The 121,896-nt window shown below is 37.2% G+C and overlaps 5 protein-coding genes and 1 long non-coding RNA gene across 8 annotated transcripts; 4 read left to right on the top strand and 2 right to left on the bottom strand.

Moving 5' to 3' along the window:
- Positions 1-2,556: 2,556 nt before the first annotated feature.
- On the top strand, positions 2,557-29,952 carry LOC145783899 (alpha-actinin-2-like). 3 transcript variants are annotated; one of them, XM_082595659.1, is made up of 22 exons: positions 2,557-2,697; positions 9,925-10,029; positions 10,452-10,581; positions 10,984-11,070; positions 11,854-11,941; positions 13,454-13,532; positions 14,820-14,901; positions 15,375-15,460; positions 17,390-17,482; positions 17,917-18,042; positions 18,136-18,317; positions 18,621-18,750; positions 19,237-19,328; positions 19,713-19,821; positions 21,977-22,117; positions 22,360-22,521; positions 22,976-23,134; positions 23,754-23,879; positions 24,495-24,695; positions 26,237-26,302; positions 27,024-27,182; positions 27,657-29,952. In XM_082595659.1, the coding sequence occupies exons 1-22, from the start codon at positions 2,605-2,607 to the stop codon at positions 27,813-27,815; spliced, it is 2,655 nt and encodes an 884-aa protein (XP_082451785.1). In that variant the 5' UTR covers positions 2,557-2,604; the 3' UTR covers positions 27,816-29,952. The 3 variants fall into 3 exon arrangements, with proteins under 3 accessions (XP_082451785.1, XP_082451783.1, XP_082451784.1); XM_082595657.1 differs by lacking the exon at positions 26,237-26,302 and adding an exon at positions 25,949-26,032; XM_082595658.1 differs by lacking the exon at positions 26,237-26,302 and adding an exon at positions 25,568-25,651.
- A 1,821-nt stretch (positions 29,953-31,773) lies between these two features.
- Positions 31,774-38,334, top strand: LOC145784770 (basic phospholipase A2 6-like). The gene is made up of 4 exons (XM_082596619.1): positions 31,774-31,877; positions 33,835-34,028; positions 35,730-35,848; positions 37,283-38,334. The coding sequence occupies exons 1-4, from the start codon at positions 31,821-31,823 to the stop codon at positions 37,414-37,416; spliced, it is 504 nt and encodes a 167-aa protein (XP_082452745.1). The 5' UTR covers positions 31,774-31,820; the 3' UTR covers positions 37,417-38,334.
- Positions 38,335-47,123: 8,789 nt separating this feature from the next.
- Positions 47,124-58,488, bottom strand: LOC145783958 (C4b-binding protein alpha chain-like). Its single transcript, XM_082595719.1, has 15 exons — positions 58,392-58,488; positions 57,959-58,141; positions 57,282-57,464; positions 56,255-56,437; positions 55,811-55,993; positions 55,440-55,622; positions 55,130-55,312; positions 54,742-54,924; positions 54,335-54,517; positions 52,910-53,028; positions 52,399-52,555; positions 51,130-51,312; positions 50,726-50,863; positions 48,739-48,924; positions 47,124-47,350 (listed from the first exon to the last, which is right to left on the bottom strand). Exons 1-15 carry the CDS (start codon positions 58,486-58,488, stop codon positions 47,124-47,126), a joined length of 2,571 nt encoding a protein of 856 aa, XP_082451845.1.
- An 850-nt stretch (positions 58,489-59,338) lies between these two features.
- LOC145783957 (C4b-binding protein alpha chain-like) lies at positions 59,339-87,008 on the bottom strand. The gene is made up of 13 exons (XM_082595718.1): positions 86,949-87,008; positions 71,058-71,190; positions 68,861-69,040; positions 67,658-67,921; positions 66,355-66,537; positions 65,797-65,979; positions 64,449-64,631; positions 64,005-64,187; positions 62,231-62,413; positions 61,096-61,278; positions 60,631-60,813; positions 59,767-59,949; positions 59,339-59,367 (listed from the first exon to the last, which is right to left on the bottom strand). The coding sequence occupies exons 1-13, from the start codon at positions 87,006-87,008 to the stop codon at positions 59,339-59,341; spliced, it is 2,130 nt and encodes a 709-aa protein (XP_082451844.1).
- Positions 87,009-88,495: 1,487 nt separating this feature from the next.
- Positions 88,496-91,542, top strand: LOC145784356 (uncharacterized). The gene is made up of 2 exons (XR_014291000.1): positions 88,496-89,339; positions 89,523-91,542. It is a non-coding gene; the product is annotated as an uncharacterized LOC145784356 (long non-coding RNA).
- Positions 91,543-94,551: 3,009 nt separating this feature from the next.
- LOC145784624 (ras-related and estrogen-regulated growth inhibitor-like) lies at positions 94,552-108,034 on the top strand. The gene is made up of 4 exons (XM_082596489.1): positions 94,552-94,864; positions 100,175-100,231; positions 105,827-105,900; positions 106,790-108,034. The coding sequence occupies exons 1-4, from the start codon at positions 94,795-94,797 to the stop codon at positions 107,507-107,509; spliced, it is 921 nt and encodes a 306-aa protein (XP_082452615.1). The 5' UTR covers positions 94,552-94,794; the 3' UTR covers positions 107,510-108,034.
- Positions 108,035-121,896: the final 13,862 nt, after the last annotated feature.

Genomic DNA, 121,896 nt, shown 5'->3' with positions numbered 1-121,896 from the left:
ACAACTTCCTTTCACCTGTTTTTTTTTTATGTCAAATTGTGTTAACGTACAATGTGACTTTCCTATAATGAGTTACATTCAACCTGTCCTGAGGTTTGGTTTTTGAATAAATAGGTTATATTATATAGTAGCGTAGGAAATGATGCAGTTTGCAGTTGGTGTTACAATGGGTGTTTTTAGAGACGTTTGCAACCAAATCAAATTGCTTAATAGACTAAGGTAGACCGCTGGGCGCTGGCCCCACTTTGTTGGATATATACTATAGGCCTAGTACATAAAAATTTGGGTTTAGTTAAGTCGATGCAGCCTAAACTGTTTCAGTTGTATGCAAAAAAAGTGGTGGTTGCTCAGGAAGCTTTTGAACATGTTGTAGAATAAAATAAAGTCAAACTTTTGGCTCTTTTACAAAAGAGCTGGTCGCTCGGTTATAAATGTGATTTTTTTAATGATATCAAATACAATTTTACTTTGGATGAAGTGCGAAAAGTGCTTTTGCTGTTATGTAACAAAAGTAAGTGATTGACTGTCAAGTATATAATTGAAGTAAGTGACTTTATTCTAATAATAGCTTTTACAGCATGACACTGTGTCCTAATGCGTTTGAATCACTTCGTGGTGTATCAACATTTAAATCACTTCATACTTGTAATCAGTTGCACAGTGAAATTATGCTGCATATTGTAATATGTTTAATATTTTCATTAGCCTAGTGTGTGTAACTGTGTATTTTGTTTGCCCATTATTTGTTGAGTATGTTATTTTGTTGTTGTGCTTGTTTTCTGTCTTAGTTGCTGTTAAAAATGAACATTGAATGCTGAGATGGAATGGTATATTTGTTCCTGAGATCTGTACCAACGGTTGAAATCTGCCAACGCTTAACCATTTTGAATTGGAAACTATACGTATTTTTGTATTGAGAATCATTCCAAAACCACCCCACACTACAGTCACTGCATGTTGAGGTTGTTTACCTATGCTTAGAAATTTTGTCTATAATGTCATAACTGTGTCAATTTGTTTTTGTTTCATTGGTTTGAATAAGATTTTTCAATTAGACACCTTGATGCTGAAGCTAAATAATTTATTCATTCTTTAGTTTACATTTTTTTGAAAAATAGTTGATAAAAAGTAGAAGGCTTTCATGAGGTAAATTTAGCAAATTTTGTGTGACGCTAATAATCACTAATTCGATCGTAACTTTTGCTTTTTGAAAATATTGATGATTTGTATTGGTTGCAGTTTGTCACTGGGGAATAACACTAAGAGTACAGGAATTTTGTGTCTACTACTTGTCATTGGAATTATCTGATCTTTTTTGAGTTTTTGTCAGATTGGCGTGTTCATATGCCCCTCAAACTGTTTTCCAAATGGGAACCATACACTGCTCAATAGTTATTGCTTTATCCCAAATAGCCCATGCAGTATCCCTGTTCATGAAACGTCATGAAAGATTTAGCTATCAATGTACGACTGCACACTATTTTTTTAATACTTTTGATGTCGCCTGACGTTATTGCAACGCAACAACGCTCCTGTTGAGTTGCCGGTATGACGCCGCAGTCTGTCAGCTGTCTCTGGGCGATATGGTCTATTTGGAGTTGATTCATTTTCAACTTGTGCATGCATATGCCGAAGTGTGCTCTTGAATCAGCATTAAGGCTGCTCTGTTCAATCAATTGGTTTGTACTCTTGGTTCGCGTCAGAACGCCAGCTCAAGGTGAGGTTTAGTCAGCATGTACTTTTGAATAGACGCGATTATGATCGTTCTCCTTTGAAGGTGTTTGTGTATTTAGGCGTCTAAAGAAAAGTGTTTTCCATTAACAATAAAAATTCTTTTTAATTTTTCATTCTGGTATTGTGTTGCGCTGCTTGTTCACTCTCTTTCCTTTGAAGGTTTAAACGTGTTTTCAAAGCGTATTGAAGTTTTGCTAAATTCATTGCGTAGTTTCGTTTGTTGTACACTGTACAAGCATATGTCAAAAAAGATGAAACAATTTATGGAGAAGAAAGCTTCCGTAGATTTCTGTACGCAGAGTAGCTTTAACAACTTTCTTCATTAATCTCACTTTGTGGGTGTACCGTTTAAACCGCAGCAAGAAACAAGTGACACAGCGAAATTTAAATCCACAATTATTTCCGATTCATGCTACTTTTTGTTCAGTGTTCACGTTATGTTTTCCGCGATGCAAATTTTATCAATTAACCCATGCAGCAAATCTGTAGACGTTAAAACAATGTAAGAAAAATGTAGTGATACTGATTTACTAATGAAGAACACTGCAGCTGTGATTTAAATCAATTTGCAACACCGGAAATCTACCGGAACTGACTTATTGGCCATAAAATGTTTCAATAGGAAATCATTCAGAGTTCAGCATCTGACTCATTAGGAGAAGTCGCTTCTACATTAGATGTTAGACATTATTAGATAACATAACGATGATAACATATTGGATAAATTAACCCTTTGTTATTACAGAAACCGACATTTATATACCTACTTTAACATATTTTCAATCTACTTACCGCTACTATATTGGACTTATATTTAGGATAAGAAGTGTTTGAGTGACTTAAGATAGAAAGTTGGGCTGATATTGCAACATGGATGGCCAAACCGAAGACTATATGCAGCAGGAAGAGGGATGGGACAGAGAAGGACTTCTTGATCCCGCTTGGGAGCGTCAGCAAAGAAAGGTAACTACAGTTTTTTGAAACATTTCAAATCTTTGCCTGTTTTGTTTTAAGTAAACTTATTCAATTTTAATCAGATATTTTTTCATAAATTCGAGGCTTCATATACACTGTTATTGCTGATTGATTAATGTTTTATTCAACTTTAAGCTTTTCCTTTAAGTTTTAATCTTTGTAGCGTTGCATACCTCGATGCAGTAACTTGCATGTCTGTCACGTTTGAGTCGCCATTCGCCAATGCTGAGTCGGGTTTTGGTTTGTTCTTTTTCATTATTCACTTTTTGTTGTCTTTTTCATTTGTCATTATCTGGATCCTTTTTTTGGCATTGTTCAGTTTTATTGATATATATTTGCTGAACTAGAGCTAACCTTTAATTGGAATCTAATAAATCAAATTTAATTATTTGCAAATTGCAATCGCACCAACCACCGATGTTATAATATTTGTATGTGACTTTAATCGTCAAGATTTATTCCGTCATTGGCGCTCGCCCAAACAGCAAAATCTGTCATTTTTACATTGATTCAACGTTTTGGTTTTCCTGGTTGGGTATGTATATATATATAAAATGATTTTTAATACCTGACGGTTCCAAAGAAAGCTAAATAGAGTAGTCTATTTGTTTTATTGTTTTAACCCTCACCTCATGATTCGACATAAAAATGATTGAATATTTGGATTCCGTCACTTTTACATTTATTCAATGTCTGTAGACATTGAATAAATGTAAAAATAACATATTTTGTTGTCTGGGTTTTAACATGATCGCGTTTGACCGCGCCAGTGAACTTGTGTTGGGTAAATGTTAGGCTTGCTTGTTTAAATAAGATTTTTTTTTACTATCGATGCTTCGCCTGGATGTAGATTGTTATCAAATCTAGCGTTAGCATTTGTCATGTCTCATGTGGTCTTGACGTTTGTAAGTGTTTACCTAAATAGTGTTCAAAAGGGTTGAAAAAAGAAGGATTATAGCGTCTTGTAAGTTTGCATAGCCCCTAACCCAAATGGCGATGGATTTGTGATTTGTACCTCCATCAGATTGAATAACAACTGCTTAAATTTAATTTCCTTGCCTACTAAGTTGTGATTAATCTTTTTCCTTCAGATGCCTTCAGCATTCGCCCTTCTGTGATATTCACATGAGCAAACATTCCTGTGTGTTCAATCAGTTACGAATCCCATCATTTTTAATTGATAGCTGGCCTAGCGTTAAACCGATGTAAAAAGCAATTAAAACTGCAAATGGGTGGTGAGATAGAAGCGCTGTAAACTTTATTGCCATGTTTGTAAAGTCCATCTCATGACGATCGTTCGGTGCATTGCTCCGCTTGGGTATTGTCTGTTTTTTTGGTTGGGCTCGTGCTGAAGCATGTCGCGCCTTTTTTGCTATGCCACAATCTGAAGCCAGTTAACATGGTTTACAGTATTTTATTTTGTAAGAAAAATAAGCATTAATAACAAAAATGCAGTGCTGTATTATCATACTTTGCGATGTCACGTCGCTTAATGTGAATGGTTGTTGAAATATTTATCCTCGGACGGAAAAATCCTCTCTAGAAGTTTAATCTTTGCAGTGACGCTTACTTGTAAAGGCTTTGTATTTGAACCACTGACGCAGGCTCGTCACCGAGATAGACAGAATGAAGTTTCTACTTGTAAATTATTCCATCTATTAGCTGCTGCACTGCATTCCATCCATTAGCAACACTACTACTAGCAAAGACCTTTTTTTCGGTAATGATAAATCGATACACTAAGGTAACATATAAAACTTTGAATAAACCAACCAAACTAAGTTCCAAAATCAGTAAAAAGCGAATGGGACTGTTTGCCAAGTATTTAATTTAAAAACATAGTGCTCTTTTCTGGTGTAAATTAAGTTGAACTGTCGCGATCTGTTGCAAGTGATAATCATTCAATTCATGGTATACATGAATATGATGCGTTATGTCATTAGCTCTAGTGCTAAACGTAGTTTCTAAATTACGTATATAGCCTGCCCTACAGTTTTTAAGCTAGTCGAGGCCGGCATGGATTGAGTTTCCATCTTATGATTGGTGACCACTCTTGCGTGAGTTTGTTCTTTTGTGAAAGCACCGCGTACCGATTTTATCCGGTCTCGTGGACTTACTGGTATTATTCATGTTAAATCAAGCGCAATATACTCGGCATACCTTCGGAAAGAGCGCTTTTTTTTCCTTTGGTGTTTACTTGCCACTGTTTTTTGGGTTCTATAAATTTATTGTTTTCTGAGATTGACCTTACATAACATCTGTCATCATTGCTTCATTTGACGCCAGCAATGAACGTTTGCTCGTAGTTTCAGTTAGATCCACGTGGCCCACGTTTACCGATGTTGAAACGATGTAACCAGGCACCTTTTGCTGGCTGGGCAGTGAACTACCTTGTGAGCTTTGCCCTCAACCAGCATTGTGTTGCAGGTTATACTGTTGTTTCTTAAGCTGGCTGGTAGGCTAAGTCTCAACTCTAAACTATTCACAAAGTCGGAAGCTTTTGTTAACGTTTCGTCAAGCAGACAGCATTGGCTTTTTAGTGACATCAGTTATAATATTGGCTAGTTTCCAGCACGTAACTGAACGCAAAAAAAACAACAATCGAAACAAAAATTTCAAAATTTGTGGAAGAATCACATCCAAAAGATAGTCACTGCGAACGTAATAATCGAGTAGCGAAGAAATTTTTTAAATTATGTACACAGAAGGTCTTGGGAAGATTTTATAGCTTCATTTCATGACCAGATTTTCATTTAAGCAAAAAATATCGGTTGGTCTCTTATCTGTTTTCTAAACCAAAAAGAAATTCAAGCTGTCATTTCTATTCATTCTACTATAATACAATCAACTTTTGAAAATAGTCCTTCCGTTCATTCATGTTTTTTTGTTAAATTTATTACATTGGTTCTAAGTGTTCATTGGCTGTAAAGACGAGAAAGTTCACACAATGATCCAGATTTTATGGTTGACGAGATTTCGAAGCTGTTCAATGCTTATGATTCGACGTGTAATTTAGCTTGGTAAAAATCCGATAATCTACACAGTACACATGCAATTAGATTGTTTTATGGAATCTTCAGAGAAGATTTCATTACATGTATTCAAGAGATGTTTATTTACAACCTTTTCGTTTATTTAAAAAAAAGGGGCGATTACTTTAAACTCGTATCAACGTAAAGTCAATCGGGGATCCGCGTAAAGCAGATACAAAAGCATCAAAAATTTAAGAAAAATGTGAACACTATAATATAAACGTTTATTCCTTCAGAATTTAGTGATTTGCTGGGTGAAGAATATTTGCCCGCTCAAAAAGGTGCGATTTAGATTTTTGCTGTGGCATGCCTGTAAATCTCGACGTCTAATGTACCGTATATATATATTGGCGTTTCAACACACTCAAATGTAACAATCTCAGCCAGCCAATCAATCCTTTTTTGCATTGCTTCATCGTATGCAATGCAGCCGTTGAAACGATGCAAGAAGTGGCCGTCTACGGCGTAGCACCTTCCAAGATCTTTTATCAGCATTTCTTCGTACATGTTCGCAGTTGCTTAAACGAAAGATTGTAACCGCAAGCCAATCGGTATGGATAGAGTCACTCAAGCCTCGCATTCGGCTGAGATCGCTCAACCGTGAACTGGTTTTACCTATAAAAGGTCTGGCTCGTTTCGTAAACGCCTCTGCCTTCTCTCGTTTCATTTTGATCTGGCAAGGGAAGTTTATTTGTCTTGATTTCATGTCAATTGACGTTCAATTGATATTTATTTTGCTCAAATAAGTCAATCCTGTTGCAAGTATGCACGATAAACCTCCAACACGCCCGCTCATGACGCGTATTGATCTATGAGTCGGTAAAACCGGACAATCTCAGACCCCACCGGTTTACTCATTGCAATCAAATCAGTTGCGGAAAATGATATGACGAGCCAGACTCAAGTTGTCGTCTTTACATTGTGAAAACGACGTAAAACGGCAACTTTGCTGACTAGGTCCCCACAATTCATGTTGTATTGTTTTTTGCAGTTTTGCGTTACGTTTGTGAACATGTTTTGAGCCGGAGTGATTATGAGCTTGGTTGGGTTTGGCAGTGATCAACATCATTCTGTCGCTGATGTTTAAGTCTGTCATTTCACTGGGAATATGTTGAACGTTCAATTACCAAGGATTTGAACTTTTTTATTAGTTAAACCAACTTCATTTGTGAATAATGGAACGGCGCGGGAGTTATCGTAATAGATCATTGTTTTGTTTATCACACACGAATTAAATGATGACTGACTTATCGCGGCCTTTGTAGTAATGTAATTTCCCGCTTTTCGATGCCTTGCAAGTGCCTGAGCTTAACCTTCTTTATTGCATGCCTATCGTATCGCAGGCCTCGAAATTCACGGCGGACACGGCGGTCATGTCCGCCGTCACAGCATGTGATGTCCGCGGGAAGTACCATCTCGATCGGTCATATTTGTCCGCCGAGAAATAACACAGGAACTAGCGATACAAATCGTCATTGCATAGTAGGCTACTAACAATTGTTGCGAGAATATAATTTCCCGCGCATCTAGAAAATGTGAATACTGAATACTGTATCTCTCAGCCAGACAACAAAATCTATCATTTTTATATTAATTCAATGCAGGCGCAGACGTTGAATCAATGTAAAATGATAGATTTTGTTGTCTGAGTAGCTTCCATTCAAGCAGGAAAATGTTCGATTTTTACGTTGCTTCAACAATTGATGACATTGAATCAGGGTAACAAAGGTGAATTCTTCGCTAAGAATCGATGAGAGTAGTGACAGAGTACGGGTACTTCTACACTAATCAGCGCAACCTTGTTCAAGTTTTACTTCACAATGTCTGGCTTTGATCTCCGAGTAATATTGATAAGGCAAGGTTGGTTACAAAATTAGATTATACGAGTTCAGTAGGCTATTACAGCAAGATGCAGCAAAATTTGTTAAGTTTTGGTATTACTGTAAGAAAGAAAAGGCCCAGGGAAAGTTCACTTTCGCTCACATGACACGCAAAAATAAACTGAAAGAAAAAAGCCTAGTGAAACTTTATACAGCAGAAAATAGTAGCGTTAGTGTAGAAGTTTTTTCTACTCGTGCCCAGAGCATTGTGACACAAGAAGCCACACGACCTCGTTCGGTGGAAGTTAATCAGTTATGCGGCGTTTTGAGCAGCTACACGGCGCTTTGACCCTTCAAGCGCACGTCTTTCAGTGTGACTTTGCTGAAATTTTAAAAAGCCTTCTAAACGGTAGCTATAGTTTTCAAATGGCGAAGAATTTTCAAGATAAAATGATTAAGCATGACGATCGACGCAAAAACTGGTGTGTCCGCCTGAGACTTAATTTGTCCGCCGAGATAGCTGCTCAGACCGGACACGTTTGTCCGCCGTCAACAAAAACGACTTTCGAGGCCTGGTATCGTATGCCTATGGGATGGCTTAACATATTCTATTGGTTCGTTTTGGATTCTGCATTCTGGCCTTCATCGTTTCAGCCATTTTTGTGGCTTGATGCAAAATGGTATGGAGGTGTGAAACTGTGAATTGAACAGGACACTGCAGCTTCCGAGTGTGACGAAATGATGCCATGCATGGGGAGTTGTCAAAGGAAAACAATGCTTTCGCATTGGAGGTCGGTTTGGAGTTTCTTACCGCGCCAAGTGCACTTCAAGCAATCATCCCTGCGTTTCTTTCACCACATTTGGGTTCAATGAACTTGAAATTATTCTTTGTTTGAACCGTTTGTTTCCTTTGCCACTCCAAGAGTAGAGGGGCTCTGCCATTTACCACCCTTGAGCAGTGGTGGTGACTCGGGTTAGATGTTTAGGCAGGTGTCGAGCAGTCATTGGATTAATTGGTCATCCAGTTCATGCAAACCGTGCACAGTGCACAAAAAGCACACCATTTGGCGCATGATAAAGGGCGCAGTATCTGGAATAGTCTGCGGAATGCGGAAGAAATGACCAAAACGAAAATACTGAACTTTCAATGTTCTTGCTTGGTTTGCAATACACCGACGTTTACTTGATGTGGAATATCGGAGCAAATTATTTTCAATTTGACGTAGATGTGCTGCTTGCTGATTGGAGTAACTGACGTTTCTGTGTGACTGGACTAAAGCAAACAGCTGGTTATGGCTGTGAATTCTTGCAACATTATACTGCCAGAGGAGATGTTATTTAAAGTTGTTGAGGGTTGTAATTTCTCGTGATTGCGCAAATTTTGCAGCTCGGTTTCATCTGTAATAGCAAATATATATATCACAATTTGCTCTACGTTTGGCTTGATGTTGGCTGCTACATGCTGCCTGTGATATCTTTAACCAGTATTCTCATGTATAAAGGGCAGGCAGTACTTACATTTCCATTCAGCGTAGCAGCATGCTACGTTTACTGCATTTGTATGTCGGAGTTTTTGGTTTTCTTCGAGTTTAAGCAGTCGTGGTGTTGGGTTGGCGACTTGGGCGTGCCAGCGCAGTATCTATCTAGCACGCAAAGTTGTTTCGTTTGATGTTGATTCAACGTCTGCAGACGATTTTTTCCGATCAATTTTGCTTGTTGGACAACAACAGCAGACGACAGCTCTTCGCCGCATTCTTGCTTTTGTGTGGAAAGCACTTGACTTTTTGTTGTTGTTTTAATATTAAAACAACGTAACTTCGAAGTGTAAAATGTTTCTGAATGTTGTAAATTTCGTCTTTCTGTGACTAAGAATCCTATCCATGTCACACAAGTGCCCAGTCTTTGCATTAAGTTAGGTGATAATGACGTGAAGACGACTCAATAAAACACAATTCCAATGTGACGTTTCATCACTTCACAATTTCTTGTCTTTGTGCAGTGACATTCTAAATCAGAGGTGGGTAGACTGCTGTCGACGGGTCGCATGCATCATATAAATGTTGATGTATACCACGCCCTGTAAAACTTCTACGAAGCTTGGTACTAAGTCATGTTATCAAAAATCATGTTTCGAGTGTAATATCTGCGTGTTTTTCGTTTCAAATATACTGTACCTTATGATATTATACGGCGCTGTCGAATTTTGATCTTTTGAATGCAGCCCTTGCACTGAAAATCCTGCCACTCTTTTGGAGCCTACTTTCAGCTGATGTGTAGCTCATCAACTTTGTGCTGAAGAGATTGTCAGTCCACGTCCAATTGTTGCATACTCTTTAATCACTTGTTTATCGTTATTTTGGCAGACTTTCACCGCATGGTGCAATTCACATCTGAGGAAAGCTGGCACTCAAATCGAAACCATTGAAGATGACTTCAGAAATGGACTTAAACTGATGCTGTTGCTCGAAGTAAGATATTTTGGTTGACCCATCTTTGGCTTTGCTATAATCCCGAAAACGCCTTAGTTTATCGGTTGACGCAGATGAAGTAAGTCGTTTTGGTTCCACAGCCTAGTTAACTTGATGTAAAGAGATGGACATTTTAAATATTGCTGTTCTGTCTCGCGAAGGTTAGTAATGCATTCCCACCTTCCTGTTTATAAGAATTAGATTTAAATAGAGAACTAAAAACATTCTCAAATTTGAGGAATACTCGTGCAATATTACCATTACCCAAATTCGGTTTTGTCCCCACTAATGGCAGGTCCTTTATTCTGTGTAGTACATGTTCGCTTGTTGATACGATCCAGTGTATAAACAAGCAATATGCATATTGTTTTGCTTTACATAATTACTTATAAAAAGAATGCGTCTAAAGAACGTGTTTCCAGGTGATATCAGGAGAACATTTACCTAGACCAGACCGAGGCAAGATGCGTTTCCATAAGATTGCCAACGTCAACAAAGCACTCGAGTTCATCGCCAGCAAGGGGGTCAAACTGGTGTCCATCGGTGCTGAAGGTGCGTAAGAGTAGACAGATGCAAGCTTCCAGATGCAAAGTTCCTATCAAAAGTTTCAAAACCAGCAAATAGGTTCTTTTTAACATTTTTACATAACGACTGCTGACGTTTAATCGTAGCAAAACGGACCGATTTACTGGAGATATATGTTTTCCTGATCGTTGCATTGGTTTTCAGTTGTTTGAGTTAGCGTTGCTCAATAACATTTGGTCAAATTGCCACCGCAGGCCCATTTGGCCAAATTAAATGTTTGCTACCATGATTCTTGTTAGTTATACACCTGTGATACATTGGAATGTTTTATGTGAAAAGCATGGCGTGATGATTTTCTTTTGGTATACTCGAATTTTAAGCTTGCTTTGGTATTCCTTCTGAAAAGTTTCCAACCGAATTCAATTACAGAAATTGTTGATGGAAACGTCAAAATGACCCTTGGAATGATCTGGACCATCATTCTGCGATTTGCCATTCAAGACATTTCAGTTGAAGGTAAAGCATTTTGTTATGAATATTTTAACTGCGTTTTTTTGCGTCGCTTTGTCGCTCGTTTTACACCATGCTTCGCAGTTAATGTAGATTTTACGGAATGTATCAACAAAGAGACTCTTGGAATAGAAGCATTTTTAGTCAGCAAATGACTCCTGATATTAATTTAACGTTTGTAGACGTTGAATCAATGCAAAAATAACTGATTTTCTGTCTTGGATTGTTGTGATTGCTCTCATCTGACGACAATAGCTGTCAGCAAACTTTCTAGACTGGACTTCCTTTTGGTATGGCTGGTTTTCAAGTATTTGCTGAAGCGAAAGTTGCGATTTTTTACTGATTGCAACAGGTTTTGTTTTCGCCTCGTTACTACGATCAACTCAACCAGGAAGTGTGTTGTTCCTAATTATCTTCTTTTCCATTATATTCCTACTGTATAAGGCCTAAAGGCAAAGTCAGTAATTTATATTTACATACTTTCATACAAAATAAGCACAAAAATGTTCGATTCAGCTTTGGTTTGAGACCGGATAAATAACAAGCACCGCTACTTTTGATTACTATCATATCTGCATTGATTTTCATCGGAATGGCCCGTTTCGGTGAGTCCGATTCGGTGAGTCCGATCCCTTAAGGGGGGATTTTTTTAAATTTTTTTTTAAATTATCGTGTACCGTAGCCTAATTATCATTGCCGTTTTAGGGTTAGGGGTTTAGAGGTTAGGAACTCACCGAATCGGACTCACCGAATAGTAGCAGACCCGATTTTCATGTTATTTTATTTCAGAGTCTTCTGCCAAGGAAGGCCTCTTGCTGTGGTGCCAACGGAAGACAGCTCCGTACAAGAACGTCAACGTTCAAAACTTTCACATCAGGTCTGCGCTGACAACTTACAAAACTTTTTGCTTTTCTATATGGCTGCAAAATTTTGAGCGAGTTTTTTTTGATAACTTCACAATGTAGATATTACGTCATAGTTCATGACTAGGGAGCTGTGTTCCGAAAGCTAGTGCAATTCGCCATTACCACAGCGCACTCGCAGCATCAGGCTAAAACAGGTCGTTAATATGTGTCAGCAATGATCATCTGGCTAAAAGCGAAACTCAATTGCATTCTCTTCGGTAGTCTGACTATGAAGAATGAAAATAATCTATTAGCAAAGGTTCTTGTTAGAACAATCGTAATCCTTTTGATCAATGTTTGTTAAAGTGGCGGATGTATTACTCCAGTTTCAAAGCTCTTCCCACGAAGCTTTGCTGCAAAACTCTTCTTCTATCGTATTAGTCTTATCAGTTAGACGAAATTTGTTATGTTTGCATTGAATCAACGTCTGTAAACTTAAAAGGCAAAACAATGCTTTGCACAATCTCCAATGCAAAAATAACGAAGTTTGTCGTTGAAATAACTCTTTAACGTTTCTTGAACAGTTTTTTAAAGATGCAACTTATGGGGCGCCGTTTGGAAAAACACAATTTAGCAATTTTGCAACACCAATTTAGCTATATTGCAACAATTTAGCTAAATTGCAACAATTTAACTAAATTGCAAAAATACCATTTAGCTATATTGCAACAATTTAACTAAATTGCAAAAATACAATTTAGCTATATTGCAACAATTTAACTAAATTGCAAAAATACAATTTAACTATATTGCAACAATTTAGCTAAATTGCAACAATTTAAGTAAATTGCAAAAATACGATTTAGCTATATTGCAACAATTTAACTAAATTGCAAAAATACAATTTAGTTATATTGCAACAATTTAACTAAATTGCTAAATTGTGTTTTTCCAAACGGCGCCCCATAATATAGCTAAATGGTAATTTTGCAATTTAGTTAAATTGTTGCAATTTAGCTAAATTGTTGCAATATAACTAAATTGTATTTTTGCAATTTAGTTAAATTGTTGCAATATAGCTAAATTGTATTTTTGCAATTTAGTTAAATTGTTGCAATTTAGCTAAATTGTTGCAATATAACTAAATTGCATTTTTGCAATTTAGTTAAATTGTTGCAATATAGCTAAATCGTATTTTTGCAATTTAGTTAAATTGTTGCAATTTAGCTAAATTGCTGCAATATAACTAAATTGTATTTTTGCAATTTAGTTAAATTGTTGCAATATAGCTAAATCGTATTTTTGCAATTTACTTAAATTGTTGCAATTTAACTAAATTGTTGTAATATAGCTAAATTGTATTTTTGCAATTTAGCTAAATTGTTGCAATATAGCTAAATTGTTGCAATATAGCTAAATTGGTATTGCAAAATTGCTAAATTGTGTTTTTCCAAACGGCGCCCCATAGCAACTCTTTTGTCATTTGGCATTTTTGATTTGTCCTCAAACTTTCCTTTTCACTTCATCAAACTGTTTCTTTCCAGTTGGAAAGACGGGCTGGCCTTCTGCGCCTTGATCCATCGCCATCGACCAGACCTTATTGATTACGACAAACTACGAAAGGTAATCGCAATTTCTGACCTTATCTTAGCAACTGCTTTGCAATAATCCGATGTCTTTTGACGCTAAAGCAATATCAGCATTTAGTATTTGCTCGACCTATCTGACAAGATGCGTGTAAATCCAGAGGTGGAGGCTGCGATAATTGTCTCATTGGGCCTGAAGCATGAATTTAATATAAACTCGATTTTATGATTAGTTTTGTGAGGTTCGCATCGATCTACCTCAAGATTTTTTAAAGTAGAAACGAAACTTACAATAGAAACACTGTATAGAATAATCATCTTTCGAAAGTCACCGTTTTTAGAACGAGAATCGGTTGGTTAAGGTTGTTTAGGGACTTTTTCGGTTGTGTTTGCTGATTCAAATCGGGAGATTATTTTTACTTGCTTTTCGCATGAGAGGTTACCAGGATCGTAAATTTTTGGAGTTTCCAACATGCATTGCTGAGTGATGTATGGAGACACAGTCGCACTGAGAACCTGCGCTATTTCATTCATTCATTTTATTTTTCGTCATTGACGCGTCCCGGACGAAAAAAATACTATTAACAACAATAATCGATATTGATCTACCAGCAGTGCAGCACGTTAATGAATGGGAAAAGGTGGCAAAACTTTGAAAGGTTTAAAACGTGACTGAATAGTAAATCATGTAGTAGGCTATCGGTCTGTAGTTAGCTCGGCCACAAAACCCAAAAAAACAAACAGCAAAAAATAAAGCTAAAACAAAGAGAAGCACACATGTAGTAATGAATGACAGCCTAATGAAAAGTGTTGTGGATTGAATTTGCCACTTCCGATATTGATGTGGATGAGCATTGAGCAGTCATCATCATAATAATAATAATATTTTCAAAAGCTCCGGTGAAAAATGACTTCCGGACCCTAAAAGTTTAATAAATCATCGCAGGATTAAAAGCTTTGCCATCTTTAAGCCTTTATACCTCGTTCGGCATTCGATTTTTCACTCCAGCGTAATTAATCCGCAGATAATTTCCGCTTCTCTGGTACCTACCCAGTTAACAGTGGTTGCATTACGTCGTTTCAACATTTGACGACGGTAAAACAATCCATTTTTGCTTGGAAGTCGGCTGCTACACTCGATGTTTCTAGACGATTAATTGTTTCACGGGATGGCGAGCCAGCGTTACACAATCCCACTGAACAAAATCTCCGCAATTGACGTTTACCTGACCTTTGATAACGTTGCGCCCATGCAAAAAGGAGGTATTTTAACATTTTGTGTTGACGCAGTGAACGCAAATAGGACGATCCCATTTTATTTCAGGACGATCCTCTCACCAACTTGCAAACCGCTTTCGAAGTGGCCGAGAAGCATCTCGATATCCCGCAGATGTTGGACGCTCAAGGCAAGTTGATTATGTCTTATCTTTGTTTTTTCGTTTCTGGTTGGTTTCTGTAAATCTGCAACCTTCGCTAATGTACCACTCAGTGACGTGATTAGGCAGATCATGCTCAGATTTACAGTCATCAAATCTCCCCCCTTTTACATTGACTTAACGTAAAAAGGAAAGATTTGCTGACTGGGAACATGCGTTGCGTGGGTCAGTTTGCTTTGATTGCAGTTGCATGCCACCGACAAGCTTGCTATCTTGATGGATTCCATTTCAAACACGAACTAAGTCACCATTTTAAAAATAGGCCAAAATAATCATTTGTCTACAGTTTCGGCAGATTTCAAAACAAACTCAAAGTTGTGTTATTTTTAGCTCCTAACGTTATTTTAGCGTTTATTTTGATATGTGAAGGACTGATTTCACAACGGCATGTTTTACCTGTTTGAACATATTTGCATGGTGTTAACAAATGTTTTATCCAATAGAACTGGTTGAAATGGCCAAGCCGGACGAGAGAGCCATAATGACTTACGTATCGTGTTATTATCACGCCTTCTCAGGCGCACAGAAGGTATTCGATTTAAATTAAATATTAGTATATTACCAATGTGCTTTCTTCTGGAAATTCTACCCTTGCTCTTCTCTTCCGAGTTCGATGGCCTCTCTCTCTTCGATCTAGTTTAACGACAGGTTTCGTCGTTCACTATTTGTTGTTTGTTCATTGTTTGTTGCAGAGACACAGTGAATTCACGTCTGCTTAACTACACTTTCACTGTGCACTCGTCTGCCTGTCTGGGTTTGTAAGCACACCTACGTTGTAAGATTCACTTGTTGTCATTAATTCTAGTGCTTCTGAGTCTTTTTAACATAAACGAACAATCAGTTTTCTCAATGAGCCATCCGCTAACCTACATGTTTTCACGATTCTTTGCTTCTGGAAATCAACTTCTTCACGACATTTTTATCTGTTTTTCATTTTACTTGTTTTCTTTTACTCACTGAACATTCAAGGCGCTTTTCGATCTGATTGTGCAGTTTCTTGTGCTCGGGTGTGTGGCGCTTGTCATTGTGTTTGCTCGTGAATCTTTGTTTCTATTGAGCTCAACCGTTTTTCAGTTGCATGTTTTTTAAGGAATCATGTCAATTTCTGTTTTAAGTTTTGTTATTTTTTACGTTGTTTCAACTTCTACAGACCTGGAATCAATGCAAAAAAAAACTCGCATTGGCGGCAATGTTATGATTGATGGTACCGACACTCGTTGGTGGTAACGATACATGGTGGTGGCATTCCCATTTTTGCAATAGGAAAATAAATAAACCGCCTTTCCTCTCTTTCTATGCTTGTTTGCTTTTCTTCACTGATCTATTTATTATCATGGAATTGTTCAAACAGCCAATGATCTATTTTTGTCGTCAACGCCACAACCTGCTTGCTTAGGCTGTGAGGCAGGTGCTTCTAGGCCTGCTATTAGAACAGATCTTGTATTGGCGTTAAACATAATTTTGCGTGATTCTTTGCTGCTTTTGATTTCTTAACTAGCTTGTGTTATATTTCGATAGAAATGTCTGAAATTCCCTATCCTGACGAGAAGTCTGTGATGACATACGTCTCTTGCTTCTACCACGCTTTCGCCGACCAGAAACCGGTGAAAAAATCACTGCTATGCTCATTTTTGTCAACATTATCAGCCCTTCAACCTTCACTTTTTCTCTATACTTCGATTGGAGATAGAATATTTCATTTTCATTCACCAATTGGCAATGTTTCGCAGCCGAGTTTCACACGAGATCTTTTCCTTTGAAAAAGTTTTTTGTTTTGTTTCAATTTCATCATTCATGCGACACCTTGACACTGCATCCCAGCGCTAAAAGTTGTCCTTTTTACATCGTTTTATTGTCTAGCGACGTTAAAATAATATACAAACGACAACTTTTATGCTGGGATGCCTCTTCATAATGCCCATTGCCTAGTTTATCATCTCTGATGTGTACCAGCAACACAGCACTTCTTTCTCATTAACTTTTCACTGTTTCATCACATGATTGTATCACGCTCACAAGTTCATGTTTTGTGACAAGCTTTGATTTGCTAATCGGCCGACCGCTGCAGACATTTACGAAATGGCGAAACCAGACGAGCGCTCCATTATGACGTACGTTGCTGCTTTCTATCACGCTTTCTCGGGCAACGACAAGGTATCCATTTCATGTTTTTTCAAATACTTCCATGTGCATCTCAACTTTCTTTCATTTCGAATTTTCCTCAACCTTTTCTTACTGTTTGTGATTTGTGTGTCTTTTTACTTTGCACTTTGCGAAATACTTATTTAATGGATATAAATTCTATAGACTGTATGATATATGTAATCTTAAATAAGTTGTAATTAAGCGGTGCCTTTTGTGTGTGGCTAATGCTAGCACTTGTATTGATCCTGCTCAATAGATCGTTTTTTTTTCAATCATTGCATCGATCTTAATAGTTGTCTTCCGTCGCAAACAGGCTGAAACTGCCGCAAACAGGATCTTGAAAGTGCTTGGTGTCAACCAGGATAACGAGAGACTGATGGATGAGTACGAAAGGCTGGCTTCTGACGTAAGCAAACTGTCGTAGCTGCAAAAGATGTTCACTCGTATACGATTGGTGTTGTGCTTTGATTTACATGATTAGATATAAGCAGATGGTCTTTCAATGGAATTTAATTTTAAATTTCATGCAATAAAGCTTTGCTTCTGTCATTTGCTGCCTAAGCGACTGCACGACTTTTTATGGTATGAGAATTCGTAAATCGTAGGTTGCTGTAATCCACAGGATAGACTTTGACCAATCAGAAAGCACCGAGTTGTTTCAATGTGAAATTTCATTCCGTGAGAAAGAGTTTCTCGTTTTGAATATACAAACGAATTTCACTACAAACTGATACAGGCAAAAATAGATTTAAGGTTTGGGTACTAAACATCAAGGAACTAAGATACAGTGTTTTTAAACAAATTTTACTCTCATTCGCTAACGTGCTCTTTATCTCACAGCTTCTTGAATGGATTGCTCGGATGCGGCCTTGGCTTGAAGATCGATCGACAGACAACACCATGGAGGGAGTGCAGAGGAAACTCGATGAGTTCCGTGACTACCGGAGAAACCAAAAGCCACCTAAGGTACATAGCACACCGTTATGCTTTTCTTGCTTTCTTTAATGTTTCGCATTTTTCGGTAAATCCACCATCACTTGACGTCTTTCTTACTTGCAGACCGAAGATAAAGGTCATCTTGAGGCTGCTTACAACACCCTGCAGACCAAACTGCGTTTGAGTAACCGGCCGGCCTTTCTGCCATCAGAAGGAAAGCTTGTGTCCGACATATCGAATGCATGGAAAGGTCTCGAAGGAGCCGAGAAAGGATACGAGGAATGGCTTCTATCGGAGATGAGGAGGTGGGGTTTTGAAATGTTCTTTTACGTGAAGAAGTTTTCATACACTCGAATCAACCGAGCTTCTTAGCACGCAACAGTAAACCCCTTTGGATCTTCTTTTTAGTCATTTATCCAATCGTCTTGTTCGTCCATTCACCTCATCATTCTTGCTTTACGTATCACCAGATTTTGGTGTGATATTTGTCGAAACGAATTAGCTTGATTTGTGTATTTTCTGCTCCTTATGATTGGGCGCAAATTTTAATCTGGTTAAATTCGATTGTTATCCTTTGCGCTTTTCTAACCCTTTGAAAAATTCTGCAGGCTGGAGAGACTGGATCACTTGGCCAAGAAGTTTTACCAGAAAGCTGAAATCCACAACAAATGGAGCTCTGGTCAGGTGGAAATGCTGCGATCCGAGGACTACAAAAACTTCAATTTGCAAGAAATTAAGGTTGTTGCAAATTTCTCTTTGACTAACCTTCACGTTCGGTTACGTGTCTTTCTAATCAACATAATGCGGTGCATTGCCCCACTCGACTGTATCTGTGCCTTGTTAAGTTGCGTTTGCTCTTTGATTCCAAGTGTCTCTTTCACGTGAAGTGAAACGTTTTGCAAACGAAACTTTGTCTCAAAACAGTTTCTTGATCACCTTGACTGAACCATTTGCTTCGACGTTTATATTTCACAAGGACAATGATTTTTTTTCTTATTTTTTTTTGTAACAAATGTTGAAAGCTTTATCGTATTATAGCGCTATCATAAAGTACTTTAGTTAGCTTCCCCAGACAACAAAATTCGTTATTTTTACATTTTTTACATTTAAAAATGACGGATTTTGCCGTCTGGGTCGTACTTTTACTACCGGGTTTAGGGTGTTTGCTCATACACTCACAGTGGTAGCTACATACGCCTGACCAGCCGGTTTTGTTTATTTCAGGCTGCGATGAAGAAGCACGAAGCTTTTGAGAGCGATCTCGCCGCCCATCAGGACAGGGTCGAACAAATTGCAAAGATCGCTCAAGAATTAAAGTACGTTTTATTATTTTAAGTTTTTAAATCAAGTGTTGCTTGGTGACTGGGTCTGCGCCAGTGGTTCAAAACTTATGCAAGAACTCGAAACTGCCAAGATTGATTTCAATAAAAAAAAGGTTTCCTCAGTGCGAGAATGAGGATTTCTTCAACCAACCAAATCCCTTAAGATGTTGAAAACCACGTCACTTGCCATAATTTTGTTATTTTTTAACAAGACTGTTTAATGCCTATGCTGTTGCGCCACAGGCAGTGTGGAATTTCTTTCTTTACGATAGAGTTCAGCGTACGAGTTCGTCTTTCTGGCACATGTTTGTACCTTGTGTTTAAGAGATCGCTTCAAGTTAATATTTAATCTCTCGATCTCATGCGTTTGAATTGCAGTGATTTGGATTATCATGACTCAGCAAATATCAATGACCAGTGCCGATCGATATGCGACGAATGGGATTTGCTTGGTGATCTGACTCATAAACGGCGAAGTGCTCTTGAGGTAAATCATCTCTGGCAACCCCATTTCCACCGCTACGTGTTGGGTATACGCACTAAAATACTGTACATATTTAACCCTTTGAGGACCATAAACTTTTGAGACATGTTTTATTGAAATATTGATGATTTTTACTACAAGTTTATCACTTTGAAGAGGTATTTAAAAAAAATTAATTTTTTTTATATTTCAAATAGAAGTTACGCTGTGGTACATATGTGTACCATTGGTCCTTAAGGGTAATGTGTTTAGTATCATTGCTGGTATGGTTTTACACAGTGGCGGCTGGTGCTGTTTGTGAGCAGTGGGGCTGCAGTGAATAGTAGAAGGGGGGCGAAGCCCGCCGCTGAGTTCGCCGAAGGCGAACGACTTTGCGGGGGTCTGGAGGGTCTCCTCCCAGAAACATTTGAAAAATCGCATTAAATTTTGTGCGTTCTGAGCATGTTTTTACTTCAAATTTTGAAAAAATGCTTTCAAACTTTGTTGAAAAGTTGATTTATTCCTAAGCTGTATTTAAAAAAAACCTAACGGTATTGCTTTGGAGACAAACTTTACTAGTATTGAGCTTAGTCTTGACTAGCCTAGCCGTTGCATACAAGGTTCAAGTGATTTTGAGATGCCCTAGGCTGGACTAGCACTTCCTATAACCTGTTGAATACCCTAACTCTACAGCTAACACTTCTACATTCATGGCTCATCGCTACTCTGCGAAATAAAAACTAACTTCAAAAAGTGTGTAAAGTTATTCGGTTAGGTGGGACTGTTTTCAGAGGCTCACACGGCGACGACGACGAAAATCATAATTGCTTGTATATACAGTATTGACATAATTCGCGGCAAATTATTGAAAATTTTTCAACCGGAAGTAATGCTATCAGTTAAATTTACCTTTGCATGTAGGTCTAAAATACATTCCTAAAATATTACGTGTTATTTACATTAAAATTTCACAACAACAATCTTAATTTTTATGTTTTTCCCACATCACTATATCCCTCCATTAGACTAATAGAATTTACCCTTCAGGACCTTTGGTACATACGTGTACCACAAAAGTTTAGCATTGTCTAGCAACATTTTTTTCAATTTTTTTTATGGTTTTACTGATGGGATAAGTCAGATTAATCACTAAACATTGATGTAGAATAAAAATTATATATTTTTTAGATTTTTTTCTTGTCTTGTTGATCTTTCAAAGTTTACCGCTTCAAACCCTGACGAATTCACCAAACAAAACCAGTTAAAACAAAGCTTAAACAAAATACAATTTCCAAATTTTATTTATTTATAAATAGATTATCTATTTAAGAAACGTTTAGAGACAAATAGCTTTTGATAACTACAAGAAAATGATTAGACATCGTGGAAAAAGTTCATGGTACACATATGTACCAACGGTCCTCAAAGGGTTAAGGCCACGATCGAACAAAAACGGGAGATGCCATACTCGAATTTCACCCTTGTTTGGAATCATCAATACTGATGGTTCCAAACAAGGGTAAAACTCGAGTAGCCTATGGCGTCTTCCATTTTCGTTCAATCGTGGCCTTAATAACTTCTACAAATCTCCACATCTCCATAATATTGTACGTTTCTTTTTAAGAAGAATCTTTTCCAACAAAACCTTCTCTGTATGAATGGCCATTTGATCATTTCTTGTGATTTTTTGACGGCTTTTTTGGCAGTTTTTTGTCGTCAACTTTAAAACCGAAGCTATACCAAACACTTGTTCATCCCGTTTTTACTTATTCCTGTGAAACATGGAAACCAATATTAAAAATAGCATTAACACATTCCACACACAATCATTACGAAGAATTTTCAAAGTTTTATGTGCTGAACATGTTCACAACGACTTTCTATATGGTGCTGTAGAAGAAACTCCCATGATTCAACAAGTCAGCAAACGTCCACTACTCTGGTTGGGACATAGAATACGACTTCCAATAAACTCAGTTTATAATGAAACTCTCATATTATCAAAACTGATCAAAGATTAACGAAATCAAGGAAGACCATCAGAAACATTCATGCGAAGTGTTCAGTCTCTTGTAAAGGACTGCTACAATTGGCTAAAAATCGCCAATTGTGGATCCTTTTCATTGACGCTATTTTGCACACTACTTGTCTGAAGTAAATTATTGTGATTTCCTTGTAGAACATGGAACTTATTCTGGAGTCAATCGAACAGCAGCATCTCGAGTTTGCCAAGCGTGCCGCTCCCTTCAACAACTGGATGGATTGCGCCATGGAGGATCTTCAGGACATGTTCATTGTTCACTCTATTGAGGAGATCAAGGTTTTTTTCCACGAGCAATATGACTTCCTTGAGATGAAAGCTTACTTACTGTCGCATTCGTTTTTAACCTAGTTGCTAGTACCCTAGTTTATAACAATTACTTTTGCCCACCTAAGATTTTCTTTCTAACTTCGCCACTGGTATGGCACCCCCAGCATTTCGAATCAATTCGAAATTTCATGTGAAGTTTAAATTATCTGGCAACGAAGAAAAAAAAAACTAAGCTTTGTTGCTTTCAATAGAATCTCATCGCGTCCCACGAGACGTTTAAAGCGACTTTGTCGGACGCTCAGAAGGAGAAAGAGTCCATGGTCGCTCTCATCAACAACATCAAGAAGGTCCAGCGGCAATACAACCTCTCGGAGGATGTCATGGATAACCCATACACCACGATCACAGCTGAGGTAGCTCCAGTTGCTCATAGATAGATGAGGTTTGGTGATATTGTTAGGTCTGAAGAATTCAGCTTCGATTTTTGAAAATTCCTTTCGACCCGAATCTCGTCGCATTGTGTCTCAAAGTAGTTTTGATATGTTATCCACTTGATTAATGAAATTCGTCCCTAGCAAGTGTATGATATTGATCAATCTTATGACAAAGTACGAGATATTCTTCACCTTTCCTTTGCTTAAAATTGTTCATTAATACATTTCTATGATCACATATGGTGTTAAACCCCATAATAATAAAATGTACTTTTATAAGGCTGTGTCTACCACAGACAGTTGTTACTCTTAGCCTTGTACAAAGCAGACAGCTTCGACACAGGCATGTGAAGTGCAAAAGAGTATATTATTATAATAGTTTTGTACTGTCTTGTCGCACACCACGCTCAATTGATGTTTATTTTCTACCAAGGAATTGGAAACGAAATGGGCGAAGGTTGGCGAACTGGTACCGAACAGAGACTCGGCCTTGCAAACGGAATTGGCGAAACAACAGAACCACGAACGGCTGCGTACTCAATACGCTGCCTTGGCTAACGAACTGGGACCTTGGATCCAAGAAAAGACTGAGGCAAGCTCATGTTTTAATCGTTAAATTCCCTCCTCTATGCATCAGCAATATAACAATGAGCGTAAAGAAGTTGTGCAGTTAGAATCGGTTAATAAAACATTGCGCATTTTCGTGGTTGATACAACACCGTTAGAGTTAGGAGGGAGCTTCATAATGACTGTTCGGCTCTCACCATATTGTCATAGTAGTCAAGTATAGCTTCTTCTGCATTGCTTGCGGAAGCTTTTAAATGTTCATTAGGATCAGTTTCGTCTCCACCAGCAGTTATGATGTTATTATTCATGTTCATTATGTAATGCAGCGTTGCATGCGCTTTAACGGTCAATACGTTGGTTTCGTAGTTGAAAAACAACAAGGGATAGTCGACACCGTGTGATCAGAATCGCCACAGCGCTGAAGAGAATTTAAACCCTGAAACAACTGTTTGCCGCTGTGACCGGTTGCCAATACACAGCTTGTTTTTCCACCGTATTTTTATTCTTTTTTCCCCACTTTTGTAGTAATTACTACTACTAGTTTATGCTTTCTTCCACAAGCCAGACTCACTTCGAAAGATCAAGGTCCAACTTTTGCTCAGATGAAACCATGAGCCTAGCAATCAACCGTTTGTTTCTCGCAGGAGATCTCTCGCATTGCCATGGACATGAGCGGGGCGTTGGAGGATGTTGTCAACCGCCTCAAGACATACCAGGCCCAGATGCAGAAGTACAAGCCGAAGATGGACGAATTGGAAGGTTACCACCAGGTAACTTAAGCCCGCATGTCTAGACTTACAACCCAGGCAACAAAATCTATCCTTTTACATTGATTCAACATCTGCAGGCATTGAATTAATGTAAAATTGATGGTTTTTGTTGTGTAAACTAAACTGTTGACGTAAAGGTTTGGAAATTCACAACTTACAAGTGTTTTGTTAATAACTTTGCAATGAAGGTGTTTTCTGACATCACAGCTGAAACGTATTTGTCCGTGGTTAATTTGACTTGAACTTTTTGAGCAAACTTAAATAAACATCTTTTCGTTTGAACCTTCTTCGCCACTCCAGGGGTCGAGAGGCGTTGCCTTTTGCCACCCTTAGACAGTAGCGGCGACTCGGCTAGATGTTTGGGCAGGTGTGGAGCAGCCACCGAATTGATTCGTCATCTAGCTCACGCAGACCATGCACTCCATTTGGCGCATGGTAAATGGCGCAGTTACAGATGGTGTGGTCTGCGGTTACGCGGTTAATAAAAGGTCTTTTAAGCGATTACTGTCACAGATTACAGCCTGTGATTCATCTACCACCAAAAACGTACTTTCGATTTTTTTTCCGCACTTGACTTCACATTGAGGTTTCTTGAAACACTCCTCTTTCATCTAGGTCATCCAGGAAGCGCTGGTCTTCGGAAACAAGCAGACCAAGTACAGCATGGAGCACATCCGAGTCGGATGGGAGCATCTCCAGACCACCGTGTCCCTCACCATCAATGAGGTGGAGAATCAGATCCTCATGAGAGATGCGAAGGGACTCACTCAGGAGCAGATGAACGAGTTCCGATCCTCTTTCAACCACTTCGACCGGGTAAGACTTTAGGTTACTGCATCAGTGCTCTGCAGAGACAGTCCCTAGAAACTTAAGACTTTTGAAGGCACAAGCGCAATCCGCTGAGTACCATTCACAAGTTTGCTTTTAAGTTGTACGGGAATAAACCAGCTAAACAGGTTGTAATCCAACGTAATTGATTTTTATTATTTATCAGCATTAGCAGTATCTTTTCTTTTTTTTCTGAGAAACAACTTGAATATTTTTTTGCCTCGAATATATTTCGTTCAGACCATTCATTGGAATGTGAAACCTTACTGTGTCTACTGATCTTAATGTTTATTTTTGAATTCCGTTAAAACTAGGATTACAATACGCTACGTGTTTTTAAATGCATCACACTACGTTAGAAAACTATCATCTGATGTCAAATCGATGTGATAACACCCCACTCTGCCTTCACGACAACCTTGCACAATGCACATACTGTCTGTCGGTTTTGCTGTGCAGCACAATGTGGTTGAAGTGCGGTTCATCCGGTCTGCCACTGGTCACACTCACACAGCTGCGAGTGCTTGTCTTGTCAACGTGCATGGATTGAGATTGTGCTAGTTCACAGTTTGTTCAAAGTTTTAAAGATTCTTCTTGAAAGACAAACATCCATTGGTTGCCAAAGGATGAAAAATTTGGAGAAATCACCGTTGGAAAATTCTGTGTTGGATATATGCGCTTCATATTGTTAGATTTATAATATCCCCAACTTTCAAAGGTCTATTGGTTATTTTCAAATATTTGCCCACGAGAATAGATTAACTGCTTCAGAAGGGAATTAACATAATTTTCAAGAAGCCCAACCGATGCATTGACGTGTGAATACTTTAGTGATTCTTTAACATCTTCGGTCTCAACAGGATCAAAATGGGTTGCTCATTTCTGAGAACTTCCGAGGGTGCCTTATCATGGCTGGCCTTGATGTCACCCCTGATACTGCTCAGGTAAAGTGCAGGGAGTAAACGGCCCCCGTCGCATGGGTTGCAAAAAGTCACCCTTTAATGCGCTTGCATGAAATGCTTGAGTTCCCACCTCTTTGCCATAAAACGAACAGAACAATTTTGCGCTTTACGGAGCCTGGTTTTGTGTTGTTTGTTGAAATACGAAGTTTAACCCGTTTCTAACCACCACTGGCGAATTTCGACCCGTGCGCTAAAGCAGCGTTCGAAATGAGATTCGTCTCTGGACAACTGACTTTGTAACACTTGCTTGTTTCTCACACTGCATGCTTGCTGATGTAGGACCAATCCGGCTTGCTCAACAGCGAAGAATTCAACGGATGCCTCACTTCGCTGGGTTACGATGTTGATAAAAAATCGGAAAAGGTATGCGAGATCGCAAGGTGTCGCCCAAGTGCGTGGCCAGGACCGGACAGTTTGAGCATAAACCTTTAAATTTCAACTCCTTTGTGATACAAAGATTTTGGGATTTTTGGAGTTGATATTTGATGGAATGCTCAAGTTGCTCGACCTCTAGATAGTTACGTAAATTACTTTCTAACTCTCTCTTTTCTCTTCTCTTTGGAGCAGAAGCGCAAAGGTTATCTGGAACCGGATGATTTTGCGGCTGTGCTTATTTCCATGGGCTATCGCTTGGTAATATATTCTCTCAATTTCTTTTGTACTCACTTAACTCTTTTACATTACTCATAGCTTCATATCGATGATGAAGCAAAGTAACTATTCTCTTTTCTTACTTTCATTATTCTACCTCACCTGTCTTCTTTGCATAACTGCATTTTGTATGTAAAATTATACTAGTTGCGATTAATTGTTTAACCAGATAACCAGATATCTAGTTGAAAGTATAAAACCTTGTCTAATCCAGTTTGCGATTAACCGTATTCGTCTGCATCAGCTCATGTGTTAATTGTATTCTTATTTTACTGCGTAGACCGACTTATTGTGATTAATGTTTTGTAAGCACTTGTGGAAACGAGTGTAGAAATAAAATAGTAAGCTTCAGCCAAAGTGATAAGCTTCATCATTAGTCTGCAATGCAAAGTAAATCATTTCACAAATAAGCACTGTAATGATGAATAGAAGTATTAAATAAAAAGAAATTGAGTAGTTCGAAAAGCAGACTAGAAACAAGTCCGAGCAAACGTTCATTGATTGGATTGTTTTCATCTTCAATGTTGGATTCAAATTTTAAATTATTGTTTTTTACTTGCTGAACCTTGAGTTTAGAGTTTTTAGACCGTCTATACCTCAGCTTTCTATCCAGGCTGACACTGTTGATACTGTATATTAAATTCATCGGAAAAATTATTTTTCCTATTTTGAGACAACTTTTAACTTGATAACTTGAACTCAGGGCGAGGCAGAGTTCCAGCGCATCATGGCCCTGGTTGACCCCACCGGGTCGGGGACGGTCACCTTCCAGAGTTTCATCGAGTTCATGACCAGGGAAAGCACCGATTCCGATACCGCAGAGCAAGTGGTCGAGTCGTTCCGTATTCTAGCCGGCGATAAGGTTGGGGCCGATAAGTGCCTGTGTCTTGTTTAGTATTGAAATTAAAACCAGTAAATATTCACAAATGTACATGCAAACGACCTGTTTTAGCCTGGTCAGGCTAAAACAGGTCGTTTGCATGCACATTTGTGAAAATAAATAACGATTATGTTGCAAAAAGCGAAGCCCAATCTACTGCATTATAAAACTAATTGGCTATGCGCACTTATCAACTTCTCATGCCGATCCTGACTTTAATGGGTTGTTAACAATGATTCTTTATTGGTGATGAGTCAAACTTTTAGAGCAAGGTACTCTTAGTCTTCTACATAGCATATCCCTTCATTTTCTTTCGTAAAATTGTCCCACCAATGCTCAATGAAGGTGTATTTTTCATCAATTGTCCTTTTATCTTTTACCACAACAACCTCCTTCACTTCGCTTGTTGATATAGCTCCATCAACGATCAACGACCTTGAATTCAATTCTTTTCAGCCTTATATCACTGCTGCCGAGCTTCGTCGTGAATTGCCAGCTGATCAAGCTGAGTATTGCATCTCCCGGATGTCCCGTTACAACGCCGCTGATGCACCCGCCGACGCACTTGACTACGAGAGCTTCTCCACTGCCCTCTACGGAGAATCCGATCTCTAAATCCGGCGAAGCTAGCAAAACTTACCGAGCACAACTGAACGGTCCGCTTGAATGTCTAACCACTAAGAAATGCGTAGGAATTTGTTGTGCCATGTTGTCACTTAAACTGCGCATTCTCCCCCGAAAGCTTGTGGCACTGTGCGTCAAAGGCCATTTCTCAATAATTTCACCTTCTTGCGTGGTGTGGTCTTTCGTAATTCGTGCTTAGGGTTCAATGCAGTGACGTCATACACATAATTTAACGGGGCGTAACAAGCTATGGAAAACAAGTATTTTTATTGATTGACGTGAAACATGTCCAAATGAACATACTGTATAGTGTATATACTTGCCGGTACATTTGTTGAATTAGCATGAAACGGTTTATTTGTGTTGAAGGAAAGGGGGGAGAAAACTTGCGGGTGCTAATCTTCCCGGCCGATGTAGCTACATCTCTGGTAGAATGCATCGCAGAACACCATGACGCTCAATCTAAGATAACAAAAGTTGCGTTGAATCAACTTCACGAGACGTTGAACAAAGAAAAATGGAGATTTAAATCTTGCTCGGTTGCTGCAGCGAAGCCCAATTATACATATTATATATATAACTTTTTAAAATTTATTGTACATAACGCTTTGTTGTTCAGAATGGCATCTTGCTAATAGTTTAGGTGTGCATTTGTTTGGACAAATCAAAATTTCAACAACTCATATCTTGTGTTCGTACGAGATCATAACTGGTTTACGTAAAATTACACTATTTTTCAATGGTTGTAGTTTTCATTGCTGCTCAGTGCCTTGAAAAAGTGAACGCCTGCTTTTTGTAACTCGGTGTATTATAGAATGATTGGCTCTCATATAACTCGGAGTGTTTTATTGGATATATTACTGTTTGCTATCTTTGTCCCTTTGAACTGTTTTCCACCAGTTGATCTTTTTCATAGTTAACTCACAAAGACCCGCTGTTGGAAATTACGTTTCAAGTTTTAATTTCATATTTTCGGTGATCAAAATATGCCGGGTTAGCCCTATGAGCACCCTATCCTACTGTTTTCATCAATCCAACGCATGGTAAGCAACCAAATTCAGTCATTTAACCGTTCTTAGCGATTATATCAAGCCCTTTATGTACAGATGTGAATTGCCAATCCCTGTGTCCCTTAATCTGACTTTCATGTCATATAGAAATGGGTCTCGTTCACCATGGTGTGACCTTAGCTGTACGGAATGGCCCGTTTCGGAGAATCCAATTCGGAGAGGCCGATTCGGTGATTTCTCAAATCCAGCGACGGCTTCTGTTTATTTGTAGGAATCATTTGGGTAAGCGGTGTTTGTGTTTACCTTCACATGCCCGATGCCCATGCAAACGAGAAAGTTATTGTTTCAGTGAGGTAGATGTAAATTAGCTGATTGCGGCTATAGCGATATCCAGCAACTTTTCGCTGAGACATCATTTGGTCAACCACTATGGTTAATCACGAAACGCCGTTTGACAACTGTTTTATTTTTTTCGCTGAGACTTTATTAGGTTAATCTCTATTATAAGCTAATTTCTTTGAATAAACAGATGCCGCTGTGAGATTTTACAAATCTCCGAAAAAGGCTGTCTCCTAATGGTATCAGACCGGCTGTTGTAACAGCGAGGTGGACTCCTGTACAAAGTGAGCTTGTATGGTCATCAGGAAGACGCTCACCAATGCGAATCACAGTTGGCAAATCAATTCTTTTTTACATTGATTCAACGTCTGCAGACGTAAAATCAAATGAAAAAAATACCTGATACGTCAGTATCTATTATCATAGTTCCCAATTTTACATAGTGAGTCGAAACATAGGCGCATTTCACAACCATTCGGTCGTTTTCTCTAATTGCATGCGGTGCTTGTGTTATTTGTAAACATTTTTTACGGCATAACTACGTTGTATGATGTACGTTTGGCAAAACTAGAGAAGCTGCTTTCTCAACTCGCTGCTCCTGTATCCTCCCACCACCGCGTTCACCACAACAACTATTTTCAAGTGAATTTTATTCAAACATTTTCAAGTGACGACCGTGCTGCATTTGATTGTCCGCATTTCAAAAAAATTAATTTGTAATTTTTTTAGCCGCCAATGTATGAGCACAAATAAACAGGCTTGTAATAGGAAGCGTTCCATACTTTTGTATGAGAGTTTCTTTTTAGTGCAGTTCAACTCAGCCCTCAGGTCAGCTTGAATGATGTTTGGCTCCTAGTGAGCTACGAATGTGGCCTATTGGAATAGCCGGCTAACCACGTTAAAATGCAACAAGACCACGTTAAAATGCAACAAGGGAAGTGCATGGTAGCCTGCAGCACCACAGAGCCGAGTTAACCTGGCCTGGCTTGCCACTACTTGTGCAACGTGCCCCCGAATTTGACCCAGGGGTCAAACCTTGAAAATAATGAAAGTTGGGCATAGCACGGTGGCCTAAGTACTTGAAGTGCAAGCATGATTATAGAGCGTAACACACTTTGTTGTAGGCTATGGCAGCTTTCCTTGAAACCATCAGTGACGCCCAATGGCTAAAAAATGCAAGAGAAATTGCAGTAAGTTACGTAGTTTTAATGTGTTTGTTTAGAGAGAAAAACACCCACATCCAAGCTAAAGAAATGAAATTGTTTACATTCTCTCGTTTGACTTGTAGTAGCTTAGATTGGCAATGCCTCCTCGTGCAGCCAAGATACGGTAGTTGGGTCCAGTTGTCGAATACCAGTGATTCCACTTGGGGGCCGTAAGATGGAGCATTCGTGGAGTATGTGTTGCATTGTTTGTTCTACCGCTCCGCAGACTCATATCGGCGAATTATGCAACCCCCACCTAAACAAATTAGCTCCAGTACAGCCAACGTCACATCTGATCCTGTTCAATGTGACCCATGCCTTTCTTGAGAGGTCTGCTCCAGGAGGGATGGAGAGTGCTGGCATAACTGAAAACTGGGGAGGGATATGTGGCAGCTCGTTCCATTCTTGGGTCCATGTTTCCATGCAGCTGAAGTTCTTATCCACAAGTTGTGTAGCATATCGATGGAATGGGCGCCTTGATGATAGGCGTTGAGGTCTGACTGGTCCATTTGTTTGGGAGTGACTGTAGAGAAGGTGTTGAGGATCGAGTCTCGCATGTAGAGCCAGTTTGTGAGAGGCTTGTTTACATTGTATATAGGCTACTGTAGCAGTAGCTACAACATGAGTTTGTTACGAAGTACGATTTCAAAAGGTCTACTGTTGGAATTGGTCAAAAGCGATGAGATTATAACAAAACTTGATCATAGGCTTGCTGAATGAACGGTGACGAATTATCTTAATTGAACGATTGAATCAATAATTAACAAACAAACTGAAATGTAGGCATAAACAAAAAAATATCCCCCGGAACTGACAAATTAAACGAGTTTGTTTGCGTGTAATGTGTTGTTGGCATCAACATTTCTGCTTCACATTTTTTACCGCGTCCGTACAAATTGGTAAGGTACCATAAATAAATAACATCCTATTTTCCTGAACTGATTTTGTTAAGCGGATGCTCGCTGACCCACGCAATTTCTACATATTAAAGACAATGTTAGTCATTTGGTCAAATAAAAACTAGCTTGCAGACCTACGTAGCCTACTGTGTTTGCCTCTCCTCAATGCAGTACGAAGACAACTGAATGATTACGACAAACGTGTTTCTTACACTAAAGACTAGTTTTGTTTTATCAACAATGATTTCGAAATTTCAATAAAATGAGCCACATAGACTAGGACATACAGTGCGAGCGATCAATTAAGGCGGCCACCTAATGCTTTGACGCCAGTCTCTTTGAAGCTGTCAACTTTAAATCGTTTCAACGTCATTTGAAGAATCAAACCGTAGGCAGGTTAGCTTACTTGGTCTTACGTGTTTGCAAAGTCAAAAGCGTTTTACATCTATCGAGCAAACTGCGACATTGCTGAGCCCTAACTAAAAATTTTTGTCACAGGAATGATTAAGTTGTAGTCTACTTTGTGAAAAAGAAGGCTGCGGAATGTCAAAGATTTTGTTTCCATCGTTTTGGTTGGTGTTTCTAGCCTGTTTTCTGCTGGTAAGTTATCGAAAGGTCGAGATAGCACTAGCAGCTGTTAGCGGGATAGCTTGTGTCATAAACGAAACAAGCAATCAAACCCTTCTTTTAACTTGGAGCAGTGATAAGCTATCTGGAACTATTTGAAACTTCTTTGGTAGGCGTAGGACTACAGGGTTTGATTCACTTCCATATCTTGTTTGTAACTGTCAGCACTTTCCAGAAATCTGTTCAAACAACCAGGAGGACCCGGTCCCAGAATATTTAAGGGGCCCGGATTTAAAAGATACCCCGCGACTTCAAACATTATTAAGATCTTTATATAATCAGATCTAAAGGAATTGCTATCAGAGGTTAAAACAACCACTTCAACCGTGGTGAAAGACCGGGCCCGCTTCAACTCTCTGGTGGTAAAATAGCCACTGCAGCCACCAAACAGTAAAATAAGAATTTAGTTTAATCTAGTAGCCTATGTGAAAACAGAATATAGGCTAGTAGGCTATCATCTTTTTGACTGTATGAGCGTAGACATTGCATTTATCGACAATACATTGTAATAAAATATATTTTTCTTGTAATAGGAACGAGTACAATATCTGTGATCCCTCTCTTAGAAATGGTTGGTCAATGGTCAGGCAACTAATTTCTTATGCAGTACCGTACTGGTATACGCTTCGAAGAAACAAATTTTCGTTTCTAAACAATAGTCTGCTTTGCAGGATAAATTACTAATGTTTAGTCTACCGTATAGTGATTTCCCTAACCACGAATATTTCGTGAAATAACCCGAGACACGAATTTCAAATTAAACAGACTAATGTTTGTTTAAACTCAAAAACTGAAGTAGCACAGGTATGAAGATTGCTATCCCTATTTCTGCACTAAAAATTATACCAAAACCGCTTAAATCAAATTGAAAACTTTCTGACCGTCTGCACTAACTTTGCTGTAATTTCTCTTCTGGTGAGCCTAAAATAACCAGTGAAATATCAATGGAATCGAGAAGTAATACTCTAGCGTCATGTGACAAATAAAAGTTCAAAAAAGCAACCGCTAGATAAAGATAGTGGGTTTTGCAGTTCAGGAAATTTTAAGATTGCGCAAGATTATTTTGTTAAACAACCATGCTTTTGGTATATCGGGTTTGATCGAGCACAGAATAACAAAAAGCTCTACATCTGACAAGACAGACACTACAAACAAGAGCAAGCTATTGCATTACAGGCTACCAGCATCGCCAAGATTGTGATAAGCGCATAGGCCTATAGTGGTATGTAGAAAAATTTCAATGCCTTTGAGAATATAATAATATATATAGCCTAACTGCAGACAGTGCACACCGTTTCGGCCTTAAATGATATTCCTCTTAATTTTCTGTTTTGAACGGCATGTGTCATCCTCATTTTCCTCATTTTAACAGCACATCAATAAAAGTTTGTCACCTACACAACCTTTATATTCATAACATTGTCGATGAAGGAGGCCCGAAAATAAATTGGTACCGGGCCTGAGAAATCCTGTTAACAGCCCCGCAAACGACTTAGCAGCACATACCATTGGTTGAAAAGCTACCAACACAGACCATTTGTTACATCAAAATTGGACAAACTGTGATCTAGCCTTAGCATATATTAAATTTGAGGTGCAAACCAATTTGCTTTAGGTAGGCCTATAGATTCAAGGTTTCCATTGAGCAATCGAAACAAGTCCTCATTTATTATTCACTTTGTTCCAGAGATGTAGGCTAGGCCTAATTTCATTTTTTTGCAATCACACAATCTTACAGCCGTTTACAATAGACCAAAGCCAGATGCGTATCTCATAGGCTTAAAAAGTGAAAGGCAGCAACCGTGTAGCCTAGTTGATAAGTAATCTTATTCTACCAGTGTCAAGTCTCATTAAACAATATTTCAAAGATCACTAAAAACATTTAATTCAATGAGTGGATAGCTGACACAGATCATACTTGTTGATGCAGATAGTAAACCATCCCACAGAAGGAAGACGTGCATCCGGTCCTCAATCCTTCAACCTTGGACGACAACTTTTGTGTTACATTGGAAGATCTTGGAGTGCAACAAACTTGGCGTACATTGGAAGCAGGTACGCCAGATACGGATGCTGGTGTGGACCAGGCAATAGTAAAGGGAGAACTGTGGATAGCCTTGACAGGTAAGAAACGCTAAGAACTGCCATCCATCCCCAGAAGAAGATTAAGTTAAAAAGAGCCAATAAGAGAAATAGTTCTCTTGTTAATCTGCTACAGGTGAAGACTTGCCGCTTTCACACAGTAATAATTAGGCTTTAGCCTACTACACTTTTATTCGGGTTCTCGGTAGGCTATAGTCAGGGATATCTATAACTACGGGATTGGAAACTCTGTGGAACTGAAAACCATTTTATACACCAGTAGGGTCACTTTTCTTTGTGCGCTGCTGTGATAAATATTCACATAAATTGACCTCAAAGGGCAGCAAGTGGTAGGCTAAACGAACAACCAAAAGTGTAACAATCAATTCACCTGTAAATTGTAAGGACTGCGCTTGCCTGGTTTGTTTATTTGTTTGTATTCCATTAGTGCAGTCATGTAGTATTTTGTTTGCTGCTTAAAAAATTTCCAGAATGACTATTGGTTTTAGTTCTGATAACATTGTAAACGTATTGGTTTCGTACTGGATTGGTTTCTGTGAACAAGTTGATGATACAACAGCACATTTCACTAATTGCTGAACAGTCCTCATTTACTTCTGATCCGATTTGCAGTACGCAAAATGCCAAAGAACAACAGTAGGCGGTTTTTGGACTCATTGCATTCATTCATTTTTTGGATTCATCGTTTTTTTTGTTCTAGCAGCGTAAATATACTTTTAATCTTTTATACATCAATTTAGTTTTAATGTGAGTGTACATTTTGTATTATTATTGTAAAATCGAATTGTGTATATCTTTTAGTGGGTATTGTATTTTGTTAATCTTTTTGTAGTCGTAGTAATGTGATGACCCTACTGATGTATAGCACTGAATAGAGTTTCCAATCCCGTAGTTATAGATATCCCTGGCTATAGTCCAGTATTATGCTGAAAATATGTGACTATTGGAGGCCAGTGTTAACGCTCACTTTTCTCGCAAAAGTCTATGGCAGTAACAGCCCTGCAAGTAAGCCATGATTGATCACTATTGTGATTTAGATTTACTTTGTCAAAGTCTTTTGTATTCAAAATGTGTAGGCTAAACATTAATTCGTACTTTTTTGTGAAAACCTTCATATGCATAAGCGATTTTTAAAATGATACAAAAAGAACTTATAGTTCCTCTACCTATACCGACAACATAAAACTTGGGACGTTGGAACCTATTTTCTTTTTACGAAAAAAAACGGGTGATATGAAATAAAACAAAACAAGTAAATTCTTTACAAGATCAAACTTGAAACGTAATCTATTATTCAGAAATTGCAATTGTTTTTGTGTTACGTATTCATAAGGTCGAACAGTTACAATAGCCTATTAGGGTCTAAAAGTGTAGCCTAACCATAGACTAAAATAAACTGGCAAAACTGAAGGTCTACTAATCATGATCGGTAAACCGAGATAAATCTTCGAAGAGTTTAGTTGAAGTAATAAAAATACATCATTAAATAAAATTAAAAAGACATTCAAAATTGCAATCCGCGTTCGAAATTTCTCTAGAATTCAGTTTTTTTAAATAAATGTGATAGCCTACTAATTAAACTGCTTTTATTTCTATACGAAACAAAACAAATTTCTCAATATAAAAGACACTTTTAATGGAAATAAAGCAAAATCAAGCCAGCCATGCTGATATTTTAACTCTCTGAGACATGTATAATTTTCGTTATTACTTGCTCCGCAGATGCTGCCGATCTCACGACAAATGCTTTGATGAAATAAGCAGGAGATCTAATAAAGGTTTGCCAGCATTGTTAAAGACTTCGTACAGGTTCAGATGTGAAAAGAGGTCTACTACTTGCAGTAAGTATAGGCTACTTTGCAATCAAAGATGTTCGCTCGCACAGTAGGCTAATATATTTAGTCAACCTGTGTTATGACCAGGTCCAAGATGCGTGGATGCTTATTGTTCCAAGTTATGCTACGGTTTCCAGAAAGAAGATAACTTGTGTCATTTACAAAGTTGTTGCTGGTGTGACCCTACCCACAGTGACCTGCCGTCTAGGGACGTGAACACGGAGGGCTTGTGGGAGGGAAATCGCTCCCCAAGTATTGTCTTGCCATCCCATCCCGAAAAAATGTCTTAATACTTTCACAATATTTTAATACTATGGATTGAATTCATTATTCTACAAACAATTCAAACAAACAAATTGAAACATTTTGGTCACGATTCGCAATAATCCTATGCAAAAACAACTATTAGAAGGAAAAATAAACGGAAAACAAAATAGTGGCAGACCACCAAGAATTTGGACTTAGAGACTGTTCAGGATTTGATTGCAAAACTACAGTAGAAAAATCTCTCAATAGAGAAACTTGGCGGATCATTGCCTCCATTTCTCGGCGAGAGGAAGGAACAATGATGATGATTATGGGGGACCATATGGGGGACCATTTTAAGTAACGTTTCCCCCCCCACAGTTGCTTTGGTCCCCTAAAAAAATTCCAGCTACGTCACTATTGCGGCCTGACCAAGAATAAAATCCAAGCATTAGATAAACTTAAAGACATTGGCCCAACAAGCCCCGACCAAGTGGCCTCTGCGGTGGAGCAATAGTGGATACTTGATTCATCGATGCGAGATTATTTTAGTTTTACAAATTATCTCTAGTATTATTAAAATAGAAAATGCGCTACTGAGAAACTTGATGCCTAAGTAACGGCTAAGCAACCGTTTCAGAATGAGTCAAATAACATAATTAGTAAACTCAAAACAAAGATTTGTTTATTTGCAACAATGCGTTGAAAATGTTTTCCTGCTCGTAAATTCTTAACACTGAGTCAGTTTTCGAAACTTTACTCGGTTAAAAACTAGATTCTAAGCGCGATGTTTTTACTTAGTAGCGTTTTTTTAGGCCTTGCAATGAATGATACGCACAAAATTGGATTGAGAGTTGAGGACAAATTTATTCTAGCCACAAATGTTTGTTTGACTTGGTGCCATCTCAACTTTGGTAAAATGAAACTTTCTATGACAGTCCTGTTTTCGCTTTGTGGAAGGTTATAAACTGTTGTTATGGCATAACAACGGGATAGGTAACATTTACTTGAATATTCTGAAGAAGTTGGTACCGTACTGAAATCGATTTTTATACAATAGTTAATATCGATAAAATTATTATTATTTAAATTCTAGCATTTAAAGTTGTAGTGATGGCTGATGAGTATGCATGAAAAGCAACAGCATGTTATCAGTCTTTGCTAGAACGATGCAATTCACTTATTTCCATTTAGGGGGTTCTGGCTTAGGACGACGTCTATGTGAGTGCGACAAGGCCATGGCAGCCTGTGTTGGTCCTCGAAATAGAAGTTGGAAAAGCAGACATTTGAATCCTTTCGCTTGCATACGATTTCGTTTTCCAGGCTAAATAAGCAAAACATTCATGGAGCACTTGGCTTATCCCACTTCCAAACTAAAAATTACCTGTATCAATGACTTAGGCTACTACTGTATAGGCCTAAACTCATTCACTTCTATTCTGACTGTAACACTTAATTAAAGTCTTTATGCCATATTAGCCATGATCAACCCAGCCTTCATTTATTATGAGCATTAATCTGCATTTGCAATTTTTTTATGAATAAGTTCAGAAAACAACTGTGTTGAAGTTTATTGCTTTTAAAGGTCATTTGAAAAGAAAATATAAACTCTTGCAAATATTAAAATTTGGTTTTAACTTTTCAAAATCTAGTGTGTAGTACGTGCAATATCCGTGCAATACGTGGTAAACTACAGCACTTTGGACTATGCGTCGTTCAACTAACTTACTTCAACTTGCCTTCCTCAAGGCCAAAAGAACTGGTAGCCTACACGTGTATTTTTGAAAATGAAAAAGCAAAGATATGCTTATCACCAAAATGAATTAATGTTTCAGGCTTAGCCTATTATTTAGTGTAGCAATATTTTACTTTGCAAAATTATTTAACGGTTTCTGTCATAACCACATTATTAAAATGTTTAGATTGCTTAAAGTTGGTATTGTTAAGGTAGGATGGCCATTGGGCATAACAAGCCTGTGCTGGCTAATGTAGTAGCCTAGTAAATAAACATTGTTTTAAAAAAGGGGAAAAATGAAATGTTCCCCCACTTTCAAGAAAATCTTGCGTGCGCCACTGTACTGTAAATGTGTGCGTGCATAAATCAATTCAATTATCTTGGTATAGCTTTACATATGAAATATTGTATTGTACAAAACGAAGAACAATATATTCATATCAGTGTTATGCGTTTTGAGGCGACAACGTAGACAAACGAAAATAGAAAGTTGTTTTAACTTGAGGTTCCTGAAAAAGTTTTGTTGAGTTCTATTTTTATTTTTTGAAATGTAGTCAGTGATCATCAGGATATGTGAGTCTTCTTAAAATGCGAGAATACTGAGGAAATCGTTTGAGCATAGATTTTCGAAGATGTATCTTTCCATCTTCAAATCTGAACTCTGGCACCGACGTTAGAGAGGTTAAAGAATAAGCTGCATCTCTGCGAGGTTTAAATCTCCATGCTATAAAGTGCTCTGAAATAAAAACATTGTTTATAAGTTTTCAACGAATAAGGATAATAATAGATTGAAAGGATAACATCGTAATAAAACATTACTTTTAACATATAGCTTATAGTAGGTTACTATATTCTGACACCTTTACGAAAATAAAGCTATCTAAAGCACTTTTACAATTTCTATTCTCACGTCAAACAAAAGCAGTTTTTTCTTAACAGTTAGGTTGGAAAATCGCTTTGTCTTTTTGTTTTATTTTTGACTTGTAACCATCATTAACTTATTGACAAGATTTGTTTCTAAAACTCAAAATTATTGTTGGTAGGCCTATAAAAACACTTTTGTTGTTCAGGTAGGCTACACTAGGCTACCATGAGACTAGTCGCTTGTTTTCTCAGCTGCGTAAGGTTGTAAATTATTTTTATCCCACGAATAGACAACAACATAACAGATAATCTTGAAGGTTGCGTGTTCTTACCAGGAGGAAGTATCACAGTAAAGGCATCCTTTTCTCGGGGTCCCAGAGTGTGGTTTGTCATAATTCCTGTGGCAGGATCAATGATGTGAATGTCAACCGGCCAACCTCTGACGTGGTGTAAGACTTCGTATATTGGCAAGGTGTACATTGAGACGAGGTTATTGCTCGGCTAAAATGAAGTAAGAGGGATTAACATAGTCGCATTCGCCTACATATTTAAAAAAAAGCACGTTGACACGAAAAAAAAACTTTTCAGAATCTGAAGTTTCAGATTTATTTTTTATTTCCAATTACTAAAGCAAAATATGATTTGGAATCAGAAATAAAACAAATACCGAAACTTCTCATTCTGAAAAGGACTTTTTCATGTCAAACCAAGGCAAAAAATAATGATTACCTGATTATCATAACACAACAGGGGCCTAGAAACAGCTAAAAGCGACAAAACATGCACGGTAGGCTACAAAGTGCTCGAGATCAATATTTTACGAAGCACAAAGCTTTGGTGCGAACGGTAGCAATGAACAACTTAGCACAGTGGCAACATCTAAAATTCTTGCGGTGTGGATAAATCAGAATGGTTTACTTGCTGCTTTGTCTTAATGCATTTTTAATCTTTTTGTGACTTACTAACCGTAAATAATACGTAGTCATTGGAACTGGTATGTCTTGTTGCACCTTGGCTATCCAGCGATGTATCAGATTGCGAACTTTCCAATGGTGTCACATGAGAAAAATAAGGCTGTCCAGGTGAGTGGGACGTCATGTTAAGTTGTGTAATCCAGTGTTCAGCATTCTACAAAAAGGTGAACGTTATTAGCCGATTGCCATCAAATGGATTAACACAATAGGCTTTATTTGTAACACATAGCCTAGCATTTCAAGAAGTGATGTAGCCCTTGGTGGGGTACACTCGTATTTTAAAAACTTTAATTGAATTGTGTATAAGGCCTACTACTAATTGCAACATATAGGCCTAACATTAATTGATATTGTGTTTCAATTAAATTTTAAACGTGTAATCTTGTAAAACGCAAAACTATGTTACAACATGAAATTGACCGTGTTCATGAAATAGGCTATAAACAGATTAGTCATGCCAAATAAGCAAACTTTAGTCAGAAGTTATAGCTTTTAAAGCGAGATTTTATTGTAAAACGTTTCTTAATTGAATTCCAACTAAATAGGTAACTCTACCGCCTGGTCTCTATTGATGTTTATTGTGCAATTAAGTTTGCAATCGTGTTCTGACTCTGCATGTCCGATAATATATTTCGTGCTCAGCTAGCAAACATGCACAAAAATAAAAAAAGTTATTCTTGCACAATTTTAGTAGCAGAAGAAAGTGTTACAAGTCCGCCCCGTTAGCTCAGTGGGTACGCGCCTGACTCAAGATCAAGCGGCCCCGGTTCGGTTCTCGGGGTGTGCGCTTGAGCAACGCATTTCAAAACTGCTCTCCATTGAACGACACTTGGTGGATAGAATAATTTTCTGGCAACAACACTTCAACAACCATCGGAAACTCCACTCTGTCAATCTTGGTAAGTGGGCCTGCTTCAATGGTTCAAAGCCTTTACAAGTATGCGAAACTGCCTGGATTAAGCTTTCAAAGAAGTTTTTCCCAGTCCGAGCATAAAGATCAAATCAATGGATCAAAAATGGAGATAGGCTACGTTTTCACAACAGAAAGTTGGTCTAAAAAATCATTGACATTTCTACTGATGATTTGGATTGAGACCATTGTTTAAAGCTGCTAATGTTAAATTTTTCTTCGACTGTTTAGTTTTTTTAATTCAACAGTTTTCGATTATGCTTATTAATGCATTTGTACCATCTTTACCGATAGCATCGTAGCATGGTCCATAATACTGTGCCAAGTTTCACAATGGCACTTTTTCAAGAGACAGTTGCAACAGAACTTTGAAAATGACAAACAACAAGCAAATACATTTTGATAATAAAGCTTACCAATTTTTGGCAACATCCTAGTTTCAAGAAAACTGTCACAAGAACGAATCCTTTCAGATTTTGCATTTTTTCAGTCTTTTTTCAGCTATTTCAGTTGTCGAAAACAAATATCAAAAATACCTCTCAAAACTCGCCAACCAATTCCACTCAATAGCTGCTGATACAACATGTCATTCGTTTTTGTGGTACCAGTGTCACGACTTGCACGAATCTTTATTTTTTCTTATGGTTTATCATATATTATTAGGAAAGTACTTACAACTTTGTCACGGAACATAATTATTATTGTGTCTTAGCAAAGTTTCATTAGCTTACCACACCCTACTTTTGCTTTGAGAAAAAAGGTTGGTCTGTGGTTTATTGATCTCTTTGACATAGTTATATAGACATTCGCGACGTTTAAAAGAACGTGGGTTCTACACCGCTCCAGAGCACGCGGCTGTGTCTCGGCAAAGACACTTAATGGCAAGCCAAAATAAGGGGAGCAGCTGACTCGAAGACTACATGTCACTTCGCTGCTTCCTGTCGTCTGTTGTATCGCATCTGTGATCGCAGTGTAGGCGACTGTATGTTATCGCAATGGGCGCAATTAGAAACACGATTGTTATTATTATTAGTTATTGTCAATACAGGATGTACGAAACACCATTGCAAAAAATCATTAATCATGTAGTTACGTAAGGCTGCCCCGATAGCACGTTTTGTTGAACGCCCGACTTTGTGAACAAAGAAAGGGCCCGATCACAGAACGGCGGATCAACTCTCGAGATGCTCGCTTGAACAGCGCATTTCAAGGATTTCTCTCCATTCAACGACACTGAATCGAATGATGTATTGACAATATTCACGCAAATGCGTCACTTGTTCTGACGAGTACGCGAAACTTCCATGCCATTAGAAAAGGCTTTCTCAGTCCGATGATAAAGATTCTCACAATTATTCAATCAATCAAACAAAAATTATTTTGTCCCCATTTTATACATATATGATTGGTGTATAAGGTAAAATAGAAATACAAAACTCTCTAAAGACATGAAATTTTGTCATTCCCTTCACATGTGCAACTTTATTATCATAAAATTGCATCGGCAAAGAAACTTAGCATTCGCTATTGAAAGAGACAGTTCACCAATCATATATTCATAGTTTTTATCCTTGATAATATAATCAAGTTTTTATTTGCGCCCATTGCAACAACGTAGCCTACGTAGCCAACAACAACGTACAGTACACAACAGGTAACAGGCATCAGCAAAGGGAGATTTATTCTTCGAGTCAGATGCTCCCATTATTTTGGCATGCCATTAAGTGTCTTTGTGGAAACACAGCCGCGTGCTCTGGAGCGGTGTCGAATTCACGTCCTTTCAAACGTTACGCAGACGTTCTCACCAGACAGCTATGCAGCTGACTTCTGTAATTGAGTGCAGGCTGCACTTTGTGAATTCACTGCTGTATCAAACGTGACAGTTTTCTAGGTCAGAAAGATTGCCTTTCTCAAGGTGATAATGAGAAATTGAACTGATACATATCTATTCGATATAATTTTATTTAGTTATTTATCTGTCTAATGTGCACTGAAGAAAACACAGAAACGTGATCCACAGAAGAAAAAAATACAGCATTTCTCCAATTTAATTAGTTTCTTCTATTGACAGATACCTTATATAACTCTAGTCTAATCTTGTCTTTGGGAAGTAAGTGTGGTTTCTACCACATCTTTTAAAATTATTAGGCTTCTATGTATATAATAAAATCTATCATATTTAACGCAACATTTTATGTAATGTAACATCAATTTGAGCTGCAGCTCGAAACCAGCAACTAGCGTGAAATCCAAATGTGTGAAACGTGATGTGCTCCCGCTATTTTATCGCTTAGAAATTTTATATTAATTATTATTTACCATAAGTTCTATGCATAAGCACGATCAGTGTTTTCACTTCGTATATCAGTCTGTAGAAAAATTTATTTTTCTGGATACCTGCCCTTAAAGTTATAAGTTCTGTGGCTTAGTGGTTAGAGCAGTGGTTCTCTACCTTTTTTGTTTTGACGGCCCCTTTTGGTGCCTTCAAAGCGGTAGCGGACCCCTAAAAAAATTGTCTTAATTTTTGGTATATTGCGTCTCCTAATGGAAACTAATGTTTCATAAGTTTCGAAGCGACACACTAAAAAGAATTTGCTGAACTCGCGACGCACTTATGACGATTGATGACATTGACAAAACTATGTTATGAGCTATGTGTTGGCACACAAAATCAAAAATTAGAAATCTTTGTTGCTGATTTAATGTTTTACAAAAAATTTTATCAAAAATTAGTAGAATTGTTTGCGACCTTTAGAAATAAATTCGCCCTTTTTCATTTGTAATCAATGTTTCGTTGTAATCACAGTCATGGCAAAACTGTGAGCGCTGATAGACTGCTGATTAAGAAAAAAACATTAGTTCATAGGCCAGCTACTTGATTCTTCTCTTTTAACAATCTTCTTCAACAAAAAAAATTAATAAAATTCACGAGGCAAATAATGAAATACGCTGAGTAGTTAACTTGGGTTTTTGCAAGTTAGGATGTAGAGACTATGACTAGGCATATGCAGCATCTCACGCATAAATATAATTGATTTTGTTAAAATATTACCGTCTGTCACGTTCGGTGGTACTGAGAAAACAAAAATACACAACTATCGTGCGTCCTACGTAATAAACGAAAGCCAATCTAATTCTAAAGTTTTTTTTAAGTCCTGATAGATTCTGGCGGTGGTGTGACACAACGTGTAAAGCGCTCGCTTTCCAATCATGCCATCCTGGTTCGACTCCAGGCGTAAGCTGGTTGTTGAAAACTTTCAAATTTGTGTCGAAGTTGTAGTTCAACATTTAAGTTTAATTTAAAATCATTTTTATGACCAAATGCAGGAAGGATTACAGTAACTTTTTAACAAGTTTTAGATAGCCTTTAGAATAACTATACTGATGGAGTAGGTTAATTTAATTGTTAATTAATGGAGTTGAACAAGCAATGTTTTACTTCGAAATAGTGGATTAGTTTTCAGACTTGCTTGGCGGATGACCAAGTTCTACCACCTAAAACCTCTGTTGGTTTGAAACATCTGCTTGCGACGTCCTCATAATTCCAGTCACAATTTTAGTAAGCAAGCGAAAAAAATTGCAAAATCCAAAAAAATTAAGTTTTATTTCTCGGTTTTTGGGGCGAAACACGTGACTAAGTGTCTTCCGTCTGGTTCCACTATACTGGCAGCAAACTATACACTGGGGTAAACAATTCAAAGTTATCTTCAGTTAAGTGTGCTTATCGCAACACAACTTGATTCATTATACTACTGTAGCCTATACTACGACTGTAACACTTCACGGTCACTGTTGCCTGATAAAAACGTTCAAAAAATAAAGTACAGTAATAAAGTCAACGGTTCTTTTTTACAAAATGAAACATACGAATACGTTGGTTTAATTTTTTAAAGCTAATCTTACATTTGTTTCATACGACCGATGACGTAATCAGATGAAAATGCTCAAAAAAATAAAAACAAGGTAATTGTAGACGTTTTTTACTCCACATATCAACATCAAAATAAAGCTAAGAAGAAGTTATTATTTAGTTACAAAGCCTTAAATGTTCAAGAATGCGAGGTATCACAACGACAAAAACATGGACTGCACCGATGTGAACATTTCAACAAAAGCAATTTAATAAACCTTAACACACAAGACCACTTGAACAGTCATTATTTTTCTTTGAATTTTTATTCTAGTTTTGGCGGGAAGTCTTCACGTTAGAAACGTTTCTGTTGACTACAAGTTCCCTTCTTAACTTGAAATAAGTGCAGAACTTTCAAGACCACTGGAATTCCTGTTAAAGTAAATGAAATAGGAAATATTACGAGGAGGCAGTGTAGTGCTATATGTAGATATGAAAAAAAGAGAAAAACACAACCAAATAAAAAAGAGCGCAGTAAACATTTTGAAAACTAAACTGTTTTAAACTATTTTTATTTACTGCTAAAATGTACTCTAACTGAAGGCAAACACAGTTTCGTTTTCGAAACGTTTGCTGAACATGAGTTCACAGTAGCCTATAGGCTAGCCTAATATCTACATTTTGGGCTCTTTATTTTTCGATCAAATTGACCAGGCTTTTCAACCATTTTGCTCCTAAAACAAAATCTATGTAATCACCATATGATAACCTGGTGGATACTCTTACCAGATGATCTTTTGCATAACTGTATAAAGAATTGAGAACCATGAAATCTACATTATTAGCTTATATATACTGGAGAAACTTCTGTTAGTGGACATTGGACAAATAGATGCTGACAAAAAGATTTTTAATGTAGATATGGTGAAACCTATCTCATAAAAACACACTGTAAATTCATGTATAGTAAGTATAGGCAGAGATGGACGTGATCTTGATCTTGAAGATCACTTTTATTTTGGTGATCTACAGTTTGCAATACCAACCAGGTTGCTTATACTGTACTTATAGTGATTCTTTTTGCAGCAAAATTGATCAAAAACTTCATTTTTTCAGGTACAGAAGAAGCGGTTTTGAAAGTGATTGTGATCTTCAAGTTCACAACATTGATCTTGATCTTCAAGATCACGTTGTTTTGATAATCTGATCTTGATTTTTAAGATCACTTATTTTTGGTAATCTTGATCTTTAAGATCGCCATAACTGGTGATCTTTCCCATCCCTGAGTATAGGTTTGGACTTGCAACTGAAATGGCCTAATCATGAATAGCATAAATATGTAATGATCGCTTTGGAACTTTATTGCCACACATAGGGTGCATATTTTGCAATGCAGGGATAATGATTTACAAAAAAATGTAATCTATTGTCAAAACAGAAACCCACCTCCTGAAAGTTAAGACGCTAAGAATCAATATGACAAAGAGAAGGGCTATTGCAGCGGAGGCGACTCCCACAATTGCATCAGGGCGCGAGGCTATCGCTACTGCAATAGAATTTCTAAATTTAAATACATAAAACATGTTAATTGCTGTTTACGTAAAAACGTCTTTGATAACATCATTTTATGATACAAGTCTCCAGGGCCAAAAAAGATTTGTTCTGAGGTTGCACTCTATGCTGGTACTTCTCCTAAAGTCTTGGTTACATAGATCCCTTTCTTTTTATTTGCACAATCTCAGGATTCCTAACATCTGAAGAGCTTTAGTGGTCACGATTCCTATGGCTCGCAAGCTTTCAGAGAAAATTAACACCCATGGGTGTCAGCTTTTTTTAATTTTGCTTATGAAACTGACAAATAACACATCTCTATAATTCTTTTGTGGACCATAAATGACAATTCTGAGGGGAAGTCAAATATCACAAGACTTCGTTGTTTATCCATTAGCGCTGACACCGGTCCCGTTTGGGCAGGTGTAAGTGCGCATCAATTGTCTTTGTACGGTCGTCGAGTTTTTCTACTCAACCATGCTTCAATATAGCATGGTATCTTCCTATTCCTATGAATGTGGTGCTGCTAAGAAGCAGATTGTAGACCACATCATTAACAGTTGCACCATCTTTAACCCCAGTAGCTTTGACAGGGGGGTCTAGGGGGTACTTTTGGACCCGGACCCGAAATTATTTCAGGGGTCCAGAACCTTTCCAAAGGGCCTGGAAGCGTGAGAAACCACTGCGTGTTTATTAGAATTGTCTTAATTTGAGGCCCAAGAATCTCATTGATACCGGGCCCAAAATATCTCTTCAACGGCCCTGTTCAATCAACCTCACAAAGTGGAAAGTCACTTGAGTAATGAAATCCAAAAATTGCTGATCTTTAGAAGCTTTGCAGTGCAGTCTGGAATATCAAGTGGTAAAAAGATAGACTCTCGGCCTTATAAGCTCAAACAAAAAAATGTTCACTACAAATTCTGAGAAATAACTGTTATTAAAGTGGCTTCATCTTCACTTAATATTATTTTCGAAAGAATACGATTTGCCAAAAACCTTAGCAATCTTAATGTATTTTAGCTTGATTGCACAAAAACCCACATTCTATAATTTTACGTTTCTGGTATCTAACTTTTTTGAAATCTTATCTTGCATTTTTGTGCTATCTCTTGTATCTACTGTACTGATGATAACCTAACGTAAATTGTGAGTTATTCAGCAAAGCATAAAACTAAGCAAACCAGAACATTACATGCGCAATTATGAATCGGTGGCTCCCACATGGCATGGCCATTTTCTTTCATAACACACGTAGAAGACATATAAGTAGCAGTGGACTGATCTTCTTCGTTGCATCGGAAAGTACATATGGAGCCTACGTCATCCCCGTTAGTGCAAGAACTTATTTTCGTCGGCAATTCGTGAGCTTGGCAGAAGGCTGTGTACATAGTAAAACCGATTGACACGTGGATAGTATTTCTGTAGCTGAAAAGATTTATCTGTTCAGAAAGTTTTGTTTAATTTTAAATCTTAGTTTAAATTCTGTATTTTATTTTGCTGTGAGTTTGTGCATAGGCCTATATAAGAAAAAAAATACTTTTTTATGAACCATTTTCTAGTTAGGCCTATACTATGTTGAAAACATAGCTTGCGATATTCTTTCCAGATCATAAATCTACTGTTTAAATTTTTTTTATAAACATGATATTAAAATTTGTTCCTCCTCAGCGCTAAAGGAATGGCTAGCCTATAGAATAATTGAAGCATAAGTCACCATTGTGCCATTAAAACAGGGTTCAATAAATTTCTAACACCGTTCTTTGCCTTACAACAAGTGTGATCAAAGCGATGCGAAATTCGTCAAGCTATTGTATTTAGTTGACCGATTAAAATGGGATGAAATGACATGCCAAACTGAGATCTCAAATGGAGGAACACAATGAATGAAACCCACGCGAGATGTAACAACATTTAGTGTCTTTAGGAACAGAAAAGAGAACAAATTATATTTCAATATAGTTTGCCTTCTTTTTGGAAAAAATTCATTCCATTTTTAAAGTTACGTGATAAGATTTACATTGAATCTTCACGGAATCCTTAAAAATTGTCTACCAATCTCCAAGGTGTTCATTCACCTCGATTTAAGAACCCATGCGATACTTAGACAAAGTGATATACATGAACAAAGATTGGTGTTGTTGCATGTTTGTAAGTACCTCTACAGTGAGGAATTGGTGGCTCCCAATCAGCAGTCCCATTACTCAATAGAACACAAGTTGAGCTCTTGCTTCCAATTATCTTTTATGCAATCAATTGCATTTGTACAGACAATTCCAGTTTAAATTCTGTTTGCAATCATGGATGCCAAACTGGCTTTAAGTTGAGCTCTTGCTTCCAATCATCTTAAAGTCAGTTTGGCATCCATGATTGCAAACAGAATTTAAACTGGAATTGTCTGTACAAATGCTGCTGCCATTTAACATCGCATGGAACGAACAGAATGCTAAAGAAAAGTAAAGCTTTTTTACTACCTAATCATGACGAAATTTTAAAACAAACATGAAGAGATCATGATTCTTATTGGTGATCAGTATCGTTGACAGGGGGGTCCAGGTGGTACTTTTGGACTCGGGTCCAGAGTGATATTATGAGCCTATATGCCCTATAACCTTTTTAAGGGATTGAGAACTTGAAAAAGCTACCGCGCATTATTTTGATATAGTGTGTTTTTCTTAGACGTGTCTTGTTTGGGACTCTAGGATTCCATTAGTACCGGGCTCAAATTATCGTTCCAATGGCCCATTTAGTGGTTTGATACCACCTTACCTTGACAGGTAGGTGGAGCTGGGATCCAGTTGGCTTCGTCTTCATTTTGCAATGTACAAACAGACGATGGAGCACCAATTAAAGCAAATCCGTCACCACACGTGTAGTTACAAGTAGAATTGAGTTTGTTGTCCCTACTGCAACTGGCTGCGATGCCGATGGAGTTATATTGCGATGAGCAAAGTGCTGAAAATAAATGCTGTATTTTGAAAATTACTACAGTTGATCTTTGTTAGGCAATTCGACGAATGTACCCAGACTACCACTTTATCTGGTCCAGATCTTACCACATCGGGTAGACCTACGGATCTGACCAGACCTATACTAGATCTGGACCAGGTAAAGTGGCTGTCTGGGTAGCATTTATCTATTTTAAAAGTGCTTCATCACGTTGTAGCACATAGGTTTAGCAAATAGAAAGCTACTGCAATATTGGCTACATTTGTATGGCAAGTAGGCCTACAACAAGAAATGACTGGTAGGCTACGTCTGAATGAAAATATATCCAACCATGGCCACCTCAAGATGATCCAACAACACATCTGATAAAGTTTAGTTTTAAAAAAACTTTGTCTGCTTGTAAAAAGTTAGAGACACTGATGATGTTGGGCAACCTCAGCCTGCCAATCACAAATGCTGGCGTTCGATGGTTTGAAAAGTGGTTGTTGTAGCTGAAGTTGACCTCATTTCAATAAATTTTTATCAGATTACTTTCTTGAAAATCGAGAACCAAAAGCATTCTAAAATATTGAACTGTTTTTCTGTAAACGCTAAACTAAACAACGGCTTTATTTTCAAAATTTCAAAACGTATAGTAGGCTACACTGGGGAGAAAAAAGTAAGTTACTTTTCAGAACTGTAAACTACAAAAACAACAGATTATAATTATTATCAATTAACACACCTCTACACGTTGGGCTAATACCACTCCATCCTGCTTCTTTTTTCGTTCCCTCCAGTAAGTTACAGCAAGATGTTCTAGATCCAATCAATTCATATCCATCAAGACATCGATATTCGCAAGATGAATGCAAGCTTGCTCCGTTGGTACAAGTGCTGTTTCCATTTGGTAAGTTTATGTGATGACAAACAGCTGAGTTTAAAAAATGGCATTGAATCAATGACGTCTGAATTTTTATTTTGAATGACCACTTTATCAGATTTAATCTCGGCACTATCTGAACTCACATCGCAAGACCATCTAGAATCGATTTTAAACATTAAAACCAAAAGATCTTCAGAATTTACAACAGAAACCGAATTTGATTATCATTCTAACAAGGCAGTTCAAAATGGAATGACATGCAATACTGTAATTGTAGCATTCTAACAAATTAAACAAAAATATATAAATATATAATCATTGCGTATTGGTCTGTTGTGCATAAGCCATTCCTGGTGGTTTAAATCATGTCCCCTGAAACCATTATGCGTCATCATTTTTGCCACAACTCAAAATAGGTTTGTGCGCCCTTAAAACCTTTGGCCCATAGCTAGTCTTTGCACTCTGGATCACTTTTTAAGCTGTTAATAACGAGATGTCAATAAGCGATAATAATAATATAATCTGCATTTATTTCGATACTTTGCCAATCAGATGCAAATAGTTTCTTCGAGAACTTAACCAAACCAGACATGGACTAGAACTATATTTTGGATAAATGGCAAGCCTGTTCAAACCAAAATTTTGTTCTGATGATCTTGTTTTAAGATGCAAGCCATTATAAAATAGGCAGAACATAACTTGATTGGTTGTGATGTGATTGACAGAATAACGTTTTCGCATGTTGACGTGACCATGAACGTAAAAGCATCTTTCATATCAGTTGTCTGTTTTATTTATTCTTTAACCTGATGGTCACAACTTCCACAGCATTGGAATGGAATCCGAACTTAGGCTAATTAATATTGCAAAGAAAGTTAGAATATTAATTTTGATAACCTTGGCAAGTAGGTGGATGCGGAAACCATTTGGCAGTGGTATTACTTTCCATCAAGCAAGTTGAAGTTTTGTATCCAACCAACTCAAAGCCGTGGTCACATTCGGCAGTGCATGTCGAATTGACGGTGCTTCTGTTCGTACAATTATTGGTGCTGTTGTTGATTTCGTACAGATTGCATAAGACTGGACAAAAGAATAAGATGTAGCCTAGTCTACAAACAAATTGAAAATATGCAAAATAATTGTTATCCAAGAAAAAGTAACGATAACAATGTTTTCTTTAAACTTTTATTCTGAAAAGCAAAGCTTAGCCAGTGTCATGAACTTTGCGTAGTTTCTAGCTCAAACTTTGTGCAGTTTTTAACTCATTAAATACGCACCAATCTCAATATGCGTTTAAAAAAGAACGATTCCGTTCATGTATTAGGGCTTCACCCTATTGAACAAACCTCTACATTCAGGCAAAGCATCCATCCATTTAGCTGTGCCGTCTGACGACAAATTACAAAAAGACACATTTGCTCCAATCAGTTCATATCCATTCATGCACTGATGCGAACAAGATGAATTAAGCTTCTTACCGTTTGTGCAAGAACTGTTTCCATGAATAATTTCAGGATAGTTGCAGGCAGCTAGAATTAAAGATATAATCTTGTTATCAAAGATACTTATTATAATTTCAGTAGGTTAGCCTTGACCAACAGAAATCTACTGTCAGCCTGGTTTGAATTGGAGTATTTTAGCTAGACCTACACATAGCCCCACTAGCCTATAACAATGATAATGTGTTTTGATCAGTGATGTACGCACATACAAAAAATATTGATGCCGTCAGCGTAAACGCAAACGTTCTAAAATCCATACGCCGTATGCGTCAACGCAACTTGTAAAAAAAGTTGGCGGCGTCAGCGTCAGCGCAATGCGCATACACTAGCGTAAACTCATTTAGTTTGCTAGGTGCCAAACATTCACACGGTATAAACCACTCAAAACAAACAAGTTTTATTTTGAATTTTCACGAAGAAACACAAGCATCTGAAAGTGTTCATCTGACATTTTTCTGTGTTTTGGTTTCAATATGTCTTTGCCCATTGAAAACATTCTTTCAACTGCAGCGCTGGAAGGTATTGGCGTGTTGTAGCGAAAAAAAGATATTAAAAAGTATGCGTTGACGCTATGCGCTAGAAAACCGCGAAAACTTTACGGCGTAGCCTCAAGCGACAACTATTCAAAAACATGTGGCCGTTAGCGTTAGCGCAAACGAAAAGTTCACACTGCAAGTCTACGGCGTAAAATTTGCGGCGTATACGTAGGGGAAGTTCTTAACCTACGAGCCACTTTTTAGATTTTTTGCGTTTACTTTTTTTTTGCTGAAGTTAGAACGCTCAAATTTTTAAAGCATTTAGCATAACTATTGGGGCAGATCATGGGCAAGTTTCAGATCAATATCTTTAATAGCGTAACTGTTATAAACATTTTCCTGAAAGTTTTCAAAGTGGCTCAAGGGTGCTGCTGGTAATAACCCATGAACCACCCAAATTAACCCATAAGCCACTGCAATTAAACCAACCAATTTTGTTTGATTTCTGTTATGAAATGTACTTTAGACGCAAAAAAACACAAGCATACAAAAAGTAGGCTACAAAGGTACTATTAATGGACCAACTAAACACTCCCCCCAGTGAAATCCGTAGTTTTTTCGCCCCTCCTAGCATTACTCAAAATAAGGGTGGGGGAGGGAAGTAGTTCGGCTGGGCACAAGTGGGGGAAAGATTTCAGCAGACCATTTTCCTTCTCCCACCCCATTTGAGACTTTGCTAGGAAGGAAAGGAAATCTACCAATTTTGATGGGAGGGAGAGCTTTTTCAGTTGATCCTGATTAATAAAATACATTAGATGCTGCTAAAGAAATTGTCCTCAGTTTATGCATTTAACACAAAACCTATTCAATGTTGTAGCAGGTTCAAACTACAGAGAAATGTTTGATCCCTTGTGTCCGTTTAGTGGAGCCACAAGGATTTGGTGGAGGAAGTAACAATACGACATCACATATTTGCACAGTGTGAATGTCTTCAACAACAGGTTCAACAAAATCATTTCCCTTCGAATTCCTTCTAAAAATGACACCTTTACATAAACCTCATCATTTTTTTCTTTTGTGATCTTTCCAATATAGTGCACGTCTCGCTTCTCACAAAACTTAAAAACCACAAAGTCCCCAATGCTAACCGTAGTTTCATCTTTCGAATCATTGATCGTGTCGTCCCCCTCACTTTCATCCGAAGTGTTGTCATTAAGATGCAGAACAGTTGCATTTTCAGCTTCACTTTCCAAATCTTCTGACAGCACTTTAAAAAAATTTTCTCTTTTTTTCTTTGTCCCAACTGAGCAGATTTTCTTGCAGCAACCTGGAGGCTTACATCTTCAGCAGCATTGGGTGTGGTAGCATTTTATGCTGCTTTAGCCGGTGAGTCAGTGATGACTGCTGATTTTACTCGCTTAGACTTACGGTTTGTCACTTTTTTCTCAGTTGAGCATGTGGAAATGGCCTCACCTGTCCTGGTGTTAGGCCTACCTTGTTTGTGCTTCTTTCAAATACCTTGATAGCGTGGTTCGGTCAACTTTGTTATCTCTTGCTGCTGCACGTATTGCTTTCTTATTCTGGAGAATATCTTGGCTGTGCCATTGACATTTCAAGGCCAGTGAAGTCTCCCCATTTTTTGCTTAACTTTGGTCTAGGACTAGGTGACATGTTTTGATTTCTATACTAATGACATATAAGTAAGCTATAAATATAAATTAAAAAGTGATTAAAAAATTGTTAGTCATTGTGCAACATTTTGAAAATAGGCCTACAGCTTTGGTCTGTTGGCTTAACTACAGGAACAGGCTAGTACTATTGTAGTAGTAGGTGAGTAGGCTAGCCTACCAAGCTAAATTACACTTAAGACTTACAACATAATACACCTATACAGTCTTACATACTATGAAATAAATGGCATCACCCATGAACCATGGCTCAAGAGTCATGCTCCTAGGTGGCTCATGGGTCAAGACCAGCCTGATTGGCATGCTTTACATCAGAACTAAAAAATTAAAGCAAGTTATTAGCCACAATCTGATTAAGATTCAGCACTAATGCCTACCATTGCATATCCGAAATACAGCTTCCTGCACTGAGCTAAACCTTAAGTACCAGAACAAAAAATCAATGGCACCAAAAATTTACTCTCGAAGGCTCAAAACAGAACTTTCTTTACAACTGGAAAACGCCTTTCAGCTCTAACCCAGAATTTTCCATGGAACCTTCTGAGACATTAACACGTTCAGAAATAGTACACGTTGGCGCTAGAGTGCAACAGATTTTTTTTTGAAGGGGGTGGCTCATGGGTAAACCCGGTTCATAGGTCAAGACCTTCTCCTACATCTCTGGTTTTGATAAAGGTTATGTCAACTGTTTTAGGCACTGCTCTTAACGCTTTACAAAACCATGCAAAAAAGGCGAATCTTGCTGTTTTGGTTGGTTTAACGTGAAGAAATGCAGATTACAAATTTTAGATTTAAGAAATCCGATACACGAAGAGTAGGCTATTCTCCGTTTTGTAACGTTTGGTGTGCAGAATCGTTTCTTACAATTACATACAATATACTTGCCTATACATTCTGGCAAAGAATCCATCCATCTAGCAGTTCCTTCTGACGACAGATTACAAAAGGACACATTTGCTCCAATCAGTTCATATCCATCCATGCACTGATGCGAACAAAATGAATTGGGCTTCCTACCGTTTGTGCAAGAACTGTTTCCATGAACAATTTCAGGATGCGTGCAAAACGCTGTTAAGAAATTGCTTTCATAATTAAAATTGAATTCGTGAAATGCCATCATAACTAACTATTATTTTTTATCTTGAAACAGATATTATACCTAGAACGTCAAAAAAAGTCTGCAAATATGACCAAGATTTCGATTGGTGGTGCAATAAAACCTTTATTACAGTATTATAATCTTTATCATGAAACCTTGATGGTATTTATTACAAAACCTGGTTCGTCCTTACGTATACACTCTGGAAAAGGTTCAATCCATTTTGCTGATCCATTTTGTGACAGAGTACACGTTGTAGTGTTGTTTCCAATTAACTCGTATCCTTCAAAACACTCGTGCTCACAGGTCGAGTTTATCCAAATTCCAGATGAACAAGTGCTGTTTCCATTTCTGAACTCAACTTCGGAACACTTTTCTAATCAAATGAAATAGATGTTAAAAACAAAAGTGTTTCATAAAGGATTGGCTTATAGGCCTATACAGTAAATAGCTCATATTTTCTTGCTCAAAGCATTAACTGCATTAATAACTGTACGACGTCTTACAACGTCACCTTGGTCAATTTATGGCCTGACCTTGGCTTCCTTCATTTCTATTTCAGCTATGGCATAATGACTTACTTTGACATAGAGGAGTTTCAGGCTTCCAAACAGCAGTTCCATGCGATGTCAAGATACACGTTGACGATGCATCACCCAACAAATGGTACCCATCAGTGCATGTGTAATTGCAAGTTGAATTTATTCTGTTGTGGTCACCGCAGTTACTCAAACCATTAGCTATTTTGTGAGAGGAACATATTTCTGCAAACAATGATGTTCAGCAATAACAAAGTAAATGTGAAAGAACTATTATTAAACGGGTTGGTTTCTAACCACTGTTTCTATCCAAGGTTAACACTGACAATTTTTAACAACAAAATGTCCTTACGTCTACATTCTGGAATATCTTTAATCCATTTTGCAGTTCCATTTTTTGTCAGACTGCACGTCCAAATGTTTTTTCCAATTAATTCGTATCCTTCAAAACACTCATGCTCACAGGTAGAGTTTACCCAATTCCCGGAAGAACACTCGCTGTTTCCATTTATGAGCTCGACCTCGGAGCACTTTTCTAATTAAACGAAATTAGCATCAAATAAAATGTTTGCTTTTAGGCAATACTTTTGTCAAGTAAAAGTGAAGTGAAAACTATCACTTGTGTAAAAATAACAATAATGTCTTGCAATATAGCCTGGTCAAATCTACAACAAAACATATTACATTATTTTTACAGTATAGAACGTTTGAATAATGACTTACTTTGACAAATAGGAATTTCGGGATCCCAAGTAGCAGTTCCATGTGGTTGAGATCTACAGGTTGACGATTCATTCCCCAACAAATAGTACTCGTCAGTACATTTGTAATTACAAGTTGAATTAACTCTGTTCTGGTCACTGCAATCACTCACACCGTTTGCTATGTCAGTTGTGGAACATATTTCTGCAAGCAACAAACATAGTCGCAGGATGCTAATGATTGCTTCACCTTACAAATGTTTATGATATATGGCGTGATAGCATTCAGGCAAAGCATCATGAGAACAGCAAAAAATTAATCAAACTAATTTCATTCTGATAGTTGCTACCTCAAATAACTGGTGAGATATGTCCTTGTAGAATTAGAAGTAGGCTGGGCTTGAACATTAAAATACATGCTTAGTTTCATCAAAGTTTCATCAAAACAACACTACATATAAAATACCTTTGCATTCTGGCAAAGTATCCATCCATTTAGCTGTGCCGTCTGACGACAAGTTACAAAAGGACCCATTTGCTCCAATCAGTTCATATCCATCCATGCACTGATGCGAACAAGATGAATTGAGCTTCCTACCGTTTGTGCAAGAACTGTTTCCATGAATAATTTCAGGATGCGTACAAAATGCTGAAATTATTAAATTTGTAAGGTATTTTAACAATTTCACAATGATTTGTGAAACGTCGTCAGAATTAACGACTATAAAGCAAAGGTGTGCAACATGCGGCCGCGAGCTAAACCGCAGCCTGCGATACCCACTTCTGTGGCGCATCTTGTACGATTTACAGTAAAACAGCATAATAAATCGGTACCTTGTAGGCTACTAAAGTTGCAAGAACGTTTTGTTTTTAAGGCCTACACATTTGTGGTTTGACATTATTTTACACCCCACTGTTGTTAGACTAGCCTACTGCATTATAAATCTCACATCTTACTACTGCCATGAAATGAATAGGTTGATTCCAAAAATCGAAAATTCAACAATGATTGGTGCAAAACAACCTTGTTTACTGGCGTGTTTGCCTGTTTTATCAAAATCTCCCAAGTGATAAAAACAGTTTGCACAATATGCTGAATCTGGTTAAGTAGGTTATATTGTATTTGGCTGCAGATAAAAACAGTTGCACACTCCTGATATAACGTGTAGAAGTTTTTGAAGAAAGTTGAAAAAAGTTTCATAGGATCTGAAAACATGGGATTATGACATTGGATCACTAGGCCTATTTATATCGTGTTTTAAACAACGATCATTGACATTTTATGCACTTTATGCTGTAATTGGTAAGAAACTGTCCTCATGTCTACATTCTGGAAAAGGTTCAATCCATTTTGTTATTCCATTTTCTGACAGCGCACAAATAATGATGTTCATTGTTCAGCAATAACAAAGTGGATGTGAAAGAATTATTAACTGGGTTGGTTTCTATCCAAAGATTAACAGTGATCATTTTTAACAACAAAATGTCCTTACGTCTACATTCTGGAATATCTTTAATCCATTCTGCAGTTCCATTTTCTGTCAGACTGCATGTCGAAATGTTTTTTCCAATTAATTCGTATCCTTCAAAACACTCATGCTCACATGTAGATTTTATCCAATTTGCGGATGAACACTCGCTGTTTCCATTTATGAGCTCGAAATCGGAACACTTTTCTGATTAAACGAAATTAACATCAATTAAAGTGTTTGCCTTCAGGCAATCACCTTTGTCTAGTAAAAGTGAAATAAAAACTGTCACTTGTGTAAATACAACAACAATGTCTTGCAATAGCGAAAAATTAATTGTCGGCCCCGTTAGCTTAGTGATTACGCGTCCGGCTCAAGATCAAGCGCGCAAGTTCGACACTCGGGGTGTGCGCTTGGGCAACGCATTTCAGGACTGCTCTCCATTCAGCGGCATCAAATGGATAGAATTATTCCCCGGCAACAACACTTCAACAATCGGAAAACTTCACTCTGCCAATCTCGGTAACCGGTCCTGCGTCAAAACCCTCTACAAGTATGCGAAACTACCAAGAATAACCTATCAAGGCTTTGTCAGTCCGAGGATAAAGATTCAAAAACCAACCAAACCAACTAATAAGGCCTGGTAAAATCTATAACAAAGCATTTTTACAGTATACTACAAAGTTTGAATAATGACTTACTTTGACAAATAGGAATTTCGGGATCCCAAGTAGCAGTTCCATGTGGTTGAGACCGACAGGTTGACGATTCATTCCCCAACAAATAGTACTCGTCAGTACATTTGTAATTACAAGTTGAATTAACTCTGTTCTGGTCGCTGCAATCACTCACACCGTTTGCTATGTCAGTTGTGGAACATATTTCTGCAAGCAACAAACATAATCGCAGGAAGCTAATAATTGCTTTACCTTACAAATGTTTATGATATATGGCGTGATAGCATTCAGGCAAAGCATCATAAGAACAGCAAAAAATTAATCAAACTAATTTAATTCTGATAGTTGCTACCTCAAATAACTGATGAGATATGTCCTTTTAGAATTAGGAATAAGCTAGGCTTGAACATTAAAATACATGCTTAATTTTATCAAATCAACACTACACATAAAATACCTTTGCATTCAGGCAAAGCATCCATCCATTTAGCTGTGCCGTCTGACGATAGATTACAAAAGGACGCATTTGCTCCAATCAGTTCATATTTATCCATGCACTGATGCGAACAAAATGAATTGAGCTTCCTACCGTTTGTGCAAGAACTATTTCCATGAATAATTTCAGGATGCGTACAAAGTGCTGAAATTATTAAATTTGTAAGGTATTTTAACAATTTCACAATGATTTGTGAAACGTCGTCAGAATTAACGACTATAAAGCAAAGGTGTGCTACATGCGGCCGCGAGCTAAACCGCAGCCTGCGATACCCACTTCTGTGGCGCATCTTGTATGATTTACAGTAAAACAGCATAATAAATCGGTACCTTGTAGGCTACTAAAGTTGCAAGAACGTTTTGTTTTTAAGGCCTACACATTTGTGGTTTGACATTATTTTACACCCCACTGTTGTTAGACTAGCCTACTGCATTATAAATCTCACATATTATCACTGTCATGAAATGAATTGGTTGGTTCCAAAATCGACAGTTCAATAGTAATTGGTGCAAAACAACCTTGTTTACTGGTGTGAATGTAGTTTGCCTGATTTATCAAAATCTTCCAAGTGAAGTATGTTATTTTTTGACAATAAACTGTCCTCACGTCTACATTCTGGAAAATCTTTGTTCCAATTGGCTGATCCATTTTCTGACAGCGCACAGGTTGAAATTTTGTTTCCAATTAATTCGTATCCTTCAAAACACTCATGCTCACAGATCGAGTTTAACCAAATTTCAGATGAACAAGTGTTGTTTCCATTTCCAAAGCTAACCTCGGAACACTTTTCTGATAAAATAAAATAAGTGTAAAATGAAATATTTTCTTTTGGGCAAATGTTCTGTTCCGTTGTAAAAAGTTACGAATCACCTGGTTCAATTGTGATGTAATAAAAAATAGCCTTTCTACTAGAAAACCGAGTGATTTACAATTGTACCTGATCAAAATGTCTCCAAATATTAAAAACTTGTTGAAGATCACCAAGCTTAATTATCTTATTCAAAAAATATCTTTTTACCGTGATTGATTTACTTTTTGAAATTAGATGCAACAATTATTTGTAACTTTTTGTATTTGCATTTCTGGAGAGGAAGGAGGGGGGGCATGACAATTGTAGGTTATAGATTTTTGTAAGGGGCAACAGTGCAAAAAAGGTTTAAGAAGTCAATGTTGTATTGGTGGGCTGTGTAATATCTTCCAGGAAACTAGACTACTGGGCGCTTCAATACCGAATTATTATCTATCGCATAGTTTACATTTTTAAAATCATGTTGTATTGTTAGTTTTATTAGTTTTATTATGTATTTTTTTATATAATGTTTAAAAAATGACTTACTTTGACATAGAGGAATTTCAGGCTCCCAAGTAGCAATTCCATGTGGTTGAGACCGACAGGTTGACGATTCATTCCCCAACAAATAGTACTCGTCAGTACATTTGTAATTACAAGTTGAATTAACTCTGTTCTGGTCACTGCAATCACTCACACCGTTTGCTATGTCAGTTGTGGAACATATTTCTGCAAGCAACAAACGTAATCGCAGAAACCTAATGATTGCTTCACCTTACAAAAGTAGCAATTCCATGTGGTTGAGATCTACAGGTTGACGATTTATCACCCAACAAATAGTACTCGTCAGAACATTTGTAATTACAAGTTGAATTAACTTTGTTTCGATCATTACAATTGCTCGAACCATTTGCTATTTTGTTTACGGAACATATTTCTATAAACAAGAAAACCATTGCAGGAAAAAAATGCTTTCACTTTTTGGAAATGCTTTGCGCTTAGCACTGTGGTAGAATGGAAGTGATTCCGTAGATATCAAATCGAACAAGCGCATAGTTAATGACAATTGCCGCTATTGGTGTAAAACCATATTGCTAATACATGGTCACGAAACAATTTTAGTAAAATCCAAGACCGAAAGTCATTTTTGTATTTTGGATGACAATGCTGATATCAGCTACAATCAGACAGAAATAGTTGAAGATTGTATAATAGAAAAGTAACAAAAACATGCGATCAACATCAGATTGGATGACATAAGCTAATAAAAGGAACCAATGTCCTCCAGTAGTTGCTGCCACAAATAACTCAAAAAATACAAAATGCTAAAATAAACAACAATGTAGAATGATAAAAAATTCTATTAATTTTGGGTTTGATCGATACATAAACTGCTTTTGATATATCTACCTCTACATTCTGGTAAAGAATCCATCCATCTAGCAGTTCCTTCTGACGACAGATTACAAAAGGACATATTTGCTCCAATCAGTTCATATCCATTCATGCACTGATGCGAACAAGATGAGTTGAGCTTTTTACCGTTTGTGCAAAAACTATTTCCATGAATAATTTCAGGGTGCGTGCAAAACGCTGAAAGCATCAGTTTTGATAAAAATAATCTAATAATTACAAGTAAATTGTGAAATAGTACAAATGAATTAGCGTTAACTTTCATGACGTTCGACCAATATACTGCAGAAGGTCTAAAATGATCTCCCAAAGCTACAAAAAAGAAAAACAAAAAACCTTTTAATCACTTGGTTTAGTTAAGCCATTTTTCGTATGTAGTTTGTCGACATTATGTACATTTAACCTTAGTTTTAGTAAAAATTATCGTCACTATTATTTGCATTGTTTTGAACGTATCCTTACGTCTACATTCTGGAAAATTATTATTCCAGTTGGCTGTTCCATTTACTAACAGAGTACACGTTGAAATGCTGTCTCCAATTAATTCGTATCCTTCAAAACACTCATGCTCACAGGTCGAGTTCAACCAAATTCCAGATGAGCAAGTGCTGTTTCCACTTGCAAAGTCAACCTCGGAACACTTTTCTGATGAAACAATAGGTAAACAAAGTGTAAGAAATAAACGTTTTTTTCAGCATATGAAAAGAATATATTTTAATCTTTTTTCTTTTTTTTTGTGTGAGAATTTTTCTTTTGCTTTTAAGCAGAAAATCCCTTGAACCATTGAGGATTCGTTTTTGAACACATTTACAGATCAAAGTTTGTATTCATACAAAGATTGCAATGTGTTTGTGTAGTCAGCGATATTTGTTTTGTTTATTATCTTTAGTTGGTCAAAGCCACGTCTCACAATTCGGAGGTAAGCAAAATCGGTCTTTTAATTTACCTACCATCTTTGGGCAATTAACTCAGCACATGATTGTTATGGATTTCGTTATCTGTTTCGTTAAAATTTAATGAGAACCAATGAGTATTAACAGGTAAAAAGTTCGGTCATGGCTTCCTAGCTTAACAGCCTGATTTGCCTCATTCTGGAAAAGGTTCCAGAATTTGATCTATCTAACTTAAGTTTTTTTAAAATTTATATTTTATACTGTCTTCCCCAGGTGACAAAATGGGTTTTAACATCATCAGGCGTTGAAAAACAAAGACAATTTGATGGATAAAAATTCAGTCAGACAGTTAACCACTTGCTAACAGTCTGATTGGACGTTTTTTTAACTTAGTTTTTCTGTTTTTCTACTGCAAAAAAAACGTTATATCCTTACGAGTAAACAAAAAGTAAAAAAATCTTTGAACGTTTAGTCAGATAGTACCACTAGCGATAAACAAAATCTGCAAAATGTCACCAATCAAGCCTCATCTCCTGGTGGCCATGGTTAGACATAGAAGTATGCAGAACAGGAAAGAAAATGTGTTCATCCTCAGAGGGTTCCGACCTCTCAAGTCACTACATTCGTGAGCTCTTGACCTGACCTTGACTAATTTATACGAAAGCCCCTGCAATTTTTACTACAATGGCTAAATAAATACCTACTTTGACACAGAGGAATTTCTGGTTCCCAAGCAGCAATTCCATGTCGTTGCAAGATACAGGTTGACGATACATCACCCAACAAATAGTAATCGTCACTGCATTTGTAATCGCAAGTTGAATTGACTTGGTTTCGATCACTGCAGTTACTCAAACCATTCGCTAAGTTGTTGGTGGAACATATTTCTGCAAGCAACAGTTTTCATAAAAGTGGATATACATAAATTGCTAAGTTGGCCTACATACTTATACCAGATCAACAGTATTCATTCTTTCAACAACATTTGATTTTTTCTTTCGCCAAAGAAAGTTTTGAATCAACGCAACGCTCACTGCTTGCAGCTTGAGCACTTTGGCAAGGTTGGTGATAGTACCATTTTTGAAGCTTAGGTTCCACAAATGGGAAAACGTCACACGGAAGTATATACCTTCGTGGCAACACCCAATGTACCTACTGCCCTGAGGAGGTCGAAAAATTGAAACGGTGTGCACTGTCTGCACTGTCATATGTTATATTTACAATTACAGCAGGCCTAAGTGACGGAATCACTATTGTATTCCCGGTTTTCCGGAGTATATGTAGCAATCTGCGAACATCTAAGGATTGAGTTTTAAAGGCAACGTGTGATGGAAAGATCTATTGCATAACGTTTTCAAAATGAAGTAGAGCAAAGTGGGACGATTTCCATGTGATAACCCAAACGTATAGCTACGAGTTTTCAATGGAAGGCATAGTTTTCAGTTCTCTTTCGTACAAGCAGTGAAGGTTAATAAATTTGTCACCACAGCAAAAATTATGAGGAGTGCCATTGAATTTTGGGCAAAATCAGGTTTTATAACTAAACTAAAAATTGGTCTGGCAAACTAAGGTATGATCATAACTGATCAAGAAAGATACCATTCGTTTTCTTTAAGCCTGCTCTTTTCATCATACCAAATAGATAAGACATGCAAGTAGAGATGTACACATGGTTGTTGAAACCACGTGATTTCATACCACGGGGCGTGTTGTCACAGCTGTGACTGCACGCCCCATGGTGTGCATTTTTGATGTTGAGAAACATAAAAAAATATTTTTGCTTATGCAACAAGGTAATATGCGTATTTGTTAAAATACAGCGCTTTTTTAAAAAATATTAATAATGGATAAATGATACACACTTGATAGTGACACATAATTCTCAAGATGACATTTTTATTGCTTTTGAAAATGGGCATAAACTTTTTACCAATATGTTGTAAATCAATTTCTTTGCATTTCGCATATTTGTTTATTCGTTCAGCCTGTATTAAAACCATTTTTTATTGGTTTCTGTCATATTTTAATCATAAAGCATGTGCAAAAGTTTTGTGACAACACGCCCCGTGCTCTGTGACAACACGCCCCGGGGTGGGGCGTGTTGTCACAGCCCATTTACTTGCATTAAACATGCATTTATGTAAAAACGAAATAATCTAGAAAAACTTTAGCTGTAGCAAAAAGAAGTCGAATGATACCTTTTTCAATTGCACTATCTAGCATCTCGATACCATTGGCACAGAACGAGATATATGCTGATTTGTAAAAATTGTGACAACACGCCCCACTTTGCCCTACTGTGAAGCAACTATAGCGCATCTTTGCCGATGGCTACTGCTATCAATGCAAATTAAACAAAGAAGGTACGTCTGATGGGGTATCAAAGTAAACATTAGGATAATTACTCTGCAGTGGACTTAGACATCAAAGATCGTTGTTTAGCTTTTATTAATAAAATATTCTATTTCTTATACTTACCTCTACATTCTGGCAAAGCATCCGTCCATTTAGCAGTTCCTTCTGATGATAAATTACAAAAGGATACATTTGCCCCTATCAAATCATTTCCAGGCATGCACTGATGGGTACACCGTGAATTGAGCTTTCTGCCATTAGTACAAGAACTGTTTCCATGAATAATTTCAGGATACGTACAAATTGCTGAAAATATCAATGTTATCAGAAATGAAAATATTCTCATAATTACAGTAAAATTGAGTTTGTGATGTGTCGTCATCCACCAAATCAAAGGAGTTTGATGTGCAGACTGCAGATGTTATAAAAAAAGCCTGGAATAGAAAACTAAAAAAGTTAAGTCAACACAACAATAAAAACATTCAATAAATAGGATTAGAGAAGTCCTTTCTCATCTGCAGTTTTTGACTTGCTATATCTTATTTTTTGACAATAAACTGTCCTCACGTCTACATTCTGGAAAATCTTTGTTCCAATTGGCTGATCCATTTTGTGACAGAGTACACGTTGAAATTTTGTTTCCAATTAATTCGTATCCTTCAAAACACTCGTGCTCACAGATCGAGTTCAACCAAATTCCAGATGAACAAGTGCTGTTTCCATTTCCAAAGCCAACCTCGGAACACTTTCCTGATGAAAGGAAATAAGTGGAATTACAAAATGTTTTTTCTTTGCCAAAATCATTCGCCTTTTTGTTTCTTGTTAAATAAGACATTCTTTTTTACATCTAAGTGGCGCGTGTTTTTTATTGGTAATGTTTTCAGCACAATGAGATTCATTGGTAAATTATTAAGTAAGTTTTTATCAAGTGTCATCAGATTGTGATATCCTGTTTGGTTGTTGTATTCAGGCTTCAATGACAAAATATATAGCGAGATGCAGTAGATGCTTTAATAACATTCATTACAATCGTTTCTAGAAGAATTAGATGTTTTTACATTAAAAACAATTAGAATCTATTAATGATGTTTTGATTAGATTTGATAAAACTATGACGTGGCAAAGAGCTGACTGGCAAAAGCGTACCATAAAGTAGCCTGGGCAAAGGATAAATTGCCTCTACAACAAGACTATGGGAAAAAAACAGCACTCTCTTTTGATACTGCTATTCGGTTATTATGAATCGGGAAAAGATTAACTACGGTTATTCTTTGAAAAACATCGCAATTTCAAGCAAAGATCGGTATTTGAAAATGATTTGGTATCTTTTCAGGAATTACCAATTTTTTCTTTTGCATGTTTTTCAGAACCTTCTGATGATCCGTTTAGGTGAATCAAGCTGCCAAGGGTTTACTATATTTGACTTAATTCGCTCTGCTTTGCTTTTTTGCTTAGCATTGAGCAGTGTGAGTATTAATAGTATTAATAGTTGTAGTATTAATAGTTTTCATGGTCTTTACCTATATTCTGTATGTCCATTGTGTTATGCAGTATGGGTATTCAAGGGGTTGTTGAGTATTTGTGCATTGGTATATCAAGCAAAGTGAATTTGTGTGAAATTGAAACCATAATTGACTCCTTTCGATCTTTGACTTGCCGTTAAAAATATTTAGCTACAGATTGATATTGTCAATAAAACCTTTTTAACTATTACTATTATATAACTTGTTGGCTTTCTGTATGAATAAAAAAATATTTTGTAATAGATTTCGCTTTCAGAGCATAATGATCGTTACTTATTTCACAAGTGCAGATGTAACTGATCATTTCATCTACACTTGCGAAAAACGATTTCTTCTGGCATGACATCTTAAATTTACAACAACACCTCATGGTTTCTAGTACAATCACCTACTTTGACATTGAGGAATTTCAGGCTCCCAAGTTGCTTTTCCGTGTTTCAACATGCACGTTGAAGATACATCACCAAACAAATGGTAATCGTCGTTACATTGGTAATTGCAAGTTGAACTAATCCTGTTTTGGTAACTGCAATTGCTCAAACCATTTGTTATGTTGTTGTTAGGGGAACATGTTTCTGCAATAACAGTAATCAACAAAATCAAACTTTATATGCTGTAACTAAATTGTTGAAATTTTTAACCCGGGTCGACAGTGTTTGGTTTTAATTTCAAACTTCTGATTTTATTTTTCTAAATCGAATAAGAAATAAGAAACCTGGAAATCAAATAATTGATCCAATTTTTGGCAATTAAATAACGTAACTCCATTAGACCTATTTCCAATTTTCATAACGATATTTACATCAGTTTGTGATGATTGCAGAAAGTAACTGATAACACTTGATACCTGATGTGCAATAAAAATAACAATGTATCGTGCGAGGTTTTACATGTTATGTGAAAAACAGAGCTGGTTGTATTTCTTTTGCAACGTTTGAATAATAACTTACCATGACAAACCGGAATTTCGGGATCCCAAGTAGCGGTTCCATGTGGTTGAGATCTACAGGTTGACGATTCATTTCCCAACAAATAGTACTCGTCAGAACATTTGTAATTACAAGTTGAATTAACTCTGTTTTGGTGGCTGCAATCACTCACACCGTTTGCTATGTCGCTGGTAGAACATATTGCTGTAAATAATAAGGGTTAACAAAAACAAAACTTGTATAATTTGATCGCTAATTTAATGAGATCTTTTGTGGAATCCAGCTATAAGCAGCTGATTTCTTCACATTTAAAATGAAGAGTCCTGTTTTTCAAACAACCATATATGAGAAGTCCTAATTGATAGCTGAGTTTAAATGATGAGATTGTACCATTTCTGATTCAGCTCTGATGCAGTATACGTCAGAGCTTAAAATAGTGCAACAATTTCGATACCTGGGCTTCACTACCTTCTCTAATGTCAAGATGATTGAAAAAATGCGCTGGCTAAAGCAAACAGCTCGTAAGGAATACTCTACAAACGAGTTTGAGACCGCAATCAGTTACAAAAGAAGACGAAGAATAATTATGCTAGGCATGGCTACCTAAAGATACGCCTGATTTGTCACATTTTGCAGAAATTTTCAGATTTTGATAACTTTGGGCAGATTTTTAAATAAATTGTTCTAAAAATTATATTTTTACCCTTTCTTTACTGTTTTTCCCTTAGTCAGACTGTTGATTTTTCAATAACAGTCTGATTCAATGTTTTTTAACTTACCTTTTCTCATTTGCTACTGCTTCCCCAAGGCAACAAAAATATTTTATATCATTATAGGAAATAGCAAAAAGTAAAAACATCTCAGAAAATTTCAGTCAAACACTAGCAGAAGCTGTAATCAAAATCTGCAAAATGTGACAAATCAGGCCGCATCTCGAGGTGGCCATGTGCTAGGCTATATGGAACAATCGACAAACATGTTCTGGACATTGAAGTTCTGAAACTTTTAAAACGTGGCTATTAGTTGTTATCATATCTTGAAACTCTGACGTGACAGAAGAAATCAGAGGTCAGATTCGAATTCAGCACCCCAAAGTCACCCTGAATCAGTTTTCAAAGTTTATGCCGCAACAATAATTGTATTGACCAGTGTACAGTAATTGGTGCGACAAAAAATAAAAATATCTTCATAATAAATGTATTGTCGTGTGTAGCCTATAAATTCCTGTTACAAGATTCGTTTCCATAAGATACATTCTTGTCTCGCTCACTTAGAATAGCCTACTAGCATAGTTTATGACTATTAATTATTTTACAGCACTTACGTGTTTGAGTTCTGACGTCTTTAAATTCGGTTACTTCGTCTCTAAAACTAAATAAAGCTGTTAACTTTACAGGATAAAGTGTATTTGGCTTCAAGTTATTGAAGATAAACGATTCTGTATTCAGGGGTAGAGCTGTTTTTTCCTCCACGTCAAAAGTGATGTCAAGCTTTTGCAACGTGTCGTCATTTTCGACAATTTTCCATCGCAAGACAAAGAAGGTAGTGTTGAGAAAGCTAACTTCAATGCCTTGTATTTCTCCATACTCTAAATGAAAACCCAAAGTGTTTATAGTATCAGGCTTACAAATATTATAAAACAGTGCCAGGTACTGTTCAAATAGCATAAAATACTATTTCATTGTTTGCATTATACTCTCCAATGTGAAATTTGCTTCTCACCCACAGTATATAGTTTATATAAAGCAGACTGACTGGTCGGATGACTCTCCTTCACCCAAAGGAGTCATATGATATTAGAACAGCTTTCAAAATAAACTTAACTGAATCATTACTCACAGTATATGTATTTGCCAGAATTAAAAAAAAGCACAACTCGTAAAAAATGAAACTCAAAAAAGCGGCTTCGTCAGCTCCAGCTTGTCTCCAAGCATTAGTTTGTACCGCTGTTCCTGAATTTATTTTAAGGGTAGGCCTAATTTAAAAAAGTTAGGTAATATCTTTTTAGGAATTTTTAAACGTCAAACTAATCTGAAAATAAAATCAGCTAGGCATCCCAAAATTTATTTAAAAATTGTAAGCTGTGACTAAACTACTCGATTTAATTCCCCAAAACTTCATTGATTGCAAGAGTAATGCTTTTAAGAGAGTATATAACCTAAGTGTAAATGTTGTTGGAATTCAATTTCAGTGTGATCCAGTGACAACTGGTGAAAGTTAACAAATTAGGACTCAATGGTCTTTGGTTAGCCTACATAGGCTTAGGCCTTCTACTGATTGTGAAATTGTAAATCAAATGAAAATTTGAAGTTTCTGGGCAGCCGATTGTAGCATCGAATAGACAGCGATAGACACGTGTTTTGCCCATGAGGCTGGGCTCATCAGTATCGCACCGTATTCTTGCCACTTGTATTTTCGCACCGTATTCTTGCCACCGTATTCTTGCCACTCAAATGAAAATGTTGACATTTAAGAGTAAAATGAATATTTTTTCTGATAACAGCTTTGGATAAAAGTTGTAACTTACTTTTACAAATTGGTAAGTCTGGCATCCATAAAGCATCTCCTTCATTTTGCAATAAACATTTTGACTGTCGCTCGCCTTTCAAATCATACCCATCATCACAAGTGTGGGTGCACGTAGAATTAAGCTTATTTAAGTTAGAACAAGTGCTAGAGCCATTTGTGATGTTTGACTGGCAATATACTGAAACAGTGTAATCAGTTTTAGCTTGAATAAAGCATTTAAATACTTTTTTTTAAACCTGATTATAGCCCTTGCATAATTAATGCTTCACCCAAAAGTTGTCAATGTTGTCAATTAGTATCACCGTTTGGGAATATCACATGACCAGGGAATGGGATGGGATGGAATAGAAGATTAAATGGAAGGCACATTTTGGGATAGAAGGCACATTTTGGGATGAAAGATGGAAAATTTGAAAGATGAGATGTAAGGCAACCTTCTATCATTTCATCTCAATTTCATCGTTAAGTTTACACCACCATATTAAGACATAGTAAAAGTTTCCGTTTGATCATGTTTTTTAGGAAATATGTCGATTTTTTTCGTATTGAACCAGCGCGGCTGTTGGTGGACGATTGTTCAAGGAAGTGAGTCGTCCATACTCACACTGTGTGAGTATGACAATGACATACTTTCACAAGTTTAGACATTTAAATGCATTACATTGAAGCACCCCGCTCTTGAATGATGCTATTTCTGTGAACACTTGAACAATTAATCAAAGAGTGAGCAGCGTGCAAAAAGTTTTGAAAACAAAAACGCAAACTGTGATAATAAAAATAAATTAATAATCAAGTTATTTCAGTATACAGTAGCTTCACATACCAATGCGATACATAGCAGAAAATTAAAACACCAAACACACAACTTTTATCCATATAAAAATTACACCGCGGAGTCACCGAAATTAAGCAAAAGATTTTCTAAGTCAAACTGTTCCCCCAATTTAAAATAAAATCTAAGCAATAAAAGAGTTAGTAAGCTTGCATAACACACACCGGACAGTAATCACAGCGAAAATAAAACAAAAAAGCAGCCACTCTTACGCTACCTCAACCTGCAAACGCTTGTTGACAATACAGAATACACCTGCAAGCATCTAAAAAGCAAACAATTCTGTATGTGATACCTATACCCCTGATGTTTCACATAAATTGATAGAATACGAATAACAGCCACTCCAACGCATTCTACCTCGCTGTGCCCCCTGCGTACACCAAGCGTTGAAGTTGCGCCGAAACAATAGACCACGGACTCTTCCAGGTCTGTGCAGTCGGAGTCGTGAAGTCGGTGGGATTTTGTCATGTCTGGAGTCGGAGTCGGCCAGTTATAAACCTAGAAGTCGGAGTGATATATTTTTGCCCGACTCCACAACCCTGGATTCTTCGTGTAGTTGTAAGCTAACTTCCAACACCAAACGGTAGGTAGTCCTCAGAAAAATATTGCTGTAAAATTTTAGCTGAAATTTAGCTACAACATTTGTAGATGGAACATGGAATGAAAGATGGAAAAAATTTGAGATGAAATGGAAGATTTCTATGATGGAGTGGAGATGGAATAAAAGAAAATATCAGGATGGAAGGTGGAAAAAACGTTTTTCTGTTTTATTCCACCCCATACTCTGCTTATGACCATCCACCGAGAAAATAACTATTACAAGCAAGCACAAAGGCCGAAACTATCAATGAACAAATTTTTCAATTTAGAATATGCATGCATGCTTTCAAAAGTAAAATAAACTACTTGTATTCATGGACAGTTCATTACAATTATGTGAAGCAGCATTTCTCCATAGGAAGTGCTTGAGTGGAAATTAGAGTGTGAAACGCTGTTGTAAAAGAGCTGTAATTGTGATTGAAACGTTGTGAAAGAAAACTGGAAATCTCGTCCAATATCTTACAAAGCTTCGACCTAAATCCATTCAAACCAAATATCGACGTAAGAAGTCTAGTGTAATTTTTATCGCAAGTCTGAAACCAACGACTTTGCTACCTTTGACACGCTCAGTCGTTTCAAATAAAGATGTAGGCTAAATAGATTTGCTGTTTTAATCGAAAGCATACACTTTTACTCGAAAGCATTTGTTAATAAATTTCAAAAAGAAAACTGATCTGCCAAAGTATAGAAAATTAATTGTCAGCAAAACGTCAGACCAAGTGCCAGATTGCTCTAGTGTCAACATCAACATTTTACCTACCTGCAGGTTCCCAAGAAAACCTGAATTCCGAAGTAAGTTTGGGTTTATCAGATACAAAAGTTACTGGAATTGCACCTTCATTGAAAAACAAAAACTGTGGTTTCTTCTCTTTTCGACAATATCTTGTTGTGTTCTGATAATAAAAAACACCTTGTAATAAGTTATAACTAGGGCAAGTTTTTATTGCATTAAAATTGTGAGAAATTTGCACTTAATTTTAACAAAAGTTGCAGTAAAAAGTTGCATTTATGCACAAGTATTTTTAAATTATTAGGGTATGAGATACTCGAAAGGTTCTGTTGTATAATCCAACAACATCATACTACATAAATTCTGAGTATTTAGAAAGCTGTCGGAAGCTGTAAAAAAAAGTTGCAAAAACTTGCCCTAGTTATAACTATCGACTATGAGACAAAGTTGAAGTTTATACATAAGAATGTGTACTGTGTAGGTACTATCTAGTGATTAGCCTAGCGGTTCTCAACCAGTGGGCCATGGGTCACCGGTGGGCCATGGAAACATTTTGAGGTGGGCCCCAGGCTTATTTAAAAAATTGCTAGATGTATTAAAAAATTTAGTTTGATTGATGTCACTATAGATAAATTTACACTTGTGTTTTTGTTTGGTAGTTTTGATTGTAGTAACAATGAATGATTCTGCTGTTATTCACTCAAATTGGTAATTTTCATTCTGCGTAGTTATTCAAACAATAGTATTGGCGGTGTGATGCAATCAATGCTTTCTATTCCGTCATTTAAGGATGTTGGTTTGAAGCCACTACAACGGTGTGGTTCTCGTAGGAGGCTAGTATTGACATTAACAAAGAAAGCTATCGACAATTAGTCTATAAGTTTAATTTCTTTATGACTGAGCACACAGCTTTATACCAACACTGAGTTTTGCAACAATTTATGATGTAATAGAGTGACAGACTACTTTGCAATTACAGTCAAGCCATAACCGAAAGTGGTAGCCGCTTTGAACGTTTGCAGATCATTATTAGTACTCTTTTTGCGAATTATTGTAGGGAGGAATTGAAAGGAGGAGTACGGCATTAATCTTGATAAACTACAAGGTGCGTGTGCTATGTAGTTCAGTTCCGGTTAAATAAGTAATAAGGAAAACTACGTTTGCATAAAAGGGATAGTAGGTCACAGAAATGTTTGCTTGGTGAAAATGGGCCATGAAAGGAAAAGGGTTGAGAGCAACAAGTTTAGCCTATTTAGATCTGACGTGTAATTTGCTAAAATCAAAGTTTTTGAAGGCTAAAGTCGATTGCACACAGACATAATACTTAAGTACCACTTTTGCCTAAAATGTATTTTCAAGTGTTTTTATGAAATTGTGGAAGTGTTTTTTTTTATGGTGAGAAGCTTTCATGTGAGAAAAAAATGATCGAGCACAATTCATTTCTTCAAATTTTGAATAGAATTTTCTATATGTAAATTCAATGGTTTTCATTGACGAGTCTTAGTTACTTTATCAACTATCAATATATGCTGACACTCAGATTGCAAGATACAGTCGCGCTCAAAAGTTTAAGACCACCTGTCAAAATTTTGGATTCTTACAATAATCTACGGAAATTATCTTAAATGACATCTGTCTTAAATGACATCTATCTTAAATTATTAAATTATTATTATTATTAAAATTATTAAAATATTTATATATATATTTATATTTATATATTTTGTATATTATTATTATATTTTAATTATTATTATTATTAATAAATTATGTCTTAAATGACATCTGTCTGGAGCCGCAGTGCCCACTGCCATCAAATCGACACTGCCATAAACAACGCCTTGCGTATCGTGACAGGATGCCTGCGACCTACACCATCGGAAAATCTCCCTGTCCTTGCAGGCATCCAACCAGCTGAGCTTCGTCGCGAAGAAGCCATCCTGTCTCTCTCTCGTCGCGCTACGAACCCCAACCACTTGCTCTACTCAAGTCTCTACGAGTCTGTGAACGAGAAACCTCTGCGACTGAAATCGAGACACCCATTTGTACGTGCCGCACAACTCCTGATGAAAAGTGCTGAAGACCAATCCATCAGTGCGGCTACGTGGGCGGACCACCAATGGAGCTCGGAGTGGAAGAAGAACTCCTCAAGACTCCAAAGTTTCATCTCCGACACCAGCAACCACCCAACCGGAATGCATTTGCCAAGGAAGGCCTGGGTGCGGCTCAACCGCCTGCGTACTGGCGTCGGACTATTTCGCTTCAACATGCACAAATGGGGGATGGCTCCATCCGCGATCTGTGAGTGTGGCATGGAGGAACAAACCGTAGACCACACAATCTGTAACTGCGCCATCTACCATGCGCCAAATGGTGTGCGTGGTCTGCGTGAATTGGATGACGAATCAATTCAATGGCTGCTCGACACCTGCCCAAACATCTAGACCGCGTCGCCGCCACTGCCCAAGGGTGGTAAAAGGCAGAGCCCCTCGACCCTTGAAGTGGCGAAGAACAAGGTTCAAACGAAGAAGAAGAAGATCTTAAATGTTATCTCATATTGGGTTTTATGCAATTACTGCAGTGTTATGTAACAGAGCCTTCTGTTTAAGCCATTATGAATGAGCTATTTCTTTCAGAAATAAAAAATTTAAACTCTTTTTCAAGATTTGTTGCTGAAAAAAATGGGCAAAAAAAGGAGCTTTTTAGCTGTGGAGAGGTCAAAAATTGTTATATTAAAGGAAGAAGGGTACTCAGAAAGAAAAATATCCGAAAGACTAAAGTTCAGCAAGACAGCAGTCCATCAGGCAATAGTTAAATTTAAAAAATTTGGGAGTTTAGTGGACTTGAAAAAGGGTGGTAGATCCAGGGTTACCAGTCCAAGAGATGACCGTGTGATGAGGAGGATGGTAGTGCGCTCACCCACGTGCTCCAGTAAAAAAAAATAGATCGGATTTGTTGTGTAAAGGTACAAATGTAAGTACATCTACCATAAAAAGCCGTCTTAGTGATGAATTTGGCCTCAAAGCACGTGGGTGAGCACACTACCATCCTCCTCATCACATGGTCATCTCTGGGATTAGTAACCCTGGGTCTACCACCCTTTTTCAAGTCCACTAAACTTCCAAATTTTTTAAATTTAACTATTGCCTGATGGACTGCTGTCTTGCTGAACTTTAGTCTTTCGGATAATTTTCTTTCTGAGTACCGTTCTTCCTTTGATATAACAATTTTTGACTTCTACACAGCTGAAAAGCTCCTTTTTTTGCCCATTTTTTTCAGCAACAAATCTTGAAAAAGAGTTTAAATTTTATTTATTTCTGAAAGAAATAGCTCATTCATAATGACTTAAACAGAAGGCTCTATTACATAATACTGCAGTAACGGCATAAAACCCAATATGACATAACATTTAAAATGATTTCCATAGATTATTGTAAGAATCCAAAATTTTGACAGGTGGTCTTAAACTTTTGAGCGAGACTGTAAAAGAAAAGCACTCAACACTGAACTAATTGAATACTAAAAACACCTGAAGAAACATTTTAGGTAAATAAGGGACGCAAATACACTTTTGTCTGCACTCGATTTCAGCCTTCAGTTCTGAAGGCTTGTGCATTGTGTCTAGGCCAGGGGATCACCAACCTTTTTTGCATGCGGGCCACTTTGGCACTTAGGAGAGCTGTGGCGGGCCGCACTAATAAAATTTTAGGTAGGTTGACTCTTATGCTAGAAAAGAACGCATTTCGTACCCAGTATCCAGCGTTACATGTTGTTACTATTTATCTTAGAATACCGCGGCAACAAAATTAGTCGAACAACGCTACTGCCAGGCCAAGCTCATTTAACAACACTTTTGACTTCTTTAACATTGCCTAATAAATGAGGCCACTTGTTTTGCGCACTTATAGCGAGGCGAGCGGTTTCTTCAGAATATTTATCGCCAAGCAAGAGTGGTGTTGTCACTTCGCTTCACAAAAGATATCTTGCCATTAACAGTTTAAATAAACAAGAAAATGTTTGACACATCGCAATACAGGCAACAATAGTGACCGGCAAACATATCAGCGCAAAATAGGCTCCAATAACAGGGAGAAAGAAACCAGGCACCATGAAACAAACGCTTGTGGAAATCACTGAAAAAACGTTTCTATCGTAACTCATGAAGAGTGTTCTCTATAAAAAAACAAGCAATGAGTTGATTGTTCATCCTTATTGTGAGAGTCTATAAAACCGCCTTTTCTTGTTTATTAGATAACTGTCACTTGCGATGCTTATCAGCATGGCAAAAAGTGTTGATTAGCAACATTTTGCACTACTAAGCTAAATATTTTCATAGTACCAGAAAAATTCTTTAATTTATATATAATATTTTTCCATTTTATTATAAATTGAGTTGGCACACCGACCTATTTTGCCAACAACTACTTGCATAAAGGAACACTGCTCGTGAAACCCAATAACGGTGAAAAGCACACTAGTACACATGTTAAAGCACACTAGTTTACAGGATATTTACAAACTTAAAATAAGCAACTCTATGCTCACAGACATTTTCGAAATTCGAAAACAGACGTTTTAATCAACCACTGGGACAGTGTGGCTGGACATCGCATTGGAATAATTTTAAACGACCCCTACCTAGAAGTACCATCTAATTGGTTGGTCGGTGGAATCGTATGAAAAGAGAAAATATGCTTCCCGGAAAGTATTTTTTGCCTTCATGCTGTTTAACTCTTCAAGAAAAATATTTTTAGTTATACTTGTGCACTGATACTTTCCGCGGGCCGCACATAACAGCTTGGTGGGCCGCCAGTTGGTGACCCCTGGTCTAGGCCATCTACAGTAGTTTCGTAGGCCAAGGTTTGAATCCATTTTTTCTCCAATTTTAAAATTTTAACAAATTTTGTTTTCAACCACAGTTTTGTTACCTGTAGGCCTGTGTTTTGTTAGATCACCACAGTACCGTATTTTTTTTCCGTAATAAAGACACTGATTTCTGTGGTAGCATATTAAACCATGCATATTTGCAATGTGTGCAATTGGGAATATTTTTCAACAACAATGTCCAGCAATATTGCTTTTGTTCTACTATTTTAATGAATATTTAAACTGATTTAACCAAACTGTGTCTTGAGAACAACAGCAAATGTTTTGAAAAAAAGTCTCCAAATCTCCAGGATTGTAACAGCTGATACTGTGGTACCGTAGGCTGCGTCAAAGTAGTCTTAATCAATAAATTCAAAATTACTAAATTCAAAATTAAAAAATTAAAAATTAAAAAAATAGAAAATTCAAATAAAATAATCAAAATTAAAAATTATTATTTTACGTAAAAAATCAACATGGTAAAATTTACCACCACCAAGTTGATGACACTGCAATGCCCTTCAAGTTTCAATTCAACAATTTCGATAGCGTACTCCTGAAAACAAAAACAAGTAGATTTTTATTTACAGTATGGTGGATAAAAAAGTTTTTGTTGAGTTACATATGGTTAGTTTTAGGGGTCCAAGTGATAGACAATGTTATTTAACAAGAAATGCAAACAAAATGTTAAGCTATGATAAAAAGGAAACTAATCTTCTATTCTAGTAAGCTATGAGCAAAAAAAGCATTTTCATGGATTTTCTTTAAATTAAAACTTTAACGATTTAACTAAAGTTTTTAACTGACGGCTTTAATTGTTCTATAACTTTTGCTAGTTTGGCTCCAGTCGTAGATTTACGCGTAGTAATAATAAAATATGATACGTAGGCCTATATAGGCGAACAAGTCAGTCGCCTAAAGCTCTACCCCCCTCCCTTGGAAGGGCTTCTCAAGAGGGCCCCCTATTCAGTTTATGTACTTTACTTTAACACATTGAAGCTACTCAATTTAAATACTCAAAATTAGGTTTTAAGCTTGTTATACAGAATAGTTACAATGCATAATAATAAACACGTAAAACCGACTAAGGGCCCCCCAAGGGAGAGTTTGATTACGACTGATTTACTATAAGTTTGTTCAAAAACTTTCTAGTTGGCAAAATGTTCTAATTTTTTATTGTTTTTTTTTTTGGACCAGGATTTACATAGGTAAAGAAAGTTAACAACAAACTAAAAGAATATAAGTTCCCTCAAGCCTCCGCTTCCCCATCCCTAGTCCGTTTACGCCCTAATTACTTTAATGTATTGGGACTACTCTACTGTATTTAATAAGGTGTCTTTTTTCAGCTGGTCAAATGCTGTAGAGTATAGGCCTAGTTTTAATGTAACAAAGTAGCCTAATCTCGGAAGTCGACTAAACGGGCGCCAAGGGGAGCCTTTTTACTGAAAAGATCTCCTAATTTTCAGAAATGTTATGTTATTTATTTGTGTTATCACAGATAAAAATTATTAGACGCATGGCTACAAAGGCAGCTTTTTGTGCTAAAACTAATTTATCCACCAAGTGATCAGACACTAATACAGATATTGACGATAATATGCAAACATCGATTTCCAAAATGAGCCCCCTTATAATCATTGCTTCGGGCCTCTCTTTCCCCCCAATCCTAAATCCATCACTGCTTGACTCTCACAACTTTCTGAAATAAGAATTATAAACATGTTACCATAATGGCAGTATATTTGACTTTATTATTTTCACGACGTTTAAACATCAGCAAACAAGCATTGAAAATGAAAGCAGGCAAGGCCGTAACTTTGTTAGTTAGGGGCTCTGTGCAAACATCCAATATGGCCCCCTTCATTTTAGCAGGCGACATTCTTCCAGTACAGACTCGTGCAACGCTTCTTCTATTCTTTGCTGTTTCTACTCCATTAAACCTGTTTTATCTCTTGAGTTTTGAAGTTTGTAAAAAATCCATTTTCATGATAAAATAAGCAGCAGGTTAGCGGTAGACACGGTCTATGCTTGGTGAATAACGTATCCAATATCTTCGAGTTAGATCTGGTTGTGTTGCATGTTACTTATAATTTGTTGAAAACGAACGATCGTTTTTGGGAGGGTCTTTCCGAAAACGTCTTTTAAGTTGTTAGGACCTGCTGCAAAAATTGCTTTCTTGATCTTTGAGTTTGTGATAATGGCGGAAAGTCATCATTTTTGCTTGCATATTGTCTATCATTCATATGAGTATCTGATATTTTTTCACTGGTAGTCTATTGTTGTTGAAACTGTTAACGCCAACAAGTAAGGGAGTAGATTCAATCTCTTTTATGCTAATGTCTTGCGTTTCCTCTTTATTTTTAAGATTCACTATAAAGCTTCACGGGCATTAGGCTACTACTACAACTTTCCTGATCAAAATATATGAAAAACTCCTGTCTTGTGATCGAGATTTTGTTGGTATAATTGTTACCGTCACTGACACTATTCGCCGAAGTTAGGATACTTGCTCAGCTTTTGCTAAACCTCTACCATGTTTTGATGTTTGTAGTTGAATCAGCCACAAACTCAATCGCTGGGAGTTTCTGGCTGCCTTAGCTTTTTTTCTTTCTTCATAATAGAGGTAGTATCATTTGTTCTCCCCGCTGGCCTCTTTTCAAACTAAATTGTAGATTTGTGGTCAGCTAGACTTTTATATTATTGTTTCTCAAAACCGAAAAAGTTTGTGGAACATAAGAAAGCAAATAATAAAAATGCAATTTTAGTAAAGAAATGAATTTTCTTTAATCATAGACAAATGATGCGCAGTTAGTAAAAACTTAATAAAACTGTAATAACTAAAAAAGCATATTCACTTTCGCTGAATGGTTCTATTGCTATAGCTACGCAGCCGTCAAACACAAAATAATAACGTTGGCTTTGCAAGAATGGAAACCAGTAGCGCACCCAGCATGGGGCTAAGGGGGCTCAAGCCCCCCCAAACCCGCCACAAAAAATGAAGTTTTTGTATGTTCACCATTTAACCCTATCTGTAGTGACACCGGCTTTATGAGGACGCCCCAATCTAGTAGTAAAATATTTTACAGAAGGAAATGTGCTAGAAATGTGAAATTTCTTGACTTTTAGTTTTTGTTCTTTGCAAATTTTCTAAACCTACACTGGTCATTTTTCTACATTTTTGCCCTTCACAATATAAGCATTTCGTCTCAGGTGGCTAGACATTTTCGTCCATGCTAGATATATATAATTTAATGTAAGGGCAATATAAATGTTCGTGCAATTACTTTGAAATGTAAAAACGCCAAAAAGTGCCTTATAATTATGAGAAAAAGTAATGTTTTGTTTAGTTTAGCATTACTTTGTGTTATAATTCGAAAATTTCAATTTTGAAGCTATTTTTGGGAAAGTAGAATAAAAACCGACTTTCTGACGCCTTTTCATCTCAAACACTTTATTCCAATAAATTTGTTGGATAAAAATTTAATTTCTATATGCACAATACACATGGCTATTATTTTGTAAAGTATTTTGGCTCTGTGATTTTCATAGCTCCCGTTATTAACGATTAATTAGCACGGGGCTAAGATAGCCCGTGACGTGCTTTCCGCGTACGAAAACAGCTCGTATTCAGATAGGGTTAAGTTATACCTTTTGCTTACAGGTTAGATATAAATAAGACACAACAATACAACAGGGAAGAGAACTATAACAATATATTTTACATATTTACAAATAGTTTTAACAGTCGAACGATTTTGGCTAAACTTTGAGCCCTCATCAGAAATCTGAAAATAAGGTAGGCTAATTAAAAAATGCGATAAAGTTCAACTTCTTGAAGGTAAATTTACATGAGGAAAAGGCAACTACATAACTACAAAAAAACTTGCACCACAGGGAACATGATACATCAAGTAAATGTTAAGGAGAATGGACGGGCCTCCAGCAAGTAATTGTTTGTTTGAATTTGGGTTGTAGCGTTAACAGTGCTTTTTGAATTTTGGATTTTGGTGTCAAATTGGGATTTGCCTTTGCGTAAAATTTTAAATGAGTCAGCAGAGAATTTTTGATCTGTGCAAAAAGAACACTCCATGGTAGGCCTATGGTCTTTGATGGCACCTTTATTTAACTCTCCAACGTTCAGATGCTCCCGTACTCTCGTGGTGTAAAACTGTATACGACATTTGAGCAGAGAGACGAAGGCGTCTGGGACTTTAATTGAAAATACCAAATATTTTTAAATGTTTTGTAAGTAGGAAAAATGTCCACATCAAATTTATTGTTTACACAATTAGTGTTTTGTTTCAAACTGTTTTCGTGCTAGTTGTTGTTTTCGTACTTATTTGTGTTGGCAAACGGAAAGCTAATTCTATTTTGTCATACATGACAAAAAAGTCGAGATCTATAGAAGATTGCGAGAGTCGACGTAGGAATGAGAGTGTTGATGGTTCTAATAGCATGGGGTTCACTAGGCCAACTTCTAATCTGATTGAGAGAACGAATACTGATGTATCGGCAACCGGTGGGTAGTGGGCCGTGAGTGCCTTTGAATATTAATCAAAGGGATGGGCATTGGCCTACTGTCACTATTGTCGCAAATCACTCGGCCGAAATTTCTGAATTAGCCCCCCCCTAAATTTTTTTCTGGGTGCGCTACTGATGGAAACTATTGCTTCACAAAGTAATAATTACAAAGAAGGATGACGATGTTTGATTCGGTATCAACGTATACATCCCCGTAAGCACAAAAACATAATTCTAAGTGGCTACAGTTGGTTGTGTCCAAGAAAGCTACGACAAAAACCTCAGGCAATGAACGAAGTTCTTACACGAAAAAGATCATAGGCCACGTGTAAATTTATGACAATACAACAACAAGTTTACTAAAGTTTTCACTTAAATATGTCAGCCGGCTATAAAATTTTAGGACTGCAAATCCTTCTTGCTCTGGTGCCCGATGTATTGCATCACCAGCAGTAGTTACAGGCTTGATAGCAAGTATCATTTCTTCCGAATGCTTCTTCCTTGATTTTTTACACCACGTCCACTGCTAAAAGACTGTGTTGTTTAAAATGAGCCGAAAGTATAATGCATACAATGGGAATAATTAATATTATCCATTTACTTACGAAATTTTCAAAATGAATAAGCCAATTACACGTTAAACCATTAGAATAATCTTTTGCAAGCTCCAGTGCCAACGATCCGAATGTGGTAGCATGTATTTCTTGAAGACCACATTTTATGTCGTGATTTATAACTGAAACAAAATTTTCAATAAATTTAATATAATAAATTATGTAATGATTAATAAATTATATAAATAATTATAATAAATTATCAATTATTCAATAAATTTAATTTTTAATAAATCGATTGTTATACAATGAACTGTATGCGAAATAATTATGAAGCAATAATCTTTGGTGTGATTTCCATTAAGTTTTCTGAACCGATTGCTTTTTTTTAGCTTGATTTTATTTCATTTTAACGTTTAGTTGGACTAACTCTAATAATTGCAGTAATAAATAATTTTGGTTACAAATGTAGACTACGGTACCCCAAATATATAAAAGCCAACAGAGGAAAAAGCACAAGGGTAAAAATTGTTTAAATTTCGTACAAAAAGTGCAAAAAAACTTTAATTTTGTGTTAGCCAACATTGTTAAACTGTGTGCAGTGTTACTTGGCCTTGAGTGTTCATAATTCAACAAAATCGATTATATTCGAAATAAGGCATTGTCACTTCTAAAAATTCCATCACCAACAAATCATCTCCACAATACCCAAGTAACCCAAGCCTAATCTTTATCGAATTTAAGGTTAAACTTTAGTGTGCAATCACAATTAATAAGATGTTCAAGTAAGCAACAATGACATTTAGTTGATTCGTAAAGCAAGTTTTACGCAATTCTCTTTCAACAGTGTCATTTCGTGACACAATTTCCAAGTTATTTAAATTTATTTTTTGCTGCATCTAACGCAGTAACTGTAGGCTACGTCAAGCTATATTATATCAAACTTACAACAAAAAGTTTGCCATGTCATAGCGAAAATTATCACTATTTGACATATCAATGTTGCCATGGTTTTCTTCTTTGTTCCACCTCCAAATGTCTTGCACTTCACTTGGTTATTAATGTAAATCGAAAATACGGTTTCGTCTGGTGTTGGCTTCTTTAATTATTTTTCAGTGTCAGCTACTAATAAAAATTTCAGGTTGTAAAGATTTTTATGAGCAAATTATTTTTCTTTAAACTAAAGCATAAGAAATACATTAAAGTTTTGAGAACTTGTTGTAACCGGAATTTGGCGTCCTTTAACTTTAAAACGCAAAACAGCAAAATAAATAAACTGTCATCCCAAAACGTACCTTTTCTTCATTATGTGCAAACTTAAACTGTGACTTGCGGCGCAGATTTTCTTCTGCAAAAGCTCAATTAGTCTACAATATTTTAGCGATTAACACAGTAGCTTCAGGCTTTGTAGCGCAGCAGCACAGACTTTCCAACCAGTTCAGAACTATAGGATTGCAACCAGACCGTTGAGAGGATAATTTAGGGTCAGTACCAACATGATGATTGGATGATCAACTAAGAAGATAACTGGAACCCGATCCTCGAGCCCCGAATCAAAACACTTCTTAGAAAAACGTTCTATATCTAGAGAGCCTAAGTGCTGATTTCTTCAAGGTTCCGGGCCCTTTTAGAAATCTCACGTGCCCCTAAAATCATTCCTGGCCCGGGTCCAAACGTAGGCACCCTCCTGGACCCCCTGTCAATGCATGCTACTGATTGCAACAAGGCTTAATTTTAGTCGCAATTATTCAAAAAGTGTAAGTTCGGTCATCAAAACTCTTGGCTATTGTTCTATACTTTGCATTCTTCATGAAACACAACTTTTGATATCTCTACTTTTTAATTTAAACTAACTGAACGCTTTATACCGTACAAAACCATTCTGGTTTCGTTCTTGCTTTGGTTTTTGAACTGAAATAGAAGTAAGCTCAATTCAACTAAAGTTCACAACAGGCTATCATCAACTCAATAGCCATAAGCTTGTTTAAATACCATTTATGATTCACGATAAAGTACAGGAATGATTTTAAACTTTAATGAATAATATATTGCATGATACAAATTACTCAGCTCAACGTAAACCTACAAAAATGCAAATCAAAATAAAGACAATCTGAAATAAACTAACACCAACTGCTGTGCTGTTTATGTAGTCTACACTGACTGCCACAATTTCCACTGGCCGATGAAATCAAGTAAAGTTTCATCAGTTTTTTTCTGACTTTAAACTTCATTGTTTCAATTCTATTGGATATATGCTTAAAATTGAATCTGGATAATATTTGTTTAGACTGAAGGTTAGGCTGATTTTTGAAACAGCTTGAGTTGGGGATAAACAAAACTGAGCAACACTGACTTGGGCAATAAACAACTCAGAAAAACTTAATCTTTTATTAACTATTATCATTAGTAGCCTATGTGTTAATGTTGCTAAGTTATAATAGATTTATATTTGATGCACTGTAAACTACAAGATGCCAATTTTTGAAAATATTGTTTATTATCAATATAGCGTAGGCTACAGTTTAAACTGAAGTTAAACGTATCAGCTGAAAACAACAAATCACATCTTATTTGTATGTTGGTTATTCAGTAAATTATTTGTGGCAACCCCCATGCTACTTTGTGATGTTATACAATGTACAGCAGCATATATTTTTATCACATTATTACGTGAGAAACCCACAAGTAGATAATGGTAAAATAATTTCTAACAAAATACAAAGTTTCTGCCAAATATCTTTGTTGATTATTTTGATGTAGCTGACGATAATAAAAAATTTGAATATTCACTAAATTATTGCATGGAAAGCTCATGTCTGCAACATCGGTCACATCAAGCTTGCTTTGTCATTGCTAGTGGAAAGCAATAAATTCCCAATTAGTTAAGAAAACACCACCCTACTTCACAAATTGTAATGGCTGAAATGACTGACTGAAAAAAGCTAAAATTTCATGTATGATCAGAATCTGAAACGTGTGTAAAAATTGCATGGACAATTGTGTAGAAATCGTTTATCTTCAACAAAATTTTGTAGCCTACTTTTTGCAAGAATAGGCTACACTCTTTTTGCAATCACGTTTTGGCACCTGCAATGTTAAACTACAGTCGAGCCAGACAGGATAATACGACGAAATATATAGATCGACCGAGCTACACTGTAGTGTAGACTACAATGAGCGTAATACTGAGCAAACTGTGACGTTGTATTTAGTTGAACATCAAATGTAGGCTAAGGCTACTTATGTTCTAAAGATGGTTTTACATTCGTTTGAATCGGAAAAAGCAAAACATAATTTTGCAATAATTCTTGAGTTGAATGTAAGTGGTCTACTTGCCAAGGTTAAATTTTAGGCTGCTGTCTTCTCTACCAACATGATCAGAACTATCCTTCAAAAAAATGGATCGAATTTCCACAAAAAACGAAATTTTTACTGTCTTCCTTCATTATTAAGAATATACAACCAGCGGACTGTGGAAAGAGAGAATAGCAGAAGTCGACGATTGCGGTTGGTGAGTGCTCTACTGCTTTGTTGTTGCATCCTAGCTTATGTCTGGCAGTTAAGGAGAGGAGTTAATCTTTGTGTCCATTTCTAAACGTTATGGTAAGCTAATAATTAATCAGAGAGAACTTCTTCTGTTATTAAACTTCGTTTCCAATAAGGCAAAGTAAAATATCCCACAACGTCACTTGAACCGTGAACCTAAAAACAAATAACGTTACTTAACTGTAAACTTGTGTGTGTTTTACGAACACCTTCAGATAGGAGTTGTTAGAGTTTAAAATAGACCAAGCACAGTCTAACAACAGCGCAGCACTTTGCTATAAAAGTGATGAAGCAGCCTATATTTATGCATACAAAACCTATTCGTACATACCGTATTCATACTAAACGAAAAATGCATATGAAACGTTAACACTACTTTGTTAGAATACCGACAGCGTCAGGTGACGCATTTCCAGTAATCGAGTTCCTGTTTCCAATCTTGGGCCCTATTATGAAACTTTTTAAAATCAATTTATTAAAAAATATAAATTAAAAAATGATAAAATGATGAGTTTCTTTCATAATTATCCTAGCTGCAACTATCAAACGCATTAACTTATGCATGCAACTGGACATTTCATATAGCTTACAATGTGTTTGATCACTATAAGTAGCAAGCTGTATTGTGTAGTTGTGTAATGTGTACTGTATGAAAGAGAGAGTATCTAACCAGGGTAGGCACTTTAACATATTACACTTTCCCAATGCAGTAACGCAATCATGCGTGACATATGACATCACTGATGTTTGAAACCACTGATTGCAGCCAAAGATTCCTTTTGCACTCAGATCAGTTACAGAAAAAAATAATAAAGACAGAAGGTGGGAATCGAACCCGACTACATTAGGGGCACCGGAAGCGGGGGCAAGGGGGGGCGGATTCTCCCCTTGCCCTCAATTTTTCTGTAAATGAGGGGCAGGGGGGCAATGGTGCTCTTTTAAGGTCATGTAAGCTACTGCACATTTTGCAATGCAATATAACAATTTCAGCTTTTTTAGCCTAATTATAATCTTTCATTTCTGGCTCAAAATAATATTTACAACACTATAAATTCTGTACCACAGAGGTTAGCCTACACAGGGCCGGATTTAGCTGATGGGGGCCCGAGGCACTTTTAGATGGGAGGCCCCCGTGCAAAAAATTTTTTCAAGCCTACGGCGCGAGAGACCACCTCTACCTCTACAGTAGCATTAATTCAGCACTGCACAGCATTTTGCAGAAACTTTAAAGGCTGAAAGAAAAATAATAATCACAAAATCGCATTTTTTCCACGTAGGGGGGCCTTCAAAAGTCGAGGGGCCCGGGTCACCTGCACCCTCTGCCCCCCCTAAATCCGGGCCTGAGCCTACAGCATTATAACATAGCATGGTGCCCTTCCTTGCCATTGTTCTTTGTATACCGGACACTTGTATCATTACTCGATGATGAGCTAATGGACGAGCATCATCTCTATATCTTGTCTTAAAACTTTAAAAAAAATTGGCCTTTCAGCAACAAAAGTGCCCTTTTTTCATATTTCTGCCCCCCCCCCAGTCAAAAACCATTCCGACGCCCCTGGACTACATATCTTGCCCAAACTCAAATCCAATAGGCTACGCTGGGGACGGCGATTCGTTCACTTAGTTTAGTCTGTATCGAAAAACTTTCGAGAAGAACGCTCACAATGTCACGTGCTGAGTCACATGACTGCAATCAGCTGATTTGCGAGAAATCGTAGACTATGTCACGCATGATTGCGTTATTGTTTTTGGAAAGTGTAATACGTTAAAGTGCCTACCTCCAACCAGTGATCAGCTGGAGTTTGTCTGCTCTCATTTGACCTCTCTTTTTATAACACTTTGACCTCCCTCTTTAGAAAGGTTTTGAACAAGTAATTGGACAATTATTGAAAAGCAGCCTTTAGGCCTATATTTTTCTTTTAACTGTGGATTTCCGTTAACAATCAACGTATATACATTATACAATAGCTTGAATAGCGTTATAAATAAAATATAACTGTGCAGATAGTTTATGAACAGTTTTTGTCCGCTTGAGTGCAACAGTAGGCCATGTCAGTCACATAGTCTGAGAGGTACCAAACTTATTTTTATCAGATCCTCATATCAAATTGTTCACTTGCGTGAAAATCTATTGACGGTGTCATCAGGGCCGGGTTTATCAGTAGACAGAGTAGGCAGTTGCCTAGGGCGGCAAATTATTGGGGGCGGCAAAATATACGAATATATTACATTGATAATACTGTACGTGAATATAATAATTCACAACAGATATATTCAGATATATAGCAATTTAAATATGTTATCACATCACACACATTTATAAACAGTGTGGCAAGTCATGTATGGCAAGTCATCGCCCTTAGAGTACTTCACGCTTGATTGGTTTTCAACAATATGTGCTGTTGAAGACATCAATCAAAAGGCTACTGACCTGGTCCTGGAGGAGTACTACTCTGATGTCCTTGAGAATCTTCAAAGTGAGTGCATACATCTCCGCTCATTTTTGCAATCACTTTCCTCGAATGAACTTACTGCTGGAAATATTACTTTTACTTTGCTAGCGAATTTTATTGTGAAAAGGCAACTGCAGGAAGTATACTCAAATGTTCTAGTGGCAATTAGAATGGTACTTTGCACAATGGTCACCAATCGCAGTGCAGAGCGATCATTCTCTATTTTGAAGCTGATCAAGAATGCACGGCGGTCTACGTTGAAGCATGATCACATGAATGATCTCATATTTTTGAGCATTGACTCGTCTTTACTTATTTCTGCAGACTTGGAAGAAATTATTGATTTGTTTGCAAGAGAAAAAGCCCGCCGGAAGCGATTTTAAACAATTAGTTCATTATACAATGACATTGATTGATGTATTCAAATAAACAGTGCAAATAACTTTTTGTAAGAAATTTAAAATATAAATCGTAGCGCACCATCGAAAATTTTTTTTTGGGAGGCAGTTTTTTTCTTATCTGCCTTGGGCAGCAATTAGGTTAAATCCGGCCCTGAGTGTCATGCAACTCAGCACCATTACCACCTATACCTTTTCACAGGGTTGTTGAGGAGATCATTTGGTCCCGATACTAGTGAGATCCTGGAGCCCCAAATGAAGACATTTCAAAGGTAAAGGCACTGTATCTGAAATATACGAGATGATTTTTTCAAGTTTCAGGGGCCCTTTGTAAAGGTTAGCCTAAGGGCCCCTCAAATCATCTCTGCCCAAGGTCCAAAAGTACCCCTGAACAGCCCTGTCAACCCCATTGCCTTTTCATTTGGATAAGTTTAACATACGTAAATCTAACTTCTTGATAAAAAGATGTAATTCACAAACAGTTTGAAGTCCGACTGTCAATATCATCCAGTCATCTGAGAGATAGCTTTCCCACGTGTTATTTCATTATAGCCCAGGCTGCTATATTTTTGTTCTTCCTGGTGTAGTGCGGAGACAAACGCCAAACTGTGGTTGTAAAGGATAGACTCTCTGCCCAAAAGACTCAAACAATGACACAATGACAATAACCATCCAAATGTTATCAATCTGTTTTTTTCTTGATCATCTCGTTGTCTTCCATTTGTATTACCCTATTGTTAGAATGTCTTGAGGTTGAGAAAATCTTCATTGTCACCTTTGAGTTTTCATTTCAACCAAAATTTCATGATCATACCACCTTCAGTCATGCTTCAGTTAAGCTTATGCAAATAGATTCTATTGAAATGAGTTAACAGAAGATGATCTAGCAGCTAGCAGACCGAAATCGATTTTTTGGAATAAATGTTTATGATTGACACAAAACAAATTTGTTGTTTTAGACTACAGGCATGTAACTTGAATTTAGAATGGCACAAAAACGTTTTCTAAGACAACACATTTTTTACAGCATGTCCTAACTCCAAGCAACAATTGTCGATGTTGTTCATCTGGCAGAAGCGAAGTCATGGTAACATAGTTGTAGCTTTTTATAACTGTAAGATATTTTCTCTTCACTTTCTAAGTTTTGAAGTTCACGTGTTTACGAGTGATAATATATTGATAAATGCCCTTTTTTGACGGCATAGTAGCTTTCTCCTGGCGATTGATCAACCGTAATTGATGTACTGGAAAGTTGCTTAGCTTAAAACAATATAGAAAAAACACTTTATTTTGGAAAACATTTTGGTGATTTCATATGCCCTTGCAAAACACGGTGGCTCCAAGTTTATTGTGACGTAACGATTTATTGAAATCATCGTCCCTTGGGATCTTAGTTTATCGCGTACGGAAACAACATTCCGTGATTCATGGAAAATATTGTGTTCGATTTGTTGCTTCTTTATTATAATTTGGGAACTTCAAAACATGTAAAAATTTATCTTAAATAAGCCCACTTGTGCCTGAAATATTATCAGACAGTTTGTAGCCAACGTTGGGCAAAAGTTCTGTTCATCTGTGAACTTGGGTTGTTTTGTCAGCCAGTTCGGACTTATTTAGTAAGTCGAGATTTGTAGAATTCGGGCAAGCAGCTTTAAAGAGATTGCTTCATGTGAGTACCGTACAAATTGATTGCTAATTTGTAAATTTAGCCTTTGCTACTGTATGTGTTAATAGTCTGACGTATCTAAGCTGAACATATCTATCACTATCAGTTTTGTACGCGCTGTGTTCACTTGTAAAAGGGCTTACTTAATGACACAGCTTTATTGTGCATGATCTACGTATTTTCGACGTATCGTAACGCGTTAATTTCATTTGTTATAGCTGAATTGTAACCGCATTGGAATCCTGTGTAAAGAATTTCAGACTGTTGCTGTTGTCGCAATTCACCGGCTTACTTGGCAAAAATTGGTATGGACATTTTAATTATGTGGAATTTATTGCTGATTTAATTCACACTATCTGTCCGTAAAGCGCTAAAGGTCGACGCATATTCACGATGGATGTAGCAATGTAAAAAACTCACATTAATCATTATTGCCTTGTACTGTAGTTTTAGGCAAATGCGTGATTTGTGCTTTTATGTTATTTCAGAAAACGACTTCTTTGATCACACTCCTGTTCTGATCACTCGGGATTGTGGTTTGAGAGACTGTTGGCAAAAACGTCAAGTATCATTGTTATTTCGCTCCAATTTAATAAACCATTTCCATCTATATTCGACAACAGTCGGATTGCCTTTGCGGTCGAGCCTAGTGATAGAGGATAATATCACAATAACCCTAATTGGCCGAAACTATTCGAGAAGCCACTCCGTGGGTTCGTGAGATTCTACGACGTCTTTCAAGCATGAGATACAGGGAAAGTGAAACTTCAAACGGAATTTTTCATAAATTTTTGCGTGTTTGTTGTGTTTGAACGTTGAATTCACGGAACCTTTAACAATTTAGCAACTGTATACTGTAACTCAGGGCTTCCCAAACTTTTTTGCTCGCGACCCCTTTTAATCTCCTAAAATTTTCCTCGACCCTATAGGATAAACAATGCGAAATATACGTTTGTGATATTTATTGAAAGATTTCATTTAAACGAAAACTAAAAACAAGCTATCCATACTTGAAGCCTACTACTTTACTACTTGTAGCCTGCTGGAAACAAAACCAAAAAGTAAACACAGTCTGTTATTCAGTGTGATGGGTGCAACTGCTTTCTGCTACAAAAGCTAGTCACTCGACGTTTGTCAATGCTGGTCTCAAAGCGGTTCCAATGTTGCTTAGGCTGGAACGGTATTTTATCAATGTTGAAAACACTGACATGCATACGTGGAGACAAACGGCAGGAGTGCGGTTACTGCTAGCCATATAACGGTGAATATTCCGCTCTAACGTTACGCTAAGCCAAAAAGCGTGAAACTTTTTTCCAGAGAATACAAGCCACAAAAATTCCAGAGTCAAAAGATAAATCTGCAATTTTTTTTTGAGATTTTTAAGAGAGGTACATGGCACTTTGTTTTTGCATTGCAAATGGGTTTTGGATCCAATCTAAATTGGTATTGTCCAATTCTAGAAGAAAGTGCTTTTTGAACTCTTCCAACAGTCTTGACAAGTGTCGATAACCAGAGGCTTAACGTTTAATTCGACGCTATTGTTAGCCAAAAACTTCTCAGTAAATGAGAATATTTCAAATAAATCATTTTCAATCTTTTGTTTGTAGATGTTTAATTTTTTGATGAATACTCCAACTTTAAATTTCAATGTAAAAACCAGGGATTCATAGTATACTATAAATCTCTGGTAAAAACATATTGTAGATGTTTTCTCCTTGGAAGGACAAATTAAATTCGTTCCCCTTTTTCAAACAAACCTGACAAATAGCATGATTTGAAAAGCCTTTCCAAAAACGTCTTTACAAAAACGTCGGACTAAGTCTAAACTTTATTTCGTTGGAAAAATCACAACTTAATTTTTTAACACTAATAACTTTTTAAACCATTAGTTTTAATTTTGAAATCCACGTTTACAATGCAGCAAAGAGGGTTTTAAATTCTTATTCCATATTTCACTAACTTATATAAATTTACAAATACGGGTAGCCTATTGAGTGCACGACTCTTAATAAAGTTAATAACTTTCACAGCATCTTGCACACAAGTGTTAATATGCAGTGCTTTGTGTAAAATTTGTATGCTTTTTGCGACCCCCGACGTTCGTCACGTGACCCCTCAAGGGGTCACGACCCCCACTTTGGGAAGCCCTGCTGTAACTAGATGTTAATCTTTCAGGTTTTACAAAAGTTGTAGTCATTTCAAATTATTTTTTTCAAAAATCATTTGATTTGGTATACACAACGTTGATAGATAATTTCGCACCAATTGGCAATCTGACATGTGAAGGTAAAAAAATGAAAAATTTGAAAAAATGCTATTGCAATGTTTAGCTTTTAAAAACGTTTATCAACTGAGGAAATTTTAAATCTGTTTGTTTGAAACTCTTTACACATAGACTATTATATGATTAAGATACCTTGTACGCTTTTAAGGATTACTTGGTTTGGTTGATTTTGATTAGATGAAATATATTGGAAATATACTTTGATGAAATATATTTAACAACGAGTATAAATGTATTAAAAATACTTGAAATTGCCATCATTTACATGCATATACTACACTTTTTCAATGCACATTGTCCGCCGCTTTGTCGTATCCGTAAGTGTCCATGTCCACCGCAAAATGCAGGATTACATGAACATGTAACTGGCAATCAATTGTTTGTCGCACGCCAGCAAGCAAGAGTTGCCATTTTTACATCGTTGCAACCGTTCAACGTCGGTACACGTTGCAAGTGACAACTTCGTTACCAAGACAAAGCAAATTCCAGTCTTGCGAAAAATTTGGCTTGGCTATGCCAAATATTATTTCGGTAACATTCAATCTAGTTTACTAAGAAAATAGCACAGAAAAGTAAAGAGATCAGATCTTGACCGGACTGCTTGGTCAGGGAGAAGTCTTAAATTTAATTTTTCACCATTTAAGATATTTAATAAAGGCTGTAGTGGACATAAACTAAGCTACTGCACTATACGAAAGTTATGACTAAGGCTTTTTTATTTCACTCAAAAAACATTTTTTTTAAAGTTATCTGTCTATTTAATCCAAATCCCTAACCAGAGTAACAGATCGGCAGCTTTAAGTGAAATCATTAAGTATAGGTTGCCATAAGTTGGTAGGCCACTTGTCAGATAAATAGTTTATTTTATTAAACCGTAATCGAACTTTTCGATTATAATCATTATTATTGAAGCATCCAAATAGAAGTGTTACCGTGGTGGTTCCTGCTCCAGTGGCTCTCAACCTTTTTCGGCTTACGGCACCCTGCAAACAACTAAACAAATTTGCGGCACCCACAGTCAAACCAAAAACTTTCTGCATTAAATAAAAATCATTTTAAAAAGAGTTTTCGCAAAAACAAAACTAACTACAGCTTCGTATCATATCATGTACAATTTAATTAAGTTCGTTTCAAACAATGTCAGTGCGAAATTTGTGCTGCGTTTTAGCGCAAACCCTTTCAATGTCTGGGCGCATATTTGATAACGCTACTCTAATAACTTGCGGCACCCTTGCGAAACGTAAATGGCACCCTTGGGTGCCGCGGCACCCCGGTTGAGAACCACTGCAAACTTTCACAACAAACCAAAAGTGCTTCATGTCCAGTGACGTGTTTTGAAAAATGAGATTGCGCTGCAGATCTCCATAAATGGGTTTGCAGCAGGCAAGCAAGGCTTTGGACATGGACCTGCGAAATTTGTTGTTTGTGTCTTAAAAGAATTTTCCCAATGTTCTAGCTACAAGCCTTGTTGATGTTTTATTTAGCATTTCAAAAGGTCGTTTTTACTTCATCCTGAATCTCTTCTTGGCATATAGGAGCGATTTGTGAGCACTGAAATGTACCCTACTCCAATGGCCATAGAATAAAACATGATTACTAACTTACGATATAACAAATGAAACAGCCGCAATTTATATTACAAAATAAAAGTCACGTCAGAAAATATGCAGGGCCTACTCTATTGTAAAGAAAAAAAAGTATCATCGTAACGAAATTCTATCGATGAAACAAAAATATTTTAAACTTTCTGATGGGTAGCATATTTCTAATAAGTCTTACTAACTCTGCAAAACTTCATTAGCCATATTTAAAGAAAATTACTCAAATATATCAACTGTGGTTGATTTATCACGCATCAGGCTGAGAAAGCGAAGTGTGAGGCATGAAACCCAACACTACTTTAATGACTATTCTCAATCAGGTTCAAAGAGAAGCTCAAGCGCATAAGAAAAAATGAGCTTCGTGCACTCTTTTGCATTGGGTTGAACATTCGTTTGAAAGTGCAATTTAAGCAGCGAAGTCGGTCGCTTGATTCTAGTAAATTTCATTAGCGGTTTAGCTAGTTTTTTGTTATGGCCGGGAAAAAATTGAATATGATACGCAATAAAGGAGGATAAAGGTCTTTAAACTTTACATTTAGCAAAAGATGATCGTAAAGTAGTTCACCTTTTTACAGCATCTTTTTCTTCAGTTGCTCGGTAGATGCGCTATCACAGCTGCTGCAACATTCAAAAATTGCAACCTAAAAATAGTGCAGGGTTTTGCTTTCTCCAATGTAGGATACAAATCGAAATGCAGCAGTTTTCAGCACGGCATTTGTAAATCCTAGCTTAAAAAAGTGCAGACTAAGAAGCTGTTTAAAAATAAGGTACAATGTTCGTTGACTCATTTGTTTGCTGTAGAGAAATGGCCTGTCAAATTTGTGTTTGACTTAACTGGTACAAAGAGTATTGTGAAGTCAATCAATATTTATTAATGCCTTATAATAATTGCTGATCTTGTGTTTGTTCTTGATATGCGATCGAAAAAGTAGGCTAATAGTCTCAAATCGCCATCATATTTGAACAACTGAAGCCATTTCGCTAGTTACTATTAGCGTAGGCCAAATAGTGCTCATATATTAAGTTTCACATTCGGTTCACCGAAACTATAGAATCATTTTTTGTGCACTCACAAAACTATTTTCCATCTTTTTCGTGGAGGGAGTCCTGGGTTTGTTGCGTAAAAACAGAAGTTGCTATGGGCGAGATCACGTTCGAGATGAGACGTTAAAACTATTTTTGAGTTTGCAGCAGTGCCCTTTGACTGGTCTCCGCGGAACCCTTGGTTTCCGCAAAACATGTATTGGGGTTCCGTGAGTTTAAAGTGTTCCGCGAGGGCTCTTCGTTTTTTAGAGAAATTGATTTCTTGCTTCACTATACGAATGTGTCATTCTGAACTATTAGATCCCCGTGCCGCATTCACACTCCAAGTAGACCAGTTAGTTTAACAAAAGGTTGAGTGCAGTCAATAGCCGAAAAAGAAACATAGTTGTTTATTGAATTTTAAGTTTTTGCTAGTGGGGGGCTAGGAGGTTCCGTGACCAACACAAAAGTAAATCAGGGGTCTGTGATAACATAATGGTTGAAGAGAGCTGGTTTGCAGGCTTACTAAGGTGCACTGTATCTATCTTTTTATTTAGGTTAAAGCATACAGATGATTTGTTGCTCTTTTATGAAACCAGATGACAAAGATCCACAGTTGTTGATTGGATGATGAGTTCAACACTCACGTTTTGTCAGTAAAAAGTCGGTTAGAAATGCAACTTTTGCAAACTAAGCAAGTAGGCGTAATTGCTTATTTCTTTTTAGACATCTAAACTTAATATTTATATCATATAACACTATAACCTACTTGCAGGCTACTAGTATTATTGTGAGATCAAGAGTTGCACCCAGAAGAACACCACAAGATTGCTAGGTGTTGTTGAATTGAATATGTTTCGCTCTACTGCACAGAATCACATAAGGTTGATGGTAATTGGAGAAGAAGGAGTTGGAAAATCAGGTAGGTCTTAGGCTACAAACAATTTTTACTTTAATAAAATTAATCAATTGTAAGACGTATGTTTTAGACTTGAACTAAAAACATGCTAGCTTTTCTTTTTATCACAGCTAGCAAAATCACGATGAAACCACGCAGATATACCTGCAGTAGCCTAGCTGTAAATGTGCACAACCGGTTGTTTCCACGAACATCTGTTACCCCAAGAAGTGCAGTGTTGAAGATAGTGCGGTACATCAACTTTTGCCTGGTATTTACTTCACAACATTTTCCTTTGCAACTAGAATGACGAAGAATTAATCTTCATGTGATAGGATTAGCATCACATTGCTTGGCATTATTTATAAGATGTTTTATCCACTTTGGTTTACCTGGTAAAAAGCAGAGCTGGTGGCTTCTTGACTGTGGGTGTGCTGATGGTATCATAAACGACAACCAAGTCACAAAACACGTAATGTGCTTTGTTTGCTATGACGGCCTGAAGTACCCTCAGCACATTGACATGCATCAATGAAATTCTTTTTATTTAGTACCATCAGGGGTACTTTTTCATGTCAATTCAGGTACCATTCGGGTCAATGTTTTTCAAGCACGAACAGTATAATTGAAACCAAACAGTTTTTGTAATCAGGAGCTGCAAATCTTGCAACTATTTGTCACGTAGAGTAGACGACTTGTGCATTTCCAAGCGATTTGATAGTTGCTTAAAATCTGGCGGTAGGTTATTACTGCAAGTTGCGAACCGGTTCTGTTAAGTGGTTTTCAGTTAAATTTTACAATATTTAAGTTTTTTTTAGTCCACTATTGAACACAGAGATTCAAAGCCTCTACAAGTATGAGAAACTACCAGGAACAACTTATCAAGGCTTTGTCTGTCAGAGGATAAAGATTCAAAACAAACCAAAACAACTACGTCATACTAACAATCTAAAATGTTGCATGTTAATTTTGTGCTCGGATGTTTACTTTATGTCACTTCTTACTGAGATGACAACAATGGCTGCATTTTTGTGACATTATATTGTTTTGAAAAGCTTTGATTCGGTTTTGAAAACCTAGAACTTTCAGAGAAAAGTCTGTGATATTGTATTTTCCTTGCATGGCTCGATATCCAGAGTTTACAAATGCTTCGTGATGAAGTGAGTATCGAGAAATTATTGATGACTTTTCGAGTGCAGAAAATGCTTTTTTCTAAGTCCTGCTTTTTTTCAACAAGTTCACAAAGCTATGCAACATATTTGAGAGCCATCAGTGCAAAGATACCTCTCTGATATTCATTTAACAGAGTAGGCTACGTAATGCTTTAGTTATCATACAGAGTGTGCAATTGACCGGAATTCACCGTAGCCTATATTAACTGTCGACATTCAAAAGAGTCGCATACGGTTCCAGAGCCACGATTTAGCCACCGTTGTTGGACTATACTGTTTGCGTTTTTGATCTTCGCATATTTCGTTTTTGTTTCGACAGCATAACCTGTGGGCCAAACATTCATACATTTTGATACAAAACTAGTATATAGGCTATACAAATTTTCACTTTTCGTTCCATTACGGTCTACCGTGATAAACTGTTTTATTTGAATCGACAAAGGACGAGTACAAAATAATTGACAGGGCGAGAAGAGCACAATAAACATAGCCAATTAGACAGGTCAAAGACTTTAAAGAACTGGCCTGCCGGCTGCCACACCCCGCGGCGGCGGGAAGGCGGGGGAGCGGTGATGTACCCGATAGGGTGGTCTACCGGCTTAATTCGTGGGGGCCAGACTAGGGAGTCGAGGTACCTGTGGAAAAAGTTTTTTTTTTTTCAGCTGATCCACTGGTCCACACAGGTTGTGAACTATTAGTCCCCGTAGCGGCCACTTGCACTTCGCATGGCCTTAGTTGAAACTTGGACTAGCTTTTCAGGTCTGCTACTTGCCATCACCTAACTAAAATGCAATGACAATTTTTCTTATTAAACCACATTCCATAAGCACTTTGCTCTAGTACAAAATACAAATTCTAGTAGATGTGAAAATTTTACTTTTTTGCCTCAAAAATCGTTTTATTGTCTCAAATCTTACACAAACTTCTGTTTTGTTCAAAAACTCGTAGACAAAGATGGAGTTGTATCTCAATACCACAGTCAAAATTTCAAATATCTATTTTAAATGGAAAGGAGAAAAAAGCTTCTAAGTCATTTGTCCTTATGATCCACTGGTCCCACATCTCTCCTACCGACAACAAAATTTAGTGAGCAAGTAACTACTCAGTCTAATATTTAATGGAGTTAGCTTTATCGTTTGGGTGATTGAGTATTAAAATGACCGATTGTAAAAAAAATTTAGGCACGAGTCATATAAAACTGTCTTGCAGGCCGCAGGTTGCCCACCTCTGAAGAATGTGGAGAAACGCAGAACAGGCTTACTTGAAACACACACGCGCTAATACACAAGTAACAAACAGTTACTCCACCTGAGGCATGCTATAACCACGGAAAATGACACTTGCTAGGTATAACTTATAATGAAAGTTAAAAAGATGAAAATACAACATTACAAGAATACAGAAAATTGGTATGACGAATAAAGATCTGATTTAAAAGGAGACTAAGCGTTTCAAACCAAACAGATAAGATATCTAAAAACCTATAAGTTTGTATTACTTATTAAATTGTATCTTGTTTGCGAACGTTTATGACAGGTTTTAACCTTAAGCATAAAATTATTTTGGAATCAAATGCAAAAAATTCAATGCACTATAATCGCGCTGGAATAAAAGATAAATTAACGGGATGGTTTGAACATTCAAGATCGCAATCTTCTTAACTGGAGAACTGATTTTAAGCAGTTTAAAAGGTTTGTGAACTCTAAAGCTAGAAATCCACAAAGTAAGCAAGTTTTCTAAACACATGCTTCTTACAAGCAACCAACGATAGATTTGTACAACTTGTTCAATTTCATGCTCTTGCACAGTTCTAGATATTTGTTGAGTACCGTTAGAATTTAATCAAAAGTTACAAAACTTATATTAACTTATTAGAACACTTAAAATTAACCAAATTTTCCATTTGCTAGTGTTGACAATCCAATAAAGTAGCATACATACAATATTTCGCCTCTTGCCTGATTCAAAGACAAAAGTGAGTTTGCCAAGAGGTTAAAAATAGATGCTTTTGTGGTTTTCCATAGCCTGGGCATTGTAATGTAAACGAAGCTTGGAATCAGCTTTTAGAAAGACGTGTAATGGCTCAAGATAAGTGTTTGCAAACGTGTTTCTCGGTCGCTGCCAAGCCCCTTGCTGGTTATTAGCGTGACTCTGTGTTATGCTTGATAGGTTTTAGGCACAGCCCATATTTGCCAAGGGATGAATAGGCTACTTGATTGTTTTCTTCGTTTTAATAGCATTGTTGTTGTAACTAGGATTTTCACTCACTGTTGCAACCCAAACTTGGCTTCAAATTTTCATTCTCTGAGGTGTTGTCGTCTGTCTTGCTCACAATGATGTAACAACGCGCATAATTTCTGTGAAAGAATTTATCATTGCGTCACAACGTCAAAACGATGCTTTTCATTTGAACCTCCCGAAAAAACAAAGGCATGCGTATTGACATTTGCCTCACATGAAAAAGTAAACAGTAGCTTGAAAATCAGTTGTCCAAACCAAGCTCGAATCAAAATTAGATAAAGTGCTTAGAAAGTGCAGTGCATGATGTTTTTGAAATGTTGTGTTTGTATTTGAAAAATGTTTTTTACAGTAATGAAATCTTGTAATGAAGAATGCATTTTCAGAAACAAAAACTGAATAACTCACAACCACACTAAAACGTTTCTTTTTTGTTCTATTTTCTCTTTTTGATAACTAAAATTTGAAGTTAAACGTGAAAGCTGTATAAGCAAAGTACGTTAATAACATCGGTCAAGGTTTGTTGTAAAAATGAAATTAATTTGGTAAATTTTCGGCCTAATCACGTTGACAAAACGTTGTAAAAACAAAGCTGCATATAAATTCAACGTCCCTTTAACTTCTTGAAAAGTAAATAGCATGCAATAATAATGACCAAACATAAATATATCTTGCTCAGTTGTAATTAGTTAATAGATTCTGGAGATGTCGTTGGACAAACATTACTCGTAGGAAGATGCTTGAGGAAGACCGCAAGACTATGGTACCAAAATTCATCTTTTTACAACGTCTGCGGACGTTGAATTGATATAAAAGGAACGGTTTTTGCTTGCTAAATGCAAGTATCTCACGTTCTGGTTTGAAAATGTTTTTTCTTTGACGTCAAAAACAACAAAAAATGTCATAAAGTAGTTGCACGACGTTATTATATTTTTGGGTATGTGGATATGAAAGCGATTCCGAAAATCCTGTGTCAGTTTTGAAATTTATGCACGGAACTTCGTCGCATAAGTGTCAATCAAAAACGCCAAATCGTATAAAGAAGCGTGTGGACTTTACAAGTCCAAACATAGCCCGACAAATTTGATAGAGAACAAGATATCTTTTCTACTGTAGGTGATAGTTCAAGGGTTAGTTTTAAAAAATTTACAAAAAAATGCGTAGAGTAAAACAGTTAAACGTTGGCCAAAGATAAAATAGCAACCCACTCGAAAAATTTACTATTTAATTGACGTTTCCAACTTCTGAAGCGATGCAACATGATCATATCTGAGTTGGTAAGATGGTTCTAAGCAAATTTATCCTATCACCAAAGTTCTCGCTGTTTCTTACAAGTTTGTTGACATAATGTATTTTCTCCGTCTCGTAGGCTATTATCCGACTATGCCAAACCAAATTCGCTAAAGCGTGGGCTTTCAACTTTCTCATGTTCACTTGACCTTGACGGGTTCTACACTTTGACGTCACAAAAAAATTAGTACGTGATACGTATGTTGGTGACGCGTGATAACAAATGGTGACGTCAGACATATTTCAAATTTTCGACATGCATGAAATTGCTTCAATTTTTCCTGAGTAGGCTAAATTGGAATAGAATTAATGATAATTTGGTCACCAATTAAGCACTAGGCTACTCATAAATAGCTTGACTAGAAAAACAGAAAGATTGTGGGTCAGAGGTACTCAGATCTGTTATTGCGTAAGCTATCCGTGAGGAATGTCTAAATATTAATTCACCTACATCAGCTTCAGATCATGTTTTGATGAGCAGTCATGTAATCTGATTTTTTTTCTATATTAAGTTCAATTCTCTGATAGATGAAATTTCCCCTCAAAGAACAAACTTGCTCTCGGTTGAGATCTTTTGTTGTAGACTATAGTCCAGTCGTTGACGGTTTATTGACGTTGATTTCTTTATTTTCAGCTTTGGTCGTGAAGTATCTGACTGGAAGGTTTATCTGGGAATATCAATCTGACTTTGGTGAGTAGGAAAACTATTATTTTTTAAAAAACTAATTTGTTGAATTTGGTCATCTACCACTGATGCAGATTTATGTATAGGCTATCCACAACTTGTACTTGACAAACAGAAAGCTTGCAAAAAGTAGAGGTACAACAGTACTTTTAAATTGTTTCAACCAAAACATTTTTCTACTAAAATTTATCTTTCAAAAAACGACTTGCGGTAAGTGAACTTCACCATTGCAAAGTTATGATAATCCCACTTGTAAAACTATCAGCTTGTCAATGTAACATTGATTGGGTTGCGATTTCAACCAACTAATGAGAACAGCGACAGGCGTTTTCTGATGAGTGTTTATTTTCTACTCGGTTTCGCAAACCAAAGAATGAAGGGAATTGCGCAATAGGTAATATATCTGTTGCAGCAATATCAATCAACCTTAATTAATTGAGATGACAAATACAGGCAAATAGATCAATGAGCACTGAGCAGGTGCTTGCTTCTCGTGTCAGGGGCAAATAAAAGTGAAGGATGTTACTGGTTTAGTGGTGGAGTGCTTTGTGTCTTCGCTTCATGTTGTTATGAGCCTGGGTAATCCAAGTCCATAATAAAAAAAAGTTTAAAAATGGAAACGATTGTGTTTTATCTTGCCCAAAGCAACGAGAATAAGTCGGTTAGTAAACTGGCTAGCGTGCTTTTTTGACAGACGTATAAAATAATGTTGAGAACAAGATGACAAAAGTAAAACAAACTCACTCTAACTTCAGCTGTGGAAATGGTAAACAAGAAAACCCTATACGTATCTTGAACATCTTTTTTCAAGTTTATGTAAAAAGCTGAGTACAGAAACATCAACTGTCAAATTTGATGAAGGGCAGGGATGTTTCCAGAAAACTATGTTGATTGTATCTGGGTGCCCCCGAGCCCGAAAGTATGGTGTTGATTAAAACAGAATATACCCAACCTAAGCTATTTCTGCATGGGTTTTTTTTATTTATTTTTGCATGGGAATTTTCGTATCCTTCTTTTGAGAATGCGTGTCCAAGGTTTCCACGAAACCAAATACGCAGATGCATTAGCAAATCTACAAGAAAAATATTACATAAAAATTAACGGAGCAAAAAATGTCAACTAACTTTTTTGCAGTTACACAAATTTAATAGCTGCGAAACATAATTTATGAAATCACAAAGCCAAAAGCAAAGCAACACGTTAGCAAATTTTTTTTCAACTAAAGCACACGAGACACTACCCAGGTAGCAAAACCCGTCCTTTTTACATTGATTCAACGTCGGCAGATGTGAAAAGACGGGTGTTACTGAGTGGATACAAACACGGCCTGACTGTGAGTCCTGTTTACTCAGGAGGTTTTTCTTAGCGAGCTGCATGCATGCCCTTTTGCAAAAGTTAAATTGTAGGCGATTACGCCCAATAATTGGAAAGTAATATTTACCTCCCGTGCCCTGTGGTTACCGTTAGACGAACATCAAAGATCTGTCATCCTTACTAGCTCAGTTGCTGCAAATATGATCAAATATCAACCAAAATTCAAGGAAGCTTTACAGTTTAAACAAAGAAAAGCTTTAACGCTTTGTAAAAATTTAAGCGAAACTTTACCAAATACCTACCAACACCTACCCATGACAACGCCATTTTTACGCATCAAACAGAGTTGCATTTATTCAAAAGCATGACAGCTTCTGCGTTCAAAATGGTGCTCACTGCTCATGTCGAGTAGTTTAGTTCAGGCATATTTGCAGTTTAATCGAAGCTGCAGTTTCAATGTTGCCTTGTTTTCTGGTAGAAATAACTACACGTTTAACAAGTTTTAGGTAGGCCGAACATTTCAAGGATTCGCAAAAGTGTTTTATCTTCCACATGAAACACCTGTATATTCTGATTAAAAGCATTATATGCCTTAGGCGGCTTGGTGTATACACATTACGTATGCTTTTAACTTTGGACTTGCTCATGCATTGCAACTACAATTTTTTTAAAAAGAATTTTGCCAAGGCACTTTAAATGGCTTGGCTTCGATCCAATATGTCTTTTCGTGAACGTGATTTTTGCCTCATAAAGCGATTAACTTAGCTTGGTCGTAGCTTTCCGATAATTTTCTTGAGAAAATTCTCATTAAAAAGCATTTACAAGGGATCAAGGGACTTATTTCCTTGCTCAGGTGCAATTGTTGACTGTCTCGTTTGTAAAGAACAGGTGCCAACAAAACCGTTGAGAGAACAATTTAAGCTTGCTAGCAAACGATAATTTGGGAACACTTTGACAAAACAAGGCTTTTGTGATGAAAAAATGATAGGTAGGCTATTTCTAAAAAGTTAGGTGTCTATGATAATAAGGGAACAACAAGAATAGGCATTTTCGTCCAAACACCAAGCCACTAAAATATTGTTTGGGTTTCTGAAATATTGCAGACCAAGGTCCAAAAGTATCGTTTAGTACCCCAAGCAACGAATGAAAATAACTAATAAGTGAATAAAAAATAAGAAAATAGATCCTCTAATCCTCAATGAAAGTAGGCTAAGTGACAAGACGTATCGTTGGTTTTTCTTGGAAGTGTGCAATGAGCGTTCTTCATTTGTATCATCCGATGAAATACAAGCGCAAAGCGCAACAATTTTTGCACAAAAAAGCATTTTTAAACAACTTGCGCAAAACCAACATTGAATATTAATCAGCTAGTTTATTTTCTTTTTTGCTTAATTGTTTACAAATGTTAAAATAATCGTCAAAATTATGCTGTTGACTATTGTTTGTCTAAATTTTATACTCTGAAAAATCGCTGACATTTCAAGCAAACGTGAGTTTCTTCACATTAGGCCTACGTTGTGTTGTGCTACGGAAATATTTCAAATGATATCCAAGTTGCAATCAATTTTCTACATTTTTCCGAGACGAATTATGATTGAATGAACCGAATTTATGTTTTTCCGTTTTAACAAAAAACAGCCTATGAACAGTCCGTCCTAAACATTAGGCTCATTAAGCAAATGCAAACGCACCAATTTTGAAAATTCTAAGCTCAACCTATAATTTAGTACACTTAAAACAAACATTAAATGTATGCAGATTACTGCCACCACCGAGTAACATACTACGCTTCACGCATTTGCTGCGGTCATAATATACTATGAATGATGAAGCTAAAAACCACAATTATTTGAACAGGTTTTTAAGTTTTACTTGCAAGAAGTCCATGAAAAGGGCATAAATGAGTAGCCTACTAAACACCGTATTAGTTAAAGCGTCTTGAAAATTTGTAATGAGGTTTTAATTTTCTGACAAGCTAATTTACCAAATTAATTTCTACTACTACCATCAAATGTTGTGAAATGGATTTTGTTATTATAATAATTCGTTAGGGTTAGGGTATACGTCGTAGTTTAATTTGCTCATTTATCATTCACTTTGTCTGGTGTCCTCAGAAAACAAGTAATTAATTACTCGGTGAACTTTTGACATAATGCACCTCGTTTACCTCACAATTTGCTGATGGCATTGACTGATGCGGCTTAATAGGATCAAATTACGGGCTGGAAATCAGTGTAATGTTTTGTGAAGAGTTGTTGGAAGTCAAATGTAAATCCCTTCTCAGTCTACTAAGTCATGGTTGTCTGCGTACAAATCAATTGATTTTGAATTTGCCAAACACAAACGTAACTTATTTGTTGCAATATTTCTGATTTTACAAAAATGTTGTATTTCAGCATTTTAAGTGTATTTGTGGCATTTGGTGTCTGATCAATGTTTTTACAAATGTCATCGAAGTTGTTATACCTAATAAAAAAATACTTAGAGTCAAAAGCTGATTTATGACGTAGACAGCACTTAATCCTTTTGAAGAAGTTTGTAAAGCTTTAGTTTAATAAAATCATGTGCGACTTGTTTTCTAGTGAATGTATCACTGATAAAAGCTGCTTGTAGCTGCAAAATCAGAACAAAGACATATTTCGGCATAACCTTAGCCTAGATTAAGCTTAGTCTACTGGGTGTAAACAAGAAATTCCACCTTAAATTAATATACTTGCTTCAAACACTTTCTGTCAATATCATATCTAAGCAATAGATTGAGTTTCACTTTTAGCAACCATGATCGCTGCTAACTTCACAATGTAGATACTAACTATCTATTTCACAGTATCCCTGCTATTTCATCATAGCACATGACTAGGGAACTAAGAACGGGATAAGAACGGGAGTTGGCCGCTTCAATGCTTGCTTGACACGCTGGGGCATAAGGGACTCTGCTGCTTGTCAGTGCGGTGCGACGGAGCAAACAGCTAACCACGTCATCTTTGGGTGTCCCATCTATTCCCCTCCCAATGGAATAACAGGCCTCCGTACACTAGATGACTTGACGAAAAGTTGGCTCCAAGTCCTTCCATTCGGCTGACCACAAACTTTCTGCTTCATACGAACGACGACGACTAGGGAACTGTGTTCCGAAAGCTAGTGCAATTCGCTATTACCACAGCAAACTCGCAGCATCAGGCTAAAACAAATCAACAAATCGTTAGTATCTACATTGTGCAGTAATCATACTTAAAATCAGCGTAAAAAGACTTTTTAGTTTTTAAAATAGTACCTAGTGAATAGTTTACTTTAAAAAGTGTATGGAACGTGTAAAACTGATGTCTTACTGTTCCTAACAGATTTAATTTGGAAAATCAATAAATTAATGTATTTTTTACTTGGTAGGCTATACGAAGAAACAAAAAAGAAGCTTTAAATAATAGGAAGAAACTTGTTATTTGTCGTGTATTGGGGGTTTGGGGGTGTCCAAAACACTTTTTCCTTTCAAATTAAAACTAAGCAAAAATTACATTCTTACCAAAGTGGTTTAAGAGAAACGAAAATTTTACAATAAGATCAATTTGAAAGGAAGCGCAAGCGAAGAAATTTTGCGATGAAAAAGAGTGGGTGAGCGTTTGGTTTGGAATTGATAACGAAATTGCTTTAACTAGAAGCGAAACAAAGCAAAATTCTTCACTCAGGAAATGCTTCAAAATGAAACGAAACGATAACAAGACGAAACGTTTTGATTCCAAACGAAATCTTTCGAAATTTTAAGATTTTTTTTTGTAGAACAGTTCTAGGCTCTACTCATTTTGCAAAAATGAATGCTTTCCATCGCATAAAGTTAAACTTGTTTTTCACCATTTTGCTTCAAATTAATGTAACTCAAAATGACTTGTTGTGAAGGTAAACTACAGAACCCAAAAATAAATCGCTTAATTTTATTGGCGTGATGTACAGTAAATGAATGTGGCATCGAAATCAATTTGTGACAGATGATAGATTTTCGTGTGAGTAATTGGAGGCTATATAAGAAAGGTTAACTTCGTGTAACCTTACATCAGAAGTTGAATTACGTGAAGTTTTGCTTAAAAGCAACATTGGAACAAGTAGGACAAATGTAATTTGTTTGTTTATTTCCAAAGCAAAAAAAAAAAATTTCCAAAGCAAACGTGTTCGTCACAATACGAGCTCATTTTGAAATCAAATTTTAATTGTTTGTATTAATGCGAGAAATTTCGCCGTTTTGATCCCTAGAATTTCTACAGTAAATTTGATTTGTTATGTCTCTTTTTTACTTAGACTGGAAATATGCTTACGAAACAAACATAGACGGCAATCAAGTTCACATGGAAATTATTGATTCTCTAACCATGGTAAGTAAAGAAGTTATTTTAATATACAGAGAAAGTGTTTTGTTATGTTGTTTTTTTATGTAAGAATAGTCTTACCTCACTTTTTCAGCATCTTTCATTGTAATTTTTGCGACAAATCATACAGTACTTCAAAAGTTTCTCCTGCTGCTAATAGCCTACTAGTAAGTTATAAAATGTAATTTGTAAACTACTTTACCACATTTGTACAAATATTCAGTGCAGTACTTCTATTTATATTAGGCCACAGTTTACAACGTACACCAAAGTGAAAAATTTTGTGCCCAAATTTTTTGAATTTTTTTCTGAAAACTCACCAGTTTCAAAATTATTAATGACAAACATCTTAAAAATTAAAAGGTGCATAGTTGCAGCTTAATATGTATAAACTTTGTACGCCTACATATTTAGTACACTACTTTTGTTATTACAAGGCCACAATTTTGGTAACTAAAAAAAAAATTATAGAAACTTAATATTTTGCAATCAAATTTTTACAATAGAGAAATAAATTTTTACAAATTTGACAAAACTCTCAAAACGTTAAAAAAACTATTTTTGTAATTTTATAAACTAAAGCATTCACATTTGAAATTGAATACGCTATCTTCTTGTGTAGCCTACTTTATGCAGCACTAGCTAGAGCATAGTCTTGATCAGTTAAATCAGTAACAAAACGAAAGTTCAGCCTTGGTAAAGTTTGTAAAGAAACTTGGAATTTCTTACTCGAATTTGTATCAAACCTACTCTAATCCTCAACAAATTAGAAAAATTTGAGTTGCGGTCGGTCCCCTGCAGTTCCAGCTCCTACACCCATGTTTGTATGAATCACCAACACTACTTACTTAAAGATGTCAATACCTAATTGCTAATTTTTATTGCTCTATTTCAGGACGATTCCCACATTCGTTGGGCAGAAGGATTTATGTTTGTTTATGACATCACAAACTCCGACAGTGTGAACAGAGTTGAACAATTCAGAAAACGACTGGACTCTGTTCGATCGTCACGTGCCTTCAGTATGGTTGTCGTCGGTAACAAAGCAGACCTCGAACATTGCCGAGAGGTAAAGCCGGAAAAGGCGGCATTAGTTTTGTCGCGATTATCCGCAGCTTGCCACGTCGATTGCTCCGCTTGTGGAGACGAAGTCGCTGTCAGATACGCCTTTGACGAACTCTGCCGCGAAGTCGCTCTCTTGCGCCAAAGTTCCGCCCAAAAACGAGAAAGGAGGAGAAGCAGTTTAAGTCAAGTTCGCCAAGGACTGAGAATGTTGGTGCAGACGGGAAAAACCAAAAATCACCCCACCCCTGTCCCTGAGACCGGCGGAACCAGTCCTGTCGGAAGCACAAACGGACGGACAAATCCAACCGGTAACGGGAGAAAAAGCAGCCGGTTTGTAACTCCATCTCCCTATTCAAGTCTTATGTCTGCACCAGTATTGAACGATTTACCTGAAGAAACGAACGGGCTCTTTAACTTGTGCTCGGACGATGGCGATAAAAAATCGAGAAAAAGTCGTGAATCTTCGTCTGACAGCCGTGAGGACACCACCAAACGGCAAACTACTCATCATCATCATCATAAGCACATGTTTGGAACAAAAGTTGCTTAGTTTTTTGTTTTTGTTTTTTTATTGTCAATTTGAAATCTCTATAAAGCTTGTAGAAATTGTTATCTCAATAACTCTAGCATTGTGCTTGAAACCTTTTCTGTACAATTTATCCTTTTTGATGTTCAACTTTTGCAACTTGTTTTTTTTGTAGTCTGCACTTTTTTGCTTTTCAAATGATTTCAAGCTATCAGCAACAACTGCATAATGTTGTTTAAAGTGTCGTTACCAGTTCCGAAACGGCAGGCGTGCTTTCCTGAGAAGAAACACAGTTGCCGTGCCACTCCAGAGAACGCTATCTGCTGCTCTTGCTACGATCATTCCTTTCTACAGCAATTTTTTCTACGTGGTTTTTGTAGTATGCTCTTTTGAAGCTGTAAAGTCACACGAAAAAATTTAAAAGTACAAAAAAGCAGTAGGCCTACGACTCTGTCACACAAAGACGATTGACCAGTTGACCACCGCAGTTTGAGCGTATTCTATTAAAGGCAAGTACTTAAAAAAAAGGTCGACAGATAAAGTTTCTACTCTGCTAATGTCAGACTAAAGGACTGTCAAAATCTTTACTGTCGAATAGACAACTCTTCTAATTAAAAGCTTAATATTGGTACTTTCGCATACTTGTAGTGGTTTTCAACTTCTGGCACACGCTCGATCACTGAGGATAATATCATAAAGTTTCTTTGGTGCTAGTTCGTTTACATTACGCAGTTGCATACCAAAGATTTGATCCATGGAACTAGTAGATCGCAAAGCTTTGATCAAGAACAGGCAATTCTTAAGCATTTTAAAGTTGCACTTTTGAGTATAAATCTTGTATTGCGCAGTCCTAATGTAGTGGAACTTTATTGTATGCAGTGTTTTCAACAGCAAACAAAAAAAATGTTTGGAAACATTTTTTTTAAGAACAGGGGTCAAACAAAAGGCGAAGAGCCACAAATTATATTTAGCAGGCAAGTAGGCTAATCAACGAAGAAATGAGCATCCATGCTAATTTCTGCTTGGTAGGCCTATTGTATCCAATGCAATTATGCGAAATCAGAAATCTTCAAAATATCCAGTTGCTAGTTCTTATGCGAGTTAAATCAGGATCAAAAAGGTCCAAACTGCCCTTTTTGCGGCGTTTCTTAATAGCAATTAAGAAAATTCAAGAATAATAAGAAGCGTTGAGCTTGCGTGGTTTCGTCTTTTTTCTTATTCAATCTTTTTTTTTTGTTTGATTCAATTCAGACCGAGTAAAGGGTGAAAATAGCGAAGTTTCAGTTTTTTGGTCCCTTGAGGACAAAGCCAAAAGGGTTCAACGACTTCAATTCGAGTCGAAGGCTTCATGGAAAAATGTCAAGCCTGAGAATAACGATGAAGATGACTGAAGTTTATGAAGTGAGGAAATAGCTTAAAAAGAAGACATTGTAGGAAAGAGACCTTCCCTAGAAATAGTTAACTAGCTTAATGTAAATTGCCTGCTTAACTAATTCAACTTTTTAATTCATAAAAGTCTTCAATTTAAATTCCAACACTGTAGACCTAATGGTGAAGTTTAGCAGACAGTTGCTTTTGAAACGCTTTGCAATGATTTTTCGTGATAATTTTTTTGAGATCTTGCGCCAACAAGTTTTAAGTTGTTTTTTTCTCCAAACTTACATGATTTACCCCTCCTTACGGAAATTCTCTGAGCAAATGTTTGTCGTCTGGTGTCGTGAAAGATCGAACAAATTTTTGTTTTGAGTTTTCTGTGACTTCTTCTTCGTCGTATGAGCTGTTCTTCTGGACTATATGTTTGGGCATGATGTCATCAGCCACTCGACAGTCTCGTCATCCAGGGCCTTCAGTCCAGGCGCTCCATGTGGTGGTTGATGGATTGGGCAGTCATGGACGACATGATCTACTGTCTGGTCTGTGGCGCCACACTCGCATCCCGGTGAGGAAGCCAGGCCCCATTTGCACATGTCTGAACGAAAGCGACCGACGCCGGTTCGTAGGCGGTTAAGCCGGACCCACGCAAGTCTTGCGAGGGACATTCCCGGAGGGTGGGGATCGACGTCGGGTAGGAAATCACGGAGTCGGGAGGTGTTGTTTTGCCACTCCATGTTCCATGTGTAGTTCGTCCAGTGTGCCGCACTTATTCCAAGATCTTCAACGTTGTTCAGAAGCTGTCGTGCGGCGGGCACAAATGGGCGTCTTGATTTCAGTCGCTGCTGTCCTCCAGGTAGCTGAAATGTACTGTGGAGGAGGTGGTCGGGGTCCAGTGCGCGACGAGCAAGGGAAATCATGGCTCCTTTACGGCGAAGCTCAGCAGGTTGGATGCCTGCAAGGATGGGAAGGCAGTCCGTTGGAGTGGGACGCAGGCATCCAGTCACAGTGCGTAGTGCGTCATTGAAGGCGGTGTCAATGTGGCGGGTGTGAGAGCTGCGGCACCACACTGGTGCGCAGTACTCAGCAGTAGAATGGACAAGGGCCAAGGTAGCTGTGCGAAGGGTTTTCGCATCAGCTCCCCAACCGGAACCCGCCAGCCGCCTCAAAAGTGCAACGCGCGCAGATAGTTTTTTGCGCAGTGACTCCAGGTGTCGTCGGTACGTGAGTGACCTGTCCAGGGTTACGCCGAGGTAGGTGGGTTCGGCGCAGTAGGGGAGGTGTTCGTCATCGGTGGTAATGTTGATCTCACGTTTTGCTTCCTTGTTGTTTAGGTGGAAGGCCGCCGACACTGTCTTTGCCTTGCTGAGCTGTAGCTTCCATTTCTGGAGATATGTTGATATAATTGACATGTCCTGGCTTAGGTTCCTCTCCATTGACTGCCAATCTCTGGCTGGATGCAGGAGAGCCAGATCGTCTGCATAAGCATACTTCCTGGAGATGGTGTCAGGCAGGTCATAGATGTAAGTGTTAAAGAGGAGGGGAGCCAGGACAGAGCCCTGTGGGACGCCGTTCCTGAGTCGACGTAGTCTACTTCGTCGGCCGCTACCGGTGGAAAGGGTAAAGCTGCGGTTTTGCACAAGTTCCATAATCATATGGACCATGTGCCTGTCAGGAAGGAGACGGAGTAGTTTGCAGGTAAGGCCGCTGTGCCATACAGTGTCGTAGGCAGCCGTGAGATCGACAAACACGGCGCCAGCCTTCTTTTTTGCCGAGAAGCTGTCCTCGATGTCTTGGGTCATCAGAGTGACCTGGTCTACAGTTGATCTTCCGTGGCGAAAGCCGGCTTGTTCCCGAGGGAGCTGAGGGTCTATTATCGGTTCGACACGGGCGTAGATAAGTCTTTCGAGTATCTTGAAGGGGATACAGAGCAGATAGATGGGACGATAGCTCTTCGGATCCCCTGGGGGCTTCTTCGGCTTTGGGACTGCAACCACTAGGGCTCTTCTCCAGATTCTTGGGATGCGCAGGTGACGCAAGCAGCAGGAAAGGAATTCTTTTAACCAGGACCTCATAGAGGGAGCAGCTTGGAGTATTAGTTCCGGGCATAGGTGGTCAAGGCCCGGGGATTTGCCTGGCTTTAGGTGCTGGAGGGCGGAGGCAAATTCTTCTGGGGTAAACTCACCAGAGATGTTGCCCTCGACAGGTGTTGGGACCTTCCAGAGGTCCGTCATTTCCTTGAGGACGGACTTGTCTGATTCACGGTCTCTCGTTCTGTGCACTCCATTTTTCACAAGTTGTGAGGCGATGGCATTTGCTGAAATGGGGCATTGGCGACGAGAGGCACGTGATCTGCCAGTGAGGTTGTTGAGTGTACTCCAAGCTGTGCGGCTGAAGTGCGTGAAGTCGATTGAGTCTATGGCTTCTGTCCAGCGCTTCTTCCTCTTTGAATCCAATCTTGCCAGCAGGGCTGTTGCTGAGTTGGTGGTGGCGGTACCCTGGGGGGAACGGAGGAAGTCGCGGTAAAGCCTGTCGCACTCCACATCCCAGCAAGGTATGTAGTTTTTCCGTCGACCTCGCGGGATGGAGTCTTTTGCCGCAGATATGATTGCATCTCAGAAGTCCTGGTAGGCTTCATCCACTTTGATGGTGTGTGGGGATGGGAGGTACTGCGTAGCTTCGTTTGTGAGGAAGCTGTAGTATTCCCAATCGGCCTTTCTGAAGTTCCATCGCTTGACAGGCTTGCTCGGAATAGGTGTGGCAAGCAAGGGGGCCGTGATTAGCGAGGGTCGGTGTTGAGACCTTGGGAACTTCTCTAACACACGTCTGTCCGGCTGGCGATCATCGGGGTCATCACTTGCGAAAGCCAGGTCTGGGTTCGTGCCAGTGTTCCAACGACCGGAGTGGAAGCTCGGTGCGCCCTTAGGATCGTATAAGAGGGCGAGGTTGTTGTTGGTTGCCCAAGCGGCCAGACTATCTCCGTCGTTGTTGATGGAGTTGTACCCCCAGTCAGTGTGGTGGCAGTTAAAATCGCCAGCGTAGAGGCTGGGGTGGGGGAACACTGGGATGGCTGTTGATGTTATCCGCGAAGGTGGGGGCTTGTAGACATTGACGATGTTGTAGCCTGCTACATCTACACAAAGCCACTCGATCTCCGATTGAGCTTGGGATTGGTCAACCAAGGACCAGCTCAGCCGGTCATGGACAAACGTGGCGAGGCCGTGTTTCCTGCTGCAGGTTGCGCCTGCGAGTGTGAAGTTGGTTATTACCAACTTATCCACAGATGTACAGTGAGTCTCCTGGAGGAGGATGATGAGGGCTTGATGCTTGGTGGCCAGGTGCTCGATGATGTTGAGCTTGCTGGCCGTGATGCCCTCGGTGTTCAGCTGCAGTACGGTGGGTCGTCGGTACTTTTCGACAGTGCGAGCACTGCCGTGCCCTGAAAAGGGCATTTTCCTACCCACCCTGCGCTAAACAGTCTCATTAGCTCTTGTTTGACAAGCTTCGTTTCGCATACGTATTTTGTATAATTTTGTATGTTACTGACGGGGGGGACCACGTGAAGGTGCTTGTCTTCCTCCCCTGTGACTAATACTGTACTTAATACAGTATTAGTCTAATACTGTGACTAATACTGTTCTGTGACTAATACTGTATTACAGCATCAGTTATAAAATAAGAAAAAGAAAACAAATTATCTTATAGATCGTCCATGTCACGCTGCTTGAGGTTTACTAGTCAAACAAATGTTTTTGAAGACACAACGCATAATAGTTTTCATTGCTATGAAGTTGTAGCAAATCCACAGTTTAATCAAGGAATAAAATTCCTGTAATTGAAATTTCTTTTTTGGAAAATACCTGAGTTCATTATTCATTAAATTCAGAATTCAACTTTTAGGCTTTGTGCTCATTTTTCCTGCAACTTTTCAAATCAGGCACTGTAGGCTAAATTTGAAGCAAACGTTATAAAGATTTGAAGAAGTAATCTTATCAATCGGCACGATCCTTCATGGTTATGAATAGCCAACAATAAATTTAGATCTTTGATTTCCAACACAAAATTGACTTATAGGCCTACCATCCAGGGTTCCGAAACTTTTCTAAGGGGTCTAGAAACTCAAAGAAAACACGGAGTATTATTTTGATATCGGGCATTTATATCTAAAGTTGTGCAATTGGCAAAAACAGAAAGGAGATTAATAACAACAGTTGGAAGGCAACAGATGCAATTTGTAGGTGATACTAGAGACATGGACATTTGGAAAAATTAGCATTGTTGGGCATGATACAAGGAAAAAGAAAGCGAGGTTGACAAAGATTAACATTTTCAAACAACTTGAATCAATAGGCCACAAACGCAATAATCAAAACTAACGATTTCATACGAATGCCAAATCACAGAGAAGTTTGGAAGACCATGATCGCCAAGTCTGTATCAGAACAGGCGCATAATCATCATCATCGTATCTGAAGTATTTTGTTTCAAAGTTAAAAATAAGAATAACTACGTCCTTGTTTGATGAATTTACTGATACTGTTGTACTTTTATCACTGTCTCTCCCTTGTTTTGGGTATCTTGATTTTTTTAGGTGTCTTGATTTTTTAAAAGTTTGAACATCTCATTGGTACCTGGCCTTGGGCGACGTCTCCTTTCTGTAAGACCAAGAATCAAATTTGATTTGAATCTCGAATTTTCTTATCTCTTGGACAACCTAAACACACCGAACGACAAAGAACCTGTTATTTGTTAGGATAACGATCTTCGAGTTGCTGGAGTGCGATTTTAAAAAGATAGTCGTTCAACAAAGTGCAGTAGCTGGATTTTCAGAGGATCAAAGAACGATTGAACAGTTTCACAGTGGTTTGCATGATGATTTTTGCAGAAGAAATTACAAGGAATCACAACCGGTCAAAAACAGCAGGTGTTCACTCCGTGCAACTTTTATCATTCAAACAATCGATTTCAAGCAACGCCTTTCAACTGAGGAATTTAAACTTTAGTTTTAGTATCAATAAATGTTGACGTCATGCAATTCGTGTCTGTGACTACTGCAGAAGCTCTCACTGAACTTTGAGAAGAATGTTTGTTTTAAAACAAAAACGTTTCCGGAATAAAGATTTGAGAACTAAATTTCTCAAATAGTGCGGTAAATGATATAATGTCGTAAGATTGCGTGTTCATAGTTGAACGTTACGAGTCTGTGCAAAGATTTTTCTTGACCAACCTAACGTACCAATTTATACGTACTTTTGTCTATTTTTAGTGTATTTTTTCATGATAGGCATACATAAGTAGGACAAAATTAAATAAATTAGCCTATCATCTTTGACATTAATTTAAAGTAAGTAACGCTGGCTCAACAAGAATCGGAATTCAAATTTAAGATAGGCCTACCATACATAACCTTTGCTTGCTTCATTTTGTCAAACTATCCATAAAATTGTTAAAAACAATTGTTAAGAACAGACCCTTTCTACCAACTGTTTGTATAGTTGTTGAACATGGTTATTTCAGATTAAAGGACAACACAGTATCTTTCGTGAAATGTCTTGTCTTGATTAAAAAATAAGTTTTTGTCGTACCCAGGAAAATCCACGGTTAGTGAAGATTTTGATTTGTGGATGACTGGATGGGAAGGCAAGGAAGCCAAGTTTTGTGTCCGCTTGGAGACATGTCTTTGCCAAAAGCAAAGTTGCGTGTTCTCAGTAAAGATCAAACAGGAAGTCTTTCGAACGACGTACCAACAGTCCAACATGCACTCTCGCTACTCCGTCACACGATTAAGAGATGTAGATTATAGTGGGTCCACCTACTGCAGTCTTGTGTACCCAGTGGCCTACGCAAGATTTTATTGAGAGAACATCACTATTTTTAAAGAAAAATTCCCAATTGGTAAAAGCCGAGACATACAGATGATTAGCGTACTGATTCGACAATAAAAGTATCAGCGTTTGAAACCACTGGAATACTTCATAATTTCAGACAGTTTTTGGATTAAAAACAAACTGCGGCTTACGAATTTGGTACGACTTAGATTAATAAAAGTAGATGAGCTGTTTAATGAAAATTTTTTTAGTCAATCATTTTGAAATCAAAGTTAATTGCTTTCTACGTAAATGTAGCAGCAGACATGCACTTTGCACCGCTCATCGTGACTTTGCTGGAGGCCATATTACAGTTAGTGCAGTCAGGTACAAGTGTTGATAATAAACACAAGGAAAATCAATCTTCAGAGAGGCTTAATTTCCACTATACGACAAGCTTATTCTGTCAGGATTTTCGACCAAACCGTGCACACATTTCTATAAACCTTCGATATAGGAAGGTTTTTGTAAGCCTGCGCGACCCAATATCAGTGTGCTCTATATTGAAATAGTATAAATAAGCCCAAACATTTGTCGTGTCAAATAAATTAAAGCACAGTTAGAAATTTATTTCGGAAGATAGAACGTTAAACGTAGCAATTTGTTTCATCGAGATGACTCCACTTCCATTAGTCTTCTCAATTCTATCTGGCAACCCTCCACCACTGCAAACTTGCTTTAAAACCTGACGTCTGTTCTCTCAGGACAGGGATTTTTAACCAGGGTGCACGCACCACTAAGGGGTGAGAGACCTGTACCTAGGCGGTGCGGGGATGCTGAATTATCAAGGTTTGTTATCATAAGACGTAGCCTAAGAAGCAAAGTTATTTTTTCTAGGCTTCAAGAAAAATTTCGAATTGTAGTCAACTATTACTTTTCAGTCAATCCTGGGAGGGGGTGCGAGAACTGGTTGGTAATTTCAAGGTGGTGCCGACAAGGCAAAAGGTTAAGAATCATTGTCTTAGGAAGTCAACGCAGAAATGAAACGATTTCAATCTCAAATCCACTGAAAACAAATGGAATACAAACATTATCTTTTTAGTTTCTGTAAAACGCTGTTATCAAGTTTGAACATGCTTACTTCTTGAGATAGTGGTGCGTTGTTCATGACACAGCAGGTTTAAGTCGCCTTATCTATTTATTTTAATTTGCTAACAAGTTTTCGTGAGTTTGTTTTGCATTCCGCTAAACTTCAGGTAAGATTAAAGCAGCACAACACCAGGTAATTTGTTGTACCGCATGAAAGAATTGCAAGGCAACGTACGAACACATTTAAAATTGTTCAGAGGAAAAAATACTTTATGGGATGTCTACTAGCAAACGCAGGTAGATACAGCTACATTTTTCCTAGAAAGAGGTCATTGTTCCTTTTCTCTTGAACTTAATATCTGAAAGTTTTATTGTATTCTTTTTAAAGCCATCATTTTTTATTTGCCTGGTCGTATGTTTTGTCCAAACTAAAGTTAGAAATAGCGTAGTGTAGTTGCATTGTGCTACAATCCAAAAATCGCCTTTAGTGCAAAAGTGAGACACAACTAAATATAAAAAAAAACAAGAATTAGCTGGAGATAGAATTAATAAATAGTTTGCATCGGATAGCCTTCACATCTTATGATAACAGTTAGACTTGTGAAAACAGGATTGCAGATAATCCCCGCCCCAAATAATTGCCCGATCCAGCCAGCAAACGCATTCTTTTACATTGATTCAATGTCAGCTTGAAATCTGGTGCGATTATTTTGGCAGCATTTTTAATAGAACCAATTTGGCTTGATCTAGAATTGGTCTACCTGAGCGAAGTCGACAGGAGAACGTCTTTCAAATTTTATTGGTTATCATAATTTTGGAAAAGATATCACTTTGCTACACATTAAAACAGGTAATAGACATAAAAAAATATTGTACCCAATTACTTTCTTGTTTTCTTATTCATATTATGTTTATCTTTTGTCAGTGTATTCCGTACATCTTTTACTCTAAAAAGTGCCATACAATGCAAAGCAAATGGCCTTACATAAGATTTGGCTCCTTTCAACCAAAAACACATGCGTTTCAAGCATAGGCTACACAGTCCATAGCAATTTGAATACGTTCAGGTAAAAGATATCCAAGTTGTTGAAAGCCAATAACTGCATCGAGAGCCTTTGTTTCGGCTCTCTGATCAGTGCAAGTTCACAAACTTCACTGTGAAACTCCAGCGTAGAAACTTCCGACCTACGCCACGGGGTACAATGTGGTAAGAGCTGAAAAAGCATCACCAAGTGTGGTTGCATTACAAAACGTCAACCGCCGTCATCCCACAGAAAAAAGAACGCGCTGCTGAACGTTTTAAGAACAAAAACCAACAGTGAAATGATACACGCGTAAAACGGTTGGGTGTTTCGTGATAAAATATATTTCTGATTCCAAATGTCAGGAAAGTAGCCTATAGTAATTAGCGCAATTATACTATAGAACACGTTTCCATCGAAGAAATAGTCTCTGGTTTGATTGATTGTAAAATTGTTTCAGTAAAAACGTGCGCGACACTGTCCAATAATCATCTTGCAACATTTAAAATGTTTTAAATGCCACTCAGAAAAGCTGTTTAGAACGGTGTGCGTTAAATTTTTGCAGTGAGCCATAAATGTTCATACTCGTCGTTACAGTGTCAGCATTGGATAATAGATTAAAAAAAATGCATTCAAGTAAAGGGCTCCATGAAGCATTTGACAGTGTGGTGAGTGAATTATACAAGTAATAATTAGATGATAAAGCTTTGGTAGAGAGTTTGCTTTGTTGAACCATAGAGAAATAAAACAAAGTAACTTCAGCGGGTTTAACATGATGATGTATTACATACACAAATATAACATAATTAAAAATAAACTCTAACGTTTTCGACACGTACGTGTGTCCTCATCAGGAATTACATACCTGCAATACATAAAGTGAAAATTGTAAGGTAAGTTGACTTTACACAATAACTGTTACTGTATACCAGTGATTCCCAACCGGGGTGCCGCGGCACCCTGGGGTGCCAATTGCAATGCTCAAGGGTGCCGCAAGATATTGAGATATCGCAATACTGCGGTCCATTCTTTATATTAACTTTAACCCGTTAAGTGCGGAATTTATTTATTTCTAGTCAAGTTTCAGTGCGTATTAAGTTTCGCGTCTCGCAGTTATTCCCTGCTCCTTTCTGGAGAATTGCTCAGTGGGGAAGTCGCTGGCGGTAAGTAGATAATCCGCGGCAAGCGTTTGTTTTCTTGCCCAGGAAAAACAGCGTGAAAGAGATTTTGACTCGTTGCTGTTCTAAGTAAGATGGTTGTCGCATGGAAAAGCATTGTCACGAGTATGTGTCTATGTGAGTTGAAGGATGAAATGCTCTTATTTTTCAGCCTTGAAAAGCTAGAGGAATTTTGTGAATTGCTTTGCAATTACAATTGGGTCTCCAAATTAGCGTATTTAGTAGATATCGTCGACCATTTAAGTAACGTGAATGCGAAATTGCAGGGCAAAAATGAAACTCTCTTAACTTCAACCGATAAAATGAAAGCACTGCAAGAAAAATTGCAAATGTGGTCCTTAAAAGTGGAGAACAGAAACTTTGACATGCTTCCACATTTCTCTGAAATGAAAAACAAAGAAGTTGTCTCATAAATAACTCAGCACCTAATATCATTGGAAGAAAAAATTGAGAAGTATTTTCCCAGTTTGTCCACGGAAAATTACGCATGGGTACGAAATACATTTTTACTGGACTCTCATATTGTTTTGAATCTTAAAGAAAAAGAATAATTAATTGAAATTTGTAACGATGGAAATTTTAAGCTTATGTACAAGCAGATGCCTTTTGACGAGTTCTGGATAAAAATTCAAAATGAATATCCTTGCGTTGGAAAGAAAGCTATTGTGCTTTTGCTGCAGTTTTTCACGTCCTACTTATGTGAGAGTGGATTTTCCGCATTAACGAACATAAAAACTAATAAACTAGAACCACTGCTTATATCGAGGAAGAAATGCGGGTGGCTTTATCGAATGTGCCCCCAGATATTAAGGGACTTTGTGCAAGAAGTCAAGCCCAAATTTCACACTAACTTTTGAATAAATACATTTATTTACGCACGCTATAGGCTACTGTACAACTCATTCTGTGTTATTTCATACAGTTATTTGAAATACAGAAACCTCATAAAATTGATCCAGTTTTACCAGGGTGCCGCGAACTATTTATCTCTTTGATAGGGTGCCGCAAGATCAAAAAGGTTGGGAACCACTGCTGTATACTAACGACACTCCAGACTGAAAAGCGCAAACTGAACGAGTGACACAGGAATGATTACAAGTAAATTATACGGTGGAAAACAGATCACATGAGGTGTAAACTACAGGCGTTTGACAAACAATAAGAATACACACAAAAGGAACGATGAGCCACAGGCGAATAACTGCCGGTTGAGAGACGAATTATTACGTTTGATACGTACGTTTGTTACACACGATACGCTTGTTACACACGTACGTGTCAAAAACGTTAGAGTTTATTTTTAATTATGTTATATTTGTGTATGTAATACATCATGTTAAACCGACTAAAGTTACTTTGTTTTATTTCTCTGTGGTTTAATAATTAGATACGCAAAAAAAACAGCATGAGCCATTTTTATCAAACGATTTGTAAAATTAGAGCATTTTATTATCGAAAAGTAGAGTTAGAAATACAAACGTTGAATAAAGACAAAACAGAATTGATTTTTTGGATGGATATGTTAAATAGTCATCGTGTTTTAAAGGCGTCGAAACAATCACAACAGATTTCTATGAAACGTTTTTGGCAGACAATGCAGTTGCACTTCCGCGGTCTGCCTTTTCTGGCGATGAGTATATGTCAGTTTCTTTCTTGGTTGATTGATTGACTGTGGGAATATTTACTCTTAGTGTGAAAAAAATGTTTGTAAAATTAATTTTGGAAGTTTTTCATACTTGCAGCTGACCTTTTACCTCGTTAAAGTTGGCAGAGGGAATTTAAGCTTGTTGTTAAAAAGCCTTGCTCCCTGAAAACAAGTCCATCCAGTAACTGCTGCTGAGTGACAAAAACTGACCTTGAAGTGAGCTGTTCCAATGCACATGAAAGTATTTATCAAAAACCCAAATAAAGATCTTTGCAAATATAAGTTAGTTCAAACATGCAATTTTATCAATTTGCGAATGAAACAGTTGGCAATTTAGTTGTCGCTTGATAAGAATCTTGTTATTGCAGTGGTCTGAATAACTTAAAGCTAAAAGCTGCAATTTATTGTAAAGCAACAAAATTATCATTTTACAATATCTTAAATCTAAATTATCTAAACAATTCAACACAATGATGTTTCGTTTTTATTGAATGATTTGCCCAATTGACATTACACGTAGTTTCTTTGTCTTGAAGCGCACCTTATTAATTGGATAACTTTGTTCACCAAACTGATCTGTTTGATCTGCAATCAAAATGATATCACAAGATATGAAACACTTTAACAAAGCCTCTCCGTCAATTTTGTTCCGAAATATCATGAGACATGTAGGCTAGTCTATGTGATACAGATTTGATTACAGTAACTTATTTTATTTTTATCATCAATCTGCCTTGTTCTAATGCGAAAACGAATGTAGCCTACTTTGTGCCACCATTAGGTAGCATGGCAATAAACCGAGAGGTAATAGAACGTTGTAGCCTAAAGTTGAAAGCTAACAGCTGTTTGGGTTATAGAATGGTTATGTTGCTGAAGGAGGCTATAATAGTTAATAGCCTAGTATTTTTAACCGTTTGTGTGGTATGCAAAAGCTTATGCGTTAAAAGGAAAGTGGAAAAACCATTGTGCAGCTTATCGGACTATGCTTGGGACAAAAGTAGGCTAATAGGTGATTTTATTGAACTTTGTGATAGGATTCTATTGTGTTGAATGTTAAACCGTTTTAACAATTTGTTTTAATTTTTTTGTTTGCTGTCGTCGATGCATTCTTGTTATGATAGTAGCGTTTTCCTGAGTATATTAAGCTTATGATTAATTTATTGTGTAGCCTACGTCCCTGCAGGTTCAAAGCACACTTGTTGCTTGCTCGTGTAAACAAAAAATACGTTTAACTTTATTCACACGCGTGTAACGTTCCTAATTGATTACGTGGAGAAGACAAGCTGCCATCTTGTTTAGACAAAAGAACTGTTGATGAATGATTAATACAGTAGTTCTTTTCTCTTTTTTTGCCACGTCTTTAGATAAGTTTGCTAGACTTGCGACGCAGCAACATATCAAAAAAAGATAATGAAAATGAAGCGACGCTGAGCGCGTTGTAGGTCCAGCAAACTTATCCAGAAGGAAGGCAACGAAAAATGTCTGCGAACCATTGTGTTGGTGTATACGGCCTACATTAGTCTCACGGCAGTTAACTATGCACTGTGTAGTTATTAAATCAATAATCATTTGCTACATTTTCATAGTAGCCTAATGAGCTCAAATTCGCATATCAGGATAATAAGATTGTAGGCTGAGCATTTTATTACCGCAATTGAGTTTAGATACGAAATGGAATCATTGTGCAATGCCTTTGAAAAATTGGAACTACCATTACGCACCGTTTGAAAATCTCCAAATTTAATTCTTTTAATACCAAGACGCCTATTGACGCGACTGTACATTTTGTCCAATTCTGGCTTCACCCTTTAAAGTTTAAACACAAGGTTCATCTGCCCTCGCTCAGCATGCTGAGACGACGACAAAAAGGGCCATGACTTGTAGGCTTTTATATCAGACTGTTCTTGTCTTAGTTCTTGGTTTAAATACGTTCCGGCAGGACCTGAGCATTTTGACCCAATGCTAGGCACTTAGTTTGTAAATATTGGAGCGTGTATACTGATGCAGTAGGCCTACATAGCGCACCTAAAGAAGCCAAGCTTTCTCAGGATATTTAACTCGTACATTCTTGACTATGCCGATCTCTACTGTATGTTGAAATTATTCTGAAACAAAATAAAGTCCCACCAGTGGATGTTGCGCTAATGAGCAGGTCGGGCTATTGTCTGTCGCGAATTGGTGCTATGTCAAAGAGACAATTTGCGACTACCTGATGCATTGCGACTTGTTTACTGCTTTATAATCTACACGAGATTTATTGTGTTATCTCCTTGTTATAAAAGGGCATGAATGTGGAAGT

This window comes from Aplidium turbinatum, chromosome 15 (assembly GCF_918807975.1).
Source record: "Aplidium turbinatum chromosome 15, kaAplTurb1.1, whole genome shotgun sequence".
NCBI lineage: Eukaryota > Metazoa > Chordata > Ascidiacea > Aplousobranchia > Polyclinidae > Aplidium > Aplidium turbinatum.
The sequence above is the reverse complement of the archived record's forward strand: the minus strand, read 5'-3'. Positions and strand labels throughout refer to the sequence as shown.

Coding starts and splice junctions, on each gene's coding strand:
- LOC145784770 (XM_082596619.1), top strand. CDS start 31,821: ATGTCAAAGATTTTGTTTCCATCGTTTTGGTTGGTGTTTCTAGCCTGT. Junction 34,029..35,729: donor ACTGTGGATAGCCTTGACAG/GTAAGAAACGCT, acceptor CTTGCTCCGCAG/ATGCTGCCGATCTCACGACA. Junction 35,849..37,282: donor AAAGAGGTCTACTACTTGCA/GTAAGTATAGGC, acceptor ATTTCCATTTAG/GGGGTTCTGGCTTAGGACGA.
- LOC145784624 (XM_082596489.1), top strand. CDS start 94,795: ATGTTTCGCTCTACTGCACAGAATCACATAAGGTTGATGGTAATTGGA. Junction 100,232..105,826: donor GGAATATCAATCTGACTTTG/GTGAGTAGGAAA, acceptor TTTTTTACTTAG/ACTGGAAATATGCTTACGAA. Junction 105,901..106,789: donor TTATTGATTCTCTAACCATG/GTAAGTAAAGAA, acceptor GCTCTATTTCAG/GACGATTCCCACATTCGTTG.
- LOC145783957 (XM_082595718.1), bottom strand. CDS start 87,008: ATGTATGCACTCACTTTGAAGATTCTCAAGGACATCAGAGTAGTACTC. Junction 62,414..64,004: donor TGCTTTGCCAGAATGTAGAG/GTAAGTATAAGA, acceptor TGTTGCTTGCAG/AAATATGTTCCACCAACAAC. Junction 60,814..61,095: donor TAATTTTCCAGAATGTAGAC/GTAAGGATACGT, acceptor TGATGCTTTCAG/CGTTTTGCACGCACCCTGAA.
- LOC145783899 (XM_082595657.1), top strand. CDS start 2,605: ATGGATGGCCAAACCGAAGACTATATGCAGCAGGAAGAGGGATGGGAC. Junction 14,902..15,374: donor GCAGATGTTGGACGCTCAAG/GCAAGTTGATTA, acceptor TTTATCCAATAG/AACTGGTTGAAATGGCCAAG. Junction 19,329..19,712: donor AAGATCGCTCAAGAATTAAA/GTACGTTTTATT, acceptor TTTGAATTGCAG/TGATTTGGATTATCATGACT.
- LOC145783958 (XM_082595719.1), bottom strand. CDS start 58,488: ATGGATAAATATGAACTGATTGGAGCAAATGCGTCCTTTTGTAATCTA. Junction 50,864..51,129: donor TGCTTTGCCTGAATGTAGAG/GTTTGTTCAATA, acceptor TCTTTTGTCCAG/TCTTATGCAATCTGTACGAA. Junction 48,925..50,725: donor TTCAACTTGCTTGATGGAAA/GTAATACCACTG, acceptor ATTTATTTTCAG/CACTTTGCTCATCGCAATAT.